Source organism: Labeo rohita, chromosome 10 (assembly GCF_022985175.1).
Source record: "Labeo rohita strain BAU-BD-2019 chromosome 10, IGBB_LRoh.1.0, whole genome shotgun sequence".
In the NCBI taxonomy this organism is placed as follows: Eukaryota; Metazoa; Chordata; class Actinopteri; order Cypriniformes; family Cyprinidae; genus Labeo; species Labeo rohita.
This window is the reverse complement of record NC_066878.1, coordinates 1,611,118-1,721,117: the sequence shown is the minus strand read 5'-3', so window position 1 is coordinate 1,721,117 and position 110,000 is coordinate 1,611,118. Positions and strand designations below refer to the sequence as shown.

At 35.5% G+C, this 110,000-nt stretch overlaps 9 protein-coding genes across 11 annotated transcripts in view; 2 read left to right on the top strand and 7 right to left on the bottom strand.

Annotated features, from left to right (window-relative positions):
- katnal1 (katanin p60 subunit A-like 1) overlaps positions 1-5,242 on the top strand; it is a 20,417-nt gene extending 15,175 nt beyond the window's left edge. For both annotated transcript variants that reach the window (XM_051121897.1, XM_051121896.1), the window contains exons 10-11: positions 1,925-2,051; positions 4,547-5,242. In XM_051121897.1, the coding sequence (XP_050977854.1) occupies positions 1,925-2,051; positions 4,547-4,745 (326 nt within the window). In that variant the 3' untranslated portion in view covers positions 4,746-5,242. The remainder of the gene's footprint in view (positions 1-1,924; positions 2,052-4,546) is intronic.
- Positions 5,243-24,164: 18,922 nt separating this feature from the next.
- On the top strand, positions 24,165-59,941 carry ubl3a (ubiquitin-like 3a). 2 transcript variants are annotated; one of them, XM_051120693.1, is made up of 6 exons: positions 24,165-24,405; positions 24,500-24,824; positions 49,836-49,944; positions 52,311-52,397; positions 56,414-56,491; positions 58,226-59,941. In XM_051120693.1, the coding sequence occupies exons 2-6, from the start codon at positions 24,798-24,800 to the stop codon at positions 58,276-58,278; spliced, it is 354 nt and encodes a 117-aa protein (XP_050976650.1). In that variant the 5' UTR covers positions 24,165-24,405; positions 24,500-24,797; the 3' UTR covers positions 58,279-59,941. The 2 variants fall into 2 exon arrangements, with proteins under 2 accessions (XP_050976650.1, XP_050976649.1); XM_051120692.1 differs by having other exon boundaries at positions 24,165-24,824.
- A 3,232-nt stretch (positions 59,942-63,173) lies between these two features.
- or30bu1 (odorant receptor, family 30, subfamily BU, member 1) lies at positions 63,174-64,209 on the bottom strand. Its single transcript, XM_051121505.1, has one exon. It carries the CDS (start codon positions 64,207-64,209, stop codon positions 63,226-63,228), a length of 984 nt encoding a protein of 327 aa, XP_050977462.1. The 3' UTR covers positions 63,174-63,225.
- Positions 64,210-66,742: 2,533 nt separating this feature from the next.
- Positions 66,743-67,726, bottom strand: LOC127172412 (olfactory receptor 2AT4). The gene has a single exon (XM_051121673.1). It carries the CDS (start codon positions 67,724-67,726, stop codon positions 66,743-66,745), a length of 984 nt encoding a protein of 327 aa, XP_050977630.1.
- A 2,170-nt stretch (positions 67,727-69,896) lies between these two features.
- or30bv1 (odorant receptor, family 30, subfamily BV, member 1) lies at positions 69,897-70,874 on the bottom strand. Its single transcript, XM_051121506.1, has one exon. The coding sequence runs from the start codon at positions 70,872-70,874 to the stop codon at positions 69,897-69,899; it is 978 nt and encodes a 325-aa protein (XP_050977463.1).
- Positions 70,875-81,945: 11,071 nt separating this feature from the next.
- Positions 81,946-82,905, bottom strand: LOC127172504 (olfactory receptor 6N1-like). The gene has a single exon (XM_051121802.1). It carries the CDS (start codon positions 82,903-82,905, stop codon positions 81,946-81,948), a length of 960 nt encoding a protein of 319 aa, XP_050977759.1.
- Positions 82,906-87,117: 4,212 nt separating this feature from the next.
- On the bottom strand, positions 87,118-88,129 carry LOC127172502 (olfactory receptor 6N1-like). Its single transcript, XM_051121800.1, has 2 exons — positions 87,183-88,129; positions 87,118-87,148 (listed from the first exon to the last, which is right to left on the bottom strand). The coding sequence occupies exons 1-2, from the start codon at positions 88,112-88,114 to the stop codon at positions 87,118-87,120; spliced, it is 963 nt and encodes a 320-aa protein (XP_050977757.1). The 5' UTR covers positions 88,115-88,129.
- Positions 88,130-91,885: 3,756 nt separating this feature from the next.
- Positions 91,886-92,836, bottom strand: LOC127172411 (olfactory receptor 6N1-like). Its single transcript, XM_051121672.1, has one exon. It carries the CDS (start codon positions 92,834-92,836, stop codon positions 91,886-91,888), a length of 951 nt encoding a protein of 316 aa, XP_050977629.1.
- Positions 92,837-95,340: 2,504 nt separating this feature from the next.
- LOC127172497 (olfactory receptor 10G4-like) lies at positions 95,341-96,291 on the bottom strand. Its single transcript, XM_051121793.1, has one exon. It carries the CDS (start codon positions 96,289-96,291, stop codon positions 95,341-95,343), a length of 951 nt encoding a protein of 316 aa, XP_050977750.1.
- Positions 96,292-110,000: the final 13,709 nt, after the last annotated feature.

Below are 110,000 nucleotides of genomic sequence, written 5' to 3'. Positions count from 1 at the left end.
GACATCTGAGCCACTGAAGATGCAGTGGATTACATTTGTTTGTGAATGGAATGCGCCTCCCGATCTACATATATCCGTCTGTGTTCGTGCGAATTATTCATGATCCACCTTCACTTATAGCAGAAGTGAGTATAAGCTGTTTTTTATGAATCTTTGCGATCGCCTTTCCTTATAACGTGGTAGTTAGGAAGTTTAGCGGCTAAATGCGGCTAAAGTAAACAAGATCGTCATTTCACAGAGAGAAGAGAGGGACGGGGTGAACAGAGCTCATTTGCATTTAAAGGAACAACCCCTTAGAATGAGATGATTTTTGCAGAGCTGACTTTGGCAAGGTAAAAAGGGTGTTGTTTTACAAAACCATTGAGAATTTCTAATCAAAGTATAGACCATTTCGCTAGATGTAAACAACACTGGTCCAGAAGCACTTCCTGTTTTTTTTGTTTTGCCACTGAGTAAAAAAATGTAAAAAAGGTAATTGCAACATTTATCTCACAATTCTGACTTTTTATCTCAGAATTGCATGATACAAACTCACAATTCTGACTTTTATCTCGGATTTGTGAGATATGAACTTGCAGTTGCGAGTAAAAAAATGAGAAACTGTGGCATATAAACTTGTAATTCTGAGGAAAAAAAGTCAGAATTGCAAGATCTAAACTTGCAATTGTAATAAAGTTAGAATTGTGAGATATAAACAGACAATTCTGACTTTTTTCTCAGAGTTGCATGATATAAACTTGAGTTCGTGAGTTATAAAGTCTGAACTGCAAGATATAAACTCACAATTCTGACTTTTTTCTCAGAATTGTGAGACATAAACTTGTAACTGTGAGTTATGAAGTCCAGTTCTGAAAAGAAAAAAGACTGATATTTTCTCTTAGTTTTGAGTTTATAAAAAACCTATAACTTGCAATTGTGAGTTCATATTTCACAATTCTAAAAAAAGAAGTCAGAATTGCTAGATGTGAACTGACAATTGCGAGAAAAAAGTTGCGGTTACCGTTTTCCCTTGTTTTATTCAGTTGCAGAAATGTGCTTCCATACATTGCTAATTTAATTTAACTTAATATTTTATTTATAAAATGAAAAATGTATTATGTACCATATTTTCTAGAAAATGAGTCACACAATTAGATAATGATGATGACAATTAGATAATTCACTTATTACATTATTACATTCAGAAATAATTATTACTGTCAAATGATCAATCGCGATTAATCGCATCCAAAACTAAAGTTTTCGTTTACATAATATGTGTTTGTACTGTGTAAATTTATTATGTGTATATATAAATACACACACATGCATGTATATATTTAAGAAAAATTGTATGTTTATGTATTAAATATATTTATATATAAATTATATGAATGTAAATATATACATGTAAATACATGTAAATATTATCATTTGTATCATTTGTCATAAATTTGTACTATATATGTGTGTATTTATATATTCATAATAAATATACACAGCACACATATTATGTAAACAAAAACGTTTATTTTGAATGTGATTAATCACAATAAATAGATTGACAGCACTAGAAATAATGTAACATACCCAATAAATAAAAAAATACAATGAAACACTATATAAACACTTTAAACATCTGTTTTAGTTCCCCCTCACTCCACAACAAATAAAAAATACATTTTAATGGTATTCAGAGTAGAACAGGAATGAAAAATATATGTATTAAACAAACATAAATTACAATGGTATTCGTTATAAACATATATTTTAAACACCAAGCCTGAACAAATTTATTGAAACCATGACATTTCAGATGATATAAAAATGACTTGCTCTTAGTCAAAATAGTGTCATGATAATCTATTTAAATTAAAACAAACAAAAAAAACAACACTAAATCATTTGTCTTAATATAAACTTGGTTTTCATCATATGATTACAGCTCAGGGACGGGCTGAACTCTTAAAGATCAACCTGAGGGAGGTTGAAGTGGCATCTGATGTGGATCTCACCCTCATCGCTGAGAAAATTGAGGGTTATTCAGGAGCTGACATCACCAACGTCTGCAGGTACAGTATGTTTTCAGGATTACAGATAACACCTTGTCCTAAATCAGCTTGATGTGACAGGTTTCACAGATCAGTCTTTTTTCTGTTCTTGCTAAAAACATAATGTAGCGCATAGTGAAAAAATCACAGGCAAAAAGAACAGGCTCAAGCTCAACAGTAGTTGCCTGGGGCTCGCTAGTATATTTTCCATTCATTTTCCTATTCAGAGTTGCAGAAAATTCCTAAATAGAAGTGTTATCTTGAACCAAACCAGCCAGCTCTAGCTGTTTCGTGGGCTTATTCATCCCATGAAGCACACAACATATGCCCATAATTGAAAATGATTTAATCAGTCCAGTATGGGTTTATATATTTTAATAAGCTTTGAGGGAAGAAAGTATTTTAATATCTTTCATTTTAATGCTTAAAGGAATAGTTCATTAAAAAATGAACATTTGCTGAAATTGTACTTGCCCTGATCTTCAGATAGACAAATTTGTTTCCTCATCTGAACAGATTTGGAGAAATTTAGCATTACATCGTTTGCTCACCATTTGATCCTCTGGAGTGAATGGGTGTCGTCAGAATGAGTCCAAACAGCTGATAAAAACATCACAGTAATCCACAAAGTTAAACCACCTTAACGACACATAGCGTTTCACAAGATGTTAATTGATGGACTGGATTCATGTGGATTACTTGTAGATTACTGTGATGTTTTTATCAGCTTTTTGGACTCTCATTCTGATGACACTCATTCACTGCAGAGGATCCATTGATGAGCAAGTGACATACAGGTGCATCTCAATAAATTAGAATGTTGTGGAAAAGTTCATTTATTTTAGTAATTCAACTCAAATTGTGAAACTCGTGTATTAAATAAATTCAGTGCACACAGACTGAAGTAGTTTATTTCTTTGATTCTTTTAATTGTGATGATTTTGGCTCACATTTAACAAAAACCCACCAATTCACTATCTCAACAAATTAGAATACTTCATAAGACCAATAAAAAAACATTTTTAGTGAATTGTTGGCCTTCTGGAAAGTATGTTCATTTACTGTATATCTACTTAATACTTGGTAGGGGCTCCTTTTGCTTTAATTACTGCCTCAATTCGGCGTGGCATGGAGGTGATCAGTCTGTGGCACTGCTGAGGTGGTATGGAAGCCCAGGTTTCTTTGGCAGTGGCCTTCAGCTCATCTGCATTTTTTGGTCTCTTGTTTCTCATTTTCCTCTTGACAATACCCCATAGATTCTCTATGGGGTTCAGGTCTGGTGAGTTTGCTGGCCAGTCAAGCACACCAATGCCATGGTCATTTAACCAACTTTTGGTGCTTTTGGCAGTGTGGGCAGGTGCCAAATCCTGCTGGAAAATGAAATCAGCATCTTTAAAAAGCTGGTCAGCAGAAGGAAGCATGAAGTGCTCTAAAATTTCTTGGTAAACGGTTGCAGTGACTTCGGTTTTCAAAAAACACAGTGGACGAACACCAGCAGATGACATTGCACCCCAAATCATCACAGACTGTGGAAACTTGTGGAAACACTGGACGTCAAGCAACTTGGACTATGAGCTTCTCCACCCTTCCTCCAGACTCTAGGACCTTGGTTTCCAAATGAAATACAAAACTGTCTCTCATCTGAAAAGAGAACTTTGGACCACTGGGCAACAGTCCATTTCTTCTTCTCCTTAGCCCAGGTAAGACGCCTCTGACGTTGTCTGTGGTTCAGGAGTGGCTTAACAAGAGGAATACGGCAACTGTAGCCAAATTCCTTGACATGTCTGTGTGTGGTGGCTCTTGATGCATTGACCCCAGCCTCAGTCCATTCCTTGTGAAGTTCACCCAAATTCTTGAATCGATTTTGCTTGACAAGCCTCTCAAGGCTGCAGTTCTCTCGATTGGTTGTGGCTGGTTTTTATTCCAGACTTTTTTCCTCCACTCAACTGTCTGTTAACATGCTTGGATACAGCACTCTGTGAACAGCCAGCTTCCTTGGCAATGAATGTTTGTGGCTTACCCTCCTTGTGAAGGGTGTCAACGATTGTCTTCTAGACAACTGTCAGATCAGCAGTCTTCCCCATGATTGTGTAGCCTAGTGAACCAATCTGAGAGACCATTTTGAAGGCTCAGGAAACCTTTGCAGGTGTTTTGAGTTGATTAGCTGGTTGGCATGTGAACATATTCTAATTAGTTGAGATACTGAAATTGGTGGCTTTTTGTTAAATGTGAGCCAAAATCATCACAATTAAAAGAATCAAAGACTTAAACTACTTCAGTCTGTGTGCACTGAATTTATTTAATACACAAGTTTCACAATGTGAGTTGAATTACTAAAATAAATGAACTTTTCCACGACATTATAATTTATTGGGATGCACCGGTAATGCCATATCTTTGAAAATTTGTCATCAATTTTAATTTTTAGGTAAGCTTTTCTTTTAAATGAAGTTGCATGCTTCAAACATTCGAATCGATGGAGTTAATTTGAATAAACTGTGTGTTTGTGCTCTCAGAGATGCATCAATGATGGCAATGCGACGGAGGATCCAAGGTCTGAGTCCGGAGGAGATCCGTGCTCTTTCTAAAGATGAGCTGCAGATGCCAGTCACCATGGAGGACTTTGAGCTTGCACTCAAAAAGATCTCAAAATCCGTCTCAGCTGCGGACCTGGAGAAGTACGAGTCCTGGATGTCTGAGTTTGGGTCTGTGTAAAAAGAAACAGCGACAGCTACAAGATAAGTGTGAATGTGGGAGAACATATTGTGGACCAATACTTGAAGAAAGGCATGGTTTTATCTTTCGAGACATTTTAATATGCAAAGATGATGCTGAAAACTAGTCAAACCAGTGTTCAGATGCGTTTGGACATGTATGGATTGAGGAAAGTCCCACCTTCGTTTGTCAGAAATGCACTAGCGGTCTGTGTATGACACTGAGCCACATTTATTTGTTTCTAGCATCTCAGTTTCAAGTGTTTCTAACTTCATTCTCTGCTAACAGATGGAAATCACCTGAGTTGCTAATGACCTGTCTTAAGTTTCAAAACTGAAACGCCTGTGAAAATGATACTTGACAAGGGAGAGCAGCATAATCCTGGTACTGTGCTATATGTTTTTTTTAATGTTTATTAGCGTGTCAACATTCTTATGTGCTGTGTTCTTTTATTTGTTTTACTTGATAGTTCTAATAAAATTAACATTTGTTCTCTACCTATTTAATGTCAAAACTTACTTATTTTCTCAATACACTGAAAATTAGGAATAAATAGGATTTACTTTTTTAGACAGATATTTCTTTACGAATAATTACAAAGAAACCGCAGTATGAAATTTTGGAAAAAGATGGAAATAGTATTTTACAAACACCAGTAATCTTGTTTTATTTACAACAGCATGTGCATTATTTATCAGTGTATGTTGTTCCAAAGAAAAACATTGTTTTTATAATCTGTCATCAAAAAATAATAACTTGCTCTAGCTCTGAAACTAATTTTCTTTTGGATGATGTCATCATGACTGTGCAGGCTATTGTATAATATGAGCTAATACAAACTCCACCCACTTTTTGTGATCCAAGTCATTTTTAGTGGATAAAATGAAGTCCCCAATGCGACAACCCTCTTGGTATTGCTTTGTTTCTTCTACTTCTCCAGATTGAATTGCATTTTTGAGGTGCCTAAACATGCTCTTCCTTTACAAAACAAATTGCATTTTTGAGGGCCTAAACATGCATGAAAACTCATGAAATGCACCAGAAGTGGCAAATTTATGCCTGATGTGGGTTTCAGAAGTGGGTGTAACAAAATGAATCAATAGTCCCACCTATATACTTTCAACGAAGTGCCCCTCGAACTATGTTTACCATACATGTAAGAAATTCAGTAGACACATGAAACATTCCAGTACCTACAAAAAAGTCTCTTGGAGCAAAATCTGAAACCTATCAGGAAGTTATTTTGAGTTATCTCTGCAAATTTTGTTTTAATGGACTCCACCTAGAGATTTAAACAGATCAACACAGAATATTTGGTCAGTGTAATCTAAAGCCCTTTGTGATGTTAAATTACAAAGATCTTGAGTTTTCGTTAAAGGCTGTGTCCATGACACCCTGACAAATTTCGATGTTTCGGCATGAAACAGGAAGTAGTTATAACTCTGCCCCAAACTTTTGATAGAAGTTCTGTCCTGAACACATGCCCATGGCCATATTCAGTTATGGTCGTAGCACCACCTGCTGGCAACATGAAGTGACATGTTTTACACTGTAACAAACTCCCCCTAGGGATTTAATGACATCAACATTTGGTCAGTCTAATCTAAAGGCCTTTGTGGTGTTAAATTGCGAAGATCTTGAGTTTTCATTAAAGGGCGTGTCCGTTTGACAAATTTCAATGTTTCGGCAAAGAATTTGTTGTAACTCAGCCATACAAAGTCCTATCTGCCCCAAACTTCACACATTCGATAACTTTGCACACACACCAAATATTGTGAAAATTGACATCTGATATGGGTTTCAGAAGTGGGTGTGGCAAAATGGCTCGATAGCGCCTCCTATAAAATTTCAACGAAGTTCGTCTTGAACTATGTTTCACATACATGTATGAAATTTGGTAGACTGAGTCGTTTTGTACCTACAAAAAAGTCCCCCAGTACAAAATCCAAAACCCAACAGGAAGTATGTTATTTTGTGTGCTTTTTGCCATTTTCAGGCATTGTCTTTAAACGAACTCCTCCTAGAGATTTACACAGATTTACACTAAATTTGGTCAGTGTAATCTAAAGCCCTTTGTCATGGAAAATTGCGAAGATCTTGAGTTTACGTTAAAGGGCGTGTCCATCTGATAAAGTTAGATGATTCAGCATGGAATTTGTTGTAACTTAGCCATACCAAGTCTGATCTGCCCCAGATTTCACACGTTTGATAAGAGTCCTGGCTCCAGGTGCAAGGGCCCTTTCAACGCTGCTTGCAGCTTTATTTTTTTTTTTTCTTTAAATTTCTTGGTTTGCTTAGAAATATACATCAAATTGCTCTTCATTGATGTGTACCAAATGCTAAAACCTTCCTCTACTTGAGGAAGGATGTGTGTACTTTTGCCATCTCTGCGCTGAAGGGCGTGTCTGACAAACTTTGATGTTTTGCCATGAAACAGGAAGTTATAATTCAGGCACACAATGTCTGATCAGCCCCAAACTTCACATGTTTGATAAGACCTGAAGAGATCTACATGCCCAAATTCAGTTATATTCATAGCGCCACCTGCTGGCAACAGGAAGTGATGTTTTACGCTGTAACAAACTACACCTAGAGATTTAAAGACATCAACATTATATTTGGTCAGTCTATACTAAAGGCCTTTGCGATGTTAAGTTGCGATGAGCTTTCGTTAAAGGGCGTGTCTGTGGCGGCCTGACAAACCATGCAAAAAGAAGCTGTTGTAACTCCATACAATATCCGATCTGCCCCAAACTTCGCCTGTTCGATAAAAGTCCTAGCCTGAACGCATCTACAAGCCAATATTCTGTTATAATCAACAGGAAATGACTTGTTTTACACTAACTTAAACACGCGAAGTCTGATCTGCCCCAAACTTCATGTTTGGTATAAGTCCTGGCCTGAAGACATCTAAAGGACAATATTCGGTTTTAATCATAGCGCCTCTCAAGGCTGTGGTTCTCTCAGTTGGTTGTGCATCTTTTCCTTCCACACTTTTTCCATCCACTCAACTGTCTGTTAACATGCTTGGATACAGCACTCTGTGAACAGCCAGCTTCTTTGGCAATGAATGTTTGTGGCTTACCCTCCTTGTGAAGGGTGTCAATGATTGTCTTCTGGACAACTGTTAGATCAGCAGTCTTCACATTTGATAGGAGACAACAGGCAACAGGATATGTCATGTTTGATAAAAGTGCTGAAGACATCTACATGCCAATATTCAGTTATAGTCATAGCGCCACAAGCTGGCACATATAAATGACTTTGACATTTTCCTCCTATGTTTACCACTTTAAATGCCTGTTGCCCACTGTTTGCTGTTTTCCTAAAGCCACCTTGTGGCGGTGAGCCCGGGTGCGAGGGCCCTTTTAACGCTGCTTGCAGCTTTAGTTAATTATTGTATTATATTAGTAACAGAAGTACAATTTCACAATTGGAACCAATGATCAACACATCTGATGTTCAAGCATTTACAGTTTGTATGACAGCTTGATAGTAAGCAGATCTGGATCCATGATGGGCGATGAAATTGTTCTTGTGTCCTACAGCAGCAGAAGGGTGTGACTCAATCGTCGGGAGGGAGGACGGTGGGGGGAGCGGATGACTCTGTTGTTGTGGGCTGTGCTGTGTGAGTGTGGGCTGTGTGTGGAGTTTATTGTTTTCTGACTGCTTCAGAGTTAATGTGGTAACGGTCATGATGTGTTGTCAGCCCGAAGCGATGTTTCCTGGTTATGAAATTTTTTTATCTGTCCTGCTTTTTTCCCCGTCACCCAGTTATGACCAGCATTAAAAGTCACAGACTGTCAATAATTAATGTAAACTAGCATGACGCTGTGTTATAGATAGTGTCTGGTTAAATTGGTTAGGGAGTGGTTGGTAAAAAAGATCCAGGTTTTGAGTTTGTGTGGACACAGATGGACGTGGCAGCTAGTGTATATCCAAAGAGAGTGTGAATGAATCATAAGTATGGACAACAGTCTGTCCGGCTGACGAGAGGACCAGTGATGGCATGACGTGGCATTTGTGCGGTAGAAATCGAGGATAATAGTCAATACTTGTCCTGGAGCGTGACTCTTTAAAGGCCACTACACATGGCTACGACACGGACCAGCTGGTCTTATTTTCTCTGATGATTTGTCTTTACTGAACAGGTTGTGTGAGAAAAAAATAGAAAAATGTCATTTATATAAAAAAGCTATGAAAAAATGTAAAAAATCTGCTATATCTGTGTCAACACTGTATTTATTATTAGGATATACAGTGGGGTTCATATGACCACTATAGTGACAATTCTTCTAATTTTACTTTTTATCTAATTTAATTTTTTTTTTATCAGCACAGCAAAAATATTAACGTAAATTTCATTTCTTAGTGTTAGTTTGTTGCCTTTTAAACACCTTAATTGAAAGCTCTTGGACACCGAAGTTGAACTGAGTTGACCTAACAATGTATACTTTTAATAATTTATTCATTTTAGAAAATTATGTAAGATTTTTACATGAATATAATTTTTTTTAAATAATTTCTGTTTAAATGAAATTAGAATCACATATTTTTATTTACATAAAATGTATTTTATTTCCAAATTTATTCCCATTTTTATTCCAAATTTTATTTTCATCAATGTTATTTTATTTTAAATTCTTGAACACCTGAGTTGAACTGAGTTGAGCTAATTATGCACAATTTTAATTTGTATTCATTTTAGAAAACTACATAATATTTTTTACATGAGTCCAATTTTTTTTTAAATGGAATTAAAATCCTATTTTTATTTCCAGAAAATTTTAATTTATTTTTATTTCAAATTTTATTTCCCGTAATTTGTTTTTGAACACCTGAGTTAAGTTGATTTGATTGAATAATGCAGATTTATTTTCCATTTTTATTCCAAATTTTATTTCCAGAATTTTTTTTGTTCATAATTCTTGAACACCTGAGTTGAACTGAGTTAGCCTACTAATGCAGAATTTTAATCATTTTGTAAAATTAATTTTAGAAAATGACATAAGATTTTTACGCAAGTTTAAACTTCTATTATTTTCTAGGTTTATATGGAATTAAAATCCCATATTTTTATTTCCATAAAATGTGAATTTTATTTCCAAATTTTACTTCCAGAATTTTTTTTTGAACACCTGAGTTGATCTGATTTGACATAATTCAGAATTTTTGTTTTACTTTTATTTTTATTCAGAATTTTATTTCCATAAAATTTTATTTTATTTTCAGTTCTTGAAAACTTGTTGAACTGAGTTGATCTAATAATGCAGAATTTTAATCATTTTTTATTTATTTTACAATAGATTTTTATGTAAGTCTAACCTTTTTTTTTTAAAATTAATTTCTAGGTTTAAATTGAAATAAAATCTTGTATTTTTATTTCTATAAAATTGTATTTTATTTCCATTTTTATTTTCAAATGTATTCTCAATTTTATTCCAAATTTTATTTACATAAAATTATTTTATTTTTATTTTTTGGACGCATGAGTTGAACTGATTTGACCTAATAAGGCAGAATATTTTATTTTTATTGAAAATTTTATTTAGATTTTTTGTATATCATATATTTCATCATATATATATATATATATATATATATATATATATATATATATATATATATATATATATATATATTACATATTTTTATTTCTATAAAATTGTATTTTTTATTTCCGTTTTAATTCCCAATTTTATCCGACTTGTATTTCCATAAAAAATTATTTTTTATTTTTTGAACACCTGAGTTAAACAGAGTTGACTGTAAAATGCAGAATTTTAATAATTTTTTTTATTCATTTTAGAAAATTACATAAGATTTTACAGAAGTCTAAACTCTTTTGTTAATTTTTAGGTTTAAATGGAATTCAAATCCAATATTTTTGATGTGGTATCAAATATTTTAAATAATATATATATATATATATATATATATATATATATATATATATATAAACATTATATACATTATAATATTACAATATTTACAACGTTTTATAACACCTATGGACATATAGTAAGTTACAAGGCTCTGATGACAGTATTGCATGCTTGGTGTGTGTGTCGTGTTGAATTAAAGGCAGATGTTCCAGACGGCGTCAAATGCATCTATTTTTACCCATCCATAACTGTCTGTTCATAATCACCAAGTGCATTCTGGGAATATATCTTTAGTTTAGTGGTGTAGATTCTATAGTATGTAACTTGAGGATTTAGACTGATCAGTTACTCCTCCACAGCATCTGGCCCCAGATAGATGTAGATGCATTAATGGATTTTATCTATTTAAAAAAAAAAAAAACACATACTGAGTCGTTACATCTGTTGCATTTAGATGGAATGATGTGTAGATTACATAACTCTACATAAATTTGTATTCGTTAATGGCACCACATCCACACAGAAAGCATTTAATGATGTTTGCTGTAGGACAGACAGCATGTAAACTCTGAAGTAGTGAAGATATAAATGGCTTTTATGTGAATATTTGTGGTTTTCCGTAGAATGGGCGTTTGAGTCGTCACAGTTTTATGTACTGCGTTCTGAGAAGCTCACATGATTTTACGCTCTTCTGAAAGTTAATCTGGTGGTTTTGAGAGGAAGGAGAGTTTGAAAAAGGCTACTGTGCTGCATTTGATACTTCTTTACATTGTGTGCTACTGCTCTCGGTTTCAGACCTCAGCTGTGTTGCAGTTTCTAATATGTCCCATGAGATGATGCTTTTGTTGGTTGTTGCTCTTCATCACCAAATTTCCTGTTTTACACATGTGACCCCCCCCCGTGCCTTAGAGAGAACAGAGTTTCCTGAAATGAATACACGCTGTAATATGACCTGTTTGAAAGCCAGCGGGACGGTTTTGGAAAGACCTACATGGGTAATAACATTCAATCTTTGTTGAACTTTATGGAAACTGAGGGCAATTACTGTGTAAATGTACTATTGTGCAGCCTTTTTTCTCCCCTGTTTTATGCTTTTTTCAGATGATTATCATCTCTATCATCTGACATAACTATATACAATACAGCTAGTGTATAATATTACATTTACCCTTGTTCCCATTTTTAAGTCATACAGTTCGTGCAAATATTTAATATAAATATTAACATTTATTTTTTAACAATTGTTATATCTATATTTTGACTCCCTTGTGTTTTATTATTTACTCTGTTTATTCACTCGCATTTGTATATTTATAATAATAATAATAATAATAATAATAATTGTATGAACAATACATTTATAAAAATTATATTAGTAATAGCAATGTTGTACATTTAATAAATCTATATATATATATATATATATATATATATATATACACACACATATATATTATGTAATAATGTAATATGAATAATATATACCATTTTAATGTACTGTATTAAAATGATTTTAAATAAATGTAAATAAATTAAACAAAAATAAATGTAAAAAAATATTTAAAAAAAGGTATATTATATATGAATATATTTTAAGTGTAATATATGAATATAGTATACATATGAAAATATATTTCAATGTTTGTATGTAATATGCTACTTATTAATATTACTACAGTAATGTTTAATAGTTAATATCAGTTATTATTAGTTTAATAGTTAATATTATTTAATGGTTAATAACAGTTAATATTATTTTTTGTATTAAATGTATATATATAAATATTTAATATTTATTCTTTTATATATATATATATATATATATATATATATATATATATGCACACACATATTTGTTGTCATTATTATGCATTAATACATGCAATTTAATATATTATGTAATAATAATATATGTAATATGAAAAAAAATTGTTACATGTTACTGTTATTAAAATGAATACAGTATGTATTATTATAATTATATATATATATATATATATATATATATACATGTTACTGTTATTAAAATTAATACAGTATGTATTATTATATATATATATATATATATATAATATATAAATATATTTTAAGTATAATCTATCAATAAATACATATGAAAATATTTTAATCATAGAATAAATGTATTTTGTATGTTACTGTTATTAATATGTATTATTCAATAGTTATTATCATTAGCTTTTATATGCTTTGTATTAAATTTATATAAATATTATATCAAATATTAAATATTTATTCTATATATATATTAATGTTATATATTTACAACAATATATTCATTATATTTACTACAATTATGCATACTAGGTTTTCTTGCTGTTCTTTTCCTGCATCACCGGACGGAACTGTCATTGTTGGGCTGCCGGCCAGAACCCGTGACAGAGCCAAAATTCAAATCACTAGGGTCTCCCTCTCATCAAACCGACCCAGCATGTTCAGCTCTGCTGGACCGCTGTGCTCTGACATTGTTAGTGAGATACAGGATATCCCTGAAGGGGAAGGACAGCTAAACAATATCAGACCTAATCAACATTGTTTGTTAACAAACAGTAAGCCAGACATTCTTCTCGATGATATAACACCCCACGCCCAACAGACATAAACAGTACACTATGAGCTCCCGGGCAGGATTTCAACCCCTAAATATGGACACAGAGTACTCAAAACACGTGCTTGAATCACAAATAGTAATATTAAAGGGATAGTTCACCCAAAAATGCAAATTCCCCCATGATTTACTCACCCTGAAGCCTGCATACGACGACTTTTAGAAGCTCTTCCAAGCTACGCTATGCTTACATCATCTGCTGGAAAGCTGCTGTTTGTGAATGTGCATACGACAGTTAGTGGAAGCTAGAGATTACTGTTTATACATGTTTAAATATGGATATTTTTCTTACACAAACGCATCGATACGCTTCAGAAGGCCTTTATTAACCCCCTGGAGCTGCGTGGAGTACTTTTTATGTTGGATGAATGCACTTTTTTTGGTCTTCAAAATATCAACACCCATTCACTGCCATTATAAAGCTTAAAAGAGCCATGACATTTTTTAATAGAACTCCTATTGTATTTGTCTGAAAGAAGAAAGTCATATACACTTAGGATGGCTTGAGAGTGAGTAAATCATCATTTTGGGTGCTCTATCCCTTTAAACGCTTCCAGTAAACGTACTGAAATGCCAATTTCAGAGTCAAACCTTCAGTCATGCAACTATTAATGGAGTAAAAGTACATAAAAATTCAAAACTACTGTTCAAGCAAATCATACAGTCATCACATTATTATTAAACGGCAGTCAGAGGCTGTTGCGAAAATTAACTATGGTTTTATTGTAGTAAAAGTGTAGTAACACAAGTGTAGTAAAGTGTAGTTTTTTGGCATATTGATTACCATTTGTTTTACTACGTTTTGTTTTAATACCATGGTTAAACTATGGTTAGTGTAGCAAAACCATGCTTAATTTGTGCTTGCAATAATTTAACTATAGTAACCATAGTTTTGTGGTTTTATTTGTGGTAAAACCATGTTTAATTTTCATAAGGAAATGAACACCAGTGTTATCATTGAGATACCATAATAGTTTTTAATTTTGAATTACTTTTTTATTTTTGAATATTCCTTTTCATTTTATTTGTAAAGAAAAGGAAAAAGTGAAAAAAATACTCTATACACAAATAAAAAAAACCCCATAAATAAATAAAATGGACAGAAACAACAAAACTACTAAACTTTTGTGTTTCGTCATTTTTATTTCTTTTTAAAAATACATTTATATAGTTCTTTATTTATTTTTATTTTTTTTTCAGTTTCAGTTTATGTTACATGTTTACAAATTAAGCTAAACGAAAAGGAGAAATGTGGCTTTGGTAACTAGCTGAATTAAATTTATTTTGTATATTTTATTTTTTACAATTTGTTTATTAAGTAGCTGTGGTTTACAGTGAATTTATAACAGCTAAGGGGTGTTGTTAAAATCACTGTAAACCACGGTTTCACTTGGCTTATTGCTCTTATAAAACAGTTATTCCATATACGTAGTAAGGTTTCACTAAATAAAACGGAGCAAATAAAGTGTAATGATATTAATAAAAACAGTATTCTTCCGCCAAACAATGTAATTCCTCAGAAACGGTTGTGTTTGCAACAAAGCTGTTGCCGAGCAACACAGATGTAAACAAAGGCGTATGTTTGTAGAGTAATTTACAACAGCTTTGACCAACAGGCTTAACAGGCTCAGCCAATCAGAATCAAGGACCGGAATTATCCGTTTTATCATTTATTTTTCATGGTTTTCATTTTAGTTCCAGCCCTATAAAAACCCTGAAGCAGTAAAATACTCCATCTAAAGCCTCCAGGCCTGTCTTTGTGTTGAACGCATGATGTCTTTGTGCCATCTGCCCAATTAATTTTTATAATAATAACTTCTGTGTTATTCTTTCAATAGGACCTGCTTCCCAACCTGCATCCTGATCCTGACTTGTTTGTCTCAGGTCAGCTTACAAGAAGAACTTCGACCCCGTTGTTGAAATCTAGAAAATTCTCCTTGCTTTTTTATGGCCACACATGACTAGAGGCCGCATTAAGATAATGGTCGATATTAGACCTGCGAGAGGATTCGCATTACGCCAACGCTAATTGAGGTCCTGCGAGGTGGTCTGGTTATTTGCAGCTTCCTGTCATCATCGCTGATGTCGAAGGAACACAAAATGGGATGTCGAGGTGGTCCGACACACCAACCCCCTACAGCTGTACAGGATGATATGGGATTTAGTTTTTTCACAGATGAGGTGGGTTTAAGTGGTATTAGACAGGGCTGCCCACATGATGTCAGCAGATGATGTCACAGCTCAACATCTGTTGAGTTGAGGAATATTTCTGGATAAAGGTAAAAGGTTAATCGCTTGTGAGAGGAGATCTTTTTCAAGGCATTAAAGCTATTGAGGATTCCATGGGAAAATGTAAACATGAGCCCTCAAGTAAGGCTACGTTTCAAACAGCTGAAACTTACACTGTGTGTCTCCACCCTTTATAATACAGTGTATTTATCGCTGTTGTTGTGTTGAGGTAATACTGTCATTATGGCCACACCCGGCCTGGTATGCACTAATCTTGTGTCTGGCTGGACTTTACACAGGCTTTACAGTCAAAGCCATGTTATGAAGCCTAAAATGAGTTCAGGAATGGTTAAAAACCAAGATTCGGTCAAGTACAAAAAACTCCTTGTCCCACAGACTTATTTAAAAGGCAGTGTAGTATAATATAATGAACTGAAATGCCAAAATAGTGCAAAATGAAACCTAAAGGGCCTCATTCATGAAACTTATTTTTGTGTAAGTCGTTTGTAAAGCCATTCTGGCATAAACTTTCGAATTCATGAAAATGTCTGTATTTTCAAAATGGTAGTTGGTACAAAAGAAACATACACCTGCTCCGTACCACGTGTAAATGATGCGTAAAACAATTTGGTGTTCTTTTTGGCAAACTGACGACACTGCAGTTAGGCATGTTTTTTATAGATTTGCTCACAACATTTACAATATTTTATATTTTTTGCGAAAACGCGACACGTTTCCATTAGACATAGTTTCAATTTGCAATTTTAATTTGCGCAAAACGCAGCTGGAAACGCAGCTACTGAAACTGTACATCTTTGGGAAAAACACAGCGCTCATCACTAGCTGCGTTTCCATTACACTTCAAATTGCGCAAATTGAAATTGCGAATTGAAAATACACTTAATGGAAATGCGTCAATTTTGCAAAAATTCTTAGTTGCTACGAAAGAAACGCACACCTGCTCTGTACCACGTGTAAATGATGCGTAAAACATTCAGTGTTCTTTTTGGCAAACTGACAACACTGAAATTAGGCATGTTTCCTTTACAGATTTGCTCACAACATTGACGATATTTTATAAATGTCGATTAAAAAAAAGAATTCCTTTATCGAATTGACTGAAAAAGCACTTCACGCGTGTGCAACGTTTTTTGATATATGGGCATTTTTGCGAAATTGACACGTTTCCATTAGACGTAGTTTCAATTCGCAAGTTCAGTTCGCGTAAAACGCAGCTACTGAAACTGTACAACTTTGGGAAAAACACAGCACTCATCACTTCAAATTGCGCAAATTGAAATTGCGAATTGGAAATGGAAATGCGTCAATTTTGCAAAAATGCTTAGTTGCTATGAAAGAAACGCACACCTGCTCTGTACCACGTGTAAATGATGCGTAAAATGTTCTGTGTTCTTTTTGGCAAACTGACGACACTGAAATTAGGTGCGTTTCCATTAAAGGTTTGCTTAAAACTTTGTCGATATTTTATAAATGTTGATAAAAGAGTATTCCTTTTTCGAATAGCCTGAAAAAGCACTTAATGTGAGCGTAAAACATTTTCCGATATATGGGCGTTTTTGCAAAATTGACACGTTTCCATTAGGTGTAGTTTCAATTCGCAATGTCAATTTGCACAAAATGCAGCTGGAAGCGCAGTTACAACTTTGGGGAAGTTGTACCTTTCTACGACGGCGTTTTAGTGCCACCTTAAAAAATAAAAAAAAATCTAAGATTACGAGATTAAACTCGTAATATTTCGAGAATAAACTCGAAACTACGAGAATAAAGTCGAAATGTTACGAGAATAAAGTCGAAATGTTACGAGAATAAAGTCGAAATGTTACGAGAAAAAAAGTCGAAATATTTCGAGAATAAACTCGTAGTAATACGAGATTAAAATCGTAGTATTTTGAGAAATAATGTCAAAATTAGGAAAAGAAAGTCGTATTTTACGTGAATGTATTGTACGCTTCCACCCACAACACAAACCGACTGAAGCTGTCAATGCAACCATTAATTGCAATGCCGTACGGCTTGAGTTTATCATATGAATCCATATGCCACAATGCGCTGGGACCCCGGCTGAAGTACTGGCGAAGCCGTTTTTCTACTGTCGTGCCGAACGGTTCTTAAAACGCTGTCCGTCTCCGTTGGCATGCATATCCCCTCAGCATTTGTTGGTAACCTTATACCTGTCGTCGCCTTTTGTTTATTTTATTTTTTGCGTTGTTTGTAGTTGTGTCCTTTTTTCTGTTATTTAACAAAGTCCCAAAAACAGAAACATCTGATCATCATCCATATCTCTGTTTATATTACAATTGCGTTACCAAGGCAACGACTGACACATTTGTGTTTACATTCCAAAGAGTTCCGTTATCAGCACCACAGTGGAAAATGAAGCCGTATCCGTGCTGACTGGCCCGGATCGGCACGGATCGGCACGGAACGGAACGGTTAAGCGAAGAGAAAGGTTCGGCCCGATAGTGGAAAAGCGGCTAAAGTCTCTTGAGAAACAACATCCTGTTCGAATAGCACACAGATGTAACCACCGATATCCGTGGAGTCGACCACTGGTCGCCATTTCAGACTGCACAAAAGAGGCAATTTCGGAGAATAAAGTCGAAATGTTACGAGAATAAAGTCGAAATGTTACGAGAAAAAAATCGAAATATTTCGACTTTTTTCTCGTAACATTTCGACTTTATTCTCGTAACATTTCGACTTTATTCTCGTAACATTTCGACTTTATTCTCGTAACATTTCGACTTTATTCTCGTAGTTTCGAGTTTATTCTCGAAATATTACGAGATTAATCTCGTAATCTTAGATTTTTTTTATTTTTTAAGGTGGCACTAAAACGCCGTCGTACCTTTCAAACTGTGCGAACTGAAATTGCAAATTAAAAATATGACAAATTGAAACGCAATATAAAACGCAATAAACCACCTATACTTTTTTATCAACATTTATAAAATATAGCCAAACTTTTGCGCAAATATTTAATGGAAACATGGGGGAGGGGCGGGACAAATACTACACTGACCAACCATCCTAGTTGTACAACAACCGCACAACATTGATGAGGTTAATATTGCTGAATACTTCATTTTTATATTCAGTAATATACTTCAAAATGAGATACTAGTAATACTTTACTATAATGTATCATAGCAAACATTATGATACATGAACTAGAAGCTAGAAGAAAAAGCTATGCCACCAAAACGTTCTCAAACGCCACCAGCTGGCCGTTTTCAGAAGGGTGCCTGTCATTTTTTCCAGCTGGCTAAAAACACTTTACTGAACACATGTTAATTGAATATTTATAGTTAGGCATATGGCCTTTTGGTCTTTTTTGCATTTATGCAATATACTGAAGCCAAACCTGAGAAGAGAGTCCAGAAAATTTCACAGTGTTCCTGGAAATGTAATTTAAGTAGTTGTAATTCATAGGTGGGGATTATGATAATTGTGCACGAGCGCCCTATTTATGAATGGTTGGAATTCATTAACATACACGTCTATTAAATCTGATGTTTACGAACTTTTTGTGAACCAGGTGGAGATTTTCAGGAAGGTCTGTTTTATGTGCAAATTACTCCGAATTTACTTGTATATTTGCGAATTAGTAAATATATGAATGAGGCCTATTACTAGTCTTTTTGTGTGTTTGTCCTCATTTAGTCAACCTCATGTCAGTCCTATAATGTCTTCCGTTTGTGGAACAAAAAGTTCAGGACAATTTCACACTATAAAAGTTGTCTGTATGATTCTTATTCTGTATTCCAAGTCTTTATTTTTGTAACTTGACAGAACATTGTTCTAAACTTTTTTGTGTTCCACAGATGAAAGTAAGTCATAGAGCTTTGGGATGACGTGCGGGTGACTAAATGATGGCAGAAGTTGCATTTTCAGATGAATTATTTCTTTAAGGAGCATTATGAATGGCCAGTTTCAAACAGTGGAAATGTTTAGGGAGTATCCCAGAAGGTTTTGCTATGAGTTGGAAAGAAAAACAGAAAATGGTGGCTGCCATGGCGATTTGGGCAATAGTCACACACAGTAAAACCTGTGGTACCTGTGCTTCAAATGATCATTCAGACACAGACCAAACTGGCCCAGTCAAAAGCTTCATGGAAAGGTTCAGACGCGTGATGAGGGAGGCATAAACAGGTTTATGTTTAGAAATAATGTAATGTGAGACTAACCACAGTTTCAACTCACACACACACAAGTGCACACCTCTCTAAATACATAAATTAGATCTAAATTAGTTCCTCACTACTTACTGCAAATCACAGACGGCGGAATAAACTGTTTACATGTTTATTGTGTTTTCATCATTATAAATATTGAGTCAGGGATCAATGTTCAAGGCAGTTTAAAAGCTAACTTTCACAATGTTAATTATCAACCAGAAACATGAGTGCAAATACAATGTTTGGGAATTTTCCTGTCCAACTGTTGACATAGTTTATGAATTCTGAGGAATCATGTGAGCAAGGCTGCTGAAAATTCAGCTTTGTCATCACTGAGTTGATTCAATTTTATAATATATTAAATATAATATAATATAATATAATATAATATAACATTTTAACATCTCAGATTGTAAACCGTTTATGAAATGTTCCAATGTATATGCTAAAAATTCACATATGTGAGCCTGGACTGCAAAATCAGTCATAAAGGTCCATTTTTTTTTTAAAAACTGAGATATATACATCAACTAAAAGCTGAATAAATAAGCTTTCCATTGATTTATGGTTTGTTAGAATAGAACAATATTTACTCGAGATAAAACTATTTGAAAATCTGGAATCTGAGGGTGCAAAAAATCGCCTTTAAAGTTGTCCAAATGAAGTTCTTAGAAATGCATATTACTAATCACAATTTAAGTTTTGATATATTTACAGTAGGAAATTTACTAAATATCTTCATGGAACATGATCTTTACTTAATATCCTGGTATTTTGAACCATACAATGTTTTTTTGGCTACTGCTACAAATATACCCATGCAACTTAAGACTGGTTTTGTGGTTCAGGGTCATATATTTCAATAAGAACATATGAAATATTTATCATTCAAAGTCTTCAAAAAATCTATTTATGTGAGTTAATATCTGCATTAATCATATATATCTCTATAGTCTTACTGTATAATTAATTAGGAGAAACATCTGAGACAGAGCTCCTATTTAAAGCCCAACTGAGATCTCTCGAGCTTCAACGTTTGCATCCCTTGAGCAATAACGTTTTCCTCTGGGTTACGTGTCTGTCTAAGATGGCCGTCTCTGTTTGTGACTAATGCATATAGCACTACTCTCAGTTTCTCAAAGCTGTGAGAATGTCATAAGTTGCAAATACACAAAACAACAAACACCAGAAGGACCTAGCAGCCTGTCGTTAATGCGCTCAGAGCGCTCTTTTTGTACTTTGAGGAATGCGTGTAACTCTAACAGTAGTTTGGAAAGTCTTTGTTTATCAAAGGCAGTCATGTAAAACCCTCCGGTCTGGTCCCACAGCACTAAGCTGCCACTCAGAGCATCTGTGCTTATTCTGGACCTAATCTCACTTTAGCTCTACCTATATGCTCCTATGTCTGCAACAGAGAAGGCTTCCTATGTCACATATAATCCACAGTAATTGATTTCCTTGTATGTGTGTGTGTCAGCCCCTTCTGAGTTTGTACTCAATTGCTTCTCTGTAAACACACTATTACACAGATTAACGTGCGCAATCAAACAAAGGAAGTAGTTACATGTTTGTCTGAACGTCAACACAGTCACAAACAGATTACGATCTCGGTATACCCGACAGCCCTGTATATGCACAAACACACACACACACAACCACTATGTGTTTGTATTTATTCAGAGTCATGTGGTTTTGATGGCATTTGAGGCTGTATTTTGTTCTGACAGGAGACTGAAATGGCACACAGCAGAACAAAAGCGCTTTTGGAGGCAGCGCAGAAGAATCAGTGACAGATTAAAGAGTTAATCCTCTTGAGTATCTGTGGGTCTGACACCCCACGTCAGGATGAATTCCTCTCAACACTGCGCAAGACAATAGAGGTAGAGTCAACAGAACAGATATAGACCTCATGCTTTCAAGACAGGGCCACACATGCAGACATGCGCACACACCCAACTCACAGCATTTAATTTATTCATGAAATAGCTATAAGCACTTCCAAAAGTCCCTGTCAAATTACATTAGAATATTGCAAAATGAGACCGAAGATGAAAATGTACTTGGTCTTTTTGGTTATGTCAATGATAAAAACTAAATATCTAATGAGAAATTTGACACTGGTTTTAACTGTTCTGCGTTTTGGCGGAAATTTCTTCTAATCGTTTTCAGGGAGATTTGCTTCTGATCGCAATTTCATATGCATTTATTTATTTATTTATTTATTGTCTTGTTTTATTTTGATTTCTCCACATGAGCAGACTGCATCATACAATTACAGCTAATTCATTATGACTAGGTATACAAAATATATATATATATATACACATATATACACATACATACATACATATACATATACACACACACATATATATATATACACGGTTAATCACCAAAATAAAAGTTTTTGTGTACATAATATATGTGCGTGTATTGTGTATATATATTATGTATATATAAATACACATGCATGTATATAAAGAAAATATGTTGTTTATATATTAAATATATTTATATAAAATATAAATGTTATGAATATAAATATATACATGTGAATTCCTTTAAAATATATACTGCATGTCATACTAGGGCTGCCCTCGACTAAAGATTTTTCTGGTTGACTATTAGTTCCATGTTTATTTAATAATCCATATAAATCATAATAATGAGCCTTTAATTGCCTATATAGCCTAATAAGCGTGCAAGTGCACCGGCAGATATGATAATTATGAATGTGTCTGAGAAACAGCAAGGAGCCTGCATTAACGTTTTAGTAATGTATTGATAAACTATAGAACTTTCTTTCCTTTCGGCGACACTGACTCGTCATCTCCGCAGTAGTGATGCTCCTGTATGCATGTTTCATACGGATTACATTATCTGAGAATATTTGTTTTCTATTTTAATTGGTTCATTTGAAAATTGACATTTCACTCTCTATAGATATATTTATAATGTTTGTTTCAAAGCTTCACGCTTATGTTCACAGAGACCAAGACGGCAGAAAGCGCATCCTGTTTGCCTTTATTATTTTACAAAGGCACAATGTTTCGTTGTTATTGTGAGTGCACACAAATAAATGTAGAGTCTTTACAGATTTGAAAGATGTATTGCTTTTATCTGTATGACCACAAATGACGGAGTATTTTAAGAGAAAGTGACTGAACTGGTACCTCCATCTGTCACGCAGTAAGCACGCTACTGTTCAGCTTCCACACTCCACACAGAGACTTCAATGGCACACATTTTTCTAGTTTAACATTAGATTGAACGAACATGTAATGTTTCTACTACATACATCTTTCAGATTAAAAGTCATATTTGAGGTCAATGATAGGTGAGTGTTTGGATGTCCTGCCCAATGTACTATATTACCACATGTACCAGCCATTAATGATCTATCCGCCACAGACTGCGTGACTTTGCCACTTCCTGTGGAATTTTTTTTTTCTGCGACTAAGTGACTAGTACAATTTTGGTCGACCAAGCCTATTCTCGTTGACTGATGGTTAGTCAACTATTACGGGGCAGCCCTATACAAATTAAATATACACAGCACACACATATATTATGTACACAAAAACATTTACTCTGGAAGCGATAAATAGCTGCCCAGAACTATTGTATTAATAAAAAGGTTAATGCCACAAAAGACACAGAAGTTACTTCCAAATAGGTCAAGGCTGTAACCAATAGTTGATCCATCACATGATGCAGTTTACGCATGGACAGCATTGTACATGAAGTAAAAACAAATGAAAGGAGAACAATTAAATAATAACAGAAGTACATGCAGTGTACGCAAAAACATCAGCTCTAATAAATAAAGTAATAAATAACAGTAATAATAAGTATTTGTTTGTGAAATTATTCATTGGGAACAATGCACAGACCTGTTTAATGTTTGGACCTCTTTGCTTTTTCTAACAAATTCTATACATTTCTAAAGAACTGATAGCTTCAACCATCTTATGATGGTTTGCTGGTCCATTGGCTGGTCTTACAAGGATTTTGAGAGCTTTTCAGCTGGTTAGGATGGGGTACCATCTTGCCAGGCTGCTAAACCAGCTGAGTAACGGCTTGGCAAGGCTCGTGACACAAGCTTAGACCAGCTTAAACCATCAAACCATGTTAGGCTTTTTTCTCCAGGAGGGTATAAACCACACTTAGGTTGATCTGACAAACGAGGAGCCGCACATGATTTTACTTGTGGTCACTATGGTCTCAGAACAGATGCCACAGGTAAACCAGTGGTGGGAACTAGCCTGTGTGGTAAATAACTCAATATAACATAATAAAATAGAGCACAAAACAACAATAAAAAATGTTTAGTATTATATTCAGGAAAAAAAAAGCAAATTTCCAAAACCTTCCCACTAATTCGTTTATACTGAAACGTATCTGGGCGCGCATGGATTTGTGGGCTCGCCTCTCTCTCTCCGCCTCTTCCTTTAACTGCTGGGGGGCGTATTCATCCGCGCACACACACACATACCGATCGACATCGCGCCGTTTTTATCTGCCTCACCAGCTCCGGTTTCCCCCACGTTCAGCCTTTCCCCCCGTCAACTGCCGCCATGTTTTTTTGAGGCAGAATGACAGCAGAGAGCGAGCGCAGACGAAGACGGATATAAGACTGAAAAACCGTCGAATTACGGCGTTTTTTTCGACCAGGCGACGGCCTATTTTTTATTGCGGACTCGTGAGGAACTCATTTGTCGGTATATTTGCAAAAACCAAGGGCTGAATTCTAGCATTATTTTGTTTTTCTATGGCGTAGGCACATTTTTCCTAATATATATCCTTTTATTTCAGGATGGGAGGGGGTCCTCCCACATAAATAGAAAATCCAGAAATTATTCTTTTCTCCGTTTTGAAGTTTATGCCATGAAAAAGCAAGAAGTCAGAAGCCTGACTGAAGAACAACCTATTCCTGCCTGCGCTTAACTACCTCGACCAGCGAACCTACAGGAATAACCAGACGAGTGATCTCTGCATGAGCAACTGCTCTACCACAAGTCACCTGCTGTCAAAACTTTGTTTCTTAAGCAAACTAAAGGAAGAAAAACAACTTTTAATCTAAAGCGAAGATCCGACAGAAAACGTTTCAAAGATGACGGGCAACATCCCAGTTGACATGGTAAGAATTTACTCATTCTGCAAAAGGTTTAGTGGTGTTTACAATAAACGAATGTTCCTTGAAACTAACCAGTATGTATTTTTATGTTTCTAGTAGGTTTTGTTTTTACTAAAACGTAATCCAAAAATTGAACTGTTTCAGTATGACTGGCAACTATTAAGATGATCGTACTTATATTTTACATACTAATACTTAGTTAGCCAGTAATTATTCCTTTGTTACTAGCTACTGTACTGACAGGCTACTATTTAACTGCAATTGCAATATTCTAGATTCTACTAACAGTTTAAACAAATAATACTTAGTAGCACAAACTAGAATAGCTACCAGCAAAAATGGAAATACATACTAGTCTGAAGTGAATAGTTAATATGAAGTACTAGTATCAATGTAATTGCTACTAGTCAGAATCTCAACAGTGACTAGTAACTAAGGAATGTCAACTGAGTACTAAAATCTAATGAATAGTTAAATACTAATCTTTTTTTATTCTTTTCTGAATAGCAAGGTTCTTAAAAAACAATTAAGCCTGTTAGTAACATACAAATATATGCTAATTAGTTTTAAGGAAAACAAGTGTTTGTCAAAGATCAAAGAAGGTCAGTTGATCTCATTGTTGCTTTTGCAAATAGATTCACCCAAGAAAATCCAGATAGTGTTATTAAATGTCTTGGATCACTTTTTGCTCTTCCGGCATTAACCCAATCAAAATTCCACTTCTATCAGGAAGGGCAGTAGTGTAAAGATATCCTATCTGATGGCCTACACAGTGCTGTTCAGACTGATAATGAGGAAGTGTGATCAGGGAAACTCAAACAGTCACTGCCCTGTTTGCACAACTGAAAATGTCTCGAAATGTGAATCAGAACGAATGCTCAAACCGAAACTCCAACACTAGAATCTTGCTGTACAGAGGAATGATGTCATAGACTCTTTTTAATCCTCGTTGCATGCTTGTAGAATGACATTTCAAGCTTTGCATTATGATGTAAGGCTATGATAGATTGAGACTTCTAAACCCCGTGGGTGGTGGTAGTACTGCTAGTGCTCGCCAGTATCCAGAAGGTCGGTGGTTTGGATCCAAGGACGTAGGAAATCAGCTTAACAACAATAAACTACATCCCTGATTGTGTATTAAGGTATTGAAACTAATATCAAACCAAATGAGAACTCCTGTTGGCACCAAACTGTAACACTGTGTCCCAGCGTTAGTTAAGCATGCTTTGGGTATGCCAAACAGCTGATCTGGCTGTCAAACTCAAGAGTTGCCGACGCTCTGACATTGCAGGGACTCCGTTTGATGTAATGTACGCTGAGGGCTGATTCGATCGGCCCTTACAGTGCACGTTCAGCTATCCTTCTGTTTCTGCCAGTAAAATGTAAATCTGGCCATTAGGCTTCCTTGGCAGCAATGCCACATATTGTTGATTTTAAGGCCAGAAACGTGAGCTGACCCTGATGATGACGATGCATCTATTTGACGATTCTACAGGAAGAAAGGTTTTTCTCACACTATGCAAACAGGGAACAAAGTGTTATAGCCCAAAGTCAGGTATTGATTATCTAAGCTAGCGTTAGAACATTTTAAGGTCATCTTTGAAAACTTAAATCAGCCAAACCTCACAGGAAACACTTAATATGGATTTGTAAACGAGTGATAATCACAATCCATTACTACTAGCTTTAAAATGAATGCAGAAGCTGCATGACGTTTTTCTACTTTGGGTTTAGGTGTCTATTTTTGGTCTCCCGGAACAGCATGTTCAGTTTTTAGGATGAAATGTCCACGAGGTGAAACTTTGAATCATTGTGTGGTCTCCAGCTGAGGGGCGTTCAGTTGGGGGGTAGGGTTGTCAAACAATGGGAGTGTTTGTGTGTGCGTGTGTGTGCATACACATCTTGTGGGTGGGCATTTTAATGAATGGGCTTTTTTTTGTGGAGAGCTCTCACCGTTTCAAAGCAACGAAATGTTGCGGAAGCCTTTCGCCTATAGGTGCTACATCAGATATACTCTTTTAAAAGAGTCTGCTTTGATCCATTGTGAGACTGAGGTGTGAAGGAGAACTCAATACTCCCTGACAGGACTGTGTCACTTTGTGTGGTGTCATGTGGTATCGTGTCCTCTATGCGTAGGGGTGAATTAGTACGGGAGCAATGTCAAGGAGAGACCTCCCCAATGGCTATTGTCCACACGCTTGAGTAGTATTGCTCAGCACTTTCAGAAGTTTAAGTTGTTATGTAAAAAACTAATTGTGAGATGCTCAATAAACCTATGCACTACCAGTCAAAAGTTTTTGAACAGTAAAATTTTTAATGTTTTTTAAAGAATTCTCTTCTGCTTACCAAGCCTGCATTTATTTGATCTTAAATACAGCAAAAGCAGTAATATTGTGAAATATTTTTACCATTTAAAATGACTGCTTTCTGTTTGAATATATTTTAAAATGTAATTTATTCCTGTGATCAAAGCTAAATTTTCAGCATCATTACTCTAGTGTTCAGTGTCACATGATCCTTCAGAAATCATTCTAATATGCTAATTTGCTGTTCAAGACACATTTATTGTTGTTATTATTATTATTATTAATATTTAAAACAGTTTTTTTCAGGATTCTTTGAATGATCAGAAGATCAGCATTTATCTGAAATAAAAGCTTTTGTAATATTATACACTATGTCATTCAAAAGCTTGGAGAAAGTATAATTTTTGTTTTTATGGCAAAATAAATTATAGAAATTAATACTTTTATTTAGCAAAGATGCTTTAAATTGATCAAAAGTGATGATAAAGACATTACATTTTAAATTATATTTTAAAATATATTCAAATAGAAAACAGTTATTTTAAATAGTCCAAATATTTCAAAATTGTACTGTTTTTGCTGTACTTTGAATCAAATAAATGCAGGCCTGGTGAGCAGAAGAGACTTCTTTAAAAAACATAAAAAATCTTACTGTTTAAAAACTTTTGGTAGTGTATGTTGAATGAAATTAGACTGAAAGCGAATCAGCATTTTGTTTTGAGGGGGTAGTTTTATATGTAGTTTGATATGTTCTTTATACATAAAATGGCATTTGCAATCCATTTTATGTCTGTAATTTGAGTGAAATAGGATATTTTATGTAAAAAAAAAAAAAAAAAAAAAGGATAGCTCTTTATTATGTCTATTGGGATTGGTATGATTGTGAAAAGTGAATTGTAGTTTTTTTTTTTTTTTTAAGACATATTTTTCTTTCAAATAACATGCCCTGATGAATAAACAATGAGACCAGGAACATGTATCAAGGTAGTAAATGCAGTTTTGATTTTATGTTTCATACAAGATGTAGAATGAAGGTATACTGAACGAAAATGAGAAACATTTTTCACTTAGAAATTGCTAGTAAATTTCACTGTTGATTACGAAGAAACAGCAAGTAACACACTGAATTAAACGTGAAACGTTGAAGTGAAAGACTTCAATTTTAAAGCTTAATTGCTAAAGTAGCATGCTTTCTGTTTGCAGAATCAAACCGGCTTTGTCATTGAGACTTTTGCATAATTATGTAACCAAGCTCAAATCAATAGATCTCATCAGGGAAACAGACAACAGGAGGACGTGGCTATACAAAGCAGTCCCTTTGAGGGTTTATTATGTCATTATAACGTCTATTTAATGACAGACAGACCCTCTTTTGACCCCAAACAGCCTACCTGCTATGAACAGCCTTGAGAGTTGGCCAAAGCGAGAGAGAACGCTTTTTTAGGAGAAAGGTACTGGGTAGGTAACGCTAAGTGTTTACGTATAAAAGATGGAAAAAGTGTAGAAAATGTTATGAAACACAACACAGTACGGGCCACGATTCAAAACACTGCGAATGAACCTGCGTCAACAGCGTGAGAAAAAGACTCAGCATTTTGGCAAGGTATCAGTTTAAATTTCTCTCACACGCTTTGAAATGTCATTTTTTAGAGTTAAAGCGTAGAGGACAAACTGCTTGGAACTGAATTGAAAAATTGATTGATATATTGGTGAATCCCAATATAACAGCATAAAGATAGAGATGAAGCACAAAGAGTTTGGTATCTGTTGTATCTATACGTTGTTTGTGTGAACAAACGCAACAAGTATAACATGGTGAGTATGATTTGCATAAAATGAATGACTCCAGAGAGTGTTTATGGGTCAGTAAGGGTTAAAGGCTAAAGAGGGAGCGAGAGAGAAGGAGGGGGAGGAAGTAGCTCAGACTCACTCAATAAAGGATCCTTTCAGTAGAGTGAGGAGCAATTTACAACAGCTCTGTGAGAGAGGTGCCTGCTCGCACACACACATACACACACACTGTCATGGAAAGTTAGAGTGATTCAACATCAGTTAATGTAAATAGCGCTCAGTGCCTTATTATAAGTTGTTTTAACTTCTTTGTGGTGTTTCTACATATTCATTACTGGACTTGAGTCAACACATATCTGTTTTTACATGTTTCCAGAGGTGGTTCTGTTCAGGCTTTGTGTGAGTTGCACACTGAGACTGACTGTAGAGGGTTGTTCGACTGTAAACAGTGGCTCTTGCTCGCCTTTATGACATCATCGCACAAGCATTCTCTTGTAGGTTGGTGAAGTCACAGATTTAAATCTCAAGCCAGACTACCCTTCTCCTTGAGGCCTCTTCATACCTCTCTTTCCTCCAAGCCAAATGTTTTTTTTTTTCTCTGATCTTAAGACGTGATCTCATCGACGATCTGTTTTTGTTTTTAAAAACGATCACTTCTGAGGCATTCGGTATAGACTATAACTAAAAAACAGGCTGTATATAACATATGGGCCATTCTAGAGGAATTGGTGCAAACTGCTGTCCAACAACCAAAAAAAACATTTAAAAAGCATTTAAGTATTCAAATCTTAAATGTTTTCTAAGATCCTTCTATTATCTGTTGAACCCCGAATATTATTTAAAATATCAGAAAGCTTGAAGGGGTCCTATTATGCTCTTTTACAAGGTCTTGATTTTGTTTTGGGGGTGTACTAGAACATGCTTTGATGCTTGGTGGTTCGAAAAACGCATTGTTTTTAACATAATTTACATTATTACAATACATTTCTCCCAGCCTGGCACATAAGGCTTGATTAGTTCTGGGTTTAATGAAGGCCCGCCTTCCAAAAAACGAAATGTGTTGTGATAGGTTAGCTGTCTCATTGCGTTATGATTGGCGAACAGCTTAGACGGTGTTTCAGTACTGCCACGCCGCTTGTCAAAGAAGCAAGTTCCATGTACAACTGTTAGCGTAAGCTAGATTAAAGTGATTCTTACGTTTTAAATATGGATATTTTTCTTACAAAAACCCGTCGATTCCCTACAGGAGGCCTTTATTAATCCCCTGGAGCCGCGTGAGGCACTTTTTTTATTATGGATGGATGCATATTATTGGACTAGTGTTGGACTGATGTGGAGAAACACCCGTCTATGTCATTCTAAAGCTTGGGAGTGGCAGGAAAAATTGAAATTGAGTGGTTCTCCGCGGTAAAAGCTAGAAGGAAATCAGCTCTAGCTAATTCTGTTTTTGTTATTTTTGTCACAGTGTACAACAATAATACTGTTTTTTTTTATAATAGTAAGGGCTAAGTTTAGGGTTGGGGTAGGTGTAGACCTTAAAAAACACAGTCTAATAGCTAGAACAATTAATTTCATTGTTAGTTTCTGGACGGAGCTGTATCCCTTCCAGCCACAACTGTTCTCTGCGCTGCATCATTAAAGTTAGGCTAATCCCCCACCTCGTCCCTACCCACCCTCCAACCATTTCCACCCTCCAGCATTTCCATGGGCGGGATTTAATTTAACGATATTCTAATGGACCACATTGTGACATCATTGCATGCGGAAAACAAACGTTGTAGTCCAAAGGAGCCGATTGTTGTAGTTCTTGAAAAGAGATTTTTTTAAAAACTAAATATATCCTTTTGGAGTGGACTTTGAGATTTATAACTTTGTAGATCTTTTTTATGCCCAAAGATACACACCACAGTGAAAAAGCATAATAGCACCCCTTTAATATATCTAAAATCATAATTTATTTTGTTACTTTCAATTAGGAGGTGGCTGTTCCAGACCCTAACCCCTAAATTTCAACTTATGATATTGAAATAATTTTTGTACTTTTTTCCATTGTTGTTTTTAGAAGTGTCTTTTTGATTTTGTTTTTAGAAGAGAAGATAAAAAAATATTTTGGATTTTCTTTGTAAATTATGAAACTTTAAAAATGTAAAAGAATGTGCAATTAAACACCTTTTTGGGAGTTACTCCATAACATTTATTTTTTTATACGTGTACTACTGTTCAGAACTGTGACAGCTAACCATGTACTAATTAGCATCTTTGAGCTAGGCTCAAAAGTATCTAAAATGCTGAATTATTAACTAGGATGTTATTATAGTGTTTGGTTCAATGTATATTCAAACTAATGAATTTTTAAGTGTAAAATCAGTATGATCAACTTTTTGCCTTTTACAATGAAAAACTGAATTCAAAATACAACAAATCTCATAAATTACACTTGAAATATTGTTAAAATGTAATTGTTATTGATTTACTGAAAAAAGCAACAAAATATATTTACAATGTAGATGTAAGCAAAATTTTAGTAGGTCAATATAGCCCTTCTAATTAAGTTATTAATTCTGTGTTTCGGTAGAGACAAATTTGGGAAGAGGATAAATATTCCAAAACTTGTTAAAACCCAAACTGAAAATACAGTATGAAAATTAACTGCACAATTAATAGAAACGTGTACCTTGAATGTTATACAATTTGCATACATACAGATTTTTTTGGAAAAAAGTCACATTTCTAGACGTTTCAACTCCGTGACTAATTCTGTAGAATGGCTCATATACAAATCATCACAGCGAAGTTTTGATCTGTTTCTTACGCTACAATTCCAAAAGAACTCCCGGCCTACTTTTTTCCTTTTTAATTATTCTGCTGTGCATTGAACTGTAGAACATATGATTGGACAAGTTAATATAAGATACAAGGATTTATCAACAGAGAAAAAACATCGCACTATAATGAAATATGATTGTATTGCCGCATAGCATGCTTGCTGTGTCTTAGAACTGGTGCTTAATACCATTATGCACTCTGTTTGACAGAAATAACAAGAAAAAGCCGTAGGACAGACTAGAGTCATGACTTTTAATGAAAAATCTTCTCTGGGATCGCCTGAAAGAAAAGATAAAAAAAAATGATTTTCAGTCATGATTTTGACACGTGAAGCTTTGTAATAATTCTGTTTGAGAACATGCATGATAGTAATAAGAAATGAGAAGGGTGTTTTGCAGGTTTGTAATACAGTAGGCTACTATCAAAAGGCCATTTCCTATCGGCCGGCCGTCTCACTGATGGGGAGGTAAGTGAATGGGTCCCCTCCCCCCTACTCTCTCTCTCTCTCTTTCTGCAGATGTCTGCCCTTTTTCAGCATTAGGCACGTGGGCAGGGCCTGCAGGGCAGGAGGCTGCCTGCCTTCATCTGGCTACAGGAGATTAGATATTATTCTCTCATGCTCTGACTTTCTTCTTTTTATCTTCTGTGTGTGTGTTTTTTTTAAATTCTCTCTTAAATTTTTCCCGTTGCTCCATCAGAAAATGAAATATAATTGTATGTCAAACAAATCTTTTGTTTTAAATTAAGAATTATTATTATTGAAAGATTTTAATATATACGTAAATCTTTTATTAATATTTTTGTAAGAAAAATATATTTTAATGAAATATGTACATTTATAAATAATGTTAATTTAATTTATATAAATTAATCTATATTTTTCCACACTATATGTCTGATAAAAGGGTAAATTTCTTTGTATACAAAAATTGATTAGATTGAACTATTTGATTCAGGAGCGATCAATTTTTGCACATTTATAATTTTATTTTTATTTTTTTTTTCCAGTATAAATGTACATATACACACACATACAGCATATACACTGGCATCAGTAAGTTTGGGATCAGTAAGATTTTTAATATTTTCTTAATTTCCTTATGCTCATCAAGGCTGCATTTACTTGATCAAAAATACAGAAAAAACAATACTATTGTGAAATTGTTTAACAGTTTAAAATAATGTTTTTCTGTTTCAATATATTTTGTATAATAATATTATTTATAATTTTAATATAATTTATTCCTGTGATGCAAAGCTGAACTTTCTTTAGCCATTACTCCAGTCTTCAGTGTCATATGATCGTTCAGAAATCATTCTAATGTGCTGATTTATTATCAGTGTTATAAAGTGCTACTTAATGTTGTTTTGGAACCTGTGATTCTTTTTAGGATTCTTTGATGAATAAAAAAGGTAAAAGGAACAGCATTTATTCAAAATAGAAATCATTTCTAACAATGTAAGTCTTTGCTATCACTTTTTATCAATTAAACATATCCTTGCTGAATAAAAGTATTAATTTCTTTCAAAAAAGAAAGAATAAAAATGTACTGACCCTAAAGATTTGAACGGTAGTGTATATTGTTACAAATGATTTCTATTTTAGATAAATGCTGTTCTTTTTAACATTTTATTTATCAAAGAATCATGAAAAAAAGTATCACAGGTTCCAACAAAATATGAAGTAGCACTGTTTTCAACACTGATAATAAATCAGCATATTAGAATGATTTCTGAAGGATCATGTGACACTGAAGACTGGAGTAATGATGCTAAAAATCTAGCTTTGCATCACAGGAATAAATGACATTTTAAAATATATTCAGATAGAAAACAGTTATTTTACATTGAAATAATATTTCACAATATTACAGGTTTTTTTTCTGTATTGTTGATCAAATAAATGCAGCCTTGATGAGCATTAAAAACATTAAAATACTTACATCTTACTGCATAATCATTCTCATGAAGCAAATACCTTGTTGTATTTTCTGACCAAGCTCCGTTCTCTATATTAGCATGTGTCTAAGTTACAGAGATCATCTAACATTTCGACTTTTAAGACGTGTCACATTGTCTTTATAGCACCTGAAAGGAATCTTGTTTCAGTATCTAAAAAGGTCAGAGTTCTAGGTTTGTGTTTATTTAACCCCACTAAACTCGCATTGCTAATGTGTTTATCGAAGGTGTGTAATTGGCCTCAAGAGCAGGGAAGTTTGTACAAAGATAAATCATTCACAGACTCAGCATTTATTACCACCAGTGTAAAGCCATGTTCACTTATGTGATTGTAATTGGCACGTCATCAGACTGGCTTGTATTGATTTCAGTGATATTATCACCCGAGCCCTTGTTTTCCCATCCGGTGAGACGCATCGCTTGGGCCGGATGAGCGCGTGTGAGTATGTCTGTGTGAGTGATTGTCCTTCAGGAGTGCTGATAGGGCATCCAGACAGGCTGAGACTGCAGCTGCTGGTGTGCTGTGGTCGTGATTAAGTACGGAAGCTAAAACTAGCTTTCTGGTGCTAATAGGCACTATGTGATCCGCTAAAGTGAGTCAGGGAGAAGACCAAGAGTGAGATAATTGGAGTGAAGGATGTTCTAGACAAAATGATTGCAAAATGATCACTCTTACTGTAGCTATTGAGACTGGTCTGTCATGGAAAAAAATCTGTCAAGGAAGTGTGGAAAGTTTTTGGCACTTTGGGGTTGTGCGTCATATGTGTTTTTGTAGGACGTTTTAGAAAAAACGACACCTGTAACCAGAGCTTTCATGCTTGTCTACTCCGATAAATGCAGACAATTATTAAGCAACATTATGTTCAATAAAGCCTTATATGCATTAAGAGAAACTAAAGCCGCAGGAGCCTTTAGCAGTGAGACCAAAGGCAAGCCTCAATAAAAAAATATCTCAGATATTAAACAACAACATCACCCTTTACCTTCTTAAAGGGATAGTTAACCTAGAAAAGAAAATACTGTCATCTTTATGCACTGTCATTTCGTTCCAAACCTGTGTGACTTCATGAGGGTGAGAAAATGATCTCTTTAATACATGTTCTTGGTTTTACTGTGAACAATTTAACATTGCACATTACTCTAATGCAAAGAAAATGTCTGTCCAATATTTTATCAAAATGTAACACCTGCTCCACCTCAACTTTCCTTATCATTCTAGTCAGCTCCGATAGCCTTGTGGGCACCGATATAAAGTGGCATTTTGCTGTGGGCATCCTGAGTTTAAATCCAGACTTGAGGACCCTTCCTGATTCTGTCCCCTGCTTTCTCACCCACTTCACTTGTTGTCTCTACTCTCTCCTATCACAATAAAAGCAAATACGCCAAAAAAAAAAAAAAAAAGAATCTTTCTAAATTATAAAATGAACAATTCATTCATCCTGTTTTGTCTCTATCTATTTATCCATCCATCCAGTTATGTCTATATCCATCCATTCCTCCATCCAGTTCTGTTTATCCATCCATCCGTCCGTCCATCCATCCATCTGTCCACCTATTCATCTAGTTATGTCTATCTATCCAGTTATGTCTATATCTGTCCATCCATCCAGTTCTGTTTATCTGTCCATCCATCCATCCATCCATCCATCTATGCAGTTATGTCTATAACATCCATCCATCCATAGATCCATCTATCCATTCATCCATGCATTCATCCATCCAGTTGTTTATCTGTCCATCCATCTATCCATCCAGTTGTTTATCTGTACATCCATCCATCCATCAGTCCATTCATCCATCCAGTTGTCTATATCCATCCATCCAGTTATGTCTAAATATATTTATCCATTCATCCATCCATCTAGTTATGTCTATATCAATGCATGCATCCATCCATCCATCCATCCATCCATCCCGTTATGTCTATGTATATTCATCCATTCATCTAGGTATGTCTATATCAATGCATGCATGCATCTATCCATCCATCCATCCATCCGTCTATCCAGTTATGTCTATATATATGGATCCATCCATTCATCCATCCATCTAGTAACAGTATGTCTATATCCATCCATCCATCCATCCATCTATCCATTCAGTTATGTCTATATCCATCCATCCATCCAGGTGTCTATATCCATCCATCCAGTTATGTCTATATATATTCATCCATTCATCCATCCATCTAGTTGTCTATATCAATGCATGCATCCATCCATTCATCCAGTTATGTCTATATATATTCATCAGTCCATTCATCCATTCATCTAGTGACAGTATGTCTATATCCATCCATTCATCCATCCATCCATCCAGTTATGTCTATATCCATCCATCCATTCATCCAGTTATGTCTATATCCATCCATCCATCCATCCATCCATCCACAGTTTTCACTTATAATTGCTCATAAAGTAAATGTCGCAATTAGAAAGAAATAGCAAGTAACAATTTGAATTAATTGTGATTTGAAGTAGAAGGACTAAAATAGTTTTATTTGTAAAATGTACTAAAATAATTGATTTATTTACAGCTTTTTACATTTATTTATTACATTCATCCATCCATCCAGTTATGTCTGTATCTGTCTATCCATCCAGTTATGTCTACTTATCTATTCATCCATCCAGTTATGACTGTCTATCTATCCATATCTTACATGTTTTGGTAAATACCTCACATGCTCTTTTCCTCCATTCCTCGCTTTGTTATGTGCATGACGAGACAAACACAGCTGAGAGCAAAATCAATCACTTTATGTTCAACCTACCGCACATCAGCTCATGCAGAGAACATCCAGCCCCTTTTTGTGTTGCTCGTACATGGCAGATTTGCCCATGTGTGTGTGCACGCCCATGACTGCAAGTCAGTTCTCAAGTTCCTGCATAAAATTGTGCCATCCGCAGAGGTCTTGGAGACAGGGAGCTTTACAATTCCTCTACAGCCCCTCTCGCAGTTTAATTTCCCATGTCTAAATGTGCCATCTAATTCTCAGATCTCATGTCATTTAATACCGTTATCTCTTTCTCCTGTGTCGCACTCTTCATAATGAGAATTTAAGAGTCTGACACACATCTGAAAGACATCACATAATAATGAATGGGCGGGTCTCAGATTTTTGCTCCCGAAACAATCTGCCCAGTATCATGAAGGCATTTTTATATGAAACAGGAATCATTTTGCGGGCTGGAATCTATTCATTTAGCAGCTCTGCCTAGAGACTAGTGGCCGAATGAGCTAGCTATTATCAAACATGCCAATTGTGACTGTGCTTTTGGCTCTGGCTGAAGTGAGACATTTATCCTTCCATTCTCATGCATTTCAATCTGTTATTTTGGACATGTTTATTGCTTTAACCCCTGCTAATGCAAACAGGCCGGACCATTTTGTCTTCTGTTCCGAAAGGACAAGGTGACCTGCAATGTTGAATATCTATGCAAATCCCCCACGCAAACAATGGGTGGTTTACCGTATTCAGCGGTTTTAACTTTCTCACTAGAGAAAGAATCGGATCACTGTTGCAAAGTAGACCAACCTGTTCTGTCTCATGTTGAGAAATAAAAAACTGGGTTGTACAGGCTGTGCTGTGCCTGACAGAACCTGAAATCAATGCTTTGTTTTCCCGTATTTGTGCTCTTAGAAAAAAAAAAAAAAACTAAAAAATAAATATATAAGGTGTGAATCACTGTAAAAATGGCTTATAAAAGAAAATTCTGGATTTCTCACTTGTGTAATTACAGTAGAAAGGTAATGGCATTTAGAATCCCTTTTACTTCTACAGTAATGGCATATTTCTAAGTGAAACATTATATTCAGTAGAGCAAGACTTTGTTTCATTGGGAATTGATTTGGGTCAAAAAATAAGCTTAGTTGTGATTTATAGACTCTTTGTTGGTTTAAAGCATCCAGACAGTTAGTTTAGTCAGTTGGTACAGTATACCCCATTTTCTGAGCTGAGGAAAGAAACAACACTTCCATTTCTGGAATGAGATCCTCTAAAAAGCTCAGGCTTCACACTTCCTCAAGATACGCGGGCGGAACCCCGCTAACACCCTGACTGATGAAGGAGAGATGAGTGAGTGTGATCACAGTCTTCAAAACCACCTCTGTCTCAACTACATCACAGACTCCTGGAGACAGAGACAGAGATGACACGTTTGAACCAACGCTGTGCCGTCAGGGGGAAGATGGATGGCTTCCTTTTTCTGTCTCCTCTGTTTATGACAGAGGTTGAATACGCACACAGAAGCAGACTCTGAAACCATCGAGTAGAATGAATGAGCTTTGCGCCTGACTGAAATGCATTTTCAGGACACAGAAATAGAAAATCATCATCTTTTGTTGAGCTTAGTGGTCATATTTTCTCAATTCTCTGTGGGTTCTTCATTTATCTGCTGTTCTGACTGATTACTATCTTAAATCAGTTTTTTTCCCCAAGATTATAGCTTTGGTTCAGAGCCCTTTTCTTAATGTCATGACATTTACATGATTAGTTTGTCTGAGTGATGCTTTAGATCAACCAAAGTATTTTTATCTGTCACATTAACAGGACTCGACAGTAAGGATGTGCATTCATTCACACATTTTTTTTAGACTTGCAAACATAAACACTGGTTTTCTATGATGCATTGAACACTCATTTAAATATGCAACCTTGGTACAGTAATCTACAGTAGCTTGCTAATATAGCAGAGCTTAGTCAAAACGGATGAGTGTTTTCCAAAAAAGTGTTAGGAATTTATATGTATTTATATGCAGTAAAATTACAGCTGCGTAATTTCTGACTGTTACTTCAGTTTAAAAAACTTATACCTTAGAAATAAATTTGCCATATCCATTTGTAAAATGTTTTAAGGTTTAATGAAACATGAAAAATTAAAATAATTGTTAAAAATAACAATGATTTCTTACAATAATTATATATTATCACTTATATAATTCTCTATAATATATGTATTTAATGTTTGTAACACTCACAATATAAATGAAATGTATTTTTATAGTGGGGACTGTAAAAATATCAACTAAACAAACAAACAAACAAAAAAAACTGTATTATTAAGCTTAGCTAATTTGTCGAATGTGCTATTAAAATACTCTACTGTTTATCTTTTGTCTTCAAAACCAATGCAAGATATTTTAAGCCAGCATTGAACATCATTGGTGTCTTTGCTAATAAACAGTGTTATAATAATATAATTATTCCTGTTTTTTTCCTCTAGGTTTTTCTTTGTCATGTCTAACCTTTGTCTTTTCCTATTACTATGGCCCAGGGTTGGAAATGAATGAGGACTTGTGGCAAAAATGGCACCAAAATGAACAAAAACACCCCATAAATTCAAGACAAAGGGGCGAAAATGCCTCTTGACAATTAAACAACGTATTCCGCCTGGCGCGATTAAAATGAAAGTGAAAATTAAAAATCATCAGTTTGTGGAATTACATTTAGACACTGCATCAGATTGCTTTTACGCACTGTGTGCGGGGTTGAGATTTATAACCAATCAAACGCGTTTCTCCTGAACTTAGGAATGCATTGGCCAATTAGAAGCACTTAGATTAGTCAGCGCTGGAAAAGCTGGAACTATTGTTGATTGCACACGCTCGATTTTTGTCATACTATTGCAGCTCTGTGAGCTCATGTTTTTTACATGTATAATTTAGATACAATTTTAAATAGTCTATTGTTATTGACAACAGTTTAAAATATTGATTAAAGTAATTGGGTAAATTTAAGTATTTGACATTAAAGGAGAAGTCCACTTCCGGAGCAGCAATTTACAAATAATGTACTTGCTCCCTTGTCATCCAAGATGTTCATGTCTTTCTTTCTTCAGTCGTAAAGAAATTATGTTTTTTGAGGAAAACATTTCAGGATTTTTCTCCATATAATGGACTGCTATGGTGCCCCGATTTTGAACTTCCAAAATGCAGTTTAAATGCAGCTTCAAACGATCCCAAATGCAGTTGTAAATGATCCCAGCCAAGGAAGAAGGGTCTTATCTAGCTAAACGATCGGTTATTTTCATAAAAATAATACAATTTATATACTTTTTAATGTTAAACGCTCGTCTTGTCTTGCTCTTCCAATTTTTTTTCATGACAGTTAGGATATGTTGAAAAACTTCCATCTCATGTTCTCCCTCAACTTCAAAATCGTCCTATTTCGCTGTTTTACCTTGTGTTTAGTGTTTGATCTTTTTTGCATGTTAATTTTGCAAAGACTGGGTTGGAACTTCTGCAGTGATGTAGGATGATTTTGTAATGATTTTTGAAGTTGAGGGAGAAAATACGATAGGAGTTTTTCGACATACCCTAACTGTCTTGAGCCAGAATACACAGAGTTCGGGGAGAGCAAGACAAGACGAGCGTTTGAGATTTAAAAAGTATTTAAATTGTATTTTTATAATGAAAATAACCGACCGTTTCGCTAGATAAGACCCTTCTTCCTCAGCTGGGATCGTTTACAACTGCATTTGGGATCGTTTGAAGCCACATTTAAACTGCACCATATCAGTCCATTATATAGAGAAAAATCCTGAAATATTTTTCACTCAAAAAACACAATTTCTTTACAACTGAAGAAAGAAAGACATGAACATCTTGGATGACAAGGGGGTGAGTACATTATCTGTAAATTGCTGTTCTGGAAGTGGACTTCTCCTTTAAAGACAACATATGATTTTTAAAAAAAATAATGTGATTATTAAAAATTGACCTCACGAATGTAAAAAATGACCCTGGAAATCAATTCAAGGGGGTAAATATTGTCCCTTAATTTCTGACCCTGCTGTGGCCCCACATATAGCTATAAATAAATTGCATTTTGAAGAACTTTTGTGATTTAGTCGCTTGAAGAATTTTGTATAGTGAACTAGAATAACTCCTGAGTTTGCTGATAAGACAGAGCGTAATGTTGGAGGCTTGTGTGGTCGCAATCCCTAATGGCTCAGGCGCATTTTAAGTGACTTTTTTTTGGTTTTAGAACGTCATGCCAGTGTTCTTTAACCAGCTTATACAGACATAGCCAATCTCACCATAGAACTCACTAATTTCCTCTTCGTCCAAAACAGACAAATCCCTGCTGGAGGCGTCGTATCTAATATTGTTTTCATTGATGTGCGGTTGCGTAAGTGATGTGAGTGTGTGTCTGTTCCCTATTGCATAAATGTCATTCCCAGAACAATCTGGCAGACCTCTATTCTGAGATGGGCAAAGCCGGTCGACGTGTCACATCCACTGTGGTCAGCATTTGTTGTGGCTGCTTTTAGTTCTGACGTCCTGTCTGATACACTCATTACTGTCAGCATCGCTCGCTCTCTCTCTCTCTCTCTCTCTCTTGTCTCTTGGCAGAACCACCGGGTTGTTTATCCTTCTCAATCAGAGAATCTCCTGAGAAACTTGCGATACCCAAAAACTGCAACCATCAGAAAAATCTCTAGTATTTCATACTCTCTTGAACTGTAGCAAACCTGAAACACCTGCTCTGGATGACATATCTGTTTTCAACAAGTCAGCTCTGGAAAGTCTGCTGCAGGTGTTATTTGGCATCGACAAGCACCTTGCAGTGCCGTATCACAATACAGGTGTCACAATTTTTGGTGAACTTATGTTATGTACTAAAGTGCATAAAGTCCATGAACGTAGTATCAACGTACTAGTAATAGACCAATAAATCTGCAATATTTTGCCTTTATTTTAATTAATTATACATATGCATATAATTACATATATACATATAATTCTATGAAATATTTTTTACCATTTAAAATAAGGTTTTATTTAAATATATTTTAAAATATAATTTATTCCTTTGATCAAAGCTACATTTTCAGCATCATTATTCCAGTCTTATATATATATATATATATATATATATATATATATATATATATACAGTGGGTACGGAAAGTATTCAGACCCCCTTAAATTTTTCACTCTTTGTTATATTGCAGCCATTTGCTAAAATCATTTAAGTTCATTTTTTTCCCTCATTAATGTACACACAGCACCCCATATTGACAGAAAAACATAGAACTGTTGACATTTTTGCAGATTTATTAAAAAAGAAAAACTGAAATATCACATGGTCCTAAGTATTCAGACCCTTTGCTGTGACACTCATATATTTAACTCAGGTGCTGTCCATTTCTTCTGATCATCCTTGAGATGGTTCTACACCTTCATTTGAGTCCAGCTGTGTTTGATTATACTGATTGGACTTGATTAGGAAAGCCACACACCTGTCTATATAAGACCTTACAGCTCACAGTGCATGTCAGAGCAAATGAGAATCATGAGGTCAAAGGAACTGCCTGAAGAGCTCAGAGACAGAATTGTGGCAAGGCACAGATCTGGCCAAGGTTACAAAAAAAATTCTGCTGCACTTAAGGTTCCTAAGAGCACAGTGGCCTCCATAATCCTTGAATGGAAGACGTTTGGGACGACCAGAACCCTTCCTAGAGCTGGCCGTCTGGCCAAACTGAGCTATCGGGGGAGAAGAGCCTTGGTGAGAGAGGTAAAGAAGAACCCAAAGATCACTGTGGCTGAGCTCCAGAGATGCAGTTGGGAGATGGGAGAAAGTTGTAGAAAGTCAACCATCACTGCAGCCCTCCACCAGTCAGGGCTTTATGGCAGAGTGGCCCGACGGAAGCCTCTCCTCAGTGCAAGACACATGAAAAACACCTGAAGGACTCCAAGATGGTGAGAAATAAGATTCTATGGTCTGATGAGACCAAGATAGAACTTTTTGGCCTTAATTCTAAGCGGTATGTGTGGAGAAAACCAGGCACTGCTCATCACCTGTCCAATACAGTCCCAACAGTGAAGCATGGTGGTGGCAGCATCATGCTGTGGGGGTGTTTTTCAGCTGCAGGGACAGGACAACTGGTTGCAATCGAGGGAAAGATGAATGTGGCCAAGTACAAGGATATACTGGACGAAAACCTTCTCCAGAGTGCTCAGGACCTCAGACTGGGCCGAAGGTTAACCTTCCAACAAGACAATGACCTGAGTGGCTTCACAACAACTCTGTGACTGTTCTTGAATGGCCCAGCCAGAGCCCTGACTTAAACCCAATTGAGCATCTCTGGAGAGACCTAAAAATGGCTGTCCACCAACATTTACCATCCAACCTGACAGAACTGGAGAGGATCTGCAAGGAGGAATGGCAGAGGATCCCCAAATCCAGGTTGTTGCATCTTTCCCAAAAAGACTCATGGCTGTATTAGATCAAAAGGGTGCTTCTACTAAATACTGAGCAAAGGGTCTGAATACTTAGGACCATGTGATATTTCAGTTTTTCTTTTTTAATAAATCTGCAAAAATGTCAACAATTCTGTGTTTTTCTGTCAATATGGGGTGCTGTGTGTACATTAATGAGGAAAAAAAATGAACTGAAATGATTTTAGCAAATGCCTGCAATATAACAAAGAGTGAAAAATTTAAGGGGGTCTGAATACTTTCCGTACCCACTGTATATATATATATGAAGAGTTCAGATGCAAAACCAGCTAAAAGCCATCTCGGTCAAAAATGAGAGTGAATGCTCCTGACACATAGTATACGTCCATCAAATACTTTTACTTCAAACTCGCTAAATTCCAGTCTCAGCCCAATCAGAAGTACCAGTACTTACATAGAAACCTATACAAATACGTCAGATGGATTTAGAGGCTTTTGCATCTATACTCTTCATATATATATATATATATAGATAGATAGATAGATAGATAGACAGTATAAAATAAGTGGTAGTTTCACTCAAAAAAAAAGTTAACTGTTAAATGTTTAACCCAACCTTCTTGGTAGTTCTGTTTAACCCAACTATTGTTTAGAATTACTATATGGCTGGCTTAAACTAACCCAGAATAGGTATAGTAAATTAAAAATTAGACACATAATTACTGGAGGCATCAGCAATAATCAGAAGGTGAAAATTTGTAAGCAATTTTGAAAAATGTTTATTTTATTATTTATTCAACTTGTTAATAAGTGTTCATTTGTTAAATATATATTAATAAATGTTAATTTCCAACCAAGAAATATAGTAATTTTTAAGTAATAGTTGAGTTAAACATTTAATTTCACCTAGCACTGAGTTGTTTTTAACCCAGCATTTTTAGTGTTAATACTTGTATATATTTTTATTTTTTTTATACATTACCAGTCAAAAGTTAGATTTTTAATGTTTTTTTTTAAAGTCTCTTCTGCTCACCAAGCCTGCATTTATTTGATCTAAAGCACAGAAAAAAGAGTAACATTTGGAAATATTTTGTACTATGTAAAATAACAGCTTTTTATTTAAATATATGTTAAAATGTAATTTATTTCTATGATCAAAGCTGAATTTTCAGTATCATTACTCCAGTCTTCAGTGTCACATGATCCTTCAGAAATTATTCTAATATGCTGATTTGCTGTTCAAGAAATATTTTAGTTTATTATTATTATTATTATCAATATTTAAAATGGTTGAGTACATTTTTGTCAAGATTCTTTGATGAATAGAAAGATTCAGAGATCAGCATTTATAAAATGCTGAAATATAAAATCAAAAGCTCAGTATAATTTTTTTATGTTTTTGAGAAAGAAATTATAGAAAATAATACTTTTATTGAGCAAGGATGCTTTAAATTGATTAAATTGATGATAAAGACATTTATAATGTTAAAAACGATTTCTATTTCAGATAAATGCTCTGTTCATCAAATAAACCTGAAAAAATTCTGCTCAGTTGTTTTCAACATAATAATGTTTTTGAGCAGCAAATCAGAATATTAGAATGATTCCTAAAGGATCATGTGACTGGAGTAATGATGCTAAAAATTCAGCTTTGAAATCATACTTTTTAAAATATATTCAAATAGAAAACAGTTATTTTAAATAGTAAAAATTTTTCAAACATTCACAGTTTTTGCTGTTTTTTGGATCAAATAAATGCAGGCTTGGTGAGCAAAAGAGACTTCTTTAAAAAACATGTAAAATCTTTTTGTGTATATTTATGCATTTGTATGTAACAATCTTATCCTGCAAAGCCTTAATCAGTTAGAAATTTGCAACCATCAAAAACAAGGCTGAAAATATGAACATATTTTTAGTCACATTTTTACATGGAACGACTGTATCGGCAGAGCTTTTGTTGTGCTTCATGTGTTTCTCAAGTATGAATTCAGTCTTCACATAAGCAAATCTTTCCATAACAGCGTAGATCCCATCGCTGTCTTGTAGCCTCACGAGTGAGGTGCTACGTGTCATCCGTGCCCCGAGGAAAGTGTGTTTGTGTGCGCATGAGAGCGCTTGGGGGTGATTACATCAAATGTTCACCCTGAAGGGTTGGTTGCAGGGATCCGGGGCTTCCTGGGGTATGATAGTTAAAAATATTGTGTAGGGATGCAGTAGTAGAAATGGCTTTTGAGTAGTGTAGTATTGTTTGGCATAGCAACTCGCAGAGTGGGAACCACCTGCCACCGGGTATAACCAATGCCAGCGTCATCCTCGCCTATGAAATCATTCCCCAGCGGATGTTTTTTGCTGAGGTTGTTGTTGTCGAAGTTCCTCGGAGGCATCGCTGCATGCCGTATTACGTCATCGTGAGATTTTGTCTGCTCACCAAGGAGATGGAATGTTTCAAGCAGACGTATCCCAGCATAACACATATTTCTGCTGTTAGAGCTTTTCCTCCTTTCTGCGCACGTCTGGAAACATCGTATAAATCAGCGTCTGCTCGGCATGCGCCAGGTGAAGATGATATGTCATCGTTACACAAAGATGTGGAAAAGATGGGCTGACATAATGAAAGATGAGCTGCTGCGAGAGAGGAAGAGACAGATGAAGAAAGACTCTGCCTGCAGGTGATTCAGGTCAGCGCTCTCGCAGAGGAGCCGCTGCCACGGTTACCATCTCTATGGAAACTAGGAGGTGTTCCGTTGCGTTAGAACTGCCATCCTGATGTTTTTGATGAACCGCTAGCTGCTGAATGCCAGCTCATTGAGTGAGTCTGTGCAGGAGAATGACACACATGCCTCCTTTTCAGTTTTGAGGGAAATACTGCGTCTTCATAAGCTTGGGTGGACAGATAGATCAATATGAAACAGCAATCCATTTTACTTCCTGATGTGATGAATTTCAAGTGAACAAGATACTCATGAAAGGAAAAATGCAGGGTTGTATTGGATTGTGCCTATTGAGAATTAGGAACTGAATTAGAGTTGATTCAACTCACAGCAGTTTTGAATTCATTTTCACTTTGCTAATACAGTACTTCTCTGAAATATACACTACCAGTCAAAAGTTTTTGAACAGTAAGATTTTTGATGTTTTTTTAATAAGTCTCTTTGCTCACCAAGCCTGCATTTATTTGATCCAAAATACAGCAAAAACAGTAATATTGTGAAATGTTTTTACTATTTAAAATAACTGCTTTCTATTTGAATATATTTTAAAATGTAATTTATTCCTGTGATCAAAGCTACATTTTCTGCATCATTACTCCAGTCTTCAGTGTCACATGATACATTAGAAATCATTCTAATATGCTGATTTGCTGTTCAAGAAGCATTTATTATTACTAATATCAATATTTAAAACAGTGTACATTATTTCAGGATTCTTTGGTGAATAGAAAAACCCAAAGATCAGCATTTATGTTAAATTTTGTAACATTATACACTATACCATTCAAAAGCTTAGGGAACAAAAATGATAGAAATTAATACTTTTTATTTATCAAGGATGCTTTAAATTGATCAAAAGTGATGATAAAGACATTTATAATGTTACAAAAGATGTCTATTTCAGATAAATGCTGCTCTTCTGAACTTTCTGTTCATCAAAGTACCTGAAAAAAATTGTATTCAGCTGTTTTCAACAACAATAATAAATGTTTTTTTTTTTTTTTTAAGCAGCAAATCAGCATATTAGAATGATTTCTGAAGACTGGAGTAATGATGCTGAAAATTCAGCTTTGAAATCACATGAATAAATTACATTTTAAAATATATTAAAATACAAAACAGTTATTTTAAATAGTAAATTTATTTTAAAATGTATTTTTTTTGCTGTATTTTGGATCAAATAAATGCAGAAAAAAAACATAAAATATCTTACTGTTCAAAAACTTTTGACTGGTAGTGTATTCAAAATATTTAAAAATAGAAAATGTACCTTTATTAATTGCCAAAATTTTATTGAATATAATCAGTGTTTAATCAAACAATTAATAAGTTTGGTCTGTATAAATGCAATAAATGCAAATAATTTCAAACATATCCAGATATAAGATAATTAATGCTTAAATATTACATACATACAGTATAAAAAAGACAAAAATAATGAATTATAGTTTGCTCACCAAGGCTGCATTTGATTAAAAATGCAGTAAAATCAGTAATAATGTGAAATATTGTTAAAATATATTACAATTGTTTTCTATTTCAATGTATTATAATATAGTGTAATTTATTCCAGGTTTCATAGTCTCATAATCCTATTTCTTCTCATAATCAATGTTGAAAACAGTTCTGCTGATGAATATTTCTATGGAAATTCTTTTGTATCATTATAAAGGTGTTTTGATTGTCATTCTCCAATTTAATGTGTCCTTACTGATTAAAAGTATTAATTTCTTTAAAAAAACGGTTGTGTATATTTGACATATTTCCGAAAACATCACCTTGAGATTGTTTTGTAGCACATCTGTTGTTTTTACATTTGGAGGATATGAGTACTAATGTTCTGTTGGACTTTGCATTAATTTCCTGTTTTCTGACATAAATCAGCCAATGTCTGTTAAAAACTCTGAAAACGGAGGAGTGAATTGGCAAAAATGTGTACAGAAATATTGTGATAAGTAGATTTCCTCTGGTATTTCCTTCCTGCGCGGCAGCTTCATAAAATAGCCACACACTAATCCGAGCCTAAATTAGATTTGAATGTGTATGTCTGCGTGTTCATCCAACCATTATTTGGGCAAGTGCATGCTTGTGTGCGGCTGTTGGTTGAATGAGACTCTATGCTTAGATGGAGACTTAAGATTGTGTGTGTGTTGTGATCTCTGGATGAGCGCTTTGAGCGAGCAGACTTGCTTCTGGCTCTAATCTGATTCTATAAAGTGCTTAGGAGGATCTTTGTTTCCATCTGGTGGTTTTCACTCTGTTACATCACTGCAGCTGGCAGTTTGCGTGTGTATAGAGGGAGGAGCTTCATATTGAATCCTCTGATGTCAAAGACTCGCATAGTAACACACGTGCATTGGACATGCACTGCCCCGGGCCCTGTCTCTCAGCTTGATGCCTCCTACTCTTTTGTGCTTAAATGGGCGACACTCTGGGATGTGAATGAATATGATAATGGACGTTTTGCAATTTATATTGCTGGAGTACTTGTGCAAACTGCATAATTGCGCTGATTGAATGACTGGTGGGTTGCAGTCATCAAAGGAAGGACACAGTGAAGGACATATGAAAAATGTATGAAATATTTCTTAACCATCCAATAGATGACCCCATATTGTGTTCTGTGACTGATGGATTTGGCTCAGCTATGCCTAGATTCACAGAAAATGGAGTGTGATTGATATCAAATCAGAATTCCATCAAAAAATGTAACTTTTTAACACCATGTTTTACCTTTATAAAGCAGATTATTTCAGACTTGCCTTGCCTCTTTAACAAATGAAGTTTATTTTTACCAACATACTTATATTCATATGTAATTAATATATGAAGAGTTTATTTGCAAAAACGTAACATTTTTTATTGTTATCATGTTTTTATTGTTTTATTGTGTTAGCTTTTTTTTTTTTATTTTTACTTAAAATAACTCAACTGCAGTTTGATTGAGATTAATTAGAAATAATGAAATAACATGGTTTTTAGAAATTATTTATTTTATAAAAATATAAACTTTTTAAAAATAACAATAACATGGTTTTAATAAAAAAAATAGATGTTCTACAGTTATACAATTAAATATAATTTAATTATATATTTATATTATTTGGGCAAATTCGATTTAAAACTTTCTGTCGTATTGGTCGTGTTATGTAAATAAAGTGGTTCACACCACTGTAATAAATGAAGTTTATTTTTACCAACATACTTATACTCATATGTGATTGTATTTTTAATTAATTTTATTTAATTTATAAAAATACCAACTTTTTAAAATAATAAATGGTTTTAATTTGAAAAAAAAATTGAAGTTCTACAGTTATACAATTAAATATTATTAAATTAAATTAAAAATAGTTTAATTATGTAATTTTATTTTTTGTGCAAATTCGATTTAAAACTTTCCACTGTATTGGTTGTATTATGTAAATAAAATGACTTGCATCACTATAACAAATAAAGTTTATTTTTACCAACATACTATATACCCATAATATATTTTTCATTAAAAAAATTGATTTGATAAAAATATCAACTTTTTAAAATAATACATGGATTAAATAAAAAAATAGAAGTTCTGCAGTTTTTTTGGTTTAATTATATAATTTTATTATTCATTAAACTTTACATTGTATTGGTTGTATTATGTAAATAAAATGACATTAGTGTAACTCACAAAACTAATTTTTGTCAAGTTTGTGCTGTTAAATAGTTTATATAATTAAAGTTTGAAAGTCAGTGTGATCTTAAAGCAAACATGAAACTAAAATTAGTCTTATTTATGTTTGTCTTCATTTTTTTTGTTTGCATTTTGCATTTTGATTTCTGGTATGTATTTAAACATGACAAGCAGAGCTGAGAACACCACACTCTTATTGGTAGCCATAAACATAATCAGATTAGTCAACGTTTTTTATAAATGAATATGCATCATAGATCAGTGAGATCGTGAAGCTTTGTGACTGGCAGGCTTTTTAACTCTGTAAAAATGTGCAGATCTTTTTGTCAAAGTTTGCCAGAGATTTCATGTGGGCCTGCCAATAGCATAATAGCTATTTAGGTATTGTTTTAACAATCTAACATTTCAGTTCTGGCTCTATTCCGGTTATGAAACTGGGAAATACGTCACACTACAGTTAAAATGATCTGCGAATGGCGTTTCGTGTCGATGTTGAGGAAGTGTGGGGTGGATACTGACCAAGCTTCTAATAGCTCTATTGTTTGTGTTTGTGTTTCAGATCAACTTGAGGCTCATCTTGGTGAGTGGAAAAACAAAAGAGTTCCTGTTCTCGCCAAACGACTCCGCGGCCGACATCGCGAAGCATGTGTATGACAACTGGCCAATGGGTGCGTGATGACTCGCATCTTCAAACACACACAATTTTTTGAGTGCATCCCATCAGTAGACCGAAACCGTTGGCTCGTGTGAAGGATTTTCAGGCTATTGTTTCCTGGCGTCGAGTAGATTCCTCTTTACAACCTTTTTCTGTGTTCAGATAATCTGCACCGCAGACAAATCTGAGTCTGACCGAGTGGTAATCCTGCGCAGAGCTAGATTCCACTCACTGTACGCTGACCTAAAGTCAATGACAGTACAGAAGGGTAAAAACAGAGCGTCTGAGTTTTTGTTTATACATCTGTCTGGCCGTCTCTCCGCATGTGTCTGAGGTCTGTGAGGTGGGTTTGCATTCAGATATTCCACAGATATTGTTCTAGCTGAATCTGTAAGTTGTTATACACAGTCTGATTTTTAGGGAAGAGCAGATGGTAGCCAGACTCATCTTTCATCTGTTTCTGCACTGTGCCTTGGCAGCCCGTCTGAAATGACACAGGCTCAAGTTTAGCATTTTTCCATCTTATTGACCTCTCAAACATACTGTGGTGGTTCCATGGTGCAGTGATGGAAATACCATGGTATTTTGATATATGAGCCATTCTACAGAATTGGTCCAAGAGTTGAAAACATCTTGAAAAAAAATCTTGTATGTATGCAAATTGTATCATTTCAGAGGTACACATTTCTGTATCTGCATCATTTCTGTATTACAGTATTTGTGCTGTTAATTCTCATATTGTATTTTCATATATATATATATATATATATATATATATATATATATATATTACTATTTTATTAAAATGTTTTCTGAGGTAAATCAATAACAATTACATTTTTAACAATATTTCAATTGTGATTATGAGATTTGTTGTATTTTGAATCCAGTTTTTCTTTGTAAAAGGCAATACTGATTTCAAGGTTAAGGATTTAATAGTTTGAATATAGATTAAACCAAAAAAATATCATAACACCTTAGCTGAAAACAAAAAACAACAGTAAAAAATACAACAATTACTTCAATATCATTTTCATAAGTTGAAATTTAGGGGTTAGGGTTCGGGACGGCCACCTCCCTGTTGAAAGTACCCAATAAATGATGATTTTATATATATTAAGCTTAATAATATTTTAAATATTATTGTGGGTTGAAGGATCTTAGTAAATGTCTAAACTTTTAATACTTTTATTTTTAATTTTTAAATGTGTTTTTTGGTTGCGGGACAGCAATTTGCACCAATTCCGTAAAGTGGCCCATATACACTATCATTTAAAAGTTTGGGGTCAGTAAGATTTTTAAAATGTTTTTGAAAATCTCTTTAAAGGGTGCATTTATTTGATCACAAATACAACAAATTGCAAAGTATTATTACACATAAAACAGCTATTATTTTGAAGTATTTAACATTTTTCAGCAGCCATTACTTTAATCTTTAGCGTCTTATGATCCTTCAGAAATCATTCTAATATGCTGATGTGGTGCTCAGGAATAATTTAGCATTGGAAAACCTGTCAGGGGAAAATGTGGAAAATGTGGTACGTATTTTTCAGGATTCTTTTGTGAATAGAAAGATATTTATTTAGTCTTCAGTGTCACTTTTGATCATTTTGATGCATCATTGCTGAATAAAAAAGTACATTTCTTTCTTTCCAAAATTTGTATTGAACTCGCTGACCAGCTAAATCTTCTTTAACCAGTCTGAGACCAGCAAACCAGATTAGGCTATTCAAATTGATACTGTTTTTGTTACTGTCTCTTATCCTAATTTGTCCTCTAAAGAAATTCAGGGTTTATTTAAGTTGAAGTTTATTTTAATTGTATTTAATTTTCTTGCTTTGAATATCACTTATGAAAGTCATCAGTCTTTAATTATCTCAAAAAGAATATTGATGAAAAAAAAAGGAAAAAGAAAAGCCTTCTTTGTTGTACAGTTCGTAAACTCCATCGGGGTGGTCTGGGATTAAATCAGAGTTTTATTCATAGCAGACGAGCACAGCGGAGCTCGACCTCATGAGGACACAGAATGACCCTCACTTGAGTCTTGTGACTGACTGAGTCAAGAATGAGAAAGAGACGGGTGGCTCGTATGAATAAATGAATGAAGAGAGAGAAGAGAGAGAAAAGAGGGAAAAACTAAAGAAGCAGTAACATGGAAAAGTGCAGACTTGTAAAAAAGTGTGTTTCTAGGGGACAGCTCACCTAAAAAGAAAAATACTGTCATTTCCTTACCCTCATGTCGTTCCTAACTTGTGTATGACAGGATTTGGAAAGTTCTTCTTCTGTGTTTCTCTTATGAATGATGCTGTAATCACAAAATTTGTATATTTCATGTACAACACAAACATGAATTACTCTAATTTCCTCTGTCTTCAACAGATTGGGAAGAGGAGCAAGTGAGCAGTCCGAACATCCTGCGCCTAATCTACCAAGGTCGATTCCTACACGGCAATGTGACGCTAGGAGGTGAGCCGCCCTCCCACACTCCTCATTACCATTATTAATATCTCAACACACATGCTTAGTTTCTGTTGATTATTTATTAAATCATTCCTCTCAGTCCAGAGTCATGAGCCAAGAACTTGCTTGGCTTTTTTTCCCTGCCAGGTGAATCCGCTATATCCCAGTGGACCGTTACGACAGCACGAATATTTATTTTGGCTTTGTTGAGTTTTATTTCGGGCCAGGGTGCAGTGCGGTTCAGTTCCATCATTGTTCAGCTGATTATAAGGACATCCAAAAATTCAGCTCCCAGTCCCAGTACACCTAAATGTTACTATTCTCAAGTCATGAATAAGGTTCACAGACTTAAAATATTCCCAGAATGCGGCAGCGAGTTTTTCATAGAGCTTTGAAGGGAAAGGAGCAGTCTATGAATTTAGGAAAGCACTGGCCGGCAGACCTGTCATCAGGGAGAGAATACAGGGAGGAGAGGAAATTCTTTGGGCGTGAACGGGAAGCATTTTTTTTTTGTTTGGCCATCCCTCAAGCAACAATAAAAGATTGAGTGGCTTTGTAAATGCGTGTATAAGAAAATATATGAATATATATCTATATTTTGGTCTGTCTCTGTCTGTCTTTCTCCTATTTGTTACACAAATAAATCCTAGGTAAGTCCTAGATTCCTAGGCCTTTATATGTGACCTGTGAAAAGCTTAAAGGCATAGTTCATCCAAAAATGAAAAATCTGTGATAATTACTCAGCCTCATGTCGTTCTAAACTGCAAGATCTTCGTTCATCTTCAGAACACAAGATGTTTTTGATGAAATCCAAGAGCTTTCTGACCCTGCATGGACAGCAATGCAACTACTATATTCAAGGCCCACAGAGGTTGTAAGGACATCGTTAAAGAGCAGGTCATATGGGTTTTCAAAAAAAAAATTTTTGCTTTCTTCAATGTAAACAGTCTGCAAAATTGTTATTTAAAAAAGTGCATGATAAAGATATCGTCTCTCAAAAGAAAGAGTCGATTCAGAGCCACCTTAACGAGTCATCATATTTTTGAGTCTTCTGCCTGTTAACGATCTACGTCACTCTGTAACACATTAGCATAATCCCCGCCTGCCCACAAAATACGACCAGTCTGACCTGCCCCCAAACACTTCCGGGAGTTAGTGTGTTGACATCATGTTGAGAAGATGATGAGTTCTGCACTGTCATAGCAAGTTTGTTTTGTTTTCATTGCCGAAAGATGATGTAGTGAAGAATCTGTGGTTAAAATTTTTTTTCCCCTACGATAGCACAGAAATACAGTTCGTACCACATACAAAGTTTAAACTTACCACTGAGAAACGTCCTGATTAAGTCGTGGTTGCGATGGAGTTTTTGGTAGAACGACTGCATCGGTATCATCCTCGGGCTCGAAGTGATAAGGTAATATCGATGCCATTTTTTTAAACCTTATAGCATCTTAGTGTACAAGTAACCCTCCGGAGCTAAAAATTAATAATTGTTAAGGGTAGGGTTGGGTATCGAAAATCAATTCTGATTCCTGAATCGGATACTTAAGGTCAGGAATCGGATACTTCTTGTAAAAAAAATGCCAGGACCTTGCTTGCTAATCTGCGCATAGCGCTCCTAAGTATGGCTACACTTGCGATCAGAAGTCGAAAAAACAAAGTAGCCTATAATATTTGTGATAAGCTAAACATGTTACAATAGATGTGTCACCACCAATATGACAAAGAATTTTAATTTACCAGATCGTCAAAGATCACAAACACGATTCAAATACCAAAGTGATTTTGTTCCTAAATTACAATGATTCATCTGTTTGATTCCTCAGCCTTTCTTCCGTGCAGCGTACGACCAGTGTTTGTGCTGCTGCTGACCTAAAGAGAAACACTGTCATGTATATGAATGTAACAGTTTCACAGTCTTTTCAACCACACTGTTCATTATTTCTGTTACAAACATTCAAATCAAGTACTGGGATGTTCATAATGTTCATAATCTGGATATAAACTCTGATATGTACGGCAGAGATCAAAATTAAGAGTAAATTATTGTTTTGAAAGTTAATTTGGCAGTCCAAATAATGTTAAAGATTTATTGATTACATTGTTATGCCAGTAGATGGCGACAGGGGGCTGTTGATAATGTATTTGTCTTTGATCATTCATTCAAAAATACTGATTCAGTGAGCCAAGTAAATCTTGAGTGAATCACTGAATCATTTACTTATAAATTAGGCCTACATGTGATTTTGTTTAGTTGTCTAATGTTTTTTTTTTTAAATTCAGAATGTTAAGAGAATCACAACTTCCATTTTAAAAAACAACAACAACAACCCAAATAATCCAGAATCATGCAGGTCTATTTTGTAAACAGCTCTAAAGTGAATCTTGTTTTTATGTAGCCTGTTGATGGTTTTTGTTCATGGTATTCAGCTGCAACTAAATGTTTAGCAAACAAAGGAAACAGAATAAATATGCTTGATATAATCTTTTATTCGCATTGGAATCGAAACTGGGAATTGAAAAGCAGAATCGGAATCGGAATCATTGTATACGGAAAGATAGGGCTGTGCGACATGGGCAAAAAAATTATCACGATTTATCACGGAAAGACCAATCACAATAGACTTGGCCAGCTGACCAATCAGAGCAGAGTAGGCTTATAGAAGGGAGGGGTTTACAGAGCTTGAGCTCAGAACTGCTTCGAACGAATTGTTTCAAATCATTGAGAAATGACTCTAATATTAAATGTATATTCTGAGAAAATTACAATGTTTTCTGACCTTAGATGCTTTTAAAACGGTCGTAGGAGACAATATTAGGACACTTTAAAATACCATATGACCTGCTCTTAATAGTCAATGTGACGTCACGTCAGTGGTTCAACTCTAATTTTATGAAGCCACGAGAGTAATCTTTGTGCACAAAGAAAACAAAAACGCAGACTTTGTCAGCATGTGGAAGAGAAGAAAAATTGTTGAATAAAGTTATCTTTGTTTTCCTTGCACAGAAAAGGTTGAACCACTGATGTCACATGGATTATTTTAACAATGTCCTTACTACCTTTTTGGGCCTTGAACGTGTCAGTTGCATAGCTGTCTATGCAGGGTCAGAAAGGAGGAGTCCTTTTCTGGAGTCCGAAATGGGGACTCCAACACAGTATTAGGATATCTTTAAAATACCATATGACCTGCTTTTTAAAATAGTCCATGTCAACCGTAGTTTTATGAAGCTACAAGAGTAATTTTTGTGCGCAAAGAAAACAAAAATGCAGACTACTTCATCAGCAGCATGTGGAAGAGATAAAATTGTTGATGAAAGTTGTTATTTTTGTTTTCTTTGCATAAAAATGATTCTTTTAGCTTCTTAAAATTACAGTTGAACCATGGACTATTTTACTGATTTCCTTACTACCTTTCTCGGCCTTGAATGTGTGAGTTGCATTGCTGTCTATGCAGGGTCAGAAAGATTTTAGATTCCATCAAAAATATCTTAATTTGTTTTCCGAAGATGAACGAAGGGTCTTACGGGTTTGGAACGACTTGAGGGTGAGTAATTAATGACAGAATTTTCACTCTTGGATGAACTATTCCTTTAAATATGATATTCTTCATTCATAACAAGGGTTTTTGTCAGTACATTTTGTCAAACTTTTCCCAAGGCTGAATAACTATGAGTAAGTGAAACCTCACAACCAGCTCCAATTCCTGAACTGTTCGACCAATGACGTGATGGAGGAGCGCAGACAGGGTTTGCCAAAAAAGTGTCACTTTGATAGTACACGCTGACACTTACTTGATTCAAGACAACTAAGGCATGGAGACCGAGTGTGTCTGTAGGGCAGAAGGCAGCGGCAGTGACAGCTCTCAATAAGGGACAAGCTTAAATGGCACACACTCATCTAGGGGCTTTACATGTTATCCTGGTCCGCTGTCCTATGACTTCATCCCCTTGAAAAGTGACTTTGGTGTCATCTCTAGTGTCCATTCAGTCCAACACTCTTTTTTTTGTCTCGTGTCTTGCAGCTTTAAAACTGCCTCTTGGAAAAACCACAGTGATGCATTTAGTTGCCAGAGAGACGCTGCCCGAGCCAAATTCCCAAGGTAACCATTCTGCCCTCTCTCTTTTCTGTCCACTCCTCCTTCACTTTTTCACACGCTCCCTGCCTCACTGCAGCCTTCACTTTGTTTAAAAATGTTCAGTTTATATGTAGATCATTCTCGCCCTCCGGGAATATTTCAGTTTTCAGAATTTTAAAAATATTGTTTAATTAACCAAAATATGAAATACCTGATCACATGACAGTTTTTGGCAAAAGAAAAAAAAAATAGAAAGGTAAATTTAATGCTTGCTGAGATTATTCTGATATATTAGCAGAAGTTGGGTTTTAGTTTTTTATGAGGTTAAAATGTTTTTATTCAAATGCTAAACTGAAGGCTTTATTTCATAAAAATTTAGAGATGCACAGTTGATTTATAATTTCAGCATAGAAAAAATAATGTATGTATACTATATATTTGTAGTTATTAATTTAAGTATGAGAGACACACTGGTTACTGTTAGACAGTTACTGGTTTCTAATTTTCAGGTAAAATCTGTGTTGATAATAATGAGCATTATATAAATAAAGCATTCTTAAAATGAATTTTTATTGTTGTTAGTATTATTATTTTTATTTTATTTAAGGATTACCCATATATAAACCTTACTTTTACACAGTCCTTAGTTAAAATAATATTTCAGTGTAAAAAAAAATCATAAATAAAATAACAGAGTAAACCACACATAAAATAAAATAAAATAAAATAAAAAAATGACTATACAATTACAATACAAAGTCTGGGATTGCCACTTAGAAGATGCATTAAATATATAAATATATATCCTTTTGTGTATGAGATAATATTTTTAGTTCTATTTGAGTTTCTATTTTAAATAAAATGTCTTATTATTATTATTATTGTTGTTATTATTATTATAATTATTGTTGTTGTTGTTATTATTATTATTATTATATTTTTTAGTTTTATTTAAGGGTTACCCATATATAAAACTTACGTTTACAAAGTCATTAGTTAAAATAATATTTCAGTGTAAAATAAAATATACATAAATGAAATAACAGAGTAAACCACACATAAAATAAAATAATAAAATGTATGTATTCTGAAGCACTTCTACTATTATTATTATTACAACTATTATTTTAATATTTTTTATTTTATTTAAGGGTTACCCACATATAAACTTTACTTTTACACAGTCCTTAGTTGAAATAATATTTCAGTGTAAAATAAAATAAAATAAAATAAAATATACATAAATTAAATGAAGTAAACCACACATAATAAATAAATAAAATAAAATAAGAAGTCTGGGATTACCAGTTATAAGATGCTTTAAATATATTTATAATATATTTACAATATATTTTGCGTTTTAAACCTTTTGTGTATAAGATAATATTCTCAGTTCTGCTTGAGTTTCTATTTTAAATGAAATGACTTTTATATCATCATTTATGTATACTGAAGCACTTTGTGCTTTGACAGAATCTTTGCTAGGTCCTGCTGTCTTACTAGCCATGGCTCTGTTCCAAACCCTAGTGAGCCTCCATGCTGTGTGCTGCCTACATGGGTAGCTGCCTTTTAATTCTGTAGTACTCTAATAAGCGTAAAAATAGACATAGTTATGACAAACATAATTATGTCAACTATCTCTTCAAGAACAAAACTTCTGTGATGCCTTAAAATGCTGTCTAGATAGGCAGTAGGTTTTGAAACAGAACCGTTGTTTGTTTAGCGCAGTCGTATTAAGCTTCTGTGTTTTTGTTACAGGTCAAAGGAACCGGGAAAAGACTGGAGAGAGCAACTGTTGTGTGATCCTGTAAATACATCCCATCATCCCTCAGAACGAGTGTGTCCCGTCACCCTTCGCCCATGCTGCTTAAACAAAACTAATCACATCTGACTCCCACAAGCACCTGACCAGAACAAGAGCTTCACCTGGAAAGGAAAAAAAGATCACCCGAGACACGGATCAGAGAACATTTCGGCTTCGCACAGCCCATATTTAAGCCAAAAGATGTGAAAAAATCAGATAATAAAATGCGCCCCACCTTCACACACACACATTTCCACCCTTTCTAACACCTTCGCGTGCATCCATGAGACCTGTAACTCATTCAAAAACACACACACACACACACACACACACTCCTCCCCTTCTGCCAGTTTGCACACGGAGGAGGCCCTCGTTTCTCTGTTTTTTATTGCACATAGTAATTGAATGATTCAGTGAGGAAAAAGAGACTTGTTCGCCTCAGCCGAGGTGATTCTTCCTCTCAGGAGGGAGAAGTGTGAGGGGGGAAATTAATTTACACAGGGTCTGACGAACTTTTCACATCTATCGACGCGCCACACGCTCACCCGGCTCGGCTCGGATCTGGCGCGGAGGCGGAAAGGCACGCCGTCACCTACGTCTGAAAGAATAGCACACGCTTCACCGACGGATTAAACCTAAGCTACAGTCGCCCTCCCGGACTGTTCTCGACAAATGCTAACCGCCACACAGTCTGTTGATTTCAGCGCAGGAGAACAAGTATTGATGTGCCTGATGAACGTAGAAATGTACGTTTCCATGCGTTTAAATGCCCCATTCTGGTTTTGGAGGTCCAGTTCCTGTACGGCGGTGTGTTTCAAGCACAGTCGGGACTTTGCGGGAAGGCCGATCTCCAGAAGTTGGTTCGATTCACTCGTGGAAAGTCTGAAATATGCGTAACGAGTACCAGTAACATTTGCGACTGTGTTTTGACAGTCAACCAGTGTTGCGTCTGCCCTCTTTAGATAGATCTGAGCTGCTCTCTTTCAGGAAGGGTAATGAGATTTATCCCTTTATTTTCTAAGTGTAGTGGTGTAAATTAATGCTTGCGTTTGGAGCCAGAAGAGAACTATGGAATGAAGTTTGGCTTGGTTTCTATTTCCCCTTCCTTGTTAGATATAAAATTTGTTTGCACAACAGAAACATGAGCGGTTTCGTTTCTAAATCTGTGTAATTTTTTTTCTTTTTCCCCTGCTCCCTTTTTAATATTTTTCCAAATGGGAATTGTATTCGAAGGTTACATATGTGTAGAGTATATTTAATATGAATCTTATAGAGAACATAACTATAGATTGTTGATATATATTGGTGTCTAGTGTATGATAGTCTAAAAACAGTTAGCACATTAGCATTTGGAGCAGTGAGACGCTGACGATTTCATGTACTTTAACAGCAGCAAATCCCTCTCTAATGGCTGAAGAAATTACTGTTTCCTTCTTTTTCAAATGTTTATAATTTGATACGTTTTTCTTCCTTTTTCTTTTTATGTGGTCTTTGCTTTCTGCTTTTTAACACCGCACTAGGTCTGAAAAATATTGGTCCTTATCAGGGTTGAAATCTGTACAGAGCTGAAGTTTTTAAAAAGATAATTGTAAATAAACTAATGCTTCTCATTCTCTAAACTACAAATGGAAATACATCTATAAACTGAATAAAGAATCCAGAATATTGAAGTGAAATGCTTGCTGCTTGCTGTGTTCACCATCAGATTGTTTATAGTGAGTTTCAGAGGGCGGGAAAATTACATAACGTGTTGTAATCCCGTCTGTGTTTGGATTTTAGCACTATTCTATATTTATATTAGAGTATTTGATATTTATATTCTTACTTATTACGACACCTGAGAAAACACACACACGTTTGTTTTTGTGAATTGTGGGGACTTTCCATAGACTTCTATAGATTTTATACTGACCAAACGATATTGTCTATCCCCTAACCCAACCCTAAACCTAGCCCTCACAGAAAACATGTTTGCATAGTTACACTTTCAGATAAACATCATTTACTATTTTTAATAATTTAGGCCGGTCCCCACAATGTCAAAAATTTAGGCCGGTCCCCACAATGTCAAAAATTTCAGGTTTTACTATCCTTGTGGGGACATTTGGTCCCCACAATGTAGCAAAAACAAGTACACACACAAGTATGTATATAATGTGTATTAAATCAGTATATTTCATTTCACAGTGTTAACGTTTTACTGTATTTTTCGTAAATTCAGCATATAAATAATATGCAGCTTAGGTGAACATTAGACACTTATTTAAAAAGCATTTAAATAGTGTACTTACTCCTAAAAGGTGTTTAAAATGACTTAACTACTAGTCACCAATGTTACTTTACAAAAACTCCGTTGTCATGGACATCAAATACTAATCTATTTGTGATCTTTTCGCGCCATCGTGTGGGTACAATGATAATTACACACAACTCCTATTTACACAAAACCTTTTTTGTATTGTGTTATATTTATTTGTTAGTATTTAGTATTGTTGATATTGTTTATTTTAATTTTGTGCATAAATTAATTAAAATACGAAAAAATGAAAATACATGTAAATGATGATCTTACACGTTTAACCGCCAAACAACACCTAGTGGAAAGCAAGTTTTGATCTCATTTGAAACACAGTTTTTAAGGACTTGATTTTAATTTAATTTCAGAAAAAATACTAGACGAACGATTTCTAGTAATATAAAACATGGATTTGATAATATATTTAAATTGCTAACAATAAACCAAGGTAACCATGGGAACCTCAAAAGCACACCTCACGGCCTTCGACGCTAAGCAACTTCCTGTATGTATTTCTCAAACCACACGCGGTAAGTTTTTTTTCCTCATCACTTTATATGATTTTATTAATATAAAGTGGGCCATTTTTTGAAATGTACCAGTTTGATAAGATTTCGCTCATTCTTTCAGCGAAACAAGACACCAAATGTATTTAATTTAGTAGAAACAAAACAAATGAAAAGACTACCCAAAACCAAATAAACATAGGCTAGTAACATCATAACAAAACAAAAAATAAAAAGCATACGGTCGTAGTGCATACTGGAAAAATAACAAAAATTACAATAATAATATTGTTTAATTATGGTCATTTTAAAGCTTTCCTAAATGTTAATCAGTGGTGCACATGAGAGGATTTATGGTTTATTTCTAATTAAACACCACCCAAAACCAAATAAACATAATAACATCATATTAATAGCAATCTAAACAAAACAGAAAAGTAAATGCCTACAATGGTAGTGCATATTGGAAAATACACCAAAATAATAAAAAAATGTTTAACTACTGTCATTTTAAAGCTTCTCTTAATATTAGTCAGTGCTGGACATGGGGTGGATTATGATTTATTTTTTTATTAAAATGTATAATAGGCTATAAATTGTAGATTTCCCTGGCAGTGTGACAAGAATTTTTGAACATTTTGAACAGAAATATTAAATGTAGTCTTTTAGGTGTTAGAAATGTGTGTGTGTGTGTATATATGTATATGTATATGTATATGTATATGTATATGTATATGTATATATATATATATATATATATATATATATATATATATATATATGCATTTATATACAGAAAAAATGCTATATTGTGAAATATTATTACAATGTAAAATAACATTCTTCTATTTTAATGTACATTTAAAATCAAATTTATTTCTGTGATCAAAGACGAATTTTTCACCATCATTACTCCAATATTCAGTGTCACATGATCCTTCAGAAATCATTCTAATATACGGAGTTATTATCAGTGATGGAAACAGTTGTGTTGCTTAATATTTTTTTGGAACCTTTCAGGATTGTTACACTATTGCACTACTATTCAAAAGTTTGTGGTCAGTACAGTTTTATTCTTTCTTTTTTGAAATAAATTAATACTTTTATTCACCAAGGATGTGTTAAATTAATAAAAAAAAATGATAGCATAGATTTACATTGTTAGAAAAGATTTATATTTTGAATAAATGTTGTTCTTTTTAACTTGTTATGCCTCAAAGAATCTTTAAAAAAAGATTTTCTTTCCTCAAAAACATATTTGGCAGCACAACTGTTTCCAACATTGGTAATTCTAATAATAAATCAGCATATTAGAATGATTTCTGAAAGGTCATGTGACAATTAAGACTGGAGTAACAGCTGATGAAAATTCAGCTTTGCATAACAGGGATAAATTATATTTTAAAGTGTATTAAAATTAAAAAACATTATTTTATATTGTACTAACATTTTGCAGTATTACTGTTTTATCTGTATTTTTGATCAAATAAATGCAGTCTTTACAGTCTCAAACTTTTGAATGGTAGTGTATATGAAGAGTTCAGATGCAAAACCTCTAAGTACATCTGATGTTTTTCTTTATAATTATTTTTTTCTTTCTGGCTAATATGTATAGGTTTCTATGTAAGTACTGGTACTGCTAAATAGTTGAGACTGGGATTTAGCACATTTGAAATGTTAAAGTATTTGATGAGCATATACTATTTGTGGAAAGCATTCATTTAGTATCAATGTCTCATTTTTGACCAAGATGGCTTTTAGAGGCTTTTGCATTGAAACTCTCCATATATAACAGAAATATTTAATATTGTCTTTTAAACGTTGAGGCAAAAAAACAACTTTCATGCATAATAATTATTTAAAAAAATAGTATATATATATATTCCATTCTTCAGAGCATTTTTAAATTACCACTGAGGTCTAATCATCCACTGTAATTTACTGTGTTGCCTATTCAGCTAGTCATTGAGTAATAAAATGGCCTTACACATTTTTTTATAATACATATTATTATTATTATTATTATACAAAAGAAAATGACAATGTTTTTAACAAGTATTGTAAATGCATAACAACAGCACATAACCGCATGACAATAACATGTCAGTTTCTTGTAACAAGGTGCATAAGAACATCTAACAGGCAGATCATCTCATTTAGAAATAGTTAATGACCCACTGATGATCTTGTTTCTGTGGACACACCATTTGATAAAGAATTGTCTGATTTCTTTGATCCTGATGCAGTAGATGAAGGGGTTCACTACAGGTGGAAGCAAACTGTAAAACATGACCATGGCGATCTTCACACTGCTGTTCAACTGAGCGTTTGGGATGTTAGAAGTGGTGTAAACCACAAAACGTGGCACATAATAGATAGTAATGATAGTCAGCTGTGTGGCACAGGTAGAAAAGGCTTTCACTCGGCCCTGTGCATTTGCTATGCGAAGCACAGACACTAGAATACTTAAATAGGAAAATATGATAAAAGACAATGGCACGAGAAGCACAAACATTGCTACAGCATATCCAATGAGATTTGCGATGGTGGCATCAGCACAGGCCAGCTGGTTCATAGACAGAGAATCACAGAAGCAATTAAGTATCAGGTTTGGCCCACAGAATGGCAGTTTCACTGTTTGCATTAAGCTAATGGTTGGAGCAATCATTGCTGTAACCCAGGAAAACACTATTAGAAGTCTCATAGTGCGGTTAGTCATTAAAACAGAGTATCTTAGCGGGTAACAGATCGCCAAGTAGCGATCGAGTGCCATGATCATCATTATAAGAGAGTTCAGGGTACCGAAATAGTGAATCAGCTGCCTTTGAAACAGACAAATGTAGAAGCCAATGTAACCGTCATTAAACCAATAACGAGAAATGACTTTTGGCAGAGCGACTGTGCAGAAACCAATATCAGACAAGGACAAACTCAGCATGATAATGTACATGGGCTTATGAAGGCTGCGTTCAATCACAAACAGGACTACAATGAGAGAGTTTCCAGTGATTACAGCGATGTAGATGATGAACAAAAGCGCTCCTATCAGGCTGTAGTGCTTGGGCTGGAGTCCGGGGAAACCCATGATGAAAAACTCAGTGACAGCAGAAGCCGTGGTTTCGTTTGCCTGTAACATACTGAAACATAAAGTGAACATCTGTTTACAAAAGAACCAACTGTTACACTGACATTAAAGCTATACATTTTATAAATTATTAATGTGAATAAATTATACAAAATATGAATCGCCTGTTGACACTGAATCAAAATGTGTTTGCTATTGCAAAAATCTAGATGTTATTTTGGCTTGCATTTTAGAGAATTACCTTGATTATTCCTCTGATAAGTTATGTGACATCTGCTAAGGTGTATTCCTGTGTCAGTGTGTCACGTCTCTCAGTGTTCAGTGTTGGTGTCACTGTGTCATTATTTTATAGCTGTAGAATCAGTGTTAAAGCCTGTAGGGTCCAACACGTCAGAGGATCGTGTTTTGAATCATTTGGTGTTGTGAAACTGCGCTGGCCTTTGGGGTTTGAGAAATGTGTTTTGCCAGAAGATAACTATGGAATGAAGTTTGCCGTGGTTCCTCTGCCATGTTATGTATTAGATTTTTTTGCACAAGACAGAAACATGAGCTAAATCATTTCTAAATCTGTATTATGGTTTTGTCTCAAGCGTAATTCTTAAATCATGTGGTGTATTTTAAAACCATATATACAGTACATAGTAATTTGCAAAAGTCACAGTAAGAAACTTTACTATTAGTCATCAATATTTGGTTCTTTCTTACACTTTATTAATAAAATAATCACTATAGACAGCAAATAGCTCCTTTAAGCCATGAATATGTCTCAGTGAGTCTTATTGTGAGCTTTTTGCACCACCTAGTGGGTACAGTGATGTACAATGTAATTTCTGTCAAATCTCTTGACTTGACACATAGAATAAAATAAGAAATATACACTACCAGTCCAAAGTTTTTGAAAAGTAAGATTTTTAATGTTGTTGTTTTTTTTATATAAATTCCTCTTCTGCTCACCAAGCCTGCATTTATTTGACCCAAAATACAGCAAAAGCAGTAATATTGTGAAATATGTTTTACTATTTAAAATAACTGCTTTCTATTTTAATATTTTTTAAAATGTAATTTATTCCTGTGATCAAAGCTAAATTTTCAGCATCATTACTCCAGTCTTCAGTGTCACATGATCCTTCAGAAATCATTGTAATATGCTAATTTGCATTTTTTTTGTTATCAATATTTCAAACAGTTGAGTACGTTTTTTAGGATTCTTTGATAAATAGAAAGATCCAAAGATCGGCGTTTATCTGAAATAAAAAAAGCTTTCGTAATATTATACACTATAACATTCAAAAGCGTTCTGTTTTAGATAAATGCAGTTCTTCTGAACTTTCTATTCGTAAAAGAGACCTGAAAAAATTATACTCTGCTGTATTCAACATAATAATAATAACAATAATAATACATGTTTTTGAGCAGAAAATCTGAATATAAGAATCATTTCTGAAGGATCATGTGACTGGAGTAATGATGCTAAAAATTCAGCTTTGAAATCACAGGAATAAATTACGTTTTAAAATATACTCAAACAGAAAACAGTTATTTTAAGTAGTAAAATTATTTCAAAATTGTGCTGTTTTGCAGACAGAGCAGAAGAGACTTTGTTAAAAAATATTAAAAATCTTTCTGTTCAAAAACTTTTGACTGCTAGTGTATATTATGTTTATTTATTTAACAGGCTGCTGTTAACATTATGTATTATATTTGTAGGCAAATGTCTTCTGTAAGCATCCACAAATATGTTTTGGACTGGAGGATTCTGCTTTTTGAGCCACCAATCATCCTGTAGTGACAAACTATAGTGTTCTGGCTGAAATCATGGGAACCTGACAAGCACACACGGCAAGGCCTTCACACAACGCAGCTGCTGCCAAGTGTTTCTTAAACTACACACGGTAAGAATCAACCATTTTCATGGTCATGTACATCAGTTGATAACATAATTGTTATGTAGTGAGCCATTTTTTTAAGTTACCAGTTTGATGAGGTGATTGTTGACCAAAGAGTGAGTAAATAATCACATAATTTTAAGTGGCATATACTTTTTATCTCTGAGAAATAGTAATGAAAACAGGCTAAAAGTTCTGTTACTAGAACATTAGATGCATAAATAAAGTAATAACAAATATTATTAATAGTGATCTAATGAAACAAACAAACAAAAAAGTCATAGTGAATGCTGGGCAATTTACACAAACTGTCCCTGTTATTAAAATAATAACAAATATTGTTTAATTCAAGCTGTTCTGAATATAAATCAAGAGTTGGTACTTTTGTTGCTGATCTGTGATTTATTTAGAATTGAAACCTGAAGCCATAATATTTCTAAAAAATCTTATATATATGTATATATTTTACATAGAGTATAGAATGTCAAACAACAGGGCATGACATTAAATATTTTTGAAGATGCACTCAGTCTACTTCTGTATATTGGTTTGGATAAATGGCCTTTTACAGTTATATAAAAAACTATATGTATGTATGTAAAAACAAATGTCATCATTATTTATATTAATGTAAAAGGCCATTAAAACAGCACATAATAACATACATGAGTTTCATAAAATGAGATATGTATATCATTTCATTTTGCAGTAGGTAACTTTTTGACTTTTAGACTACTGTTTATGACAGACCATTTGATAAAGAACTGTCTGATTTCTTTGATCCTGATGCAGTAGATGAAGGGGTTCATTACAGGTGGAAGCAGACTGTAGAACATGACCAGGGCGATCCTTATACTGCTGTTCATCTGAGCATTTGGGATGCTAGTGCTGGAGTAAACCACAAAACGGGGCACGTAATAGATAGTAATGATAGTCAGCTGTGTGGCACAGGTAGAAAAGGCTTTCATTCGGCCCTGCGCATTTGCTATGTGAAGCACAGACACCAGGATACTTAAATAGGAAAAGATGATGAAAGAGAATGGAGCGAGAAGCACAAACATCGCTACAGCATATGCATTGAGACTTGTGAGGGTGATGTCAGCACAGGCCAGCTGGTTTATAGATGAACCATCACAGAAACAATGAGCGATCATGTTTGGCCCACAGAATGGCAGTTTCACTGTCTGCATTAAGCTAATGGTTGGAGCAATCAGTGCTGTAACCCAGGAAAACCCTATTAGAAGTCTCATAGTGCGGTTAGTCATTAAAACAGGGTATCTTAGCGGGTAGCAGATCGCCAAGTAGCGATCTAATGCCATGGTCATCATAATAAGAGAGTTCAGAGTACCAAAATAGTGAATCAGCTGCCTTTGAAACAGACAAATGTAGAAGCCAATGTAACCGTCATTAAACCAATAGCGAGAAATGAGTTTTGGCAGAGCGACCGTGCAGAAACCAATATCAGACAAGGACAAACTCAGCATGATAATGTACATGGGCTTATGGAGGCTGCGTTCAATCACAAACAGGACTACAATGAGAGAGTTTCCAGTGATTACAGCGATGTAGATGATGAACAAAAGCACTCCTACGAGGCTGTAGAATTTGGGCTGGAGTCCAGGGAAACCCACAATGAAGAACTCAGTGACAACAGAAACCGTGGTTTCGTTTGCCTGTGACATACTGAAACATACAGTGAACATCTGTTTACAAAAGAAACTGGCTTTTGATACATTTTGGAATTATTCAGTTATTACTGAATGGTTTAAATGACATTTAAATTCATATAAATAATTCAAGATGTAATTTGTAAATATAATTTTATACAGTGATTTTATACTTCCATTACATTTTATACATACATTTTTATAGTTATTTTGGCTCGTATTTCAGTGAATTACCTTGATTATTCCTTACCTTGATGAAGTTATGTGACATCTGCTAAAAATATTCCTGGCTCAGTGTTTCTTGTCTCTCAGTGTTCAGTGCTGATGTCAATGTTCTGCTTGTGGTTTCAGTATTTTATAGCTATAGAATCAGTGTCAAAGCCTTTAGGGTCCAACACGTCATATAGGATCTTGTTTTGAATCCTTTGGTGTCATGAAACTGGGCTGGCTGAGCTATGTGCTTATTTGTGTCACACGTTCACACTGACAGGAAAAAGTGGGAAGCAAACATTCATTAAATTAAAATAAATCTGAATGATTAGCTTTTCCCTAAAATTAATTCAATATGTATTTTATTTAAAACGATCAATTTAAAAAATTTTTTACTAATTCCATCAGCATCTGCAAAAGTCACCAGCAGGAGGTGTAAAAAACAAAATAAATGAATGCAGATTTATGACATCCCATGAAGCCTACTTTGTGAATATTTAAATATAAATATTACATATATTTAAATATAAATCCTAAATATTTTCTTTGTTTGTCTGCATGTTACGTGACCAATAATTTATTGTAAAAATACACAAATATTAGCTGTAAATCTTTCAGTAAATATTTTAGGTCAAAAGGATTCAGGCTGTCTGTATTTGGCTTCCCTGTTAAAAAATTTCCAGGACAATCATGAAAATGAGAAATGTTTATTAGTTTAGCAGTTTAATTGTCATTCATTTAATGCACAGACAAGTTTTCAACAGCTGAATTCACTGTAATGCAATGTTATGGCACTTCTGCACTCAAAAATATTTCGGCCTAAATTTAAGATTTATGTATTTGAATGACATGCACATGAAATTTCTATTCATTTGAATTATACAGTTTTAGCATAAACTTATAAACTCAATACATATATGACCCTAGACTACAAAACAAGTCACAAGGGTCAATTTTTTGAAACTGAGATTTATATTATATTGTTAGATCTATTGTTAGGATAGGACAGTATTTGGCTAAGATACAACTATTTGAAAATCTGGAATCAGAGGGTGCAAAAAAAATCTAAATATTGAGAAAATCGCCTTTAAATATGTCCAAATAAAGTTCTTAGCAATGCATTTTACTAAACAAAAATTACGTCTTGATTCATTTACGGTAGATATAAAATATTTTCATAGAAAAACATGATCTTTACTTAATATCTTAATAATTTTTGACATAAAAGAAAAATCTATAATTTTAACCCATACAATGTGTTTTTGGCTATTGCTACAAATATACCTGTGCGACTTATGACTGGTTTTGTGGTCCAGGGTCACACATGTCAAACGTAAATGAAACAGGCAGGATTTGTGAAATAGTTCTGCTAAACTGACTACATTTTAAATACACAATAACCAGGTTTATATGTTTGCCATGAATAAATCCAATTGGTTTCAGTCTCATACATTTTATAATATTTCACTACGAGCCATATTTTAATATTCATTTAGCTGATTTTAAGCAATTTATATTTAAATAAATGCATTTTGAAAATATGATTAAGTAAAATCACATTATGCACATGACAAATGTGCATCACATTAAGTTGAGCAGTTTATGTTAAAATTCAGTAATCTAAATGAGTTGACATTTATATGTAATTCAAATGCATTATGCCTAAATATTTTGGAGTGTGTAAAGACATTGTTATCAAAGATAAAATAATGTTATCAAAAAACTCTAGATAATGTTATCAAAAAACTCTTTTCTGTTGCTGTGTTTGTTATACAGTACATCCAAAAGAAGCTATTTTAATTAATGCTGTTACTCATAACATATTTACAGATCTTGTTTTGGAACCACCAAATTTCACTGGAATACTTCACAATACACAATTAAACAGAGTATAAAAAGGTACAAACCACAAAAATGTATTCAGTTGCTTTGTATGATGTTGTTTTTTTGTATTAAAACTTCACAGGACATAATTTTACAGAGTGATCACATTAATTCTGGACGTTTCTCTAAAGGCCCTTTGCCTGCTCAGCCACCGGCTCACAATCGATCTGATCTCCTGAGTGCGTAAACAATAGATGAAAGGGTTTATCAGTGGTGGAACGAGGCTGTAAAGCAATATGAGAAGTATCCTGAAATCTCTGCTGATTTGGATTTGCAGGAAACTGGCTATATACACGGCACAGCGCGGCACATAAAACAGAGCGATGATGCACAGCTGCGTGCTGCAGGTGGCAAAACTCTTCCAGCGACTCTGAGAGCTCGACAGCCTCATCACAGACGCTATGATGTGACAGTAAGAGTAAATAATGAAGGCCAGAGGGAGAAGGAGCACAAGTAGGGCCACGCACAGAGCCACCAACATCTGCTTGCTGTTTTCAGCACAGGCCAGGTTGGTGATAGAGATGTGATCGCAGTAGCACTGAATGATCAGTTTAGGCCCGCAGTAAGGAAGCTGTTGAGTGTGTAGGGTGGCTATTGTGGGAGCGATTAAGGCAGACGCCCAAGCCGTCGCGTTTAGGATGTACGTGATGCGGTTAGTCATAACAGTCTGGTATCGCAGAGAATAACAAATAGCCACATAGCGATCGAGGGCCATGATCATCATAATCAGCGAGTTTAATGTCCCAAAATAGTGGATTAGCTCCATTTGGAAGAAGCAAGCGTGGAAAGGGGTTGCTCCTGCATTAAACCAGTACCTGGCTATGATTTTAGGTAATGCAACAGTGGAGAAACACATATCAGACATTGCAAGGCTCGCAAGGATGATGTACATGGGCTTCCTGAGGCTCTCCGAAGTGATAAAGAGCACAAGGAAAACAGTGTTACCGGCCACTGTGGTCGTGTAGACAATGAAGAAGATGGCAGAGACCAGGCCATAGTAGTCTGGATGGAGTCCAGGGAAGCCCACAATGATAAACTCAGTGATAGTCGTCCAGTTCTTCGGTAACATGTTGCCAGATCTGCAGAGATTATGGGACACAAGTGATTAATATCGCACGGTATAAATTTTCATATAATCTGAATAAAATGTTAAATCTGAATAAAATGATAAATGTTATATTAACATATTACAATATAATATTACATTTAAAATGTATTTAAAAATGTGTTACACATTTAAAATTGATACTCAATATTTTCTAAAGACATATGGCGGTCTTTAAAGAAAGAGTAAAACATCATAAAATACAAAATAATATAAAACAATAAAACTAAATGTACATTATGTCAATAAACTATCAATAAACAGCAAGACATTCAACATTAAGACATAAATTTGCACCTGTTATGTTGACTCTGGGATCTAAATTAAGAAAAATACATTATTGTGAATCACTTATATAGTGTTTGCTGATATGTACAGTGTGGTTGGGACTTTTTTTTTTTTTATCTCCAGGTGATGACAGGGTCAGGGTGGCTTTAGGGACTGGATGTCACTCATAGCTCATGAAGTTGGCTCAATCAAACAGGTGGAAAAACAGGCCTCATACCACTTCTGCTGGTTTTGAAGCGCAACGATGACATGCCAAATGCTGTGAGTTCTTATTAATATACACTAAACCAGCTGAAATAACATTGCTTTAAAGGAACAGTTCGTCCAAAAATAAAAATCTTGTAATTAATTACTCACCCTCATGTCGTTCCGAACCCGTAAGATCTTCGTTTATCTTCGGAACACAAATTAAGATATTTTTGATAATATCCGAGAGCTTTCTGACCCTGTGTAGACATGCGTCGTGCTGCTCTTGTGAATGTGCAACAAAGACTGACATGGAAGAGAAGAAATTGTCAAATGAAGTGGCTGTTTTTGTTTTCTTTGCGCACAAAAAGTGTTATCGTAGCTTCATGACATTAAGATTAAACCACTGACATCACATGGACTATTTTAACAGTGTCCTTACTACCTTTCTGGGCCTTGAACATGGTAGTTGCTGTCTATGCAAGGTCAGAAAACTCAAATTTCATCAAAAATATCTTCATTTGTGTTGTTCCATAGATGAACAAAGGTCTTACAGGTTTGGAACAACATGAGGGTGAGTACATAATGACAGAATTTTTATTTTTGGGTGAACTATCCCTTTAACACAAGTTTTATAAAGCAGCTTATGAAATATAATATGATAAGAAGCATATTGGTAAATCTTCTCTCTTAGTGTCATCACAGACTTTTCCTGCCTGTCATCAGCTCTCATGGGGTTTTCATTGTTTGTGAGTGTCAGTATCTGCATTAATTGGTGTTGTCACTCATCTACTGGATTCCTCAGTGTACTGTAAATGCTCTCAGGTTTGTTTTCCCATCAGTCCATAATCTTCAGGGTCCATCTAGTGTCTCTAGAAAGCAAATTAAGAGCATGTAGCAAATATGTTGACACTCTTCTGACAAACAACAGTGACAGTGTTTACGGAATGTTACCTGGAAACCCATTACATCAGATCTCTAATGTCTTCCTCAATGAGCACCCCTTCTCTCAAAAACACACAAACATCCAACTCTATTAAATAGTAAAATAATAGCTAGATACAAATGACTTATGTTAGACTATAACCTGCTATCATTTATGCATGTCAAGCGTCTAATAGTACTATATTTTGTAAACAGTAAATATAAAATGGGCCCAAATACTGTGCAATATATGTAGTCTGACATACAAGACACTACAGGCAAGTCACTGGTCAATTTTGAGATGCTCTGAGATGGAAATGTCCACTTCGGCAACTTTTGCATAGACCAAACTTTATAGTTTTATATATACAGTATATATTCTGAAGGTTTTTAGAGAAGAATTTGGTCATATATCATTCACCTGGTAACATGTATGATTTATGGAGTGATAAAAAGAGATACAAAATTCACTCTGTAAAACCCCTTAACTCTAATAAGTCACTGAAAACGAAAATTATGAACCTGGCTTTGTTTATTGTTCAGATTTCTGGAAAAGTATGTAAATTACTGTATATTTAATTATGCATTGCCCACTTTGCATGTTTAAACAACATTTTACAAACCTTGTGATACAAAACAGCTGTCTTAATGTACTGTGATCAATACTGTGGAACAGAATGTGATATCTAGTTACCATATTTACCCTATTTACCTTTGTAAGGTCTGATAAGCTAGAATCATTAGTTCAAAGCATAATATAGTATATATTTATTGAATCATAATCCCCCTTCGGCCTCAAATGCTCAGTGGTGCCAAGCCTCTAATACACTGATGATATAATTGAGATATAATTAATTTTCTCTGTTGGGAAAACAAAAAATTGTTTGTGTCCTGTTTATTAACAACCCTAATATATTCACATGGGATAAAACAACAAATTGTTGTTTTAGAGCATCGGTGCTTATTGTTTTGCTCTGCTATATGCTAAATACAGCAGCTGTGTAGTAAGATGTTACTGTGATACCTGAGGCCTAATTTTCAAACGTGTTATTTTAATTAATTTGTCTGCCTCTAAAAGATTTCCTTTTTAACAGCTGTTTAACTTGCTAAAATATATTTTAGTAGTTATATTTCATAGTCTTGATTGATACTTTAGTACTGAGTGGAATTGTTTTTTTCCAGATGAGCTTTGTTATAAATCTAAGTAACACACCTGCAATTTCTAGTGTGAACAGTGTGAATTTTTTATTTATTATTCTTTTTTTTATTAATAACATGCCTTGACCTGTTGTAAAAACATACTTAGATTACCTTGTAGAGGCTCTTTGATCATAGTATTTTCCTTTTTTTGGTGAATTATCCTTGAATTCTAATTAACGGCTAAGAATAATAATAATAATAATAATAATAATAATAATACGGGAAAATTGAAAACCTGGAGGTAATGAATTGTTATACATGTACACTGCCCTCCAAAAGTTTGGAAACACCCCTGGCAAAGTGTGGTTTTGGATGATATCAGCATAAATCCTTATCATTTTTTTGGTGCAAATACATTAAAGTAACTTAACATTATCATTGAAGACCAGCAATAATAATTTTCATTTTGATTACATAATAATGGCAATATATACATGTCAAAGTCAGACATGCCCCTTTGCCAGCTGTGATGCCTGGCTACTGGTTTGAACTTGGCCCAGGTTTTTAAAAGATTTTTGGGTCAGCACACCTTAATAGCTTCAACAATTGATTGCCAATTAAGTTTAGAATACAATGAATTTAGGCCCAGATTATGCAGAGCTGTAATAGCTGCTAATGGTGGATATTTTGATGAATCGAAAAATTTTTTAATACAGTTATACATAATTTTATTATGTATAAACTGTTTATGTAATAAAATATGTTTTCGTAGTTTGTGGTGTCCCTTATCAGTGCAAAATTATCACAAATTAAAAAGGATTCATGCCAATATTGTCCAAAACCCCACTTTTCCAGGGCTTTCCAAACTTTTGAAGGGCAGTGTACATATATTTAAACAATGTCTTTAATTATTTTTTGGAATTTATAGTTTTTATCAGCTTGACACCGAAAATTGCCATCTACTTTTTAATGTGTAAATTCTTTTTTGTATAAAAAGAGTCGGGTTGTATTTGAAAAACATGACTATGTATACATTTTTGCACTTTGAACTTTAAATCATATCATATTACTGTTTGACTGCTGTTTTATGTGAAATGTCCACTGGGTGGTGCAAAACCATTTTATTATTATTATTTATTTAGTTTTTTACCAAAAAAGTTCCATTCACTTTTTGTACCATAACTCTGCTTTAATTATGCAGTATTGAGCCATAATTATTTTTTTTTTACTTTTGTTTTTCTTTTGATCTTAATAATTCATGAAGGTTAAAGGTCACAGACATCTGAAAGAGAACTTAATTTGAGTGTCATTATCTACATAAGTTTTGTCACTTATTTACATCACTCAGTGGTGCAATTCTCTCAGGTTTGGTTTCCCATCTGCACAATCTTTAGGGTGTCTAGTGACTCCAGAGAACAAATTAAGGCCATGTAGCAAATATGTTGACACTCTTCAGACAAACAACATTGATGTTTACGGAATGGAAACCCTTGACATCAGGTCTCTAATGTCTTCCTCAGTGAGCTCTGCTTCTGTAGAAAACACACAAACATCAAACTGTATTAAATAGTATTAAAAATAATAGCTGGATACATGTGAATTGTTAGACTATGTCCTGTTGTCAACACTAACATTTATGCATGTCATGCATGTACTATATTTTGTAAACAGAAAAACTAAAATGGGCCCACATATTTTAGCTTATGTTTATGGGATATAGTGCTCTGACATATAAGACACTATAAGCAAGTCACTGGTCAATTTTGAGATTTCAAGCTGTTTCGGTTCCACAACATAATTTACTTGCATCTGTAGATTTCAGTACAATACATATGGTATCTTTGTGTGTTTTCTCAAAATTAGTTTTTTCCCTCATGCTCTGAGATGGAAATCTCCACTTCAGCAACTTTTACATACACCAAACTTTACAGTTTTATATATATAGTATATATTCTGAAGGTTTTTAGAGAAGGATTTGGTCTTGTATCATTTACCTGTTAACATTTTATTCCAAAGATTATCTTTCTGATTTATGAAGGGATGTAAAGAGATACAAAATTCACTCTGTAAAACCCTTTAACTCTAATAAGTCAGTGAATATGAAACTTATTCATTGTTCAGAGTTAAATAAATATGGTTTTATTTATTGTTCAGAGTTCTGGAAATGTATGTAAATGACTGCATATTTAATTAGACAATGTCCAGTTTGCATATTTAAAAAACATTTTAGAAAACATGTGACACAAAACAGTTGTCTTAATGTACTCTGATCAATCTACCGGGACAGTATATGATATCTAGTTACAATATTTTCCCTCTGTAAGTTCTGTTAAGATAAAATCATTAGTCCAAAGCATAATATAGTATATATTTATTGAATCGTAATCCCCCTTCGGCCTCAAATGCTCAGTGGTGCCAAGCCTCTAATACACTGATGATATAATTGAATAATAGATTATTAGCTCTGTTGGGAAAACAAAAAAATTGTTTGTGTCCTGTTTATTAACAACCCTAATATATTCACATGGGATAAAACAACAAATTGTTGGTTTACAGCATCGGTGCTTATTGTTTTGCTCTGCTATATGCTAAATACAGCAGCTGTGTAGTAAGATGTTACTGTAATACCTGAGGCCTAAATTTCAGACATATGTGTTATTTTAATTAATTTGTCTGCCTCTAAAAGATTTCCTTCTTAACAGCTGTTTTACTTGCTAAAATGTAATTTAGTAGTTACGTTTCATAGTCTTGATTGATGCTTTAGTACTGAGTGGAATTGTTTTTTTTTCCAGATGAGCTTTGTTATAAATCTAAGTAACACACCTGCAATTTCTAGTGTGAATAGTGTGAATTTTTTATTTATTATTATTATTACATGCCTTGACCTGTGGTAAAAACATACTTAGATTACCTCGTAGAGGCTCATTGATCATAGTATTTTCCTTTTTTGGGTGAATTATCCTTGAATTCGAATTAACTGATAATAATAATAATAATAATAATAATACAGGAAAATTGAAAACCCGGAGGTAATGAATTGTTATACATGTACACTGCCCTCCAAAATTTTGGAAGCACCCCTGGCAAAGTGTGGTTTTGGATGATATCAGTATAAATCCTTATCATTTTTTAGTGCAAATACATTAAAGTAACTTGACATTATCATTGAAGACCAGCAATAAAAATTTTCATTTTGATTACATAATAATGGCAATATATACATGTCAAAGTCAGACATGCCCCTTTGCCAGCTGTGATGCCTGGCTACTGGTTTAAACTTGGCCCAGGTTTTTAAAAGATTTTTGGGTCAGCACACCTTAATAGCTTCAACAATGGATTGCCAGTTAAGTTTAGAATACAATGAATTTAGGCCCAGATTATGCAGAGCTGTAATAGCTGCTAATGGTGGATATTTTGATGAATCGAAAATGTAATTTTTTTCTATGTATAAAGTTTATGTAATAAAATATGTTTTCGTAGTTTGTGGTGTCCCTTATCAGTGCAAAATTATCACAAATTAAAAAGGATTCATGCCAATATTGTCCAAAACCCCACTTTTCTAGGGCGTTTCCAAACTTTTTGAGGGCAGTGTACATATATCTAAAAAATGTCTTTAATTATTTTTTTGAATTTATAGTTTTTATCAGCTTGACACCGAAAATTGCCATCTACTTTTTAATGTGTAAATTCTTTTTTGTATAAAAAGAGTCGGATTGTAGTTGAAAAACATGACTTTGTATACATTTTTGCACTTTTGAACTTTAAATCATATCATATTACTGTTTGACTGCTGTTTTATGTAAAATGTCCACTGGGTGGTGCAAAACCATTTTTTTATTATTATTATTATTTTTATTTTTTTTACCAAAAACGTTCCATTCACTTTTTGTACCATAACTCTGCTTTAATTATGCAGTATTGAGCCATAATTATTTTTTTTTTTTTTAACTTTTGTTTTTCTTTCGATCTTAATAATTCATGAAGGTTAAAGGTCACAGACATCTCAAAGAGAACTTAATTTGAGTGTCATTATCTACATATGACAAGTTTTGTCACTTATTTACATCACTCAGTGGTGCAATTCTCTCAGGTTTGGTTTCCCATCTGCACAATCTTTAGGGTGTCTAGTGACTCCAGAGAACAAATTAAGGCCATGTAGCAAATATGTTGACACTCTTCAGACAAACAACATTGATGTTTACGGAATGGAAACCCTTGACATCAGGTCTCTAATGTCTTCCTCAGTGAGCTCTGCTTCTGTAGAAAACACACAAACATCAAACTGTATTAAATAGTATTAAAAATAATAGCTGGATACATGTGAATTGTTAGACTATGTCCTGTTGTCAACACTAACATTTATGCATGTCATGCATGTACTATATTTTGTAAACAGAAAAACTAAAATGGGCCCACATATTTTAGCTTATGTTTATGGGATATAGTGCTCTGACATATAAGACACTATAAGCAAGTCACTGGTCAATTTTGAGATTTCAAGCTGTTTTGCTTCCACAACATAATTTATTTGCATCTGTAGATTTTAGTACAGTGCATATGATATCTTTGTCTGTTTTCTCAAAATGAGCTTTTTTCCCCTCATGCTCCGAGATGGAAATCTCCACTTTAGCAACTTTTACACACACCAAACTTTACAGTTTTATATATATATATAGAATATATTTTGAAGGTTTTTAGAGAAGGGTTTGGTCTTTGGTCTTGTATCATTTACCTTATCATTTTATCTTTCTGATTTATGGAGTGATGTAAAGAGATAGAAAATTCACTCTGTAAAACCCTTTAACTCTAATAAGTCACTGAATATGAAACTTATGAACCTGGCTTTATTTATTGTTCAGAGTTCTGGAAATGTATGTAAATGACTGCATATTTAATTAGACAATGTCCAGTTTGCATATTTAAACAGCATTTTAGAAAACATGTGATACAAAACATTTGTCTTAATGTACTCTGATCAATCTACCGGGACAGTATATGATATCTAGTTACAATATTTTCCCTCTGTAAGTTCTGTTAAGCTAAAATCATTAGTCCAAATGCTTGTCTTGTCTAAGTCTGCGTGAACTTTCAATACGGTCAATACAGTATGTCGGAAAGCTCCCAAAACTCGTTTTTTTTCCCAACTTCAAAATGGTCCTACATCGTTGCAGAAGTACGGACCCAGTGTTTAAAAAGTGAACATGCAGAGGAGATCAAACGCCCTTTACAAAAAAAAGGTAAAACAGGGACGATTTTGATGCTGAAGAAGAAAACGAGACGGGAGTTTTTCAAAATATTTTGTTCTGGAAGTGGACTTCTTAATTTATATATAAATTAAAGCAATGTCTTTAATGGAGAAGTCCACTTCCAGAACAACATTTTACAAATAATTTACTCATCCTCTTGTCATCCACGATGACAATCTAGCTAAACGTTCAGTAATTTTTTTTTGAAAAATAAAAATTAGTATACTTTTTAAGCACAAAAATTCGCGTAGCTCTGGGATGCGCGTTCTTGAATGATTCATTCATTTTGAACAGATCTTTAATGTGACTCGGGAAGAACTAGTCGTCTCGGGGAGTGATTCGTTTGTTTATCTTATGGGGCTGTCAAACCCGAAAACTTGTCAGATAAGAGGTGAGGTGAGCTAATAATAGACTAAAGACCCAGTTAAACAATGAATTAATCTTTTCTGTTTCTTATAGCATTACAGTTTTGTCTTGTTTGTAGTGTGATCAACATTTGTGTAAGCAGTAGATGTGTTAGGGAGGTAACACGTAACATTTTTATTATATTTTGCTAAAATGAATGAAATGACTCGGAAAAAAGATTTGTTAATTTTGCTGAACGAGACTCAAAGGTCTGAGTCTATAAAATGATCCGAACTTCCCATCACTACTACAAATCACGTCTAAGTTCATCGTCTGTGTACTCCGGCTCAAAAAGGTAGATTATGGCGAAAAACTCCATCTTATTTTCTCCTACAACTTCAGAATCGTCCGACATCGTTGTAGCTTTTTGTTTGTAAACAGCGTTTGACCTAACGTTACTTGCACTTTGTTAGTCTTTGCGTGTTCGCTTCGTAAACACTGGGTCTGTAGTTACGCGTGACCTTTCAACATGATTCAGTAGTATGTATAGTGTCGTGAACGCGCATCCTAGAGCCTGTGCTAGAGCCTGAGCTTTTGTGCTTAAAAAGTATAAAAAAAATTATTTTTAAAAAAAAAAACTGATCGTTTCCCTAGATCCCTTTTTCCTCGGCTGGGATCGTTTAGAGCCTTTTGAAGCTGCATTTAAACTACATTTTGGAAGTTCAAAATCGCGGCCACAATTGAAGTCCATTATATGAAGAAAAATCCTGAAATGTTTTCCTCAAAAACCATAATTTCTTTACGACTGAAGACAGAAAGACATGAACATCTTGAATGACAAGGGGGTGAGTAAATTATTTGTAAATTGTTGTTCTGGAAGTGGACTTCTCCTTTAATCATTTTTTTGGAGATTATAGTTTTTATTAGCTTGACACTGTAATTTGCCGTCTACTTTTTAATGTGAAAATACTTTTTTGTATAAAAAGTCTGATTGCATTGAAAAAAACATGACTATGTATACATTTTTTCACTTTTGAAGTTAAAATCATTTCATATTACTGTTTGACTGCAGTTTCATGTGAAATGTTCACTGGGTGGTGCAAAACCTTTTTATTTTCACAAAAAAAGTTCAATTCTCTAATATTATATACCATAACTCTACTTTGGTCTTAAATTATCTTTTTATCTTTAATTATCTTTATTAATCTTTTGATCTTAATAATTGATGAATTAGGTTAAAGGTCACAGACCTTCAAGGTCTCAAAGAGAACTGTTTTGAATGTCATTATCTACATAAACAGGTGTTGTCATTTATTTACTACATCACTCAGTGGTAATTCTCTCAGGTTTGGTTTCTCATCTGTACAATCTTTAGGGTGTCTAGTGTCTCCAGAGAACAAATTAAGGCCATGTAGCAAATATGTTGACACTCTTCAGACAAACAAGTGACAGGGCTAATTGCACAAGGTTACATGAAAACCCATGACATCAAACCTCTAATGAGTTTCTCAGTGATCAGCCTTCCTGTCAAAACACAAACATCAATGTCTGATAAGTAAGAACATAACATGTAGATTCTGTAAATAATGTAAAACTACAAGCTGCAGTTTTCATAAATCTAATCATGAATTTAGAAATATACTCAAATACATCAGATCTTGCTTATGTTTTAGTGATTTGCCAGCTTGTGGTCTTACCATAATGTGCCCATTTGTAACAAGGTTTTTAGGCCAAACTGGGCCACAATATTGCTACCTTTTTGTTTGAAATGAGAAATTAGTTTTCATATATGGAGACTGCACTAGAGAGAGAGAGATAGATAGATAGATAGATAGATAGATAATATTATAGTAATAAGTATTATCAGAAAGAGTCTTTAAATCCCTTTTGCATGTCATTGCTTGCTCAGAGGCACAGTGGTGCCAAGGGTTTAATACACTGATGATCTTAGTGAATAATAGATTGTCATTAATGTCTCTGTTGGGAAATGACTAAAGGAAAATTGTTAATTTACTATTTATTAATATAGCAATCATCTTTTCTTTCCTATTGTATGTACAGCCAGTAAAACTACTTTTCAAAAACAAAAAAGTCATGAGCAGCAGTTTCAAAATCTGCAAAAAAAGTGCAACAGTGGGGTTCTGGAATTAAAAACCTTATTCATTTCCTTCATAGAAGAATTGATTATTACGAAAAAATTTTAAAGACAGACCTGCTGTGAGCTGTGAGGTTGTTAATGAGTGGTATATGATTTAATTGAAGTCATCAATCTACATTATTTTAACTTATTTTTTAAACAATTGTGTTTAACAGTAAAAAACTACATTGTATGTTTCTGCAAAAAAATCAGTCTTGGAGTTGAAATAACCAAATTGCACCTGAACTCTTTAGCACCCGTTTATTTTCATGAAGCATTGCAAATGATAAAAACAAGATCGCTGTGAATGGCCAATATGTAGGCTATTTTGCAATATAAAAAAACGAATCATAGACTTTTAAAACTGAATGATTAAAGCATTTCAAATGTGTTTTTATTTGATTTTAATATATTCCTTACATTATTGTATGTACTCTCTGTCTTTATATATCTGTACTCATGCAAATACAAATAAACCAACATTTATTGTATCATACATGACACAACAAGTCTGACAAAGTATGTAGTTACAAGAAAAAACAATATATTTTATATTATATATTATTTGAACATGTGACAGTTTTTTCTGTGGCAGATACAGAGAGCTATAGAAAGACTTTCTGTTGTACATTAACATCATGAATAAATACTGTCCATTACGCTACAATATATATACACATCTATGCTTTAGCTTAATTTTCTAACATGAGCAAGAGTGTCACAAAACAACATCATCACAATCAGCTATGAGAATTAACACAATAGACTATTATGATAAAACCTTTAAATTATTTGGTGCAACTTTTATGCGCAAAAATATATCTGCTAATCGTTTCCTGATCTCTTTAGTCCTTGTGCAATAAACAGTGGGATTTATTAAGGGAGGAATTAAAGAAGCGACAATCAACATTGCGTTTCTCTCTGTTAAAGTTAGCACAACACCTATTCGAGTTAATAATGCATGGACCATTTTTGGTGCATAATAACTAAACAAGACAATGAGGTGACTCAAGCAAGTGTTGATCATTTGCTTTTTGCTTGCATTGTTGGACAGTTTGGTCACACTGTAGGCCAGGACGGCATACGTGCACATAATAAAGGGAAACTGCCCACAGAACCACCACAGATTAATCATTGCGGGCAAGAAAAAATAAGGTTCAGGATTAACACAAGCAGCTCTGATCATAGAAGGATAATCACAGAACACATATCTGATGATAGGCTGACAGTACGGGACATTGTCTACCACAGATGTCAAAACACCCATTAAAGCGATAGTAATGAGCCAAGTCAGAAAAATGAACAGAAATGTTCGTGAATTTGTCACAATACTGTGGTATCTCAAAGGAAGCCTGATTGCAATAAGTCGGTCAACTGCCATTAAAGTCAAAGCCATGCATACTGTGAAATCGCCAAGATGATAAAAGAACATCCTTGAGATACAAGAGTAATATGAAACCGTTTTGATCTCAGCCAGTAGCACTGAGATCATGGTTGTGCTGCAGGTAGAAGAAAACATTATGTCAACAACAGCTAGATTACAGATTAATATGTACATTGGTTTGTGTAAATGTCTGTTAGTTGAGATGATACACAGATTGATGCCGTTCCCAAGCAATATGAGCATGTAGGTTATTAAGATGAGGAATCCGAGCAGCTTATGGTTCTGCAGGTGATCAAATCCAGTGATGATAAAGCTGTCTACATTGTTCACAGTGTAATTTGCCATTTTCAGTCCACTAATAGACACAAGCACATTAAAATACACTACATATACATGACAAGTCAAAATTAATTATAGCCTTGATGTACTCATATATGCACAGAAAAAAAGCTCCTGTGAAGGAAAATGGCAGAAAGATGCAGACGGTGTCCGTAATAGCCAGGTGATGAAAACGATAAAAGTTGAAGTATAGTTTTATCAGAAACACAAAAAGAGTTTCAATCATTTTGAAGAATAAATGTGAATAACATGTAAAACATTTTCTTGTCCCTTTCTTCTTTAGGCGCTCCTCCTTAGAATCTTAAAAACATTCGAATCGTTCTTCTGGAATATAGAAATGTTCTTCTCATCCAGAAATGTTCTTCTCATCTGACAGATGTATGACTGATGTCCTGCCTTTTATATTTTAAATGATGTGACCGATACGTCATGGTTTCTTAGCAGCCGTGATTAAACTTGGGAGTTTGTTCCAAAAGACACCATAGTTCTTAACAGTTCAAGACTGATAATTTACAGTACATGTTTATGTAGCAATTTTTGTATGTTCATATATACACTGATATAATGTCTACACATCCTATAATATTTAATAGGCTATTAAAAGTCTCTTTAAAAAGGGTTACAAATGCTTGTAGGTTCATAAAATATTGATATATTGGAATTTAAAAGTTGATGTGTTTGTATTTAGTCTGTGAGATTATTAAATATGTTCAATACCATCACAATGATTTAATACATGTACCTAATTTCACATTATAACTTGCATTCTCGGCCTTCCGTCTGACCAAAGTTTAAAAAAAAAAATTGCCATTTGCATTGCAGCTTTAAAAAGTCACTTTTACTTTGCAATCGTGCCTACTTTGCAATGTAGGTGAATTAGCACTCAGTCATGGCGCTCATTTAAAAAAAAGCAAACACCAGTGGAATCTTCAGTTTGGGTGGGAGTTTGATATCACTGATATCTGAAATGAGTCGTGTCTCAGCACATAAACAAATGGGACAAAAAAAAAATCTTATGGTCAGAAGTTCAGATCTGTGCGTTAACCCTTGCAGTTGAAACGCATTCAGTGTCGACAGTAGTATCACTGATTGTAATGGTTTCTGTTTGATTGTGTGTGGTGTAGACACAGTGTCACAATGAAGCAATCGCAAAATGCCTAATATCAAAAGCACAAAACGTTTCCTGTTTCATCGCATTCAGTTAGGAATTACATTGATTTAGTAAATGATACTGTATTCAATTGAAACGGTGAAATTTCAGGAAAAGTCAAGTAATTGGCATCCCTATATATTATTGTTGGTCGATTTCTATCATATTTAGCAGTTATCAAAAATTAAATGTTTTGCTACTTCCAATCTTACCTTGCTGTCTTTCAACATTAAAAGGATGCTTCATCCAAAAATGAAAATTACCCCATGATTTACTCACTCTCAAGCCATCCTGGATGTATATAGCTTTCCTCTTTACAATCGGAGACAAATACAATCAGAGTTATATTAAACAATGTCCTGGCTCTTTCAAACTTTATAATAGCACTGAATGGTAGTCGAGATTTTGAAGCTTAAAGGAGAAGTCCACTTCCAGAACAACAATTTACAAATAATTTACTCACCCCCTTGTCATCTAAGATGTTCATGTCTTTCTGTCTTCAGTCGTAAAGAAATTATGTTTTTTGAGGAAAACATATCAGCATTTTTCTTCATATAATGGACTTCAATTGTGCTTAAAAAGTATACACATTTTTATTTTCTGAAAAAAATGACTGATCGCTTCGCTTGATAAGACCCTTCTTCCTCGGCTGGGATCGTTTAGAGCCCTTTGAAGCTGCATTTAAACTACATTTTGGAAGTTCAAAATTGGGGGCATAATTAAAGTCCATTATATGAAGAAAAATCCTGAAATTGTTTCCTCAAAAAACATAATTTCTTTATGACTCAAGACAGAAATAAAGTGCATTTAATAAAGTGCATCCATACATTATAAAACATACTCCACACGGCTCCAGGTGTTTAAAAAAGGCAGGAGCTTATGCTGTGTTTACGTCTTACGTCATCTGCTGGAATGCCACTCTAGTGAACACGCATTCAACAGTTAGCGGATGCTAGAGACTATGGTTTATAACATTTTAGATATGGATATTTTTCTTACACAAACGCATCGCTTCACTTCAGAAGGCCTTTATCAACCCCCCAGAGTCATGTGGAGCACTTTTTATGATGTATGGATGCACTTTATAGGACTTCAAAATCTCAGCACCCATTCACTGCCATTATAAAGCTTGGAAGAGCCGGGACATTTTTTAATAGAACTCCAATTATATTCGTCTGAAAGAAGAAAGTCATATACACCTAGGGTGGCTTGACAGTGAGTAAATAATGACGTAATTTTCATTTTTGGGTGAACCATCACTGTAAAACTGATGCCTCGCGTGGAAATTTGTGGTCTGTTTCTGTGAACAGTAAACCCGTAGGCGTACTTTGATTTGTTTGGCTATCTAAGTAATTTTGATGTTGACAAGCGCTTTTAGACAGATAAGACAAACTAGTCCAAAATGTAACTTAAACCTTGTTATCATTCTAAAAAACAGAGTGGCCTTGGTTTGTACGTATGCTATTCAGAGAGGAAATGGATCTGCTCGAGAAGCGTACACAACATTCTTTTACATTGTAATCCTTTCATTTTTAATATTTGGTATGTTTGTGTGCTTGTGTGCATCCCTGTGTGTGTAATAAGCAGAGTGTATGCACGTTGTGCACCCGCCTATAGGCGCATATTACTAATGTGCCCTTTAAATAAATAAATAAATAAATAAAAATAGTGCCATTGACTTTAAACCACGTTTTAGTTGGTCAGTGGCGCAATCGTTATCAGTTGCCTCAAAATAGCAATGTGCCAACAATGTGCCTGTGTCAACAGATGAGCGAAAGTGCATTTGCTATTTAAAATGATAACTGCATCTGGCTGAAACTAACAGAAAACACTTGCATTGTGCCTGGCGTTGCATTGCGCTGGGTGTATAATAGGGCCCATAGTGTTTTTCTGCCTTTGTGTTTGAAGCATGAATATTATTAATAATGTTATTAAGCGTGAAATAAAGTCTGCTGGTCCTCGGTCCCAAAAGCGTCATCAGTAACTGATTCTATTAAAACATCTGTGTAAAGGGATCTCAAACACTACAGGGAACATTATCAGCTCAACTATTAATGGATCATTAAGAAGGCCCTTGTGTATATTAATGTGGCGGAAGCAGCATGGCCTGTTTTATTAGGATGGTGAAACATCTTAATAAAATAGGCAGGAAAATGAGCAGGATCTACTTGTTTGGTTTCAGAATTACAAATTACGCAACGTTCTGTAATTTTAATAGAGTTTCAAGTTAGTTTATTTTAGTATAATTTTCACAAATAAGTGGTACATTAAAAACCACAACCTGGCAAATCATTAAACTATAAGCAATATATAAGCATATAAGCATGTATTTGAGTCCATTTGTAAATTCCTGATTAGATTTGTGTAAATAATAGCCTATATTCATACATAATTTATATATATATATATATATATATATATATATATATATATATATATCTTATATTCTTTTACTACATGTCTACATTACTACATTATGTCTTTTGAGAGAAGGGGTTAATGAGGAAGACATCAGAGATCTGATGTCAAGGGCTTTCATGTAACATAGGGCCGTAAACACTGTCACTGTTGTTTGTCTGAAGAGTGTCAACATATTTGCTACATGCTTTTAATTTGCTCTCTGGAGACAAGAGAGATCCTGAAGATTGTACAGATGGGAAACCAACCCTGAGAGAATAATCAAACATGACTGATGCAATGAGTGACAATATCCATTAATGTTTACAATAACACTCAAAATCAGTCAAACCATGTTGACTGTAACCTTTAACCTCCATCATTAATTATAAAGATCAATAAAGACTCAAACAAAATAAATACTGGCAGAACTACACAAATGATTCAGCATTTGAATATATATTATATAATTTGACTTCACCACTTGTGAACAACATTGTACAAACAGTGTTAGGTGATATTCTAGACTTTGAACATTGTAGCATGAATTTCTTTTCAATATTGACTTTTTCTTCATTTTAAAAACAGTTTTTAACAAGAGCAAACAGAATTATAACAAAACAAGCAGCATTATCAATTTTAGCCATGAAAATGATGGACACAGTAATTCATTATGATAAAACCTTTAAGTGATTTGGTACTTTATTATTATTAAAAAATTAACTTTATAAAATTAACTTTTTTGTGCAAAAATATATCTGCTATTCGTTTTCTGATCTCTTTAGTCCTGGTGCAGTAAACAGTGGGGTTTATTAAGGGAGGAATTAGAGAAGCGATAATCAATATTGCATTTCTCTCTGTTAAAGTTAGCACAACACCTATTCGAGTTAGTAAGTTAGAGACCAGCTTTGGCAGATAAAAACTGAGCAGGACAATGAGGTGACTCAAGCAAGTGTTGATCATTTGCTTTTTGCTTGAGTTATTGGAGAGTTTAGTCACACTGTACGCCAGGACACCGTATGTGCACATAACAAAGGGAAACAGTACAGCGAACCACCACATATTAATCATCGCAGGCAAGAAAAAATAAAGTTCAGGATTAACGCAAGCAGCTCTGATCATAGAAGGATAATCACAGAACACATATCTGATGATAGGCTGACAGTACGGGACACTGTCTACCACTAATGTCAAAACAACCATCAAAGCGATAGCAATAAGCCAAGTCAGTAAAATAAGCAGACATGTTCGTGAATTTGTTACAATACTGTGGTATCTCAAAGGAAGCCTGATTGCAATAAGTCGGTCAATTGCCATTAATGTCAGAGCGAAGCATATTGTGAAGTCCCCAACATGATAAAAGAACATCCTTGAGATACAAGAGTAGTATGAAACAGTTTTGATCTCAGCCAGCAGCACTGAGATCATGGTTGTGCTGCAGGTAGAAGAAAACATTATGTCAACAACAGCTAGATTGCAGATTAATATGTACATTGGTTTGTGTAAATGTCTGTCAGTCAGGATGATACACAGATTGATGCCGTTCCCAAGCAGTATGAGCATGTAGGTTATTAAGATGAGCAATCCAAGGAACTTTTGGTTCGGCAGGTGATCAAATCCAATGATTATAAAGCTGTCTACATTTTTCACAGTGTAGTTTTCAGCCATTTCCAGTCCACTGCTAAACAAACAGACACAAGTACGTTAAAAAACACTATATACATGTAACAAGTCAAAGTCAGTTATAGCCTTGATGTACTCGTATATGCACAGAAAAAAAGCTCCTGTGAAGGAAGATGGAAGAAAGATGCAGACAGTGTCCGTAATGGCAATGTGCTGAAAACAGTGAAAATTTAAATATAGTTTCAAAAGGAATACAAAAAGAGTTTCAGTCATTATAAAGAATAAATATGAATAACACGTGAAACATTTTTTCGTCTTTTTCTTCAGGCTTTCCTCCTTAAATCTATAAAAGTGTTAGAATTTCTAACTAATGCACAGTAAAATAGCACACAAGAGATTCTGAGATGTTCCCTTTCATTCAGTTGAACAGATGTATGGCTGATGTTCTGCCTTTTATATTTTAAAATGTGACCGCTCATATCTCATGGTTACCTAGCAGCGTGAAACTATAGAGAATTGGCTCAGAACATCATAGAACGTCTATGAAAACAGATTTCATATTTATTTTGCATATAAACAGTTTGAGAATTACAGCAATTACAACTTGATGTCATTATTAATCATTAGCCTGTTCATAAAGCGAGGTTCTAGCACACACAGGAATTTTTGTCCGTTTATGTAGACACTGAAGCATACGTAATTAAGACAGCATCTAAAATAGAAGCATTTAGGTGCACTTTACAAGCATACAAAACATTTTAAGTCTAAATGACTTAATAATGGCCACCTTCCAATTAGCCGCCTTTCCACCATCTCTGACAAATGACAAGAAACAGACCAGAAGTCATTCATTTCATTCTAGAGTAGTATGGAACTTTGTGGAGTTTCAACCATATGTGTATGTAGCTTCAGGTGCGTTAAAATAACCTTATGTGACTGTCCGAATAGAAGTGATGTATTCTAATCAAAACCTTAATCATGAAGTAAGAATTACTAGTATTTTCCCACTTAAAAGTTATTCTGTAAAAACTCTGGGTCTGATTCATGAAACACAAGCATAATGAATTTTTGTGTCAACTGTTCATAAAGCAGTTCTGACGTAAACTTTCGAATTCATAAAAATGTTCGTATTTTCAAAATATGCTCTCTATCATGTGTAAATGGTGCTTAAAACTTTTTTTTTGCTTGTACAATGACCGAACAACAATGGAGAAGGTAATATTGCTCAAAATGAGACACTTATAATACGTTACTGCCATGGATAATCGAAATCATAGCAACCAAAGCATCTTGGATGGAAAAACGCTGTGCCATCAAAAGTTCTCATGCGCCACCTGCTGGCCGTTGTCAGAAGAGTGCCTGCCATTTCTTCAATTGGTTAAAAACGCTTTGTTGGACACACGTTAATTGAATATTTATTGTTAGGCATATTGCCTAATAATAGTCTTTTTTGCATTTATGCAATATACTGGAGCCAAACCTGGAAAGGGAGTCCAGAAGATTCCACTGCATTCCTGAGCACGTACTTTACGTAGTTGTAATTCATAGGTGGGGATTATGCTAAATGCGAATGAGTGTGCACGTGCGCCCTGTTTGTGACTGATTTGAACTCATTAAAGGAGAAGTCCACTTCCGAAACAAAGATTCACATATAATGTACTCACCCCTTGTCATCCAAGATGTTCATGTCTTTCTTTCTTCAGTCGTAAAGAAATTATGTTTTTTGAGGAAAACAATTCTGCATTTTTCTCCATATAATGGACTGCTATGGCTGTAAACGATCCCAGCTGAGGAAGAAGGGTCTTATCTAGTAAATCACTTATTCGACTCTGCATGAGCCGGGAAAAGAATTTTCCTTTTGTGCCTTACAGTTCAAAAGTTATTAGCATAAAATTATTGAAATTTTGGACAAGTGGTGGTGCTAGAGAGTTTGAGTTAGAGACTCCAAACTTGCTGTGGTTAATGTTGGGACTGTCCTCTATCAGTGTACCAAATTTCACAACTTTTCCGCAAGCGGTTCTATGGGCTGCCATAGACTTAATAGCGGAAAAAGAAGAAGAAGAAGAAGAAGAACGCCAACGGATACAATAGGTGCCATCGCACCTTCGGTGCTTGGCCCCTAATAAGAATTCTAACGGATACAATAGGTGCCTACGCACCTGCGGTGCTTGGCCCCTAAATATTTGGATTTGTGCCCGAATGAGAAAGGTAGAATACATGAGCACAAAGCTCCTTTGTCAGTGAGAGCATGATCACTGTCTAGTGGGCTTTGTTTTCAGGTGCGCAACTCCTGGCATTCACTGTTCTTCTGCCGGCGGTTATCAAACAGCGTTGCATTACTGTGGGCGCTCCCTTCAGGATTGAGGGTGAATTGCCTGTATTTGTTGTAAGGCCTCATGCACCGAACCGAGATGCCCGTACCGTGACGGTTCGGTACAGATACATGTATCGTTACACCCCTAGTGCATTCCTACACAAATCGTACCTTACTGTACTGTACTGATCCATACTGTTCGGTGGAAATGAGCTATTATTGACCTAAGTATTTGTAAATGTGACCCTGATTGTATGATATGGTATGATAGAAAATCATCAGTGCAAAATATATTCTTTTCGTATATGTCTCCCTGCCTGTTCACATGTCTGAAGTTCAACTCCAGGGCGATGGAGAAATCGCCGGTTTACGTAGCTGTTTAGCCAATTCCTGTGAACATATTCAAGATATGACTTAAAATGTCGCCATTCAGCATCCTCAATTTTTGTCTGAAATGGGCAATTTCTCTTTCGTCCCTAATGAGCCGGGAGTTTTAATGGATGACCATTGTACTTAGGGATTTAAAATGAACACCCACCAACCCGCCAAATGTGGGTAATCAGCGGTAGGGGGTAGTGGCTGTTGGTTTTTCAGCATTTTTATGTATTTGAACCCTTTCCAACAATGACTGTATGATTTTGATTATCCATCTTTTCACACTGAGAACAACTGAGGAACAACTCATATGCAACTATTACAGAAGGTTCAAACGCTCACTGATGCTTCAGAAGGAAAAAAGATGCATTGGTGTAAACTTCTGAACAGAATGAAGATGTGTACATTTTCCTTATTTTGCCTAAATATCATATTTTTTAAAAATGTTTTCACCTCCTGGAACTTGATGCATTCCTTCTTAAGCATCAGTGAGCGTCTGAATCTGTAATAGTTGAGGTTTAACTAAAAAACACAGTTGTGGATCATTCAGGTAACTGCACATTATTAAGAATCAAGTGTGTAAACTTTTGAATAGGGTCATATTTATAAATTCAACTAGTATTTTCTCTTGTGGACTATACGTAAGCATCTTTTGTGTGAAATATAATTTATTCAGGTCAGTACTAAACAAAAAATAACATACATTTTGTATGATCCATCCTATTTTGGTAAAAAATTAACATTTTGGACCTTCTGCAAGGTGTATGTAAACTTTTGACCTCAACTGTATGGGTTTCAGATATCAGGTAAGCAAAAGCTTGCAAGAAATACAGTTTTGTGAGAAACACACTTAACCATGAAATTGGTAAACAAATATCTTTATTTAAAATATGTTTTGTGCCTTCTAAATATGTTTCAGGTCTCAATATTAGCCTTTTTTTCTCTTAAACTTTTTCTGTTACTGTTAGCATCAAATCATACTGGGATGTTTGCTAAAGCTTGTAGATGTGGCACAGCCCTAGCCACCACTTGGTGTAAACATCACCAACATCTGTACAGTCACCCATGTATTTAATACAATAATAAATTATTGATATGATATTAATATCATACAACCGTTAAGTGATTTACAATTGAGGCATAATTCTTTTATGCAAAAATACATCTGCTAATCGTTTCCTGATCTCTTTAGTCCTGGTGCAATAAACTGTGGGGTTTATTAATGAAGGAACAAGAGATGCTACAATTGTTACTGCATTTCTCTCTGTTAAATTTAGCACAACTCCTATTCGAGTTAGTAAAACAGAAACCAGCTTTGGTGCATAATAACTAAGCAAGACAATGAGGTGACTCAAGCAAGTGTTGATCATTTGCTTTTTGCTTGAGTTGTTGGACAGTTTAGTCACACTATATGCCAGGACACCGTATGTGCACATAATGAAAGGAAACTGTCCACACAACAGCCACAGATTAATCATTGCAGGCAAGAAAAAATAAGGTTCAGGATTAACACAAGCGGCTCTGATCATAGAAGGATAATCACAGAACACATATCTGATGATAGGCTGACAGTACGGGACACTGTCTGCCACTGATATCACAACACCCATTGTAGCAAAACCAATGAGCCAAGTCAGTAAAATAAGCAGACATGTTCGTGAATTTGTTACAATACTGTGGTATCTTAAAGGAAGCCTGATTGCAATAAGTCGGTCAGTTGCCATTAATGTCAGAGCCATGCATACTGTGATATCACCAAGATGATAGAAGAATGTCCTTGAGATACAAGAGTAATATGAAACAGTTTTGATCTCAGCCAGCAGCACTGAAATCATGGTTGTGCTGCAGCTAGAAGAAAACATTATATCAATAACAGCTAGATTACAGATTAATATGTACATTGGTTTGAGTAAATGTCTGTTAGTCAAGATGATACACAGATTGATGCCGTTCCCAAGCAATATTAGCATGTAGGTTATTAAGATGAGAAATCCGAGGAGATTTTGATTCTGCAGGTGATCAAATCCAGTGATTATAAAGCCGTCTACATTTTTCACAGTGTAATTTTCAGCTGCCATTTTCAGTCACTCAGACACAACAGTAACATACACACACAGGTATTTCCAAATACAAATATAAAATCAAACAACAACAATCATATCCTTGATGTTCTCATATATACATAGAAAAAAAGATCCTGTGAAAGAAAATGGCAGAAGGATGCAGACAGCGTCTGTAGCGGCCAGGTGATAAAAACTGTGAAAGTTGAAGTATAGTTTTAACAAAAATATAATAAGATGTTCAGTCATTTTAAATCTTAAATATGCAAAACATTTTCTAGTCTTATTCTTCCTTTTTAGATCCTTAAAAATATTTTTAAAAAATTATTGTGCAAGAGCTTCCGAGATGTTGCTCTCATCCATTTCAACAAATATGTGTGTGATATCCTGCCTTTTATTTATTTATTTTTTTTTAGTTGTGTGACACATACAGTGCGTCATCGTTTCTGGAAGCAATGATTAAATCAATTAATATATGCAAATGTGTTTTCTAGCAATAACTTTTAATGTTGGTCTCAAACACAGTTCAGAAATTTTAAAAATTACCGTATTTTTAGAAAATTAAAATACAAATGTCATCGTATTTTGTAAAAGGTGTTGGGAAAACACAATATAGTAAACTGGTAAAACATTTAGGCAAAGGCCAACCAAGAGATCAATGGTTGTAGCAAATCACACAATGTGCATCTCTAGATGCTAAATTATTTTTTTTTAATTCTGTCTTACATAACAATACATTGGCGGACATCTTAAAAGAAACAGTATTTGGTTCTTTGTAGTTAACCTGGATATCAGTTGGGATAGAGCCACAGGTTATGAGCATTAAAGCAAAGGTGCAGTGAAGGCCCAACATGTTCTCACTCCCAAATGCACAGGGGTACCCCTTTATTATTATTTTTCGACATGCAGGGTACTCCATTTACTTTCAGTTGTTTGCCTTTTGTGTCAGATCATGACACATTTAATTCTTTGCACAAAGCCTTTTCTCTTTGACTTGACTCTTGGGTTTATTTGTCTCAGTTCACCGTGAATGCCAATCATCAGTTGTTTACTGCATGGAACATAAACGTTCCTCAGAGTCAGAAATCCCTGGAGAACCAATTAAGGGCCTTGAATTGTTGCAAACATGTAGACACTTTGTCTACATGTGGACAAACAACACTGAGGCTTCAAACCATTACCCTCTTGCATGTGCACAGAAAAACAAAAAACAAAAAATTGCATTTTTTTTAAATTGGTCTAACTAAAAATCATGGTTTGAGCCTGTTTTGTTCACTTTGTCTAAAAGCATATAACATTCCCTATAGAAACAATGAAAAAAAAAACAATTGCTTGTTTAGGAGTGCTGATGTGCAAACACATTTTGGCTATAGCCTTACTGTCTGCAGAAATAATTGTGGGTTTTATTCATTTTTGGCTTGTGTCTAAAGAAAATATATTGATTAAATATTTAGTCTTCATAACAGGCCTCATAATCTTTTTACTTTGAATAAATGTTTTTGTCTTTGGAAAAATATTTTGATTATTATTAATTTGAACCAAACCTTACGTTAGAATATAAGCTGGTCAGTGTCATGTCTCAAATTTGCTATATGTGACCCTGGACCACAAAACCAGTCATAAGGGGCAGTTTTTTTTTTTTTTTAATTGCTGTATGGTTTGTTAGGATAGGACAGTATTTGGCCGAGATACAACTATTTGAAAGTCTGAAATCAAAATATTGAGAAAATCACCTTTAAAGTTGTCCAAATGAAGTTCTTAGCAATTCATATTGCTAATAAAAAATTACGTTTTGGTATATTTATGGTAGGAAATTTACAAAGTATCTTCATGGAACATGATATTTACTTAATATCCTAATGAGTTTTGGCATTTAAAAAAATCGATCATTTTGACACATATAGTATATTACAAATATACTGTACCTGTGCTGCTTAAGACTGGTTTTGTGGTCCAGGGTCACATATGTGAAAAACTTCATCTTAACTTCTTTAAAATTCATGTTGGGTATATTTATAAATGCTAAATGTTATCCCATCTATAATATTGAAACCAAAACCAGTAGATCAGCAAGATTACTCATCACACAGACTCTACTGTGAACCATAATGTATAGGCCAACATATTAATATACACAAGGGCCTTCTTTATGTTCAGTTAAAAGCTGAGCTGATAATGTTCCCTGTAGTGTTTGAGATCCCAGTACACAAATGTTTTAATAGAATCAGTAACTGCTGGGACTGAGGGACAACAAATGTTATATTATATTGATTTGCTTTATTAATATTATTCATACACAGCACAAATACACAGTGCCTTTACAAATATTTAGCTTTCTGTTTCACATTACATTATTAATTTCTTCTAATACTGTGATTAAAAAAAAAAAAAAAAAAAAAAAAAAAAAGCATTCTTTGTTTTAAAAACAATTGTCTGTTTTGGCATTGTCTCTAACATGAGCAAGAGCATCATAAAACACAATCTAAGAATTAACATTAGAAATCTATCCTTGAACCTGAGTTTTAATGATTAGGCATAATTTTTTTGCGCAAAAACACATCTACTAATTGTTTTCTGATCTCTTTAGTTCTGGTGCAGTAAACAGTGGGGTTAATTAAAGGAGGAACTATAGAGGCTACAATCACTATTGCATTTCGCTCTGTTAAAGTTAGCACAACTCCTATACGTGTTAGTAAGTTAACTACCACCTTCGGTGCAAAATAACTGAGCAGGACAATAATATGACTCAAGCAAGTGTTGATCATTTGCTTTCGGCTTGAGTTGTTGGAGAGTTTAGTCACACTATATGCCAGGACAGCATAGGTACACAGAATAAAAGGGAACTGTCCACACAGTGGCCACAAATTAAATATTGTAGAAAGAGCAAAAAATGGTTCAGGATCAACACAAGCAGTTGTGACGAGTGCACCATATCCACAGAACACATATTTGATGATAGGCTGACAGTATGGGAGTTTGTCTACCAGAGAAGTCAAAAAACCTAACAGACCAAAACCACCAACCCAGGTTAGAAAAATAAGCAGACATGTTCGTGAGTTTGTTACAATGCTGTGGTATCTTAACGGAAATCTAATTGCAATAAGTCGGTCAATTGCCATTAATGTCACAGCCATGCATTCTGAAAATTCACCAAGATGATAGAAGTACATACCTGAGATACAAGAGTACAATGAAATGGTTTTAATCTCAGCCAGCAGCACTGAGATCATGGTTGGGCTGCAGCTAGTAGAGAACATTATGTCAACAACAGCTAGATTACCGATTAATATGTACATTGGTTTGTGTAAATGTCTGTTAGTCGAGATGATACACAGATTGATGCTGTTCCCAAGCAATACGAGGATGTAGGTTATTAAGATGAGGAATCCGAGGAGTTTTTGGTTCGGCAGGTAATCAAATCCAGTGATTATAAGGCTGTCTACATTTTTCACAGTGTAATTTTCCTTTGCCATTTTCAGTCACTCACTTCCTAACATACAGATACAAGTATTTAAAAAAATACAGTTAGTACAGATGAAAAGATGAAGTCACTTAGAGCCTCGACGTACTCGCATAGGCAAAGAAAAAAAGCTCCTAGGAAGGAAAATGGCAGAAAGATGCAAACAGTGTCTGTAACAGCCAGATGACGAAAACTGTAAAGACTGAAGTAAAGTTTTAACAGAAGTACAAAAAGAGTTTCATTCATTCTTAGGAATAAGGAAAAAAAGTATTTTGTAAAACAATTTTTTAGTTTTTTCCCCGTTATGGCTTTAAAAATATTTGAATTCCAAAGAGAGTAGATTAAAATTGCATAAAATAAACCATCAAAGATGTTCCTCTCATCCTGTTTAAGAGACTTGTGTGTGATGTTATGCCTTTTATATTTTCATCGTGTGACAGATACGTCATGGTTTCATAGCAACTGTGATTAAGACAAAACATACAATGTCTTTCCTAATAATATGAAATGCATAATCAGTTATTTCTCCAACAATTATGAATTAACCTATGATTTGTTTCTGTAAATTTGAAGTTAATTCTTTCTGCTGTAATCCATTTTTTTTTTGTATTTTTTTTCTCTTTCAAAAAAAATGTGGATCTCAACAATGTTTTTATTATAATATTGGCAAAATATTTGCTATGGTCTCCAACACAGCTCTAACAGAAGTTACTTTTAGAGTTTTTTTAACAGACGCTTTGTGTTTAATGATCACTTTAGGGGCCATTCACATATTGCGTCTTTTGCACGCTCAAGTTCGTTATTTTAAATGTAGACGTGTGGCAGCCATGCTCATAATGGAAGCGATGCGGTCGCGATGTGCACGCGGTGCGACGCGCTCAGTGTTTTCAGGCGCGTCCACGCTGCATTGAGATGAAAACATCTCATCTTTTCAGAATTCCGCAAGCGCTTCGCGGGTCATGTGAACCAATCAGTTAGCTTCATCCTTTCCTATAACAACATTGAAAGCTCAGCCAAGATGGAGAAACAGCTGATCATAGCTGTACAGGAATAGCCATTTTTAAATAAATTTAGTAACAGCTACAGCAAGTGATTTTTAGTGCTAGAAATCCGTTTGTCCTTTGATGAAACTTCCGCGTCTTCATTGAGAGTGCGGGTCATGGTTGCTTAGCAACGGCAGACGCCACGGAAGCGCAAACTACAGAGCACTTTGAAAAGGAGAAGAATTCGGCGCACCTAGCGTTTTCCATGCGTTTTTAGGCGCGATATGTGAACGGCCCCTTAAGCTGCTTAAATCTGATTGGCACATGTTGATGAACATTCTAAATTCTGCATTCATCACATTAAAGGAGAAATTCACTTCCAGAACAAAAAATGTACAGATAATTTACACACACCCTTGTCATCCAAGTTCGTGTCTTTCTTTCTTCAGTCGTCAAGAAATAATATTTCTTGAGTAAAACGTTCCAGAACTTCTCTCCATATAGTGGACTTCTATGGTGCCCCCAAGTTCCAAAATGTAGTTTAAATGCAGCTTCAAATGGCTTTAAAAGAATCCCAGCCGAGGAAGAAGGGTCTTATGTAGCGCAACGATTAGTCATTTTCGAAACCAATTGACAATTTATATACTTTTTAATAGGGATGGGCGACATCTTATCGTTTGCGATATATTGGTAAAAATTTTACCCACAATAAGAGCTAGTCTTCCTGCGATAATAATGATGAAGTCTAGTTGTTGACATATTTCTGCGTGTGACAGTGCAGAGTTACATACTGAGGGCAGACATGAAACTAGTATATGGCTAAATGAGGAGCTCCAATCTGGAACTGGTTTGGTCAAAACTGTGCAGTGCGACAAAAATCAGTCTGAGCCTTGAATAACGTTAAATATACTGGTAGCACGTGTCAGATCTATTTTGACCTCACTCAGACCGTCACCACGGTCTTACCTTAAATTATGCCATTCTGCTGCCTGCCCGAGTTTAATGTAAACAAAGTCAGGTGACTGACCCTGAGTGGTTGGTTCGGTATAATACATCCGGGTGAACCATGCACTTCCTCTTTGCCTTTCTCGCCTCTTTTGAGACCGGTGTCCCAGAAAAGAATGTGAAAAGACAGATAGCCTGGTGTGTCAGACTTATAATGCGGCCACACGTGTGGCTCATTCTGGTAATGCACTAGCTATAATTTTGGCTGCTTTGAGAAAAATTAGAAGTCAGGAGGATCGGGATATTTTAGGTTTGGTAGATGCGGTCCTTGCTACACATGCACAGCTTACTAGGGACGTTGGTGCCTCTATGTCATGCAATACTTTCTCGTAGGCAGATTAGGTTGGCACAAACCTCCCTGCCTGACACTATCAGAAAAGAACTGACCTACATGCTAGTTACTCCGGGACTCCAGGTTTTCCACCCAGATTCTCAAGCGATACTTGACATAGCAGAACAAGCGTGTTATAGAAGGGAGTCAGTGCAGCGCACATTTGATCGCTCTAGGGTGACTAGACAATCGTTTCAAGGCTGTCAGCCCCTTCAGCCTCCCCACTTTAATCAGCCACAACCATGGGAGTGTGTTGGAAGACCGAATAGTCGCTCTCGGAGATTTGATGACAGTAGAGGTGCCAGGAGGGAGCCATGGCGCAAACAGGTGGCTCAGTCCCGGTCATCCTTTAAAGATGCCCCGCAGAAAAAGCGGAATCCTAGGGGCTCGGGCCCCCAAGGAGGAACTGCGTAGCAATTCCAGAAGGGCAGCTGGACTCTGCTCCCAACTATGCTTGGACATTTGGGAGGAAAAATTTCAGACCATTGGGTACTGTCTACAGTAAAAAATGGATACAGAATTCAGTTCCGGCATCGACCTCCCCCATTTTTAGGGGTACACATGACTGTAAAGAACAAAGTCCAGGCACAGATTTTATCAGAAGAAATTGCAACCCTTCTAAAAAAGAAGGTGATTTCTCAGCTAAAGCCCAACAAACAGCTCAAAGTATTTCCTTGTGCCAAAGAAAGGTGGTGCATACATAAAAGTGCTGCGGTTCAAGATACTGACCACTGCACAAATCCTGGAGTCTATAGAACCAGACGAATGGTTCACAACAATAGACGCATATTTTCATGTACCAATTCATCCAGACCACAAGAAGTTCCTTCGTTTTGCTTTTCAAGGCCGGGCGTATCAGTTCGAAGTCCTCCCCTTTGGCCTCTCTCTATCACCTCGTGTCTTCACCAGGGTGGTGTCAGCGACCCTTTGCCCTCTTCAGGTGGCAGGTATAAAGATCCTCCCATATCTAGACGACTGGCTGATCTGTGCACCAAGCCGTCATCAGGTCTTGGAGGACACAAAGACAGTTATCAATCATTATAGAGGGATTTGCCTTTCGCATGAGCTACGAGAAAAGCAATGTCAAACCACGTCAACAGGCCGTATTTCTTGGATTAGTTCTGGATTCCCTCACAATGACAGCTTCACTTGCTCCACAGAGGGTAAAAGTGTTATCTACTTTAGCACAATCTTTCCGTTTAGGGAAATGGATAGAGTTGGTGCAGTTTCAAAAATTGTTGAGGATGATATAGGCGGCAGTAAAAGTTGTGCCTCTGGGGTTGCTCAGAGCACCACTACAGTGGTGGATCGACAAGTTTCAACTCCACCCCAAATTACACAGGCGGGTGAGACTGAAAGTCACACAAAAATGCATTCAGGCAATGCACCCCTGGTTAAGCAAAAAGAAACTGGGCCAGGGGTTTCCCCTGGGGAACATACCAGCAAGGAGGTTGGTGGTGACAACGGATGCATCTCTGACTGGTTGGGGGGCTGTCTGGCAAGGCAGAACAGTCAGAGGCTCTTGGGTGTTCCCTTTGACCATGCAACACATCAATGTGTTGGAGTTGAGGGCAGTTTACCTGGCCTTGAAACGACTGATTCATTTCTTGCAAGGCAAACATGTCCTTGTAAGGACCGACAACATGTCAACAGTTTATCATATCAACCATCAGGGAGGCAACAGGTCATTGCGTTGCCTCCAGGAGACCAGGAGGCTTTGGGAGTGGATGCACTCCCACCTCACGAATGGCCGGAAGGGTTGTTATACGCTTTTCCGCCCCTGCCATTGATTCCTCATGTGCTCAAGCGTGTGGAAATGGGGCATCAAAGGATTCTATTGATTGCACCGAAATGGCCAATGAGACATTGATTCCCACTTCTTTTACTTCTAGTACGAGGCCATCCCTGGCCATTACCAATCAGAGCAGAACTTCTTACCCAGGTGGAGGGTCAGATTTGGCACCCAAATCCAGCCATCCAACTTTGGATTTGGCCTCTGCTCAGTCCGTCTCTCATGAGCTAGAGGAGGCGGTAGCAAAAACCATTAACAATGCTAAAGCACCTTCTACCTGGGAAAACTATTCAAATCGGTGGCGTGTGTTCTCAAAGTGGTGTCAGGATAGAAACCTGAATCCGGCTGATTGTGGTCTTGAGTCTATTCTGTGTTTTCTTCAGTCACTGTTAGACTCAGGAAGAAAAGTCAACACTGTTAAGGTTTATGTTGCAGCTATTTCTCATGTCCACAATACTGTAGAAGGCTTGTCAATTGGTAAACATACATTAGTGTCTCAGTTTCTTAAAGGTGCATGACGTCTGACATCATGACGTCATGACGAGAGATCTGACCCAGATTCCTTATCTAGAGGACTTGACCTTTCTAGTCTGTGCCCAGTAAGAGCACTTCGCACATACATTGAGCGCACACAAGAATGGCGACAGTCGCATACTCCGTTGTTTTTGTGTTTCGATTTTAAAAAAAGCATTGGACAACCGATATCGAAGCAGCGTCTCTCACACTGGATAGTGGACACTATTGCACAAGTATACTCCAACCAGAGCTTACCAGATCCAGGGAAACTGGTGGCTCATTCTACTAGGAGACTAGCCACATCATGGGCAGCACTGAAAGGTGTGGCACTTACAGATAATTGTGCAGCGGCCTCATGGAGTTCACCTTGTACCTTTGCCCGGTATTACAGGGTCAATGTGGCAGTTTTGTTTGGGTCTGCAGTTCTACAGTCAGCTGCTAAGCAGGAATGTGGGGAAGGAGTGGCTGTTCACCCCTCGTGACTTTGATGGTGCTAGTCATCCAAGGTAAGACCGTGGTGACGGTCTGAGTGAGGTCGAAATAGATCGTAAGTTATGACTATAACTATGGATCTATGAGACCGAATGATGACCGTCACCATCTTCTGTCACTCAGGGTGAACTGAGGCGTTCCAGGCAGGAGGAAGTGCATGGTTCACCCGGATGTATTATAGCGAACCAACCACTCAGGGTCAGTCACCTGACTTTGTTTACATTAGGTCTCGGGGGGGCAGCAGAATAGCGTCATTCAAGGTAAGACCGTGGTGACGGTCATCATTCGGTCTCATAGATCCATAGTTATAGTCATAACTTGCGTTCTGCATGTGTATAAGCCTGTTTACAAACATGTTGTTATTGGCATGCTTTTTCTCCAAATTAACTTCATAACATAGTCAAGTGTTTGAAATAACCGCTTGTGATCAGCCGTGGTTTCATATCACAGAATGAGGCTGAAATCATACTATTTTATAGTATTATAAAGGCTATGTCGATTAGCATTACATCATAAATATACTTTATCCTTATAAAAATACCCAAGATTGCTTGAAGAACAGAGACAAACCATATTTGTAGCAATCGTATGTTTATGTCTTCACGTTTCCTCAGATAAAATTATCTGCTTTTTATTCAGCTACAGCGATAACTGGATTAGAGATTCCTGATGCGTCGTCAGTGGTACTACTACTGCTATAAAGCATATGTGGAGTTTCTGCACAAGGGCGCCCTCTGGCTTCAGAAAGACCTTTATTGCCAAGTGTGGCAAGGAACACAAGGAATTCGTCTTAATGTTAGGAGCTTCCAGTACAGAAAGTACAAACTATTTAATTCACATTCCAGTGAATTAAACAGTCATTACATTATGTGTGTACTCAGTACTGCTCACAACACCCTATTTTGCGTAAAAATAGGAAAGATAATATTTATTTCTATTTCCCTGAATTATCGTCATTGATATCATTATCGCAATAAATACCAGAAATTAATTGTGAAAATTGTTTAAGCCCATATCTCCCATCCCTACTTTTTAACCTCAAATGCTCGTCTTGTCACTTTTCTGCGATGCGTATGTGTAGTGTAATCCGGGTCAATACAGTTATGGTAGGTCGAAAAACTCCCATCTCGTTTTCTTCTTCAATGTCAAAATCATTCTATATTGCTGTTTTACCTTTTTTTTGTTGGGGAAGTTGGGGAAGAAATTGAGGTGAGAGTTTTTCAACTTTCCCTAACTGTATTGACTAACACTAACACTAACAAAGTTACGTTTAGATGTTTTTAAACACAAACTTTGTGCGTTATGATTAGGGTTGGTTATTGCTTGTTTTTTATTAGGAGATTTGGTGTATCATATCATTGCTACGCTGACGATACTCAGCTCTACATACCACTTAAACATGATGATAATTCGGCTGTAACTCAATTAACTGCCTGTCTCCTCAAATTGAAAACAAATAATTTTCTGCATCTAAATGATGATAAAGCACAGGTCGTTTTGTTTGGATCAAGTGGCAAAACTGACTTGTGCACAATTGATTTGGGCTCTCTTACCCAATATCAAGCCCACAATGCTAAAAGTCTGGGTTTTATACTTAACTGCCAACTAAAGTTAGATAAACGGATTAATGCCACTGTGAGTTCCGGCTTTTACCATCTTAGTAGATTAGTGAAGGTTAAACCCTTTCTGAGCAGGAAGAGTCTTGAGACCGTAATACATGCTTTCATTTCTTCGCGACTCGATTATTGTAACTCGCTTTACTATGGCCTGCCAGTCTCATCTATACATCGACTTCAGTTGGTTCAAAATGTGGCTGCCCGTTTGCTTACGGACAGTCGCAAATGGGTACATATTACACCTATCTTACATTCGCTACATTGGTTACTGTTGCAGTACTGTATTGAGTTTAAATTTCGCTCTTTGTGTACAAAGCTATAAATGGGATTGCTCCTCAATATCTTTCAGAGATGCTTACTGTCCACAATCCTGTTAGATCACTCAGATCTCAGGCTACACATATGTTGTGTACTAGACTAGACTAAAATGAAGTAGCCTAAAATGTAGGGGAGATAGAGCCTTCTCTGTTCTCTGTTACTTTCTGTTGTTTAAAGTGATAAAATATAGCTTTTTTCCCCACCAGATTTCTGTTATTATCCATCAAACTAATCCGATCGCTCGTTTTTAATCTATAACCGCCAGTGCAACGCTGCGCTGTGCGTTAGCATTCCGTTTGCCGGTTAGCCTGCCATTTGCGTTCCCACTCACGTCTCTATTCACGTCTACTACCGCTTTCCTTTCTTCCCTCGCTCTCGTTGATCGCTCGTTTTTATTGTACAACCGCGAGTGCAGCGTGTTTGTAGTGTGTTAGCCGGTTAGCTTGCCATTCACTTTTAATTTTTCTCTACGCCTTTTTCTACACAAGTTCATCAGACAACAGTGGTGAGTTGAAATCATTCTACATCTACGGTGAGTAATGGCTTCTTCTCCTTTCCTGGTAACCTGCATCACCTGTCATATGTATAGTTTATCAATCTCTGTCGGCAGCGAGGGATTCACATGTGATAAATGCAGGGAAATAGTTAGGCTGACAGAGAAGATTTCAGAACTAGAGACACGCATCCAAACTTTAATCGAGGATAGTAAGAATGTGAGGGCATTAGATATGGCTTTGGATGCGACTAGCTTAGGAAGTCCCGTACATTGTTCGGTTCCGGTAACTTCGCCTTTGCAGCAGGGCAACTGGGTGACTGTGAGACGGCATAGTCGCGGGTCAAAACACCGCTCTTCCGTTCCGATCAGAACATCAAACAGGTTCTCCCCACTCAGTGACGCACCCACTGAGAAACCTGATCAAAGTGCTCTAGTTATTGGCGATTCTATTGTACGGAACGTGAAAATAGAGACACCAGCCACCATAGTCCAATGTTTACCGGGAGCCAGAGCGCCTGACATCTTGGCAAATTTAAAAGTGCTGGCTAATGCTAAACGTAAATTCAGTAAGATCGTTATTCACGTCGGCACAAATGATGTTCGACTTCGCCAGTCGGAGATCACTAAAAATAATGTTAAAGAGGTGTGTGAACTTGCAAGTACGATGTCAGACACTGTAATTTGCTCTGGTCCCCTCCCTGCGTATCGTGGTGACGAGATACATAGCAGACTGTCGTCACTAAATGGCTGGATGTCTAAGTGGTGCCCGCAGAATAACATAGGTTTCATAGACAATTGGACAAGTTTTTGGGGCAGACCTGACCTGTTGAAAAGAGATGGTCTTCATCCCTCCAGGGGTGGTGCTGCTCTTCTCTCTAGTAATATGGCATATAGTCTTAGAGTTTGCACTTGACTAACTGGGGCCCAGGTCAGGAAGCAGACAGACTGGCTAATCCGACCGTCTGCTAGCCGCCTCACGTCACCAGAATCAGTTAATTCTCAGCACATAGAGACCCTTTCACCTAGATATCATGCTATAGAGACTGTGTCTGTTCCCGAGCTAGACAATACAAAAGACGTCCAAACCAATTTAAGAGTAACAATCTAATCAACGTTCAACAAATAAAAAACTTACATAATACAGAGAAACAAATGATAAAACTTGGCCTTTTGAATATCAGGTCCCTCTCGACAAAAGCGCTTTTTGTAAATGATATGATCATTGATCATAATCTAGATGTGCTATGTTTGACAGAAACCTGGCTAAAATCAGATGATTACATTATCTTAAACGAGTCTACTCCTCATGATTACTGTTATAAACATGAGCCACGTCTAAAAGGTAAAGGGGAGGTGTTTCTACAATTTATAGCAATATTTTTAGTGTTTCACAGAGAGCGAATTTCAAGTATAACTCATTTGAAGTAATGGTGCTTCATATAACATTATCCAGAGAAACAATTGTTAATGATAAATCCCCTATGACGTTTGTACTTGCTACTTTATACAGGCCACCAGGGCACCATACAGATTTTCTTCAAGAATTTGCTGATTTTATATCTGAGCTGGTGTTAGCTACAGATAAGGTCTTAATAGTAGGTGACTTTAACATCCATGTTGATATTGAAAATGATGCGCTGGCAGCTGCATTTACAGACATTCTAAATTCTATTGGAGTTAGACAACAGGTGTCCGGTCCCACTCATTGTCGAAATCATACTTTAGACTTAATACTGTCACATGGAATTGATGTCAATGCCGTTGAGATTCTGCAGCAAAGTGATGATATCTCTGATCATTATCTAGTCTCGTGTATTCTCCAGATGACTAAAACTGTAAATTCAACTCCTTATTACAAGTATGGTAGAACCATCACTTCTACTACAAAAGATTGCTTTCTAAGTAATCTTCCTGACTTATCTGAATTCCTCAGCATGTCCAATAGCTCAGAAAAACTTGATGATGTAACAGAAACTATTGACTCTCTCTTTTCCAGGACTCTAGATACGGTCGCTCCTCTGCGCCTAAGGAAGATTAAGGAAAATAGTCCGACCCCGTGGTATAACGAGCACACTCGCGCCCTAAAGAGAGCAGCCCGGAAAATGGAGCGCAGCTGGAGGAAAACAAAATTAGAGGTTTTTCGTACTGCTTGGCGGGAATGTACCCTATCGTACAGAAAAGCGTTAAAATCGGCCAGATCTGACTACTTTTCGACTCTTTTAGAAGAAAACAAACATAACCCTAGGTATTTATTCAATACAGTGGCTAAGTTAACAAAAAATAAAGAACCAACAGGCACTGACTATGCCCATCAGCATAGCAGTAATGACTTTATGAACTACTTTACTTCTAAGATCGATACAATTAGAGACAAAATTGTCACTATGCAGCCGTCAATTACAGTGTCGCATCAGATAGTGCGCTATAGATCTCCTGGGGAACAATTCAACTCATTCTCTACTATAGGTCAGGAAGAATTGTATAAACTTGTTAAATCATCTAAACCAACAACTTGTATGCTAGACCCTATTCCATCTAGGCTACTAAAAGAGATGCTTCCAGATCTCATAGATCCTCTGCTAAATATTATTAATTCATCACTGTCATTAGGATATGTCCCCAAAACCTTCAAACTGGCTGCTATTAAGCCTCTAATTAAAAAACACAACTTGACCCCAACGAATTAACTAATTACAGACCTATCTCGAATCTCCCATTTCTGTCAAAGATATTAGAAAAGGTTGTATCCTCACAGTTATCTTCCTTCCTACAGAAATATGATATCTGTGAGGATTTTCAGTCAGGTTTTAGACCGTACCATAGTACTGAGACTGCTCTTATTAGAGTTACAAATGATCTACTCTTATCATCCGATCGTGGTTGTATCTCTCTGTTAGTGCTACTGGATCTTAGTGCTGCGTTTGATACTGTTGACCACAACATTCTCTTGAATAGACTTGAGAATTATGTTGGCATTAGTGGTAGTGCATTGGCATGGTTCAAATCGTATCTATCTGACCGCCATCAATTCGTGGCAGTAAATGATGAGGTATCATATCGATCTCAAGTGCAGTATGGAGTACCACAAGGCTCAGTACTAGGGCCGTTACTCTTTACGCTTTACATGTTACCCTTGGGTGATATCATCAGGAAATATGGTGTTAGCTTTCACTGCTATGCTGATGATACCCAGCTCTATATTTCTTCGCGGCCTGGCGAAACGTACCAATTTGAAAAACTAATGGATTGTGTAGTTGAGTTAAAAAATTGGATGACAAGTAATTTCTTACTGCTAAATTCTGAAAAAACAGAGGTGTTAGTTATTGGGCCTAAAACCTCAGCGTGTAATAACCTAAAACACTGTCTAATACTTGATGGCTGTTCTGTCAATTCTTCGTCATCAGTTAGGAACCTAGGTGTGCTATTTGATGGTAATCTTTCCTTTGAAAACCACATCTCTAGTATTTGCAAAACTGCATTTTTCCATCTCAAAAATATATCTAAACTACGACCTATGCTATCAATGTCAAATGCTGAAACATTAATTCATGCGTTTATGACCTCACGGTTAGATTATTGTAATGCTTTATTGGGTGGTTGTTCTGCTCGCTTAATAAACAAACTCCAGCTGGTCCAAAATGCAGCAGCTAGAGTTCTTACTAGAACCAAAAAGTATGATCATATTAGCCCGGTTCTGTCTACACTGCACTGGCTCCCTATTAAACATCGTATAGATTTTAAAATCTTGCTAATTACTTATAAAGCCCTGAATGGTTTAGCTCCCCAGTACCTGAGTGAGCTCTTATCGCATTATAGTCCCTCACGTCCGCTGCGTTCTCAAAACTCTGGCAATTTGATAATACCGAGAATATCAAAATCAACCGCGGGCGGCAGATCTTTTTCTTATTTAGCGCCCAAACTCTGGAACAATCTACCCTACAATGTTCGGGACGCAGACACACTCTGTCAGTTTAAATCTAGATTAAAGACCCATCTCTTTAACCTTGCTTACACATAACAAATCCACATTCTTATAATTCAAATCCGTTAAAGGATTGTTAGGCTGCACTAATTAGGTCAACCGGAACCGGGAACACTTCCCATAACACCCGATGTACTCGGTGCATCGTCAGAAGAATGGCATCTACGCTAATATTAGTCTGTTTCTCTCTTATTCCGAGGTCACATTAACCACCAGATCCAGTCCGTATCCAGATCAGATGGTCACTGCAGTCCCCCGGATCCAGTCCGAACCCAGCCCAGACGGTGGATCAGCACCTAGAGACGACCTCTACAGCCCTGAATGTCAGCGGAGTCCACATCAACTAGATGAGCCCCAGAGACGGATCCACATTGAAGACCACATCACCTAGACGGCTGTCGGCACAAGACCACGGGAACTTTGGCCAGAGGAGAACTGGCCCCCCGACTGAGCCTGGTTTCTCCCAAGGTTTTTTTCTCCATTTGTCACCGATGGAGTTTTGGTTCCTTGCCGCTGTCGCCTCTGGCTTGCTTAGTTGGGGACACTTTCTCTTAACACAATATTGCATTTTATTTTATTGTTTTTGATTAACTACCTTTACCTATAATGTGAGTGTTTAATGTTGCCTTTGGCATTGTTGATGTACTGTTTCCTATTTAATACTGTACAGCCGCCTTGTCACAATTCTGTATTGTTAAAGGCGGTATATAAATAAAGGTGACTTGACTTGACTTGACTCTGCTCTGGAATACTCTGCCCCTATCTAACAGAACTACCTCTACAATGTCTGAATTTAAACATTTGTTAAAAACTCATTTCTTCTCCTGTGCTTTTATTGATATGTAATTCTTTTGTTGTCACGGACAGAGGACGATAGACTCAGGTTAGTGCTGAGAAGGGTTTTATTGAACACACAGCGCAATGTAGCAGGAGATCTCAGTGAAGGCGGTCAGAGGGTTTACACTAGCTGGAGGTGTAGAGAAATGTCCAAACTTCCTAAGAGAGAGTCTGAATGAAGAGGACTGGAAGAAGACAAGCTTAAAGACGGTTTTAGATGGGTCCTAGGTCCAGAGTGGAGATCCTGTAGGTGAGATCAATGAATCTAGACATAGAGTGAGGGGCAGAAGGTGTTCTTAAAGGTGAGTTGATGACTGTGTGCAGGTGCAGGTGATTAGAACTCTGGTGATAGTAAACGAGTGGGTGGTGCTGGAAGGTCCGATGCTGAGTTGTTGGCTAGAAACCGTGACAGTACCCCCTCCCCCACGGGCATCTCCTGATGCCCGGAGCACATGCCGGCGAGGGCGACCACGGGTGGGACGAACAGGGTGGGTCTGGTGGAATTTGACTAGAAGGGAAGTATCCAAGACATCCTCCCGGGCCACCCAAGATCTCTCGTCCATACTGAAGCCTTCCCAATCTACCAGATACTCCAATTTTCCTCCTTGGCGATGGGAGTCAAGGATTTTATTCACCTTGTAGATGAGCTCATTCTCTGGAACAACGGGAGGAGGGGGCATGTCGTCAGCACCTGTTCTGGGGGAAGAACGGAAAACAGGGTCAGTGTAAGGTTTGAGCAGGGAAACATGAAAGGTAGGGGTGATACGATATTGTGAGGGAAGTTGTAGCTGGTATGTAACATCATTGACTTTCGGCAGGGCAGTCGGAGCCGGATATCCCTGGTAGAGAGCCAGACCTTTTGTCCCGGGTGAAATAACGGGGTTGCGGATCTTCTTGTGTCAGTCTGGCTCTTATGCCTCCTTACTACCCGCTCCTGATGGACATGAGTCCCATACCCTCTCACTCTCCTCAAAACAATGGTTGACAGCTGGATCATCAGAGGGCTCACCTGACCAGGGAAACAGGGGCGGTTGGTAGCTTACAGGCCTTCGAAAAACTATCCAGTACCACTAGGACGCAGGTGTTGGGGTTAGAGCGGGGTATGTCAGACAGAAAGTTGATTCCTATATGGGACCAGGGTACTTGAGGAATGGGTAACGGGACCAGTTTACCAGCTGGTAAGTTACGGGGAGTAAGTGAGATGGCGCAGACTGAGCATCCCTTGACATACCTCTTAACCTCCTGGGTCATACCTGGCCACAAATACCGATTGTGATGATCAGTGAGAGGGTTTGATGGCTGCCTAGGTGTCCAGAGCCAGAAGAAGTGTGCACTGAGTTCATGAGGGATGCAC

Coding starts and splice junctions, on each gene's coding strand:
- ubl3a (XM_051120693.1), top strand. CDS start 24,798: ATGACGGGCAACATCCCAGTTGACATG. Junction 49,945..52,310: donor GTATGACAACTGGCCAATGG/GTGCGTGATGAC, acceptor TGTCTTCAACAG/ATTGGGAAGAGGAGCAAGTG. Junction 56,492..58,225: donor GCCCGAGCCAAATTCCCAAG/GTAACCATTCTG, acceptor TTTTTGTTACAG/GTCAAAGGAACCGGGAAAAG.
- or30bu1 (XM_051121505.1), bottom strand. CDS start 64,209: ATGTTACAGGCAAACGAAACCACGGCTTCTGCTGTCACTGAGTTTTTC.
- LOC127172412 (XM_051121673.1), bottom strand. CDS start 67,726: ATGTCACAGGCAAACGAAACCACGGTTTCTGTTGTCACTGAGTTCTTC.
- or30bv1 (XM_051121506.1), bottom strand. CDS start 70,874: ATGTTACCGAAGAACTGGACGACTATCACTGAGTTTATCATTGTGGGC.
- LOC127172504 (XM_051121802.1), bottom strand. CDS start 82,905: ATGGCAAATTACACTGTGAACAATGTAGACAGCTTTATCATCACTGGA.
- LOC127172502 (XM_051121800.1), bottom strand. CDS start 88,114: ATGGCTGAAAACTACACTGTGAAAAATGTAGACAGCTTTATAATCATT. Junction 87,149..87,182: donor ATATTTTTGCACAAAAAAGT/TAATTTTATAAA, acceptor TAATAATAATAA/AGTACCAAATCACTTAAAGG.
- LOC127172411 (XM_051121672.1), bottom strand. CDS start 92,836: ATGGCAGCTGAAAATTACACTGTGAAAAATGTAGACGGCTTTATAATC.
- LOC127172497 (XM_051121793.1), bottom strand. CDS start 96,291: ATGGCAAAGGAAAATTACACTGTGAAAAATGTAGACAGCCTTATAATC.